At 41.7% G+C, this 143,720-nt stretch overlaps 6 protein-coding genes across 13 annotated transcripts in view; 4 read left to right on the top strand and 2 right to left on the bottom strand.

The window, feature by feature from the left end:
- Positions 1 to 11,264, top strand: part of wnt10b (Wnt family member 10B) — a 30,789-nt gene extending 19,525 nt beyond the window's left edge. The window contains exon 4 of the mRNA XM_062970916.1: positions 5,855 to 11,264. Within this exon, the coding sequence (XP_062826986.1) occupies positions 5,855 to 6,313 (459 nt within the window). The 3' untranslated portion in view covers positions 6,314 to 11,264. The remainder of the gene's footprint in view (positions 1 to 5,854) is intronic.
- Positions 11,265 to 17,671: 6,407 nt separating this feature from the next.
- On the top strand, positions 17,672 to 36,666 carry arf3 (ADP ribosylation factor 3). 2 transcript variants are annotated; one of them, XM_003216952.3, is made up of 5 exons: positions 17,672 to 17,961; positions 25,529 to 25,732; positions 27,545 to 27,655; positions 29,812 to 29,936; positions 34,762 to 36,666. In XM_003216952.3, exons 2-5 carry the CDS (start codon positions 25,585 to 25,587, stop codon positions 34,921 to 34,923), a joined length of 546 nt encoding a protein of 181 aa, XP_003217000.1. In that variant the 5' UTR covers positions 17,672 to 17,961; positions 25,529 to 25,584; the 3' UTR covers positions 34,924 to 36,666. The 2 variants fall into 2 exon arrangements, with proteins under 2 accessions (XP_003217000.1, XP_008102220.1); XM_008104013.3 differs by having other exon boundaries at positions 17,673 to 17,869.
- Positions 36,667 to 69,666: 33,000 nt separating this feature from the next.
- Positions 69,667 to 79,859, top strand: fkbp11 (FKBP prolyl isomerase 11). The gene is made up of 6 exons (XM_008104014.2): positions 69,667 to 70,034; positions 70,550 to 70,615; positions 73,515 to 73,602; positions 75,451 to 75,484; positions 78,195 to 78,265; positions 79,620 to 79,859. The coding sequence occupies exons 1-6, from the start codon at positions 69,894 to 69,896 to the stop codon at positions 79,835 to 79,837; spliced, it is 618 nt and encodes a 205-aa protein (XP_008102221.1). The 5' UTR covers positions 69,667 to 69,893; the 3' UTR covers positions 79,838 to 79,859.
- A 1,322-nt stretch (positions 79,860 to 81,181) lies between these two features.
- Positions 81,182 to 101,459, bottom strand: ccdc65 (coiled-coil domain containing 65). Of its 3 annotated transcripts, none has more exons than XM_008104017.3 (10): positions 101,321 to 101,459; positions 92,321 to 92,470; positions 90,457 to 90,596; positions 88,107 to 88,274; positions 87,499 to 87,668; positions 87,264 to 87,402; positions 85,171 to 85,368; positions 83,225 to 83,443; positions 82,560 to 82,712; positions 81,182 to 81,831 (listed from the first exon to the last, which is right to left on the bottom strand). In XM_008104017.3, exons 3-10 carry the CDS (start codon positions 90,586 to 90,588, stop codon positions 81,517 to 81,519), a joined length of 1,494 nt encoding a protein of 497 aa, XP_008102224.1. In that variant the 5' UTR covers positions 90,589 to 90,596; positions 92,321 to 92,470; positions 101,321 to 101,459; the 3' UTR covers positions 81,182 to 81,516. The 3 variants fall into 3 exon arrangements, with proteins under 3 accessions (XP_008102224.1, XP_062826984.1, XP_003217001.1); XM_062970914.1 differs by lacking the exon at positions 101,321 to 101,459 and adding an exon at positions 96,877 to 98,008; XM_003216953.4 differs by lacking the exon at positions 101,321 to 101,459 and adding an exon at positions 94,848 to 95,072.
- On the bottom strand, positions 98,138 to 101,459 carry mettl18 (methyltransferase 18, RPL3 N3(tau)-histidine). Its single transcript, XM_008104016.3, has 2 exons — positions 101,321 to 101,459; positions 98,138 to 99,148 (listed from the first exon to the last, which is right to left on the bottom strand). Exon 2 carries the CDS (start codon positions 99,129 to 99,131, stop codon positions 98,193 to 98,195), a length of 939 nt encoding a protein of 312 aa, XP_008102223.3. The 5' UTR covers positions 99,132 to 99,148; positions 101,321 to 101,459; the 3' UTR covers positions 98,138 to 98,192.
- Positions 101,460 to 101,565: 106 nt separating this feature from the next.
- On the top strand, positions 101,566 to 135,580 carry firrm (FIGNL1 interacting regulator of recombination and mitosis). Of its 5 annotated transcripts, none has more exons than XM_062970909.1 (25): positions 101,566 to 101,758; positions 102,497 to 102,536; positions 103,887 to 103,975; positions 104,648 to 104,752; positions 106,311 to 106,451; positions 108,933 to 109,095; positions 109,957 to 110,041; positions 110,354 to 110,492; positions 111,539 to 111,619; positions 113,487 to 113,551; positions 116,091 to 116,236; positions 116,655 to 116,784; positions 120,602 to 120,782; positions 122,394 to 122,476; positions 122,801 to 122,852; positions 124,720 to 124,809; positions 127,424 to 127,609; positions 128,193 to 128,315; positions 130,021 to 130,116; positions 130,244 to 130,357; positions 131,053 to 131,157; positions 131,632 to 131,691; positions 132,010 to 132,090; positions 132,636 to 132,758; positions 135,034 to 135,580. In XM_062970909.1, the coding sequence occupies exons 1-25, from the start codon at positions 101,657 to 101,659 to the stop codon at positions 135,217 to 135,219; spliced, it is 2,766 nt and encodes a 921-aa protein (XP_062826979.1). In that variant the 5' UTR covers positions 101,566 to 101,656; the 3' UTR covers positions 135,220 to 135,580. The 5 variants fall into 5 exon arrangements, with proteins under 5 accessions (XP_062826979.1, XP_062826981.1, XP_062826978.1 ...); XM_062970911.1 differs by having other exon boundaries at positions 101,567 to 101,758; positions 108,987 to 109,095; positions 116,088 to 116,236; XM_062970908.1 differs by having other exon boundaries at positions 101,568 to 101,758; positions 116,088 to 116,236.
- Positions 135,581 to 143,720: the final 8,140 nt, after the last annotated feature.

Raw genomic sequence — 143,720 nt, 5'->3', positions numbered from 1 at the left:
TTCTGCATTGAATTGGAATATATGGCAGTGTGGACTCAGATAACCTAGTTTAAAACAGACACTGGGATTTTCTGCCTTGATATTCTGGGTTATATGGCTGTGTGGCAGGACCCACTGTCTGAACCTTAAAGGAGCTGTCCAAGGTGCTGCCTTTAAGGCAAGGGTTCTTAAACCTTTTCAGCCAGTTTCTCATGAAGCCCCAAGAAATGTTATGGTATATTATATTATATACAATGTATCTATATCAGGAATGGACAAACGTTTTGAAAAAAAATTGTTTTAAAATTGGACAGACGGACTAGGCCAGTGGCAAATGGATGAAAAATGTTTGTGTGAACTAATTGGGAAAAAATGAACAAATTCCTATTCACACTGCACATATCTCATTTGTAGTACAAAAAAGAAATAAAGACAGCAAGAATAATAAAATATTTAAAATGAAGAACCATTTTAACTAACATAAACTTAACAGTATTTCAGTGGAAGGTCTCAGGGGCCATCCAGTCCAATCCCCTTCTGTCATGAAGAAAAAGCACAATCAAAGTACCCTCAACAGATGGCCATTCAGCCTTAATAACAACAACAACAACAATAACAATAATAATGATTTTGTGACATGAAATCCAGCATATATATCTCATTTGCTGTGTCATACTACGTTTTTGTGTCAATAATAATAATAATAATAATAATAATAATAATAATAATAATAATAACAACAACAACAACAATAGCAGAAAACCCAGGGGCCATCCAGTTCAACTCCCTTCTGCCATGCAGGAAAAGCACAATCAAAGTGATGGGAGAGAAATAGGGTTCTGAAAGCAAGCAAGGTGAGGGGGAAAGGATCTGGGTGGTAAGGGAGATAGGGAAAAGGGCTTTTGGTGGCGAAGGAGATGTGGGGAGGGGGAGGAGCAGAAAAAAGGAGGAAAAGCTTGGAGGGGGAAGAGGAGGAAAGCATGGAGCCCCCCAGTATGCTTCGCAAAGCCCCAATGGCTCCAGGGACCACATTTTGAGAATCATTACTTTAAGGGATCACTGTTGTGTACCTTCAAGTCATTTCTGACTTATGAGGTTCCTAAAATGAACCAATTGCTGGGCTTTCTTGGAAAAAATGTCCAGAGAGGGTTTGGCCTTGTCTCCATCTGAGGCCGAGAGAATGTCTCTTGTTCAAGTTCACTCAGTGGGTTTCAATGGATTCAGAGTCATAATCCAAGACTCAAACCACTATATCATGCTGGCTCTTCTTTAAGAAGCTTGCAATATAGGCTTGCAATGTCAGACCTAACTTAGGCAGAGTTGAGCAAAATGCTCCCCTCATGTCACAGAATGGACCCTCAGTCTCCATCTCAGTTTTTCAAAGTATGCCATTCAAATCATAAATAAACACAATAAACAAAGACCTCTCAAGACAGTGCTCTTGCTTTGAGAATTTTGCACAAAGAAATGGAGATGAGGGGATAGTGCCTGAGATTCCAGGTCGAACCTTGAGATAGTTCAGTTTCTTCCATTTGGACTAGAGCGGAGTGTACCTCCTTCTACTCAAATTGTTTGGTAGATAATTCTGCCTATCTTTCAGATAAAGGAATTCAATTATTTGCAATGTTCTTTGTCCTCAAAGAATTGGCGCAGTGCATCTCTATAGGAAATGTTTTAGGTGTGCCTCCTTCCAATCAGAAAACCAATTTAGAAGGGCAGCCCAGGCAGAAATGCAAGAGACTGGCATTTGAACACGTATGCCATGCTTAGGTACCACAAACCACAGCCTTTTTGCATATAAAAATACAGCAACCCTGGGGTTCTAGTTCAAATATATGGCATAGGGATCAGAAATGTGGGGAACCAGCCTACAAACTGATTGTCCTCTTAACACCCTTAAAATTAATCAATGTGCAGAGAGATCAGGAGCCCTCGGTGGTGCAGTGGATTAAACTGCTGAGCTGCTGGACTTGCTGACTGAAAGGTCGGCAGTTCGAATCGGGGCAGCGGGGGGAGCTCCCGCTGTTAGCCCCAGTTTCTGCCAACCTAGAAGTTCACAAACATCCAAATGTGAGTAAGTCAATAAGTACCTCTCCAGCAGGAAGGTAACAGCGCTCCATGCAGTCATGCCGGCCACATGACCTTGGAGGTGTCTATGGACAATGCTGGCTCTTCGGCTTAGAAATTGAGATGAGAACTAACCCCCAGAGTCAGACACGACTAGACTTTATGCCAGGGGAAAACCTTTACCTTTACAGAGAGATCAGAAACCCAGTTGTCCTTGTTCATATTTAAATCCAAGTTCAGTTAGAAGAATTTGCTTTCCCCTTTTCTCCCAAATTCATTCTAGATTTTCTGCAGATTCTTCATAGACACTAGAGGGCTGTAATGTGCACAGGCTTAGTACAGACGTAAAGACTAAAATGAGCCACAGCGCGAGCTTCAAATTCTGGTAATATCTTGAACATCATCACCAGTGATGGCTCATTCTGGGTGTAGGCATCCCTCTATTCCAAGGGTGGGGAATATTTGGCCCGCTAAACAGCTTTAGACTATGTTCCCATAATCTTTTATCATTGGCTGGACTGGCTGGAAGCCCAAAATATCTGGAAAGCCAGAAGTTCTCCACCCCTGCTCTTTTCCTTCCTTATGGACAAAAGTCATAGGTGGTTGGCAATAACTGTGAGAACAGCAGCAAGTTCAATTCAATAACAGAAGTGCCAATAAGTACTGGGGTTCTACAGACCTTGGGAACGTGAGTTTGTGGTGGCAGTTTACCAGCTGTTAGGATTTCTGAGAGTCGAAGGCCAAAACATCTGGGGACCCAAGGTTGAGAACTACTGATCTACAGATTCCCAAAGATATGTTCTCTGTAGGAACCTCTAGGTCTTCCATAGTGATTCTATGGCCAATGTCTGGAAAAAATATTACTGAGGACTGAGTGATCCCTAGAGAGAACATTTTAATCAAACCCACAAAAGTCGAACCCACATATGTGGAGGGCTAACTGTAGAGCTAAATGAGGGGAAAGTTTGCACAATAGCAGAGGCAAGGGTTTTCTTCCTAGAAAAAAATAATATGTTTTCCCATTTAGGAAATTTGCTTTTTTAGGGTTGCAAGATTCAAACTACAGATAGCACCTGTTCCAAGGGGTGCTTCTTATGCAGACAGGTAACAAGCCACACCTGCCAAAATTCTCTTTTGCCACCCAACCCCTCAGGAGCCCTCTTCAGTTTTCTGTGTGGAGACCTTATTTGAATACCTAGGGAAAGGGAATATCCACAACCAAAGTGTTATCTTAAGGGAAATGGATGCAACAATGGAATAATTGTTGGAACTTTCCTAACGTTTCATGTTGGCGACACATTTTTTAGACATGCATCATTTTGGAACACAGTAATTCAGTTTTACTAGCGAACAGAAGGTTAAACCAATCTATATATATAAAAGGGTAATGAAATTTCGGCCTAGGACAAAACAACAAAACTACATATCCCAGAAACACTAAACTTGGCAGCACAACCCCTCATCCATGCCTCTACGTTCATACAACAAAAAGAAATGAAATATAAAGTCCTAATTAGAGGGAGTGGAATAATTGTTTTTATCCCATTGCTGCCAGTTAGATGGCTAAGCTCCACCCACTTGGTCTGCTGTCAGTTAGAAGGCTAAGCTCCACCCACTTGGTCTCCTAGCAACCCACTCAGCCCAGGGCCACTTCAATCAGATTACAGATTATCTGATTTCAACTGGATTATATGGCAGTGTAGACTAAAGATGAGCACCAACCCCCCAGAGTCAGACACGACTGGACTTAATCTCAGGGGAAAACCTTTACCCTTTACCTTAACTACCACCAATTCCTCAATACTTTATTTCCCATACCATCATACTTCACCACAGCAATGCGTGGCCATGCACAGCTAGTCCCTTATAAGAGATACAAACACATATATACATTGTAATGATGAAATGTATGGAGACACAACACATCTTTCATTTATATTTTTAAATATATATATGATTTGTAAGATAATAACGTACATTTTCAAGATATTTAGTCATTTCTTGTTATGTTGGCCTGACACACTGGCACACTGTTGCTGACACACTAATATGCTGCAACACAGAGTTTAGAAAGTTCTGGAATAATACATGTGTAGTTATAGTGTGTTAAAGCACTGAGCTGCTGAACTTGCGGACCAAAAGGTCCCAGGTTCAAATCCCGGGAGCGGAATGAGCTCCTGCCAACCTAGCAGTTCGAAAACATGCAAATGTGAGTAGATCAATAGGTACCGCTCAGGCAGGAAGGTAACGGCGCTCAATGCAGTCATGCCGGCCACATGACCTTGGAGGTGTCTACGGACAACGCTGGCTCTTTGGCTTAGAAATGGAGATGAGCACCAACCCCCAGAGTTGGTCCCGACTGGACTTAACGTCAGGGGAAACCTTTACCTTTTACTATAGCAAAGCAATGTAAACAATAAAGTCACTACAAACCAAACCCAAGTTAATTGTTTGTTGTTTCTGCCCACTTCTTCCTGATGTGGAGCCCTATGAATTTTCCTTTTTCTCTGCATACTGCTGTGGTTTCTTTCTAATATAGAATCTTAGTCTATTTAGAAAATAATGACAACTCCCATGGTAGATTTGTGGCTATATAAGAGCAGTAAAATCACCTTTACTTTTCTGAATTATTAGATCATTACTGCATTTTTATATTCTGTCTTCCCATCAAGGGACTCCAGGGTGGTATGCATTAGGACTGAGGATTTGGGTCTATCCAGATGTTGTTGGATGGCAGCTCTTAATAGAAGAGCTATTGGCAAAGGATCATGGGAGCTGCAGTCCAACAGTTCTAAGGATCACATGTAGCCCATCTTTGGAGTACAGGATTCCTCCCCTCACAAAATCCTTTCTGATAGAATAGGCTGAGAAAAAGTGATTGGTCTAAAGTTATCCAGTAATATTTCACAGTAGTGTCTTCTCTGTCTTTGACACAAAATATCTGTTGTAATTTAAGCTTTTGTACAGCAAAAACAAGTCAATTGTGAGTCTCAGCCCACTCACAAGTCTTAGACATTGCCCTCTTCCTTTTCTAATTATCCCACATACAAAAGCTTAATGATAGTTAATGCAACAACAGAAATCAGTGCTTTTAGAAATGGTTTAACAGAATTATGTGGGGTATCTGCTGCATTTGGCTTTTTAGGAGATTGACAGTGCAAGCCCTACAGGCCCTACCAATTCCAAAGGCTGTCACACCACCCTAATTTTTTTTTTAAAAAAATACTATGTTGTTCAGCTGAGACATCCTAAACTTTAAAGTGGCTAAATATTATATTCTGGGAGGCTCCCATCACACACACAAAATCAAGAAAATATTCCCCGATAAGTTGCAAGAACAACCAGGATCAATGCTAATTTACTTCCAATCACCCGAAATGGCTAATGTAGTGAGACAGTGGGTCCTTCTAGGCAAAGCACCGAGTCTCTTAAAAACTGGCTGATGTATACTCTTGTGTACAGAGTATAAGAGAGGATACTTCACTCCAAAATGAAGGTGCCACTCTGTGCAGTTCTTGAGCTGTTCAAGTGGTTTGCTTGTTGCAAAGGCCATAACTTCTTGGAAAGAGAATTAGTTGTAACTATGCATTGTCAAAGATACAGTAACTTATCTCAGGGTGGTGGCAGTATAGATTCAATTCCATACTTCTCATAGTCATTCCCAAAGCTGGCACATGCTTCACTTGATTAAAGTCACTGGTTTTTTAGTCATCTTCAACAGGGGGACAAAATAGAAAGAGCAGTTCCATGCAGCAGAGGGTAACCATATGTTTTCTGACTTCTAAATCTTTCTTTCTTCCTCTGACAGGTTGTATCAGAGCTGAGACAGCGAAGATGCAAATGCCATGGTCCCTCAGGGAGCTGCCACTTCCAGACGTGCTGGTTGGCACCTCCTGACTTCCAGCATGTGGGTTCTGACCTAAGGGAACAAATGGACCAGGCCATATTCTTGCGGCCCCACAATGGCAACTCTGGAGCTTTCCGGCCACGACTCCACAGTTCCCGCCTGGCCAAGCACCTCATTTTCTATGAACCCTCGCCTGATTTCTGTGAGCCTGACCAGAGTCTGGGTTCATCAGGCACCCGTGGCCGCTTGTGCATCAAGGGAAGCATGAGGTCGGATGGCTGTGGCAGCCTGTGCTGTGGCCGTGGCCACAATGTGCTGCAGGAAATGCGAACCCAGCGTTGCCATTGCCGCTTCCACTGGTGCTGTCATGTGCAATGTGAGGAGTGTCCTGCCACGGAATGGATCAGTGTCTGCAAGTGAATGGGGGGCAGTTCCCCAATGACTGTGCTGCTACATGGGATATGGAGTCCCACAAAGGATCATGTTCCTGGCAGGATGAACATCAAATATACAGCTGCCAGCATCAGTCTGCATAAGCAGACATGGAGCTTTTGGATAGAGCCACACCTCAGAAGGCAACATTCCCCAGTGACTGATACTGTTCTCCTATAAGGTCGTTGAAGATGCTGGGTATCTTGGCCTCTCTTAGTCCAGAATGAGAGTCTGTCTGCAAACAAATGGCACTTAGAGATGGGAATTCTCCATTCTGCATGGAAGATTCTATAAAAGCTTGCCGAAGTTCTGTTTTTCTGTGGTGGTGCAATTTGTCTGACTTTTTTTGCAGCAAAAGACCATCCAAAATTAAGGGGGAGGTAGGGATACAGTGTAGAACATGGAAGTCCCATTGCTTTCCTTTTAAAATATCTGTTGTTGAATGGACCAGCAGAAAAGCTAAAACAAGTGGCAAAGATCCTAGGCTGGGTTTCTCCAGGACTCAGGAGAGTGTGGGAGACTGTGGACTTGTTAAAGCCAGACTATTGGTTCCAGAGACACAATATAGCCAGTGAAGAAGGATGCCCAGCATGAAACCTTTGACCAGTCAGCGTGTGAGCATGTGTTTACATATGCATTGATTAGGCGGGGGGAAACACACCGTTACCTCACACTCTTTGAGGATGCCTGCCATAGATGTGGGTGAAATGTCAGGAGAGAATGCTTCTGGAACATGACCATACAGCCTGGAAAACTCACAGCAACCCAAACACACCATTCTTTGCAAATACTGCAGTTGCATACCCTCCAACTGCCTTTATTTGGCAAGGAGAGTCCTTATTAATTCTCCGTCAGTACATTTTTCCAATAGCTTTTTAAATGTCCCAGTTTCTCTTTTCTCCTCCCACTTTCCCTTTCCCCCCACCTTATATTAATTGCCTCAAAATTAGTTCAAACTGCTAAAGCAGTTTGCTCTCAATTTAGTAGAGGAGGACAGAAATGTTGTCCTTTCCAGTTGGCTTTCCTAGCTTGTGTCTCTCCTGGCTTGTGTGTCCTTCCTCAAGCCTTTTGCCATCTTAGTCACACTCTGATCTTGCTTGGCCACATGTGCCCTAGTTTTCATCTGCAAAATGTTGTTGGGTGTGTAGTTGTTCAGAACAACAAAAACAGCTAATCGATAACAGCAATGCCAACAAAAGGGCACTGGAATCTACTCCTACATGGCCTCCATTCTTCTTTCTTGAATTATATCTGTAAAGTCTTTTAAAGTGCGGGAAATAAACTCAGTTCAGGATAGCCAGGTTTATGGCCACTTTCACATGCCTAGGTATATGCAGGATAGGCAGGCAATTAGGTTCAAGCTATAATGCTGTCCTGGGTGAACCTACACTTATCACACTGGGGCTTTAAAGTGGGCGGCCCCATTCTTCTGATGTCTGCAGAATCCTGGGATATGTAGTTTGCGAAGGCAAGCACCTCTCTAGCTGAGTTTTCAAAATGCCCCACTCTAAACTACATTCCCCATAATTCTGCAAGCACCAGAAGAATGGAGCTGCATGCATTAAAGCCACAGTGTGACAACATGGTTAGAATCATGGACTTGAGTCCAGCCTTCTTCCATTGCAACTTTTACAGCAGACCCAAAATCATACAACTGCTGTTTAAGATTGCCCAGTGAAGAAAAGTATAATTTCTTATGTATATTTACCAGGATGGCAGACCTTGTGCAAAAAAAAATGCACCAACCACCGAATCTTGCACCATCAGCCCATTCATTTGGTAAAACAAAAGCAAAATAAAAAGATTGTAAATTGTAAGAGGCGGGACTTGTGAAAAGCCAAAGGGACTAAACCAAAAAACACACAAGATGTCAGCTAAGAGAGATGGGCATCTTTACCTCACAAGAGAGCTGATTAACATTTAAGTCGGGGTTCTATTGTACAGGAGATAAAGGTTTCCCCCTGACATTAAGTCTAGTTGTGTCTGAGTCTGGGGGTTGGTGGTTATCTTCATTTCTAAGCCAAAGAGCCGGCATTGTCCATAGACACCTCCAAGGTCATGTGGCTTGCATGACTGCATGGAGTGCCGTTACAGGAAGACAAGAGCGCAATATACAAAACAGTTTCTAGAATGGCTGGGGTCAGAAAAAATACATTTGCCATCATATTTGACAGGAATGGTATAGAAAGGGAAATGACCTTCATACATATATCAGTGAAGACAGACTACTTTGCTCGCTGACTATTCCTAGATGAAACTTTCCCCTTTTAAAGCCTGTTCTGCTAAGGTGGCCACCAGTTCATCTCGCAGGGCCATAGGATAGCCTTTCTCTAAATAGCCATGCTCAAAATGTCTATTTCCCACTGCTTCTTTTCTGTCTTCTTAAACAAGAAACTGGAGAAAAAGGAAAATCCTACTGCAAATAAATCTTGAAATAAAAGAAGCCAGGGCAGGAGAGAAATATATTTTCCCCTTTTCCATACAACTCCATTCATAGATACAAAGTGAACAAAAGGGGAGTGAACCTGGAAACTTTTCAGGGGAGAAGGGATTTGGGTGAAGCAGAATTAATCCAATAGTTCAATTCTTCTTATTTTCCCAAGACCCAGGACTGGAGAAGGAGACTTGTTTTCATTATTAAGGGATTGTTTTCCCTTGGAGTCTCTGAAATATAAGCAGCTCAAGCAGATGCCTGTTCAGTTGTGCTATCCTTAATGGTATAAGGAAAAGGAATCATTACACTAATATCCACTACCACACTCCTGTACAATGTATAATTATACATTATAATTGACACCTTCCAAGCTGCATGCAGGGACACTGACAAGTTCAATTGTCTCACAGATGTTAGAGAGGGAGCAAATTCCCTATTTGAATGAATTACCTAGATATATGTGTGTTTGCTCATTTTCATTCACATGTATAAAATAAATTTCAACTGTACAGTAGGGAGGAACACCAAAGGTGATCTTAACCTGCCCTCAATATACCTACTGGTAAAATAATCCTGATAGATGGTGATGCAATCTTTGATTAAAATGCGCAACACAGGCAAGACCACTAGCTGTGTTGGTGCCTTTGTTTTTATTCAAGAGCATGAGAAGAGGTGTGTATCTGCATGAGTGTGCACAAGATTGCACTATCCTGCTGCTATTGCATTAAGATTTGTCTTGACTCAGTTTTCGGGCACTACAATTCCCAGAATTACCCACATATGATGCTGCTCAGGAGATTCTTGAAACCAGTCTAAAAGATAACATGCCCAAGATTAGCAAAAACTAGTATGTGTGGGTAGGTGTGGGAGAGAAATGTTTGTACATACATGCATTCACCAGCCTATTTCAGGAGTAACACAAGGACAGTTGTCAAGTTTCTACTACAGATAAATGACACAGAAATGTCTAGAAAAGCTCTATGTATGTGAGATGCCTGATATCAACAGGATCATGTGTATGCCATAAGCCAAGGGTATATGTTTCAGTTTGGCTACAACTGTGCAACCAAATGGATCATCTCAGGATTTTCCAGCACATGCCTGTGAGTGTTCAGTAAATGTGGGAAATGCATGTGATTGTGTGTATGGGATCAGCATGTGTGTGCAAAAAAGTCATATGTCTCAGTGCCAGAACATATCTTTCCAACCCAGACCGCAGCCTCTAGAAATTCCTGCTGCCTTCTGTCAGGCCCTGGCTCTGATCGCAGGGAAAGGCGCTTGCTGCAGCCAGCTCTATAGGGTGATTTACTATGTGGCCACTGCAAGGTTGCAGTTTGAGTCAGTCCTGGGATGATGCGTACTTCCAGATGGAACCAATGCTCAGAGGTCTTTCCAATGCCTCTGAATGAAAACATGCCCCTACACAAGGAGGTCTTTGGATTAAAATGTGTGTGTGGGAAGTGGGAGCGGAAACACTCTCCATTCAAGTGACAATTATTCATTCCACCAGGGGGGGAAAGACCCCTGACAATAGGACTGTGTGTGAGTCGATTTAGCCCTCGGGCAACAACTATGTTTGCATGTAACCTTACTCACTTTAAGGCTGGGAAAGGAGATTTTGGGCAAGACTGCTTGAAGACATCATTCCTCCACCCAGCACTCGCTACATATTTTGGACTACAACAGTTATCAGCTCCTGCCAATATAGCAATTATCAATGATGCTAGGAGTTGTGGTTTTCATACTGTGACTGTAGAGCCACTTCCGGAAAGTTTGTTTGCACTTATATATATTATTGTCACTGAAATGACTCAGTGAGGAAGGAAAGTCACTTCATCTGTACTCAAAGACATCTCTTTACTCATGTTCTGAGATCCTTCTGTGATGTTAAAAAGGCAATGTCTGAGAATCAAACTTGACTTAAATATTCCTCCCATTCCACTTCTTTGATGTGCTGTGAGAATCATTAGCTTTGCCCATTTAAAAAGGTGCATTTTATAAATAGCTAATCAACATAAACTATCTAAGTGAATGAATGTGTACATAAAATTAACCGAACTGCTTTTATGATAATCAAACTATAAAGAGGAAGAAGAAGTGAAGTAATGTGGAAAGGGGACAGCATGATATTTGCACCAACTGATCTCATAAAAGCCTTTATGTGTGCCTGTGTGTAAATACATGCACATACCAATGACGGCTTTTATAATGACAGGAAACTAAATGCATTCTAGGTTCCAGTCTGAACTTTAAAGGATCTGTTTATGATACTGAATCACCATTCGGTTCAGGACCTTGGCTAGCACCAGTAATGTTTGGCCATGGGCAAGCATTCAGACCTATTTCACTGCCCCACTGACATAGAAATCATCAGCCACTGCTAGTATATATACATAGGAGAGGAAGGAAATGGGAACAGATAATAGGATGTAGTTTGGACTGTACCACATCATGCAGTTTTCTGTAGGAAATGATACACACTTGTACGTTTGAAGGTATTGTGAGTTCCAGGTGGAAAATGTCCACGCATTTCCAGCATGCTCCCTATTGAAAATGTGTCAGAATGAGGCAAGCATTTTATGCTCGAAGTAGTATAAAAATGTGACAAAACTGATTTGAATGGAAGACCATTTTATCTTGCGGGAAGGGGGCTCATGCTGTGTCGCTTTTTCATCAGCATCTAGTTTTCTTTCTCATTTGAGAAAATTAGATGCTGATGAAATTTGTAAGTGATACTATGGGATATTTATTGTCCTCCCCATGCACTGTGACCTGAAAGACCATAGAGACCGAGTTCCTTTGAGACGGCCTTTCTGTGATGCAAAGGCAGTGGTCCTCAGCCATTTGCCAGTGTCCTCATTCTGGTCCCAACCCAAAAGGGACCCTCCGAGCTCTGAGTCAGGCTGGACCAGATCTCCTTGGTGAACTCAACTTGGTCTCCACCCGCAGCCATGACTTCATTTCATGAGTGTCTCTGTGCACTTCATCAGGGAGTGGTTTTGTTTGGAGAAATCAGTCAACTGTGCATGTGAAGACAGCGGGTGAGTGCAGTAGGGAAAAGAGGTGTATCAGTGTGTGTGACATTACTCCAACAACCATCTCAATGTAGGGCTGGAGAGGGAGGAGGACAGTGTGCCAATTTCCATCCATCTCTGTTGTGGCACAGCAGTTGTGTACCTTTAACATGCAGGCTTCCAGATATTCCTGGACTGCCACTCTCAGCATTCTCCATCAGAGTGATGGGATTTGCGATCCTACAACATATGGGAGATGCATAATTCCCATCCTCAATCATACATCGACAGCATAAGTAGATTTGGTGGTGGCCACTGGCCATGAATGAATATGTGTGATGCTCTTGCTGCAGTACAGCTTGGGTTTTCTTGAACACTGGGAAGTTAAAAGTAGCCTCTTCTATATAGTAAGTGCATGAAACTTACACTGTCCTTACTTCTAGACCTGCATTCTTCAATCATCTTTGGAGATAGGGCAACTCAGGCTGGACACATGAGTCTGACTTCAACCAAAGAACATTGGGAACGGAAGTTTGGAAAATGATTAAAAATATTGACATGGTTCCCTGTTATTATCCTGCCTCTTTCTCACAGACTACTTTTCTTAAGGCTCCAACAAAAAGGGAATGATTTTAAACCAATTTAAATTTATCACCAGATTCTGAGAAATGTGAAAAAGTAGTTCTGGGAGAGTTATTGCTTCCCTTGGTTTGCACATACATTCATTTTATCATAGTGTCAGCATTCACTGAATATTTTTTGCAGGTTTTTGCATTCAAAAATTTGCAAAATCATTTTAACACAGATGAAAATGGTATGTTGTCTAAGAAGTGAGCAACAATTCCTCTTTCAAACTTACTTTCATTTCTCTGAAAATCACCCAAATATTTGCAGGACACAACACCTTTTGTCCCTACCTATCCTTCAAGACCACTTTTTGCAACAGCCAAACAAACTCTAGCCTATGATAACATATGGTACAATAAAGTCAATACATAGACATTCTGTGAATTTAAATTGGCTTAAAGTCATTCCCTCTTCCCTAGAGACTTGAAAGTAGTCTGTGGGAAAGGGACGGGATAGAAACAGGGAACCCTGTAAATATATATAACATCTTTCCAAACTTCAGTTCCCGGTATTCTTTAGTGGAAGTCATGTATTATCATTATGAAAAACTAAAATGCATTGATTCCATAGATTGCTTAGACAAGGCATGAAGCTGTAATCCTGCATACAACAAATAGGACTTGCTTGTGAATAGATATGCTGGGATCTGTGCTATTAGTCATTAACAGCTGCTCAGTACTCATTTATTCCTTTTCAGGATGCCAGGGATCAAATGAATCAGTTAAAAATGTTCATTATAAATGGGATTTGCCCTATTGAATCCCTTTGCTATTCCTGCATATTTCTAATGTGTTTTCTAGCAGTGCTTTCCACAAATCAGTTTGTACATAGACTCTGTTCCATAAGTCACCTGTACATGCCACAAGACCTGGATTGCAGACCACTGTATTTTGTTTGTATGTTCATTTATAATTAAAAGGTTGGCTGAGATATTTTCATTTAGAAGATTGTCTGCCAAGAGCAAACGCTGTAAGCAAGCATAGTAAAAAATCAGTCCATATAATGGGGCAAAAATGAATTAATCCACATTTATTTATTTATACGCCCTTCTCACCCCGAAAGGGACTCAGGGCGGATCACATTACACATATAGGCAAACATTCAATGCCTTTTAACATGACAAGACAAAGACAAGACAAAGACAAGACAAACATAGGCTCCGAGTGGGCCTCGAACTCATGACCTCCTGGTCAGAGTGATTCATTGCAGCTGGTTGCAGCTGGCTTGCTCTCCAGCCTGCACCACAGCCCGGGCCTGAACATGAACATATCCTGGTGTGTATCAAATAAGAGGTGCCTCTTCAACTGGCAAACTAGCAGTACTTTACTTAAAGGCACATGAAAAATCAAAGGTTTTGTTCACATTTCAGCAAATTACTTCCACATCATTGCACAGACTTGTTTTGAACCATCTCTAGATGAAGCAAACAGGAGACATGGCCTCAGGAGTAGGAGGAAATTAATCAGATCCTTCCACCATCAGGGTTAATTCAAACCACAATCAGCCTGACTAGTAAATGCAATGCAACTGGCTATTGTGTGTTTGCATTTTAGGTCAATGCCATGGTCCAAACTTGTGGTTTCTGCGGCTCATGTATGTCCAGATTGAGATAACACAAAGCAGTGGGAATTCCTATGATGAGATGAATGGGAGAGATTCCTTTAGCAGTCTGTTTCATGCAGTTTCTGTTCAATGTGCTGCTAAATGAAACTGTTTGCCATAACCAGAAGGAAGATGTCACTCTTTGCTCCTCTCCTTCATACTCCCTCTTACTTCATTGAATGTATAATCCTCTCCAAGTCTGTGAATAAATGTGAACTAATGAATTGAGTGGGACCTATTTCCAGGTGCGTGGGTACAGTTTTGCAGCCCTTGTCAAAAAGCCAGAGGCAGTTCAGCATCGTTCAGAAAATTTGCTAGATGTAGGTGGTAATATTCAACATTTTTTGGGTTGTCCTATCCCACTGTTAAATATATCTGCAATAGGATGACTCTTGAAAAAGACTAGTTTGCCCACTGCTTTAACTTTCATTCCATAAGAGGGATGCATTGAAAGAGCTTATCTTTGATATTAAAAAAAGCAGGATATGATCTGGTGGCCCACTTGCCTTGTATAGTATCTGAAGTCTATGTTTTTCCCTCTCACGTCTATTATATTCTCCCAATCCCTCCCGTTTAATAAGGCTTCTCCATATTGAATCACACTGGTTGTTCACCTACAGCTGGATCCTTTTCTCCATCAATTCATTTCCACATCTATTTCATCCTCTTACTTTTATGTCAGGCTATCACTAAAGGTTCCAATATTAAACTTTTGGGTTTCTCACCTCAATGTCCAGATGTGCATAAAACATGCAGTTGGAAAAATCAGAAACATTTTCCAGTTGAGATAGAACACTGGGGTGGAAATGGATGAGCTGCAGAATCCTAGCAGAGACTGTGAAAGCATTTAGGAGTTATTGCAAACACAGGGGAAAGTCAATGATTTGAGAGGTTCAAGCAGCACAAGTTTAATAAGAGGCAGCTGGACTAGACAATCACTTCACTAAACCAAGTCAGATCTATAAATGAATGGTCACTTTATAATAGATAGTGCATTAGACAAAAACAAGGGTATAACTAGGGAGCAAAAATATTGTGGTTTTTATTTAAAATATAAATTATTTTCAAGAAAAAGACAAAATAGAACACACAAATATATGTAAAACTACCAAAAGCCGCCCTGAGTCCCCTCAGGTGAGAAGGGCGGGGGTAGAAATGATAGAAATAAATAAATAAAACCTGCATCTGTATAATATCCATTACCACTAAATTACAATGATCTTCAGACCTTCAGATACTGCCTCCTACATAGAATGTAGTTTTCTAACATATTTTGGAGAAAACACCCGACCTTACCCCAAGATAATATCACACATTATATTACCAACACTCTTCTTTCTTATCATAAGAAAGAAGGAGGTAAACAAATAATAATTTTGTTGTCTAACATTTGCCTTAACATTGTTCTTCTTTCCATCAATATTTTAAAGCACTAAACAATGTTACAGGCAAATCTTTAAATATCATACTCATCTATTCCACACAAGGATTCCAGTTTTTTTAAAGTATGTATTGTGTTGATTTATCTTTAAGGGAACAGATCAATTCATCCAATTTCTTCCAGTTCCTTTTCTTCCAGATCATGTTTCAGATTATTGTAGAATTCTTTCATTTGTTGAGATGTTGTTGTCCAGAGTCTTCTGATATTGAAATAAAAAGATAGTCCTTCCAATTTCTCCTGTCTGTATATAATGTTTATCTTCCTAAGCTTCTCTGTCAAGAAAAAATAGTCTCTTCTCTTTGACAGTATACATACATTCTGGGATGACCTTCTTTATAATAACCCGTGTTTCTTATCTCCATCATGGCAATCATCTTGAGAACCATTACAAAAAAGGGCTGATCAAGATGCATAGTTTTCAATGGGGAGAACTGCTTTGCTGGGCCAGGCTAAAATCTCATCCATGTTTCTGGAGCTGGCTATATATATCTGCATGCCATCAAAGTTTTCATGATATGTGTTGTGTTCCCATACGCTTTATTATTACAATTTATATATGCATCCCTATCTCTTATAAGGGGTTGGTTTAACCTCCAGTTTGCTAGTAAAACTGAATGGTTATATCATAATATGTTGCATGTCTAAAAAGTGAAATGTTTGGAAAGCTCTGCACTACATGGTTATAGTACCATTATTATTATTATTATTATTGACACAAAGACATAGTATGACACAGCAAATGTATCTCAAAATCACAAGTCGAGCACTTTCCAAGTGTTTAGGACTGTGTGATGTATTTTCGGATGATGCATGCAGATCCCAATAAGGTGGCCTTTTGCAGTTGACAGATCGTAATTTTGTCAATGTTTATTTTTTCCAAATGCTGGCTGAGATCTTTTGGTATGGCACCCAGTGTGCCGATTACCACTGGGACCACTTGTACTGGCCGATAGATGTCCATTATAGGACGGCTGAGGGATGGCTTTTTTAGTGTAGGCCTCATAAGTACATTCTTTAGGCAAGCTGGAACTCTGCTTTGTCCCAAGGAGGCATTGACCACCACCTTCACCCACTCTGCCAGCCCTCTCTGGCCTGTTTGATCCGTAAGGAAGGGCAAGGATCTGGACAAGTAGGATCCATGTATCGACAACAGTATCCAAATCAGAAAGGATCTGAGCTACTTATCTACAAAGTGCAGTGCAAATTCATCTTAAGGGGCTGATGAATGGTCAAGGATTTCTCCTTGAAAACCAGTATGTAACAGCTCTCTGACCACTCGAAACAGCTCAGCTGGATGGTTCTTTGCAGATGCAATGTTGGCAGCAATGAACAATTTCTCTGCTCACATTTGCATGTTTTCGAACTGCTAGTTTGGCAGAAGTTGGGGCTAACTGTGGGAGGTCACCCCACTCCCCACATTCGAACCACTGACCGTTCGCTTAGTAAGTTCAGCAGCTCAGCGTTTAAACCGCTGCACCACCAGGAGCTCCTAAAGTGGAATAACAGTGCTAATAATAATAATAATGCCCTGTGACATTGTTCTCAGTTGCCATTCCTTAACACCTGGCTGGCCGGAAGTTAAGCATCGCTGTATTTGGGTCTTGAGAGATACAGCACTGATTCCACTCTGGTTGCCATGGCAACACCCACTGCAAGCTGCCATGGCAGTTGAAGTGGAATCATAGCGCTTTGACAGTACAGCGTGACAGGGTGTTGTGAATTTGACAGGCATTGTTTTCCCTGTGAACTCCAGCCACGGGCCCCTTCCACACAGCTGAATAAAATTCCACGTTATCTGCTTTTAACTGGGCAGATAACCCAGTTCAAAGAAGATACTGTGGGGTTTTCTGCCTTGATATTCTGGGTTATATATTCTGGGTGGAAGGGCCTTCAGTGTTGCCACTCTCGCGCACACGTCTACATATTACATTGAGCGCTTGGTCTTTCGTCGTCGTTGCCCCCGCCCCGCTTGGCATCCCCTTCGCCCGAGCTCTTCCTCTCCTGTGAAGGAACACCGTCTCCCCCTTCCTTCCCGGCTATTTATCAACAACAACACCACACGATGCCTTCAAGGACTCCCTCCCTCCTCCGCGCCCTGCAGCAGCAGCTCTAGCAGCGGCTGCAGCTCCTGCTACCATGGAGACGAAGGACAGCGGGGAAATCTCGCGAGGGGGCGGCAGCGGCGAGGTCTCGCGAGAGCGTCGAGTTCACGGGCCTGGTGGATCTCAACGCCGCTGCTGTTGCTTGCTTGCTTGCTTGCTTCCGGGTGCGAGGAGAAGAAGGAGGGGAGGGGTGGCGCGCGCGAGAGAGGGAGAAGAGCGCGCGCGCGAGTTCGCTGCTGCTGCTGCTCTTGTTCCGAGAGTGCAGAGTCAGCTGGGCGGCAGGAGGAGGAGGAGGAAGAGAGGAGGCGCGCGCGCAGGAAGCAGGTGGGTTGCCCGGGCCCGGCTCACCCAGCGGGGGTGGCGGCAATAGGAGGAACAGCCGCCGCCAGTGACCAAGGAAACCAACCGTTAGGGGGGTAGGTTCGACGGTGGGAAAGAGTGAGAGAGAGATAGAAGGGGGGAGGGGGGGGAGGAAAGGCAAATGGCGGTTGAAGGGCGCGCGGGTGGGGGAGGGGGAGGCCGGCTTTGAGACCAATGGGGGGCCAAAGGGCGGGCGTTGCGGCAGTGATGGAGGCGAGGCGGGGAGGCCCTGCTGTGTGCGGCTTGTGCAGTGACCAAGTGAGTGAGTGGGGAGGGAGGGAGGGAGTCATGGCTGCTCCTCGTCATCCTTCTGTGCGGAGGAAGAGAAAGAGCTGCTGCCCGCGAGGGGAGGGGGCGAGGTGAAGGAGCAGGAGCGCGCTCTCCATCCAATCCTTCTCTGGGTTGAGGACACCCAGCTCCCCGCGAGCCCCCTTACCTGGCCAAGGTGTGGAGGGCGGAGGGAAGGAAGGCAGGCCTAGCAAGCCTAGGAGAGGCGCCCCACGCACAAGCGGGATGCTGGGAATGGCCAGGGCCAGCTCTGTGCTTCCTTCTAGAACAGGGGGATGCCATTCCACCACAGAAGCTCAGTGCCCTTTCATCAAAAGGGGATATGATGGTGATGATAATAATAATAACTTTATTTTTACATCACGCCACCATCTCTCCCGAAGGGACTGGGGGTGGATTACATGGGGACCAAGCCCAGCAGAAACAAAGATTACAAGCTAAAACATATTTTTAAAAAATAATACAGTAGAGTCTCTCTTATCCAACATAAACAGGCCGGCAGAACATTGGATAAGCGAAAATGGTGGATAATCAGGAGGGATTAAGGAAAAGCCTATTAAATGTCAAATTATGTTATGATTTTACAAATTAAGCACCAAAACATCATGTTTTACAACAAATTGACAGAAAAAGCAGTTCAATGCATGGTAACATTATGTAGTAATTACTGTATTTACGAATTTAGCAACAAATCATCATAATGTATTGAAAACATTGACTACAAAAACATTGACTACTAAAAGGTAGACTGCGTTGGATAATACAGAACGTTGGATAAGCAAAGGTTGGATAAGCGAGACTCTACTGTAATAATAATACCTTGATTTTTGTACCCTGCCTCCATCTCCCTGAAGGGACTCGGGGTGGCTTACATGGGGCCAAGTGCGAACGACATAGTTTAAAATGTAATACATTAAAATGCATAACAACATAAGACAAAATAAAACAACAACACTAAAACAATATATAACACATAGTAACATATAAAATATCAATTACAACCAGCAGAGTAAAAACTTCATAAGAATGCATCAACCAACATCAACAACAGGTTTAGGCCATGCCACCACGAAAGCTCAGTGCCCTCTCATCAAAAAGGGGTATTATGATGATGGTGGTGGTGGTGGTGATTATTATTATTATTATTATTATTATTATTATTATTATGTTTATTTACACCCCACTTTTTCCCTCCACTAGGAGACTCAAAGTGGCTTGCATTAAAAGCATTTCAATACATTGTCAAAGGCTTTCATGGTCGGAATCACTGAGTTGCTGTGAGTTTTCCGGGCTGTATGACCATGTGTTCCAGAAGCATTCTCTCTTGATGTTGCACCCACATCTATGGCAGGCATCCTCAGAGTCAATTAGGTATGCTGGAAACAAGGCAAGTGGGGTTTATATATCTGTGGAATGTTCAGGGTGGGAGAAAGAACTCTTGTCCGTTTGAGGCAAGTGTGAATGTTCCAGTTGGCCACCTTGATTAGAATTGAATACAGGGCTGTAGCCAGAGGGAGGGGGGGTTAAGGGTTCCCACCTCCCCCAAAATGCATCAGGTACATTTTAACCAATTTAACCTTAATGAATGGCCTTTCAGCATCAAAGCTTGGCTGCTTCCTGGCTAGAGGAATCCATTCTTGGGAGGTGATTAGCTGGTCCTGATTGTTTCTTGTCTAGAATTCCTCTGTTTTCTAAGTGGTTTTCTTTATTTACTGTCCTGACATTAGAGTTTTTTAATACTGATAGCCAGGTTTTGTTCATTTTCATGGTTTCCTCCTTTCTGTTGAAATTGTCTTCATACTTCTGGATTTCGATGGCTTCTCTGGTGGACTGACATGGTGTTTGTTAAAGTGGTCCAGCAGTTCTGTGTTCTCAAATAATATGCTGTGTCCAGGTTGGTTCATCAAGTGTTTTACTATGGCTGACTACATAGGGACCCCCAAACGCAGTGCCCAAACATGAATCAAGGAACATGAAAGGCACTGCAGACTAACTCAACCAGAGAAGTCAGCCATAACAGAGCACTTGATGAACCATCCTGGACACAGCATATTATTTGAAAACACAGAAATGCGGGACGACTACTACCATGCCAGACTACACAGAGAAGCCATTGGAATCCACAAGCATGTAGACAATTTCAACAGCAAGGAAGAAACCATGAAAATGAACAAAATCTGGCTACAAAATATTTTAAAACTCTAAAATCAGGACAGTAAATAAAGAGCAACACAGTGGAATTCCACACAGGAAACAATCAGGGCCAGATAACACCTCCCAACAAAAGGATTCCCCCAGTCAGGAAGCAGCCAGGCTTTGAAGCTGAAAGGCCATTCAATGTTAAACAAGGTGGCCAATTGCAACATTCACACTTGCCTCAAACAGACAAGAGTTCTTTCTCCTACCTTGGACATTCCACAGATATATAAACCCCACTTTATTAGTTTCCGACAAACCTCACAACCTCTGAGGATGCCTGCCATAGATTTGGGTGAAACGTCAGGAGAGAATGCTTCTGGAACATGGCCATACAGCCCGGAATACTCACAGACACCTATTTCAATATGATTTAAAAATCTACAAATATACAAACATTAAAACAGGATTAAATATCATTGGTATTTTAAAAATCAGTTAATACCCACAGAAATATATTCAAAACTAAAAACCACAGCAGCCCCTGACAGGGGATGTGGCATGTTTGAAGCCAGTAAGCTGTTAGGAATTGTGGGAATTGAAGTCCAAAACACCTGGAGGGCTAAAGTTTGCCCATGCCTGGGTTATATGGACCGCAGTTTCCATGTGGAGTAGAGAATCGCAGCAACGTTTCCCACCATGGCTGGAAGCCACCACGTCGGAAAAAGCTGCAATACTGAAGCCTCCTTAGTCTCTACGGGTTTAGATTTTATGTGGCATACAATATTGTTTTTATCATCATTCACCACTTCGAGACTCTTTTTTAAGAGAGAGGAAAGGGCTCCAGTGCTAACCAGCAACACCCAAAGAGGGGGAGATCCTAGGATGTGTCCATGCCACCTCTGAAGGTATATAGTTCTGTCTTAGGATGGACTGCAGTTCCCATGTAGAGCATAACCAGCTGAGGGACATTATTATTATATTTCTTTATACCCTGCTTTATCTCTCCCGAAGGAGGCTCAAAGAGGCATGACATAAAAGCAACAGCATAACAATTTAAAAATATACAAATATGCGAGCATTAAAACAGTAATAAATATAATCAGTATTAAAAATTCCCAGTTAAAAACCATTAAAACACATTCAAAATTAAAGTTATGGGAACATCAGTGACGTCTCCCGGCACAGCTGGAAGCCACCCGTTTGGGGGAGGGGATAATGAGGACTGCTGCTGCCAGTATGGGGCTTGCCTGGCATTCTTTGTGTGATGGGCAGTGCCTGGCACGTGTGTGTGTTTGTGTCTCCTTTGGCCCATTCTGCCTTTCTATATTGTTATGCAGGAGAAAAGATCCCTTATATGCCTGGGCTGTGATGTGTAATGTCAAACTTAGCCTAGCCCCAAGCACTCTCCCTGGATTTGAATCCTGTTCACTGTGCAAACATAGGTCTCATCTAGGCGCCTTCTCTTATTCATGGCACCTTGGAATTCAGGTTAACCCTGAATGAGAACAGGATACGCAAGTTGCATGGTTCCAAAAGTATTTAGAAAGGAAACATCCTTCAAGTCAGGTGCATCCTTATGGAAACATGCATACTTCATCTTAAATTCAAATATTTTACTCCCCATCTTTCAGAAACGCATGCCCTCTCTTGCAGTGGCATACTGGGAATTGTCCCCATTCTTAAACTAATGACACTAAAAGTCATACTGAATTATACCAGTTGTCAGTTTATTCAGTTATTCTCTCTGGCCAGCAAAAAGACTCTGTACTTATTATATAAATAGTTTCTAAACATTTTGATCTCAACCTGTTCCACTAACTACCAGAAAGTTAGGGGATGCATTTTTAGTTATCTTCACTGTTGATTTTTGTTTGTAATTGTATAGAGTGGGCTAACTAACATTTCCACCACGGTTTGCCCTCCTTGATCTCTTTTTCCAAACACAAGAGGACTTAGTGGAGGGAAGAAAATTAGGGGCATGAGTACCTCTGTTTTCAGTCTCTGTTCTTACAGCAGGAATGGGGAAAGTGTTGCTAACAGCTCACATGCAGTCCCTGAGGACCACTTTTATGCCCCCTGAAGCTCCCCTTTAACCTTCAGAAGTTGTTCAACCCTTAATGTTTTAATAAGCGGTTTATCAGACAACATTTCGGTTGAAAACAAACTAGTACAGTTCAAAACTAGCCACATATATGACAGATATATTCTCCCCCTCCCAGTATATCAAACAAAAATGTGCCCAAGGTGGAAACTTGGAGTGATGTGATAGTACTTCCGGTGCTCTTAAAGGACAAACGGCAACCCATTTTGGGGGGCGGGGGGGGGGGATTGACCTATGCTCTTTTTATAGTTACCCATTTGTGCCGTACAGATTGTCGAATGAACTGCATGTATACAAGGTTTAGTTGAGTTCTGCTGCCATGAAGTATACAATGAAAGGAAAGGCACTTGGGACAGATTATATATGCATATACAATATGTTGTTGATTTTTAATTAGGGAGGATTTGTTCTCATAAGAACTATTTTTTAAATTGAAACCAAATAATCGCTTCCACGCCACCTCTGGCTCAGTTCTATAGCCAGCCACTCTGGTGTGGAGGAAGAGGAATCTGGGCCTCAACTTGCATTATGCATGTTGATGAGCCGGAGGTTGTGAATAACACCTTAGTGCATGATCTCTCTGTACTCTAATTTCCAGATATCAAGTGAGCAAATAGTTTTGCTGGACAGTCATCAGTGTTTAGCTCATAAAATAGCTACTGAGAACATTGTCGCCAATGTTTGGAAGACTTGGCTTTTTCATGGAGTACAACACCCAGTGTCCATATTAATTGGAAGATTCTGGAGAGTTTTATTATAACTAGCTTTTCTAGATGCTTCCCCTGGTATGGCCTGATAGCCTGTCCCAATGTCACAGCCATTACCCCCTTTATTTGGTGTCTTAAGCTTTTGAGCTGGCACCTATAATTCTGGTGTTGGTCTAAAGACGCTCAGTTACTAATCCCCATTTATAACCAACTTGCACAGGTCCCCCCCCCCTCCCCTTCTCAGCTGTCTTTGGTCCTAATACTCTTAATGAAGACATTTCTTGAAAAAGATAGCAAAACTAGAAGGATTAAAAATGAACAGAAAACTAATCTTTGATACATTCATTTTTCTTTGAATCTTCAAAAATGTTAAGTTAGCATAATATGATAAATCTTCATAGGAGATATAATTGTCCATAAGCAGCTTCTGTTTACCTGGTTCAGTAATGTTAGTTCTTGGATGTTATCTATGGCATTACAGACTGCTTGTGTTTTCTGGAAATGCTTCCTGTGTTTTCAGCTGGGGAAACTTTTGATACTGGAAACCAAGGATGGAAATCATGGCGCCCTCCAGAAGTGCTAGGCTGCCTGCAATGGCTAGGGTGGGCAAGAGTTCCAGTTTAGTAATATTTGGGGAGATCCACAGTTCCCACTTCCACTTAAATTAGACCAAATTGCTTACTTCCAGTTTAATAATAATAATAACAACAACAACCATAACAACAACGTTATTTTTATATCCTGCCGTCATCTCCCTGAAGGGACTGGGGGTGGTTTACAAGCAAGACTAAGCCCAGTAAAACAAAGTATACGAACTAAAAACACATTTAAAACACAATATGCATATAACAATCTGGTTAAAACAATTAAAAACAGCAGAATATAAAAACAACCACTAAAATGAATCAAAACAAACATCAGATAACTCAACCAAGGGGACAAGGTGGGCAAAATCAGAAATTGTAGAGGTCTGGCCATGGGCTTGTGCAAAAAGTGCTGGGGCTGGGGTAAAGTACTCAGCTCACTGTAGTTGAAACCTGCCTTCCTCATTCACAAATAAGAGATACGTGCATGATCCATTGCTTGGGGGAGAAACAGAACAAAAACTACCAGACTGGCTACTATAGTGTTGATTTAGTATGTGGCTAATTCATTTAAACACATTTTTAGAAATGCAAATTTCCCATATGCCATTTTTCAGTGTCTGTATTTGTGGCAGATTTCACTATTAAACGAAGAGCCCTTTTAAGGCATGAGCAGGGAAATTATGGCCCTCCATATAAATGGACTATAACAACTAGCATCCTTAACATACTGGCTGTGCTACAGGTAGTGTCACTGGAGATATAAAAGTTGAGATGCAGCCTCAGTGATGAACCTTTAATTGGGAATAGTTTTCTGTGACCATGCAGGGGAAATCAGAGAAACAGCAAGGATTCTAAGGATCCATTTACCTTCTTTCCTATGGTTGATTAGAACAGCCTCCCAGTGACTGCCTGGGAAGGCTCCATGACTCGAAAAAGAGTGTGTATCTTTCTGGCTGTTGCAGGTGCAGTGGATGAATAACAAAATTGTGTAGGTGGACAAGATACTGTGAAAATATTTCAGGCTATTAACCTCTGAGTTTTTTATTTTCAAGGCTGGCTTAATGTGCAGAAAGTGTAGCTTTCAGGGCTTTTTTTTTTAACTGTCTCGCTAGAAACATAATTTTATTGGTTTTCCAAGAGGTTCCTAGCTCCATATTAAATGTAACAATATGCATGTGTGAATGAACTATGACAGATGCCCTGCCTATGGAAATAACCTTCATATCTCCTTGTATCAAAACTTTTCAAGTAGAGTCTGTTTACTGCACACTTGGTGATATAGCTGCTGAGTGTGTCATTTGATGTCTTGTGCTTCAACCTGAGCCACTAAAAAGGTTTAAATTTGTAGATATGATTGAAAGATGGGTAATTCAGCATATTTTGATGAGGTACCTGTGAGCAAGTAGAAACTGCTAATGTAGGGGAACTATGGCCTTCCAGATGTTTTTGGACTTCCACCTTTCATCATCTCCAGCCAGAATAACCCATAGTTATGAATGATGGGAAGGAGAGAATGAACCTTCTTGATGCACTGAGCTAGGGCTTGCCCTTTTTCTGGGGTACTTATTTATTCAGTGCTTTGTTTCTTAAATACTACACATGCTGTCTTTTTTTCTTCTGATACCACCTACACTGACAGACACCAACAGGATTCTGAGCATAGTTATTAGCACCCGAAGAGCTACTAGTTCCAGTGATAGCCCTGTGAATACTTGGCTGGATAGTCTCAAAATCTGTTCTCCTGAGGCGTGCTAGGAGGAAGCATTCTTTCTCCATTTAATGACTATTTCTGTCTTAACAGGACTTGTCCTTTGACATCACCTGGACAGAAGAACCTGCAAGGTTGAACCTGCTGCCATGGGGAACATTTTTGGCAACCTGCTGAAGAGCCTGATTGGCAAGAAGGAGATGCGTATCCTTATGGTTGGACTTGATGCTGCTGGGAAAACCACTATCCTCTACAAACTGAAGCTGGGAGAGATTGTCACTACCATCCCCACTATTGGTATGGTCTCTAATATGAAATGTGGAATGTGTCGTCTTCTCTTGAATTTCTTTTTAAGATTGAATAGCAGTCATGTGGTGGTTGCATGGTGGTCACTTTAGGTCAGCAATGTAAGCAAGCACCCTGTTTTCAGAGACATTTGACATCCTACTTACCTTAACTGTACCTGTCATTAAGTCCCAGTTGTTAGAAAACTGGTAGATAGAGGTGGTCTAATACATTAAAACAGTTTCTCTGTCATTGTACTAGTCTTTTCCTGTCCTAATGGGAAGGACACAGCAGGCTCAGTGAGTATGACTCACAGAACTGGGAGCAGCTAGATCAGAAGTGAAACTTAAGTGCACACATATACCCACACAATCCTGCCTGCAGTTAGTAACTTGTCCAGACTTGATTTATTATTGGGCTCCCAAGTTTCATTTCCAGCTTTGGAAGGGGCTATGTTTGGAGCAGAGTCTACAGCTGGGAGAAATACTTCTTGTACTGCAGCTCCTAAAATTCCAGCTGGGGGATTCTGGGAGTTGTAGTTAAAAAAAACAAGAAAGGAATATTTACTGATTTCAGCTTGGTGTTCACCTAAGTTCTCAACCTGGGGTTCCCAGATGTTTTTGGCCTACAACTCCAAGAAATCCCAGCCAGTTTACCAGTTGTTGGGATTTCTGGGAGTTGAAGGCCAAAAACACCTGGGGACCCCAGATTGAAAACCACTGATCTAAGTGGTTAAGTTCTGCTCTGAGTTAAGAGTGGAATTGTATGCAAACAGTAAACCAACATGATTGTTAATCCAGCCCTCCAGGCATATTCTGTCAGTTATCCTAAAGGACATGAGAATAACCCCATGGGCATCTAGTCTGGATTCCTGCTTGCATCCATGTCCATCCAGTTTCTTCCTGGAGTAACACAAGTAAAGAGATGGAGGCTAGTCCCCTGTTTTTGTTGTTCTTGTCCCTCAAGCAGTTCTTATTTAAAGAAATATTGCATCTCAAATTTGAGACTCAATTTCAGCCATTATGGGTATTTACTCTACATATCATTGTATTATCTGCATTACAACAAGATTGTCAAGTGGATTTTGCCTGGGGGAGTGGGAAGAAAACAAGCCAATTTTACAGGTGCAAAGAGAACTTTGAAAGCACAGCATTGTCCTAATTTCCAATGGCTTTAAATATAGAAAAAAGGGAAAACTAGTGATATTTGCAAGCACATTTAAATGCACATTTTTGCTGTTCGAGTCTTGTGCTTTGACAAGGATCATCCCAGGACCTTTTGGAAGAGGGCAGATTGCATAGCTGTAGTATTTCATGAACTGCATATCCTACTTCTGTGGAGTTATATTGGATATGGGGGTTTATTATGGAGAGTACGAACAACACTAGATCCCATGGTTACTTAAACTTCACTGGTGATCCTTAGCTGAGACTCAAACTTCAGAAGTGATATATTTTTTCAATATGTTCTTCAGCACCACCCATAGAAGGAGCTTGATAGTGGCTTTTTTTACTGGTGAATGCTGAAATTACAGAACTTTTTAAAAATTGCAGTTGTCAGCTGAAGAACCTCGCCTTTCAATATCATGCTAGAAACTGGCAAAAAGGCAAAAAAAGATCTGCCCATCAAATCTTTGAACCTAGAGCACCCCTATTTATATGCTGAAATGACTCAAATTGGCTACAATCTATGTGAGATCTATTGTTGATTCCTCCCCTTTGGTACCTTTGTATGATCAATAATTTTTGACTCCCTTTAGACTCCCAGGATAGCTGAGTTCCCTGCTGTGTGGAACTTACTAATGACCTTGCTCTTTTTGTTCAGGATTTAATGTGGAAACGGTTGAATATAAGAACATTAGCTTCACTGTATGGGATGTTGGTGGCCAGGACAAGATACGGCCCCTGTGGCGGCATTACTTCCAGAACACCCAGGGTATGATAATATAATTTATATCCAAAGTGTCTTCCTTTATGCCTTTATTCCCTTCACACTACCCTCCTTTTATGCTAACGGGTCTTGGGGTTTATTTTCATTTTGAAATCAACAGCCTGTGAACTCACTTGAACCAGTCTTGATGTTTTTTCAGAGGTATATCAACAGAGTACATGGTTAACCTTTGCCTCTTTTCATCCAAGGAGAAGCAGTCGTTTAAATCAGAAGTCAGCTAGGTACAACTGTCCAGATATTGTTTGATTGCAACTCCCAGAATTGCTTGCCATTGGTTCAGCTAACTGGGGCTGCTTGGAGATGTAGTCCAACAACATGTGGAGAGCCACACATTTCCCATCCTCTGTCCAAAATTAAAATTTAATGATATGTTTGCAGTGAGAAAAATCAGTAGAAATGTATTTTAAAAATCTGGAATTTCTTTTATTGTGATGATCTTAGACATGGCTGAGGCTCAAATTATGGAGCTGGCAGAAACTACATGAGAGTTAGATTAAGGTTAAAATTCAGGTGTCCTTGGTAAGTAAAAGCGCTAAAGAAACTGGAAAGTTCTTGTTGAATGCTTCAGGGTAGATTAGATGTCTAGTAGATGTAATTCTGCAGATTAGGACAAACCTTTTAAATAATCAACTCCTCTGTAGTGAATTAAGAATTCACTCCAGTTGTTCCTACTCTGTCGAAAATGTAGTAAATACACATTATTAAAAGAAATTGGGACTATCTTTGAACTATTCAAGATCGGTATAAGATGACTTGCTTCAGATTGAGTTGAAAGCAAGGCTGGACAATATGCTCCATGGGATCATTTCCAGCTCTGCATGTTAAGACATCTGTGGTTTACTTAACATTGCATAGATCCAGAAAACATCAATGAGTCTTCTGTTTCTTAGGTTTACTCTACTTCCATTCTTGTTAAAGACATTCAGCCTGTGATCCAAAAGCTTTGGTTTAATTCACATTTTATAAGTGTTGTTTAACTTATACAGGCAGTCCCCATGTTACAGACAAGATATGTTGGGTAGGTTTAATCTTAAGCTGAATTTATATGTAAGGTGGAACAGGCAAATTTTTAAGTGTAACTCCGGACAGGTGTTTGTCTTAACATTTTATTTATTTTTATCTGTGTATGTAAATACTTAAACTACTGCAAAAGGCCCAACGTTAGCTACTGGTTGGTGTGTCCGCTGCTGGGGCCCATCTTGTGCCACTGCCATATTTGTAACCAGGAGTTGGATGTAGGTCAGATGCTCCTACCTGTCCTTCAGAAAGAAAGTTAAAACTTGCCTATGGAATCAAGTGTTTTTAGAGTAGTTACAGTGCAATATGTAGCTACAAGGTTAATGTAATATGATTGGATCAGCTTTGGACTATGATTTCAGGCCCGGGACCATGTGCTATGTTTTTAACTGTTTATTTTAAATGTATTTATATGTTACTGTTTTGATTTTAATCCACTGTGTATTTTGTATTTTATTTGTTTTTATGTTTTAATGCGACATTGAATTATTGCCAGTTTGGAAGCCTCTTTGAGTCACCTTCATGGTTGAGATAGATCGGGGTAAAAATACAGTAAATAAAATAAATGTTATTGGGGACAGTCTGTAATCTGATAATATTCATGGACTTTTAAACTTCTGTTTCCATTCAGGCCATAATCCTAGACCTAAAATTTTAAAACCAGGATAATACAGATATTTATATTTTGTAGGGAAATATAGTCATTGACAGTCCAATAATATTAATTGCTGAAAAAGGCAGGAAAAGAATGCTAACACAGTTACTTAGTTGAGGAATTTGTTTTTTTCCCCTATTTAATACATTTCTCTTCTTTAGTAGAAGAGATGTTCATTCCTTCATGTTCCTGGGAGAAAACATATCTTCCTATTTCCAGTGGATAAACAAGAGATTGTAGATTGGTTTGCATTTGTGCACTTCCTGATTGCTAGAACTTTTAAATGCTTCTGTCCACTATAAGCCCCAGAGCTCCTGCAGCCCCATTCTTTTATGGTTCTGGTGTAGACAAATCCGAGTTCCACCCTCTTTTTTCTTTATGCCTTGTTAGCAAAAAGCCGCTTTTTGAGCCACATGCACATTCTGCCCACCCCACCCCCGCTTGTGTCAAGCCTTTTCTCCTCTTTCAGGTTTGATCTTTGTGGTGGATAGCAATGATCGGGAGCGAGTGAATGAAGCCCGTGAGGAGCTGATGAGGATGCTGGCAGAGGATGAATTGCGAGACGCTGTTCTTCTTGTCTTTGCTAATAAGCAGGTGAGACTGGGGGAGAGAGGGTGCTTCTCAGGCCTCTTCCACACAGCTGAATAAAATCCCACATTATCTGTTTTGAACTGGAATATATGGCAGTGTGGGCTCAGATAACCCAATTCAAAACAGATATTGTGGGATTTTCTGCCTTGATATTCTGGGTTATATGGCTGTGTGGAAGGGCCCTCAACCTTGGAAACTTAAGAGGTGGGTGCTGGGCATATTTTTTGTGCTGATCTTGACTTCTCAAGAATTCCATCCAGTCTAATTTTCTTTTCTTGTTAGGAAGGGGAGGTCTTTCTGGCATGGAGCTTTGGAGAAAATTTTCCTATTCTGGGTTTATGATACTAGTGCTATTTATTGCCTTGTCCTCTAGCGCAGGGACAAGGAAAATGTAGAATTTGGACTACAAACTGCATGTGGTTCCTAGCCCCAATGAAAGGTGGGAACAAGCTCTGCCACAGCGCCATCCTCAGGCACAGGTCTCACAGTACACTATACCAATCTGCAACTGTTTTTTAAACATTTTTAAAAATAATTTTTTAAAAATACAATTAAACCAAAAGAAGGATGGTCCTCAGGACTTCTACCGGCACCAAAAATTGCCCTCGGCCTTACTACAGTTCTTCAATCCCTCATAGGGAATGGATGGAAAATATGTAGTTTCCCAGAAGTTATTGGATTCCAGTTCACATCAGCCCTCGCCAGCATAGCACATGATAGTGGATGGTGAACATTGTATTCTAGGGGTATGTGAGATATGCACACATTCTAGAGACACTTGGGCATGGGCCAGTATTACCACATCATCTCTGTGGGCTTGGTAAACAATGTCTGATTTTTTTCTCATAACTGGGCTATCTATTTCACTAAATAGGTGATATTGAAGGAGATGGAATAGCCTACATGTTAAAGGTTAATTAATTGACATCAGATACTGTATATAGGTGAACATCTTTATGTATTGTGATTATCAATATGAAATAATCGCCACATACCTCCATGCTCATGAGGTATCTTAACATTCACAAAGCCCTGGAGTGTGTACTGGGATCTGCCCAATGGTGATCAGAATTTTGAAAATGATGTCTTTTTAATTCCAGTGGCAGAAATAAGTAACCTAGTGTTGTGATAACGATAAAAAATATGAACATGAGTACAGAGAACAGGGTGATTGTTTTTGGTGTTCTAATATTCCTGACTTCCCACTCGATGTAGAAGTTTGGTAGTTAATACTGAGATATAATTGTGTGCATGTTGTAATTGATACTGAATTTGGGACCTGAATTCCTCCTCCTCAGAAAAGACCTTTTTTCCTATTCATGCAATAAGATTGAGGGTGTAGTAGATATGAAACAGACATAAGACTGGTAGGCTAGCTGAAAGGTAAACATGCTTCTGCTTCCTTCCCTAGCTATACTGACTACTGCTCCTCAAAAACAGAACCTAGATTCAGTTCAGGTTCAGGCTATTTGACTGACCGCATTCCCTTGTACAAACTTGCCTGGACACTTAGATCTTCAGGAGAGGTCCTTCTCTTGGTCCCACCCCCACCTCAAGTGTAGTTGGTGGGAACAAGAGAGCGAGCTTTCTAACCCTGGAACTAACTGCTCAGGGAAGTCATAACAGCCCCCTCCCTACTGTCCTTCCGGCAGCAGGTTAAAATCTTTTTATTCAAACAGGCATTTAAAAATGAAGGTGTTTAAGATCTAGTCAGGGGATACTATGGTTTTTCACTTTGAATATGTTCTGATGGTTTTTAACTGAAAAATTTAATGCTGTTTAATTCTGTTTTAATCTATATAAATAAAAATGTAATGTCCATCAGTGAGGGACCTCATATCTCCCAAATAACTCCACTGAATGCTATGAAATTTGGATACAATATAGCATTTGAACTGCCGTGCGTTTTAAGCCTACTCTCAAAAACTGCAAGCAACTGGTGTGGGTGAGGCTGCAAGGGAAGGCTAGGTCCGCCTCCTCACCATTCACGAGGAATTACGCAAGTCCAAGGCTCTGAGGCCTAACTATGGAAAGGGTGTCAGGAGCGACTTCAGAAACTGCAAGCCGGTTCTAGTGTGAGACAATTGGAAGTCAGCAAGGATGTTACTCAGGGGACACCAGGATGTTTTACCATTCTGTGGGAGGCTTCTCTTTATATATCTGTGAAAGGTCCAGGGTGGGAGAAAGAACTCTTTTCTCCTACAGGCAAATGTGAGTGTTCCAATTGGCCAACTTGATTAGCATTACATAGCTTTGCTGCTTCAAACCCTGGCTACTTCCTGCCTGGGGGAATCCTTTGTTGGGAGGTGTTAGCATCAAATAGCCCTGCCACTTCTGATCTGAGAGAACTGGCTGTCAGCAAGAATGTTACCCAGGGGACACCCACATGTTTTACCATCCTCTGGGAGGCTTCTCTTTATAAATCTGTGGAAGATTCAGGGTGGGAGAAAGAACTCTTTTCTGAATTTCTGAGTTTTTTTATTGAACCAGACTGGGCCACAGCAATGCGTGGCAAGGTACAGCTAGTTATATTTTAAATTGGATACCAATGGTTTTTTGTCATGCCGCTTTGAGTCCCCTTTGGGGAGATAAAGTGGGGCAGCAATAATAATAACAACAACAATGTATAAGGTGAACAGACTTTTGTATTCCAGAATTTTGTATTCAGGGCTCTGGATGTTCTATTTAACACATAGATTGGTACTGGGTGGAGAACTGAGTAAAAATTAATTATTGTAATGATCTGTGTAGTTCAATAAAAGGATAAATATAAAAAATCACAAGCCAGATATGAGTATTCTGTCTGTGTCTTATTGCCCCCACTGGACTAGCGGAAACAAATTAAATTTTAGAACATGGGAACAATTTCTAAACGAATTGTTAAAATAGTATTTTCTTGAAGCATTTCTATACTACCCTCCCAGCTACAGTTTTCATAGCAACTTAAGGGCAGAATTATATTGATAATATGATGAATAGCACAACCTTTTAAAAATCAGGTGTAATTTTAAAGTTCTTTAAAAACTGGGGAGGATAAAACAGTATTTGCTCTATACTGCAAATATTTCACTTATAAGTGCCAGGCAAGTTTGTCAGGGAAGCAAGTTCTAAACAGGAGGGCATCATAAGTGACCTCCGTGTCATCTTATCCTTTAGGTGATGGTTGCAGGTATTTATATTTTAACTCTCATAAGCTACTTTGCATTTTGAATTTGGAGGAAACTTAGATATAAATAAATATGGCAATAATAATAACTACTGTTGTATCAACAGTGGCAAAATGTGACAGGAGTAGGTAGATCATTTTATTTCTATTTTCTCTTGTTAATATAAGTTTATTGATGCTATTTTGTATTGTTCTGATTTGTGCATTTTTGTTGACTATGGCATTGAATGTTTGCCTTGTAAACCACTGAGTCCCCTCGGGGAGAGAGGGCAGTCTATAAATAAAGTTGTTGTTATTATTATAATTAGATAATTGCATTATTCAGTAAACTGCACTATGTAACTAATTGGTCAACTAATCCGTATTGTAGGTGTTTTGTCACAATTGCTTTGGCAAGTAGTGCTTCCTTGTCAATGTAGTAGTGTATGGAGAATCCTGACATGAAATCTCAGATTGGATGGAAGCCAATGTGGTGTAGTTCCTACAGTCTAGGAGCTAGGATATGAAAGATCCAGGTCCAAGCGTCCACTGAGCTATTTAAACCTGCTGGATGACCTTGGATCTATTTCACTCAGTTTCCCATGTCTACCTCATCAGCTTGTTTCAAAGATAAGACTGGGAGGTAGTAGTGAGCTATTTGAATAAATAGATATTGAGCTCATTGGAGGAAAGTAGGATATGAATGTAATAGTGCATTTATAAATGTAATAATTATTATTTAACTGTTAATATTTGATAGTATTTATACAATCAAAGTGTGGTGGTAGTGGAGTATCATGTGGCCTTCAGTTAGTATGATTTCTATGTACTGTGTTTTCCTATAAATAGAAGGAGCAAAACAAATGATTTAAATCAGAAAATACCCTCAAGCTTCCTTGGAGTACAAATTACATTTATTTACCCAAAATATATAAAGCCCATTCTATTGTAGGCATTGACTACTATGGAAAGACCTGACAAAGAGGCTGAGATGGGTCAGGAGAGATATTCTTTCTTGAATGACCAAATAAACTAGCAACAAACTGATCCAACATCATCAGCAAAAACTAGACTTCTTTCTGCCAAAGGTGCCTCGTGGACATGATGAGTCTGGCAGGATCAGGCCTTCGAAAGGTTACCTTTTTTGTAAAGGAAATCAATAAACTGGAAACATGGGCAATAATGAGAGCTGTAACCCAGAACAAAATTTCTCTAAGCTTTGGCCAGCATGGCCATGCGTATAGTATCATCTACAAATGCTTCAGTGACTGCAAAGGAAGAAGCAATTACTGAAAGTGCGCTTGTTTTTAATAAAGAGCGCTTTCTCTTTTTTCATTTATTTTTGAATACCTTGAAATAGCAGTAAGTCTTGGGATAAGGCAAGTATGTCCCCTGAGTCATATTTTAACCCTCAGAACTTAAAAAAGTGAGCAGGAGGTTTTTCAAAAAGTCTAAACTGCGGGCTGTCAAAAAAGAGGCAATATTTTCACTCTCCAGAGGTATGTGGAACCTTTTGGGCAAAACATTCTACTTTTTAGAAAAGATTACAGATTTCAAAATTGGGTATGGAGCAGGATGAACCTCGAGGGTCCCATAGCTAGCCAGTGCAGTCCCCCATTTCCTGACCATTGTGCAACCCTGTCCTCCTTCTCATTCCTTCTTGTTTTCTCATCTCTTTTCCAGGACCTCCCTAATGCCATGAATGCTGCAGAAATCACAGACAAGCTGGGTCTACACTCACTGCGCCACCGCAACTGGTACATCCAGGCCACCTGCGCCACGAGTGGGGACGGCCTCTACGAGGGCTTGGATTGGCTGGCCAACCAGCTGAAGAACAAGAAATGAGTGCAGGAGAGGTGGGGCTCAGCTCCTGGCTGTGGGTTCCAGTTTGGGTTGGTCTCCCCTCTCCTTCCTACGCTCCCCCCCAGCCCTCCCCTCCCTCTCCTTTCCCTGTTGGGTTTGCTTTTCCTCTCTGGCGGCACCGGTTGCTGTGGGGGTGGGGACGGGTGGGGTGGGGTGAAATTTTGGTTTCCTTTTTCTCTCTCAACCTCTCTTGTTTTTTCTCTTATTTTCTCATGCCCTGGCTCTGCCAGGAATTTTTTTGCACGGTCTCTGTGTGTGCGCGTGCGTGTGTGATAAATATATATATAGAGATAATAAAATATATGGGTGTGGTGGGAGGGGTTGGGGCAAGTGGGGGTTGGACGCCGATTCTGTGGCCTTTCTTTTTCCCCCCTTGTTTTCTTTTCCCCTTATTTCCCTTTCCTTTCTATATTTTTGTTGGTCAGTTTGTATTTTCTTGGTGGTATGTGAAACTTGGCACGCTCTTTAACTGGAGGGGACCAGAATTCAGTGGCAGCTGCTTTTCTTGCTTTCTTTCTTGTGCTGTTAGTGCAGAGTGGAAAGGAGGGAGGAATCCAGGGTTAATAAAGGCAAAGCTGGGGGTCATATGCTGTGGAGGCAGAGATGGTTAATGCAAGAAGGGAGGGTCTCAGAAATCGAGCTGCTGCAGATGGGGAAAAGGCCCATTACTTCTTGATGGTAGCATGTTGGAGTAGGAGGGATGCAGTGAGTTCCAGCTAATTACAACCTCCCTCCCCAATAAAATATTGCACATTTCTTTCTTGCCTTGGGTTTGTGTTCAGCAGTGCCCCCTGCTGGTATTGCCGCTGACATTGCAGCAGTATGGAGCATTCTTTATCGAAACTTCCTGCTTCCCCATCCATTGCCTGTTAACAATTTCATTAGTGACGCATGTGGATAGCAACTCTTGATGCTGCCAATAAACCGAAACTCTTGCATTCCAACCTTTTTGACCATATGGCACCTGCGGCCCTCCGTAGTTTGCCTCTCCTCAGCCTCCTGGGCTCTTTCCATTCCCCCATAGAATTGGACCAGCATTTATTGGGCATTGGCATGAGCTGCTGAGAAGGTTTGGGACCAATGCTGTGAACAGCTATTGTACAAAACTCCTTCCTTATTCTTTCCTGTCACAAGATGGACATGGCAGCACCCTGGCTGCTAAATAGTTCCACCAACCTGCTTTGCCTTCCTTCTGGAAGCTTCCCAAGGGCAGAATTTCATTGCTGCCTATATATGTGGTGTTATCCCTTAAGACAGGTGACTCTCCCCCTTCTTCCCCTGCCCTGAGATAAAACCCTGGCTCTTTAAGGTTTATTTTCCATGTTGGGGAAAGTGGAGGTGTCTTTTTCCTCCCCCCTTTTCATTATTTGGGGGGGGGGGGTAATGATTGTATTAGGATCAGACCCAGTTCAATGCATGTAACTTTCTGGACACTCCCTGCCTTTGGACAGTGTTGGTACTGTGTGTTCCCCTCTCCCTATTCTGGCAAATATGTATTGACTTCTCTCTCTCTCTTCCTGCCTCCCCTTTCCCTCTCCCACCCTCTAAATTAATCTTCAACTCCCTTTGCTTGGTGTAAAGTGATTTACCTTTCCCCTTTCTTTCTGGTTTTGTTCATTCTCTGGGCCATGGCTCCCTATATGTGTTTTTTCTTGGCCCCCCTGAACAGTTGGATGCACCATGACTTCTGTGCACCCCCATTGGATATTAAACTTGTTTTATGTAGATGCTGGCTCCAGTCTCGTGTTTTGCGGACGTTGAGAAATATGCTACGTGTTAAGTGTCTCTCAAGACTGTTTCATTCATTCCTGTCATCAGGACACAGGGTTCAAGAATTACTGTGTGAAGGAACATTGTGCACTCACATATACACAGTAATTCAGGAGAACCAAATAGCCCTTTAAAATTGCGTCTATATATCTCCCCAGTGCTGAACCGAGGTTGAAAAGGGATTTTTGATTGCTCGCGAGGGTTTAGGCTGCATTCAGGGTCTGGGAGTGAGATTCTGCATTTCAACACCTTACCAAAGAAAGAGATTTTGTGCTTTTTCTTCCACCTCCTGAATAGTGTCTCTGTGTTTACTGATAACTCATTTCTTTACAAAAAGACTTTCCCTCCTCAATGTCTCCGTTTGCGCCTCCACCCCTTGCCAGTTTCCCCTTAACATACATGGCCTTTCTCTTGGTTCAGGTTGCTCTTGCTAGCCCAGGACTGGTGATGGACATGTAGGCACTGACTTTAATTAGAAACAGCTTAACTGAGCTGCACTTCTCTCTGAGGAGGGGGCGTCTTTGATCCAAAGTGGCATTTAGCCCCCTCCCTTCCTGTATTGAAGGGAAGATATTGGATGAGCAGCTAAATCCCATTAGTTGCTAATCCAAGAAAGGGGTCCTGCCCACCCTGATGACATTGGATTGGGCTTTCCGTTCCGCTCCATGCTCTGAAATAAGAAGAGAAGGCACCAGGGCCTAAAAAATGCTTCCCACACCCCCAAAACCCCTTGTTCACATAAGTGCCTTGTCTCACTTTTTTGATACTTGTGAGAGAAGACGTTTATTGAGAGTGACTGAAAAGGGAAGGTGGCTTTTCTATTCAGTCTGTAGTTGTACAAGGCTATGCTTTTAGGTACCCTTCCTGCCCCGCCCAGCGACTGTAGCACAAGCATGGGAAAAGGTTGCCAGGCCCTTCGGGTACCATGGCCAACTTTCACAGGAATCTGCTATATGCCAGTTCAAACTGCCTGTCCATTTAGCCTACTCTTGTCTGTTTTAGCTAAGCAGTGGTTTTCCATGGTCTTGGTGAGAAAGAGCTCTTTTCCATTGCTCTACTATAACGGATCAAATTTGTAAACTTTTGTGTGTAAAACATGGTATGCTACAGCAGCTATGTGAGGTGTCTGCTGAAGCAGCCTTATGCATTGCAGGGAATTCTGGAGCACATGTGAGCACTCTATGTGGTTTGTCACTCAGTCTCACAGGATCATAGAGTTGGAAGGAGCATCACAGTCCAATCCCCTGCTCAATACAGGATTTCAGCTAGAAAAACTCAGAAAAGGAGACTCCACCTTCTCATAGAAAAGCATGATATTGGGAGTCCTTTTGAATTCACACAACATACTTCCTACTGTTGGCACATTACAGCAAAGATATTTGTAATGATAAGTTATTTTGGTAGATTTTTGCCATTTAGGGAGACCAGCCTGAGAATTACTGAAGTATAAAACAATCAGGTTTTGTTTGTTTTTTTTGGCAACCTGATTCATGGTTTGGAGTGAAACCATTAGAGACAACATGAGGAAATGGAGAAGTTTGCCATTGCCTTTTCCTTTTCTATGATCCTCTCAAGCCTTTGCTAATCCCATCCATTGCCACACACTATAGCCATTGTTTTAACTTATAAGAGGATTCATGAGAGCATGAACCTTTGTCGTCCTGTATAGAAGTTTTGATTACTTCTGTTTTTGGATCCAAAAACAAAACATCATCGGTATTTACTTTGAAGCCCCCTTCATTGCTCTGTTCATGCAGAAAAAGAGGCATTTGTAATGTTAATAACCATTATAGCCTATGTATGATTCACATTTGTGTTGTAAAGTAGCTTAAAGTTTCATAAGGAAAACTAAATGCAAACCTTAAATTTCTCAATTTCCAACTGAACCCTATTGCCATATATTTGTGTTAGATTGCTTCTGTTCTTTTCCTGTTAGGAGCCTTGAGACCAGGAATAATTGGGAAGTAGACTCCACAAGTCCTCTGTTCAAGAACATCCTTTCTTTGAGCTTGTGCTTGTACCATAGGACACATGTCTTCAAAGCTACAAAAAGTGGGGAATCTTTTGCTCTCCCGATGTTTTGACTCTTCATTTCTAGAGGCTACAGCCAGAAGATCAAATAGTTACAAGGTGTGGTTGTATCCTAAAACATTTGGAGAGTCCAAAGTTTCCTATCCCAGTCTTTTAAAAAGAAAATTGCCTTTGCTGTACTTTTTTAAAGCTTTTAGATCCCTTGCCTAAAAGTTCTCCTTTCCTGGCTGTCACACTTAAAACTCTCCTTGCATGGATGGACCCCTTCAAAATTCATCAAATGCCTAAGAATAGTTGTCATAGCGTCATCACGAAAGAAGCCCACTCCTTGTTGCAAAGCATCTTAAAATCCTAATAATTTGCCTAGTCTTAAAAAGAGTGACTGTATAAACTGTATATTAGTTTTTCTCAGTCCCAGGGATAGATAGATAGATAGATAGATAGATAGATAGATAGATAGATAGATAGATAGATAGATAGATAGATAGATTCTTAGAGGCACATGATTGCAGCAAGCTTGATGAAACTTAGTGTCTGGATCTGGCCAGTATTTGGGAGTGGAGGCTCCCCGAGAACTGTGTGTGTTACTCAAGAGTTCCACAGGAGAAAGATGGGATATAAATGTAATAAATTGGACTTCTTACAAAAACAGCAGAGTGAAGTAATCATATTTCAATAATCAAGTCATGCTCTTTTTCTAGAATGTCACTTCGTGCTGACATCCCTTAATTTGTGTTCACTAAGCTTGCTATGTTAGGATCCCTCCTCCCTGGCCCAATTTAGGATTTAAAGACTTTCTATACTTCTGCCAACCATGAAGTTCTCCCATGAATATTGCTAACATGCTAACAATCCCCTCTTGTGTATGGATGATTATAATAGGTCAGGTGTCCAAAGAACTGGGTTTGCTATTGCTGATAATATGATGACCCTCTTTAAGACTCTAGCTATTAGCATGTGTTTAGTGGGTTTGGCACTTGGCACTCTACTTCTATGCAGGATCATTTTCCCCTTGTGGCTGGTGTGGATGTGGTGAGTCAGCAAGAGAATGGGTGAAAGCATTTTTACAATATTGTTCCCCCACCGCCAGAACCGAACTCAAGACATTTGGCCGGTGAATGAAATCGAGCCTATTTCCATTCTGTGCATGAAAGCTGACTGCAGTATCAACCCTTGTGAGGGGAGCACTTTCCACCACGTCTGAAGCTAGCAGGTGATTTTTTGGGGATGGTGGGATAGATGGCTTGGCACACTGCTCTCCAATGCCCTGCCGCTGGCTGCCAGCATCGCTCACCTGAGGCAACCTGCCTAGCATCTCCAGTCACCTTCTCTGTTGGAATTGGTAAGCAGGAGCTATCAAGGCCAACAAGAACCAAATGTTCTATTACAAAATTACTAGGATGGACAGATATTTGATGTTATCTTTAGTTTGAAGGTTTGCATAGCCTTGGAAAAGCAGAGAGAGGCCTTGAAGTTGCCCATGAACATATAGTATTTGAGCCTCAGGTCAAAGACATGCCCACAGTCCTCCATACTAGGATTATATTTCTATGTAAATAATGCTGTTTACCTCAACATTTGTATTTGGAATGTCTTTATCCCCAACATTTAGTAGCCTTATCATAGGATATTTGCAAGACTGTTCAGAGTGAGCTTTCCATTGCTTTCCTTTGATAATGAGACTTCCCATGAGGGTTCCCAGGGCTGAGCAGGGATCCCAACCTTGGTCTCCGGGAGTCTTCATATAACACTCAGAACTATTACACCATACCAGCTTGTGGATTCATGCCTATTTGCTAGTATATGCAAACAGACAAATTTATATCCATGCCTATAAACCAGCAAACACAAATGCCATGAGAATCTGTCAGTTGTTTTATCCCTGTACTTTTTTTTTGCTGGTGTACAGGTGACTGTTCTCAATGAAACTAGAGTGAAACACAGAAATAATATTTTTTAAATGCTGCCTTGTGTTATTTTGGCCATGGCTTTGAAACATTTGAAATATTATATCCTCAAATCAGATACAAGGTAATATTTTTCTCCTTAGCCTAGTAAAGCATGGGATCATGGGGCCTTCCTCACCATTGGCTAGATCTGATGGGAGATACAGTTCAACAATATTTTGATGGCCTCAATGCTCCAGCCCCTGATCTAGGAGCACAAAGTGCTGTAACTACATGTTGCCCTGGCCAGTCCCCCTGGATTTGGGACAGGAGAGGCCTTCTATGGACATCATCATCATTATTGCCTGCTTTATCACCCCAAAGGGGACTCAAAGCGCTTTATGTATCCTAGAGCAGTTTCTTATTCTAAAGAAACTCCCAAAAATATTAGTGGTTAGTGAGAATAAGAAATTCAGTACGATAAAGTGCCAGATCTAGGCCTAATTGGAACATTGTCAAATCAATATCTGCCCTAGCCTGTACGTGACTGTGTGTGAGGGAGGACACAAGCAGCACACTTGCCATGAATAAAAGTTTATACAAGCACGCAGGCATATATTAGGTGAGTCACAGCCAAGCAAGCGCTGTTTAACATCCCAATGGATTCAAGTAGGTGTCTCTCTTCAGTAAAGCTAAACAAATCCTGGGGTTTGCTGCCTCCTGCTGGGAAAATATAAGGATCAGTTCATCGATGGTTTTGAAGTTCAAGGAAACAAGAAGGGAATGAATTGGCCAATATTTTGCCACCATCCCCTTTTCTGGGAAGAAAGAGGTCTTGAAGGTCCTAACTCAGGTTCAGTCTCTGATTATTTTATTTTTTTATCGCATTAGAAGCTACTTGAGAACATACTGCGAGTCGCTTCTGTTGTGAGAGAATTGGCCATCTACACAGACGTTGCCCAGGAATGTGTTACCATCCTGCTGGAAGGCTTCTCTAATGTCCCCGCAAGCTAGAGGTGTGGAAGGATGGATGTGTTGTTTTATAGTGTGTGGGGGGGAAGGCATGCACTGTAACTTCGTTGTGCAAGAGCATAACGACAAATAAAACTGTTCTGTTATGTCGTCGAAGGCTTTCATGGCCGGGATCACAGGGTTGTTGTATGTCTTTCGGGCTGTGTGGCCATGTTCCAGAAGCATTCTCTCCTGACGTTTCGCCCACATCTATGGCAGGCATCCTCAGAGGTTGTCACAACCTCTGAGGATGCCTGCCATAGATGTGGGCGAAACGTCAGGAGAGAATGCTTCTGGAACATGGCCACACAGCCCGAAAGACATACAACAACCCTGTTCTGTTATGTTCTATTCTATTTGCATTTTAAACATATAATCCTGAAGGAAATTTTGTACAAACAAAGTTTGTGTACACTGAACCATCAAAAAATGAAGGCGTCACAATTTCAGACATCCATGTAGACAATTTTAAATTTTTGAGCCTTTTGTATTTCAGCTGTCTGAATAAGGAATGCTCAACCTGTATAGAAAATTTGTGTTTCTCACTGGGCAGTTGTATGCTGTCTAGGGCATTTTGGTAGTTGCAGCTCCCAAAATATTTTTCTATTTGTTGTTTATTTGTTCAGTCACTTCCAACTCTTCATAACCTCATGAACCATCCCACGCCAGCCAAACAACAGAAATGATGATGATGATGATGATGATGATGATGATGATGATGATGATGATGGACTGGTACTGGAAACTGAGACACTAGCTGCCAGTTTTCATCAAATATCCAAAAAAGCAAGAAATCGTTGTGGGCAATGGGTACAAATATAATTCCTTGTTAAGTAAAGGTAAAGGTTTCCCCTGATGTTAAGTCCAGTCATGTTCTACTCTGGGGGTTGGTGCTCATCTCCATTTCTAAGCCGAAGAGCCGGTGTTGCCCATAGACACCTCCAAGGTCATGTGGCCGGCATGACTGCATGGAGCACCATTACCTTCCCGCCAGAGCGGTACCTATTGATCAACTCACATTAGCATGTTTATGAACTGCTAGGTTGGCAGAAGCTGGGGCTAACAGTGGGTACTCCCCACTTCTGCTCCCCAGCTTCAAACCTGAGACCTTTTGATCCACAAGTTCAGCAGCTCAGCGCTTTAACACACTGTGCCACTGGGCCCCCCTATAATTCCCTATTATGCTCGGGGGAAAGCAATTGGTGGTCCCTACATTAGGTAGACTGAGGCCCCTTCTATACTGCCATATAGTCCAAATTATAAAATCAGAAAATCCACATTATCTGCTTAGGATTAGATTATATGAGTCTACAGTGCCATATAATCCAGTTCAAAGCAGATGCTCTGGATTTTATGTGACAGTGTAGGAGAGGCCTGAGAATCACTGGTGTGGGACAGCAATCATCCAGCCTTCCCGATATGGATAGACTGCACATCCTGCTAGGAGTTGGAATCCAGTAATATCTGGAGAGCCAACTGATTCCCAGCCCTTGACCAGAGTCAAGAGCCAGTTCCTGTGTTTGCTGGCAAGTGATCATTGAGAGTCCTTGCTACAGAGAGCTCCTATAGAAGACCCAATCCTATTTCCTCTCAAGAGGAGGCACTGGGAAGAGAAGAGGAGGAAGAAGGCAGCATCAACGGGAGAGTCAGAGTCCCCCGTCCGTCCCCCCACCATCCTGGCTTCCCACCACATCCCACCCCCCTGGCCTGGCCTGGAGCCTGCCTCTTGTTTCTCACCAGTTGTGGGCTCATCCATCTTGCATTGTCTCTGAGCTGGGGAGGGGGAAGCGCCCATAATCCCATTAGAAGCCGCCAGTCCGTCTTCGCCTCATCACAGCAACCAGGGCTGGTATGTCGGTGCAGAGGGGGGCAGCCAGGGCCTGGAATGACAATGGGGCAGCAGCCCAGCAGGGGAAATAGCTGGCGTGCCTCTCCTGTCACCGGGGGCACCCGGCCAGCCAGCCTGCCTGCCTACCACCCATCCACCCGCCCTGCAACAGGGATCTCTTTTCTTTGCCTCTTCCAGCAAGTTAAGCACCGGCCGCTTTGCCCTTGGCCATATCTATCCCACATTGTAAACAGGGCAGGGCAGTAGTTGTATGACATATTTGGGATGCAGCAAAAGAAAAGGTGGGATGTGTGTGCTGCTGCAGACATGAAAATTGTCCTCTTTAAAAGTAACCCAGTAGATGTTGTATTGACAGTTGCATGATGCCCAAGGGTTATCAGCCGATCAGATTCATCTACCTGTCATTGGAATAAGCTGCCCTGGTTAGTTTCTGCATATGGCATTAATGATGGAAGACCTGGCAACATGGTCATATTGGAAGTGAGTTAAGAAAAGGACCCTAGAAATCCCTATCAGGGATAATGAACTGATGCCTAGACCTAACCAACCTTTATCCTGGGTAGTCTCCCCCTCCCCACCCCTTTTCCAAAACAAAGGAGAGGTGTAGTTTTGATTGAATGCTCAAAAACTACGCCTTCCTAGGTTTTCTGGAAAAGGAGTAGCTCTCTGAGCTACATGCGTAAGTGCAAAAAAGACCATGTTTGTGTGGAGCTGTAGAAACATGAATCTGATCTTGTAGAATAGAAGTTCTTGATGTTGCCTGTGTGCATCTGTGAGCAAGATACTAAAACAATGAGTTGTGTGTGTTTAATAATAATAATAATAATAATAATAATAATAATAATAATAATAATAATAATAGACATTGACAAAGTCACAATCTGTCAACTGCAAAAGGCCACCCTACTGGGATCTGCGCGCATCATCTGAAAATACATCACACAGTCCTAGACACTTGGGAAGTGTTCGACTTGTGATTTTGTGATACGAAATCCTGCATATCTATCTTGTTTGCTGTGTCATACTATGCCATTGTGTCAATAATAATAATACCACCTGCCAGCAGCAAAGAACTGGTGGGATCACAAACCAGCAAAGATCGTGGAAAATGAACACGCAAAGATACTGTGGGACTTCCGAATCCAGACTGACAAAGTTCTGGAACACAACACACCAGACATCACAGTTGTGGGAAAGAACAAGGTTTGGATAATTGATGTTGCCATCCCAGGTGACAGTCGCATTGACGAAAAACAACAGGAAAAACTCAGTCGCTATCAGGACCTCAAGATTGAACTTTAAAGACTCTGGCAGAAACCAGTGCAGGTGGTCCCGGTGGTGATGGGCACACTGGGTGCCGTGCCAAAAGATCTCAGCCGGCATTTAGAAACAATAGACATTGACAAAATTACGATCTGCCAACTGCAAAAGGCCACACTGCTGGGATCTGCACGCATCATCCGAAAATACATCACACAGTCCTAGACACTTGGGAAGTGTTCGACTTGTGATTTTGTGATACGAAATCCTGCGTATCTATCTTGTTTGCTGTGTTTGCTATGCCGTTGTGTCAATAATAATAATAATAATAATAATAATAATAATAATAATAATAATAATAATAATAATAACTTTATTTTTATATCCCACCACCATCTCCCCACAGGGACCCGGGATGGTTTACATGGGGCCGAGCCTGAACAATCACAAAACAAATAATGTACAATCAAAACAGTAACATCATCAGCAGTAAAAATGTAAACAGTTTAAAAGTATTAAAATAACAGCAAACCGCCATATGGAACAAAACAGAGTAAGATAATAAAAGACTGGGCAAAGTGCGTGGTGTACATGGTTAGAAGTCTGAGGAGATCTATAATAAAGTGTTGCATTATAGCTAAAAAGGAGAATTTGGGGGTGGGCAAGAAGAAAGATTTATGCCTGATATAGACAGGAAGCAGTACATTAGTACAATAAATTGTCAATACTGTGAAATTGTGGTTATAATCAATTATTGAAGGCACACTGGAAGAGCCAGGTTTTTAGATCTTTCTTATTTATTTATGTGAGTGTATGCATACATATAAGATTTACTTCTTTTTATTCTGAAGATGGAGGAAAATATTTGAAAGTATATTACAAAGGTATTCATTCTCTCCAAAGAAGTATAGGGTAGCACCCATCTATTCCTTTTATACTCTTTTTTTCCCCTGACGGAGACTTAAGGCAGTCTACAAAAGAAAGAAAATTACAATAAATATATATATCTTTTTTGGACAATAATACATATGTAGTTTTTTAAAAGCACCAAAAGTTGAAATTAAATTAGTATTAAATTAACCATGGAATTAAAACTTTTAAAACTTCAGGGAATACATTATTGAACATCATGTGGATACACAAAATCATGGATAATAATAAACCTTATTGAAATATGGAACTTCCGGCCCAATAATAACTTGGAATCAAACTGGGAGGAGTGGAAAATGCCTAGAGAAAACATGTCAAATTTGGATGGATATAAGTTCCATAGATATGGGAGTTGTACTGTACTTTTAAACAAAGATTAAAAACAATAGTAAAGGTAAAGATTTTACCCTGACATCAAGTCTAGTTGTGTCCAAGTCTGGGGGTTGCTGCTCATCTCCATTTCTGAGCCGAAGACCCAGCGTTGTCCGTAGACGTCTCCAAGGTCATGACTGCATGGAGTGCCGTTACCTTCCCACCAGAGCAGTACCTATTTATCTACTCACATTTGCATGTTTTCGAACTGCTAGGTTGGCAGAAGCTGGGGCTCATAGTGGGAGCTCACCCTGCTCTCCGTATTCGAACCACCAACTTTTCAGTCAGCAAGTTCAACATCTCAGCTGTTTAACCTACTGCACCATCAGGGGGCTCTATTAAAAACAGTACAACACCACAAAAGCTATTTTCTTGTTAATAATCAATTCCCAAAGGAATAGAAATGTTTTCACCTGTTGCCACAAAAACAGCAAAGAAGGAGATACCTTAACCTCCCTAAGGAAGGAGTTTTAAAGTCTGGGAGCAGCCACAGGAAAGACCTGCATTGCCATGAAACGTGCTTGTGAAGGCAGTGAGAAGTGCCTCTCCTAAAGATCTTACAGCTTGGGTAGGCCCATCAGGGGAGACACCATCTTTCAGATAGCCTGGAAATGCCCAATCCTGCTTACATTATCAGTCACTTATAGTCTATTTGAAATAAGCACAAAGGAAATGTGTTGTCGAAGGCTTTCATAGCTGGAATCACTTGGTTACTGTGAGTTTTCCAGGCTGCATGGCCATGTTCCAGAAACATTATGCCATACAGCCCGGAAAACTCACAGCAACCGACAAAGGAAATGATGCAAAACGAATTTAACTCAAGGAGATGGAGGAATTTGGAGGCTCCTAGACACAAAGTTTATTTCCTTTGGAAAATCAAGAGCTCTGGGTTTGCTCCTCTATAACTTTGTGAGTCACAATTCGAAGCATTGTGCCACCCAAATGAAAAGTCAAATGACATTGATAGGATGCATGTGAATGCCACAATATCAATTTCTTATTCAAACTAAATAGCAGCAGCTTTTAAACTGAAATTTTCTTTTCAGCAGGATTGACGTATACTGTTGGTTGTGTTTGCACAAGAACAGGGCCATCTTTTAAGTGTGTTGCGGAGTTTCTTTTGTGGTCTGTGTATCTTCTCAGAAGATTCCACCTCATTTTCTGTCCCTGTGAGAATTGGATTTTGAAAAAAATGGCTTGTTGTGGAAACAAGGATTGCTGGTAAAGCTTCAGTGGAGACACCTTTTCCCCATGATAACTCTTCCACGAGTGAATTTCTCTTCTGAGGGGTAGATTTCTTTCACTTCCTGTAGTCTCACCCCTGTTCTTAACTTTGTAAGTCGAGTATTTGTAACTCAAGAACTGCCTGTATGTGAATTGTAAATGTTTGTAACTCAAGAACTGCCTGTATGTGAAAGAAACCAAATTCAAATACAATAAAATTATATATAAAATCTGTTCAGATGCTTCTTTTTTCATAGCTTTCATCAGATTCTCAGGGCCCTTCCACACAGCCATATAACCCAGAATATCAAGGCAGATAATCCACAAGATCTGCTTTGAACTGTGTGCCGTCCGCCAGACAATAAAAAAAAACTATAAAGCTGAAACGTGCCGTCCTTTATCCGGGCGAACTGCAAATCCCTATAAGCTGTCCTAAAATATTGAACGACTGAGTCTGGAGAACTTCAAAAAAGGATGTTTATTCATACAAGGTTGTAAACCTGGCACAGATCTTAAAGTTGCAGAAAATGAAACAAATTTCCATAGGTTTTAGTTGCAGAATTATCCCTGGTTCCAGAAGGCAAAGGTGATTATAAAACCACTATACCCTAATCACGCTGTCTATATTAGAAGGAGAAACTCTTTCCTTCCCTATCTTTACAGCAAAGATTAGTTCTAGAAGCGATGGAATAACCCTGCTCCTCTAACTAGATTTCCTATTCCAGATCAGTATAATTCAATACTTATCTAATTTGGATAGGCTTAGATTGGCCTGGTTTTGAGGATGATTTGTCCCAGTTAGCCTTGCACAGCTCCAGCACGTTGGAAGACTATAGCCAGAATGAAACTCTAAAATGGAGACTAGACCCTGGTAAAAAGGGCGGTCCTAAGATGTTGTACTCTTTGACCAATCATTGCAAAGAAAACTGCAGCCAGCTCTTGCAGACTTCAAGCCACCTTTCCTGGGCTTTTGCAGCCAGAGGCTGAAACAAAATGCAAAGGAGGGAAAACAAACAAACGACCAATAAGTAAGGCAAACCATCGTCCTGGGGGACGGAACACTCCCCGCTTAAATTCCCAGGATGTGGGAATTTACCACTCAAAAACATACAAACACCTTTGCACATATGACAATACAAACACTAGAACTTTAAACATCTCCAATAAGCAACACGAGGTCACTAATTGGTCTGTCCAAAATGGACACTTTGTCTCTGTTGCAAGTCTTTAATTGAACTTTCCTGACCTTACCATCCGGGCAAGGAAAGGTCTTTAATACAATGCCCATGGGCCATGCATGGCGGGGCAAGTCTTTGTCCTTTAACAACACAACGTTGTTAACCTCAATGTTGTCCTGTGGGCTTTGCCAGATTCTTCTAGCTTGAAGCTGGCTTAAGTACTCAGCTTTCCACCTTTTCCAAAAGTGGTTGGCCAAGGACTGCACCTGTTTCCACAGGGCACGGTGAGTTCCGTCCGGAACTGGCAACATGATGTCCTTCCATCCTGGCACCTTTTGTGTCAAAATAAGTGCAGGAGTCAGTGGTTGTAAGTTCTCAGGGTCACTGGTAAGGGGAACCAGCGGCCGGTTGTTGATAATTGCGGTAACTTCCGCCATAAGTGTCACCAAAACATCATGCGTCAATGACCTATGACTCAAAAGCATGGCATTAAGGATTTTGCGACTAATACCAATCATCCTCTCCCAAACACCACCCATGTGGGAGGCGTGAGGAACATTGAAAGTCCACATAATTTGTTCAGTATTCGTAAAGTTCTGAACCTTTGGGTCTCTCCCAAACCTAGACACACAATTGAGTTCTTTGGTCGCACCTACAAAATTGGTGCCACAGTCCGACCGAATTGACTTAATTGGCCCTCTGAGGGCTATGAACCTTTTTAATGCGTTTAAAAATGATGAAGTGTCCATCCCTTCTATGACTTCTATATGGACAGCTCGTATTACTAAACAAGTAAACAAAACTGCCCACCTCTTGTTATTTACAACACCACCCCTGGTTTTCCTAGTGACAACCTCCCAAGGACCAAACACATCGATTCCCACATGGGAAAAGGGTGGGTCTGTCAAAGTCCTATCCTGAGGTAGTTCTGCCATCAACTGACTTTGACAGTTTCGCCTAAGGCGCCTGCATTTAACACATTTGAAAATACAACTGTTGACCAACCTTTTGGCATTAACTACCCACAGACCTTCATTTCTAAGGGCTGTCTCAGTTAGAGTTCTACCCTGATGATGGATCCTTTCATGGTGATGCCGAACGAGCAGCAATGCAGTGTGACTATTAGGGGGTATGATGATGGGGTTTTTTATGCACGCCTTGAGTTTAGCTTTGGCTAACCTTCCTCCAACTCTCAAAATACCCTCCTTGTCTAGAAATGGGTTTAACTCATTTAGAAGACTTTGATTAGGGATGTTGAGCCCTTGCTCTAGCCTAGCTATTTCCTGCTTGAAAGCAGATCTCTGTACTGACTTGAATATGACGCTCTTAGCCTTTATCATATCCTGGACCTGTAAAGGCTCACTATCTTTGCAAGCTAAACGATGTATAAGCCTAGCAACTGCTCTAAGAAGACTGTGCCACTCCGAAAAACATTCAAAACGGTGTGGTTCCAGGCAAGATCTTTGGCCCATCTTGATTTCTGTGGTCATCTTGCAAACTTTCACCTCTGGAACGGACTCGGGCAATTCTGTAATATCGGTGGGAGAAAAGGCTGATGGAAAATTGACTTCGGTCAAGCATCTGGGGCCTGTCAGCCAACTTGAACTTAACACTCGTTGAGTTGAAGCTCCTCTGGAAGCGATGTCAGCTGGGTTGTTGCTGGTGGCGACGTGGTGCCACTGGCTAGGCGTAGAACTGGATAGAATGTTGTTGATTCTATTAGCCACATACACCTTGAATCTTTTGGTTGTGTTGTTGATGTAACCAAGCACAACTGTACTGTCCGTGTGGAAATGGACATCTTGAAACAAGTCTCCTATCTCTTGCTGGATGATGCGCCAGAGCTGGACAGCAAGAACTGCTGCACACAATTCCAGCCGGGGTATTGAAGTTCCCATAGGAGCTATTTTAGCCTTTGCCATGATGAATCCTGCGTGACAAAAATCTCTGTCCTTTTGTCGCATGTATGCCACAGCTGCTATAGCTCGCTCAGATGCGTCACAGAAGATGTGAAGTTCTGTGGTGGGTTCTATCATTACCTTACAGGGCGCAAATTGTCTGGGAACTGCGATGGTTTCCAGGCCTTCAGCTTGGGCAGTCCAGTTTGACCAAGCCGTTTTTATTGATTGAGACAGCTCTTGATCCCATCCTATTTTTTCTTGGATCACCTGTCTGAACAGAAGTTTAGCAGTGATCAGGACAGGAGCAGCTATGCCTAAGGGATCAAATATCCCATTGATGGCGGAAAGCATCTGTCTCTTAGTGTTCACAAACTGAAATTTAGATGCTCTTAACGAAAGATGGTCCGATTTTACATCCCAGAGAAGTCCTAAACTAGACTGGGAGCTTAACCCTTTGAATAACTCATGAACATTGCTTTCCGCTAAGTCTTCGGAGGGAAAGGCTTGCAAGATTTGTCTGCTGTTGGATAATAGTTTGTGCAGGCGAATGTTGGCACCTTTTAACAAAGCCTGCAGCTCATGCACTATTTGGATGGCTTGATGAACGGAGTCAAACGAAACCAGAAGATCATCCACGTAGAAGTTGTGGTTAACTATGCTGGCGACTTCTGGACTGAACTGGTGCCCAAACTCATCTGCGGTTCTTTTGAGGCAGTAGTTTGCAACGGCTGGAGACGGGGTATTTCCAAAGACATGTACGCGCATCTGAAAAACCCGAACGTCACACAAATTTTGAGTGTCCGCGTACCACAAAAACTTGAGGTACCTGCGATGATCAGGACGAACTAAAAAGGCGTAAAACATCTTGTGGATGTCTGCAATAACAGCAAACTCTTTCTCTCTAAATCTCAAGATGACTCCGAGCAAACTGTTTAAAAGATCTGGTCCCTTTAGCAAAACATTATTAAGAGAAATGCCTTGGCATGCGGCACTGGCATCGAATACAATTCGGACCTTGTTAGGCTTTTGGGGATGCGTGACTTTATGGAAAGGCAGGAACCAGTTTTCTTCATTGACCTCACTTTGATCAGAGACCTCGGCGTAGTTACTTTGGAACATGTCTTCCATAAAGCCAACGATTTGCTCCTTTACCTTGGGGTCTTTCTGCATCTTCTTCTTCAGTGACCAGAGTCTATTTTCTGCCACATGCCTGTTGTTTGGCAAAGTGGGTTTTTCTGCTTTAAAAGGCAGAGGGGCTATCCAATTTCCCTCGGGACTCCGGGAAACTTGAGAGTTCATGATCTCTAAAAACCTCTGTTCATCTTTGGAAAGCGCTGTAGTTTCATCCCTTTCGGAGACTTCAAAGATGGAAGAATACTCTGGTGTTATCCCCTGACAATAGACCGAGATATGACTCAAACAGCTATGCATTAGTGTGGGGCGACTGCCTTGAAGCACGTGCGCTTGACGAGTGCCCACCGACGATGGAGGGTGCATCCTATTTATGCACACCGGGCCTGTAACTGTCCAGCCTAGTGGTAGCAGCTGAGCAATGGGCGCCCCTGGAGGTCCCTTAACTTGGTCGTTCACATAGAACAAGTTCGGACAGTCCGCACCAAGCAGAAGGGCAATGTCCACATCTGGACGGAAAGCAGGTAAGGCGTTCTTCAGCTTTCGCAAGTGAGGATGGGCTTCCACGACTTCTCTGGTGACAATCTGCCTTTTGTTCCGGGGAATAGAGGAACACTCAATGAGGTCTGGTAACTCGAACAGTCTCTTCTGGTCACAAGAGGAGACAACAAAGCCGGATGCTATGCGACCCTGCAACTTCTTCTTCCCTACACAGGTGGACATGGTGTAGTCGACCGTCTGGGTTTTTATGTCAAACAGTTGGAAAAACTCTGGAGTCGCCAGGGAGGCGTCGCTTTGTGAATCCAAAGCCACGTAAAGTCTCTTTTTAAGCCAAGGTCTTCTGGCTGGATATACATCTGCTAGGCAGATGGGATGGCAGACTCTAAGCTGGTGCGCGTCAGAGCATAGTTTAGTGCAGGCGACCGATGGAGCATCCTCCTGCATCCGTGACGCGGCCTGCGTGTTGGTGGCTTCAGTAGATGACCCTTTTTTAGAAAACGTGTCCCCTTTGGCGTGGGAGACAGCGTCAGAGTTGTGCATCGCGGTGCAATGCTTAAGGCTGTTACACCTTGCGCATTTGACGTCCTCTTTGCAGTTGGATGCAAAGTGAGGAGTAGCTCCACAGCACCTAAAACATATGCCCAGCTTCTGAACAATCTGTTGTCTTTCTTTATAAGGCTTCTTGCCAAATTCCCGGCAGTTGGCCAAACTGTGAGGCTTTTGGTGAATGGGGCAGAGCACCTCCTTCACCTCTGACTTGGATTCGTTGGCCCTGTGCTGAGTTTCAACAGCCTTAACACTAACCGGTCTTTTGGCCTCTCTGGATGGTTTTTTCTCCACTTTAGGTGCCTTCTCTGGCTGGGTCCCTTGGTATAAGGTGGGGAGGCCCGTCTGCGGATCATTCCTTTCTCTGGCCGCCCTGGTGATGAACTGGACCAAATGAGAAAATGGAGGGTATGCCTGGGAGTGGGCCTCCTTGTAGTTGAAGACCTCCTGTCCCCAGCGTTCTTGCAAAGTGAAGGGCAGCTTGGTCAAGATCTGCCTCTGGGACAGGTGCTGATCGAGGCACTTCAAACCGGGCAGTTCTGGATTCTCCTTGGCCGACTCTAATTCCGTAAGGAGATCGCTGAGGTCCCACAAGAGTTTGAAGTCTTTGAGTTTCAAAGCTGGGAACCTTTGGAGCTTGTCCATAAGAGATGCTTCAATCTCTGTGCTGGCCCCATACCTCTGCTGCAACCTGGCCCAGGCCTTTTCCAGGGCTTTGTCGGGATCGGCTACGTGGGCTGCGTAGATCTTCTTAACTTGTGAGGATGAGGCTGGGCCCAACCATGCAGCCAGAAGAGTCAGTTCTTCCTCAGGCAATAACTTTAAGTCTCTGATTGCTCTCTGGAAGGTGGCCTTCCAGAGAAGAAATTCCTCAGGCTTGTCCGAAAACTTTTCGACACCCTTGTCCTTAAGATCTCTTCTGGGGCTTCTGATGATGGAGACAAGCTGGGACTCTGGCGTCGAAGGGAACAATTGAGGAGTTTGCTGTTGTGGAGTGGACTCCCACCGTGCACCTTGCGTCAACCTTTGGCCTCTTGGAGGGATGACATCGACCACTGACGAATCGGTGGCTCCCTGTGCAGCTGTCTGTAAGGGCCAACTAGCACTTGGCCTTGAGGCCCTGATTGACTGACCTAGGGATTTAGCAGGAGGCACAGATAGCTCGGGCAAGGGTGAGCTCCCCGCTATGACGCTCTGCTCTGCAGGAAACTCAAAAGTGACTTTGGGGCCCTGCTCTGGGTAAGGAGAGAAGTCTTCCTGTTCCTCATCCGAAAACTGGCTGTTTAAGCTATTAAGATGCACAAGCACCTTGGAAGAAGGGTCCTGCTTCGGCAACTGACTTACATTTTCTTCTGTGAGTGGCTCAATTAGGGCCTTGGCCAAAGTCTCAGCCCTTACCTTTTTGGCAGTAGCATCCATCCTTATTCTAAGCATTTCTATTTCACCTTGCCTTTGGGCCTGTTCCATTTGCATTTCGCTTTGTCTACGGGCCTGTTCTATTTGCAGTCGTTGCTCTTCTTCTTTAAAGGGAAGGGTGAGATCAGCTGCCTTAGCATCAGCCTCCGCCCCCGCTACCTTGCTCTTTAGCTCTAGACGTGCAGCCTCCTTAATGTGCAAGGCAGCTAGGGAAGAGATGGCACTCCCAGCAGCAGAAGACTTGCTAGAGTGGCTATGTTTAGATGATGCACACTCCCTTAGTTTAGATACCTGGCTAGAGCGGTTGGACTTAAGACTAAGTGCCACAGCAGGTGATTTTAAAAGATTGGTCTCATGGCTGCATAAGGAAGACTGATTTCCTTTTGGCTCAGACCTTAGATTAACAGATGGAGAACTAAATTCCAAGGCATCTAGAATTGCCCTCACCTTATTTTCTTTCTCATTAGTGTCAGCTAAGACACTCACTATTTCTAACTCTGAATCCTTGGCGTTAATGCGCTCGAGGACCTGGACTATCTTAGACACCAAACCCCTCCAAATACCGAAGGTCTCTTCAAGGTCTGTCTGTAATATGGATGGCACCCTTGTAATACCCAAGCTCTCAATTCTGTCCATTAATGTTACAATTCGCTCCCATGCCGAACCTAACCTCACATGGAGGAGCTCCTTTTCATCTATTAGATGGGCTAGCATCTTGGCTGAAGGGTGCTTTATCCTTTGGGGCCTTTCATTCCTACTTTCAGCCTCAGAAGGAGGTATACCATCTGCATCATCTTGAAATTGCATAGACATTATGTATTCTTAATAGCAAGTAAATTTACAACAAAGGCAAATGCAATATACCTGCAAGTAAATTTACAATAAAAGCAAATTCAATATATAATACAATTCACAGCACTTAACCATAGCAATATATATCACTAAGTAACTATACTTTACAAAGATTGTGACCTTTGGCGCCAAACTTTGGTAGGCAAGCTGCAAAATGCCAACTGACAGCAACTTGCCACTTGATACCTCCCTTGCCCGAGTGACGTAAACTGCCAAAATGGTGACTTCGCCAAATTTTCAAGCACCTTGTGCTCCGCGGCTCGAGGCCTGCCGCCGAAGGAGCACCGAGGCTGGCTTTGGAGAGGAGGAGAGAAGAGACGCCTCCTCCCCGCTGTGAAGGGAGGTCACCACCGCAGGACGATGAGACAGGTCACCACCGCAGGTCAATGAGGCAGGTCACCACCGCAGGATGATGAGACAGGTCACCGCCGCAGGTCAATGAGGCAGGTCACCACCGCAGGATGATGAGGCAGGTCACCACCGCCGGACCATGAGGCAGGTCACCACCGCCGGGCGACTGTCCCGGCCGAGATCCTAGCCACTGTGAAGACTCAGCCAGAACTTTCTTTTGGAGTTGCCAGGCTTATCTGGGTCCCGGCCTGGTGCTTCTGGACTCACCACCTCTGTGTGAGCCCAAAGACTGCTGCTGGAGCTCCGCGGCTCGATACCTGCCGCCGAAGGAGCTCGGGGTAGATTGCTGGGTTTTGCACAGCCGTGCAATTGCAGAAACAGCCGCAGCTGAAGAGCAGGATACTGCAGAGGCTGAAGGAATGGCAGCAAGCTTCACTGCAACAGACCAACAAAATCAAAGTCTCTATGGCCGTGCAGGCTAGCTCAAGCGGAAAACCGCTGATCGTCCTCAAAACTGTGCCGTCCGCCAGACAATAAAAAAAAACTATAAAGCTGAAACGTGCCGTCCTTTATCCGGGCGAACTGCAAATCCCTATAAGCTGTCCTAAAATATTGAACGACTGAGTCTGGAGAACTTCAAAAAAGGATGTTTATTCATACAAGGTTGTAAACCTGGCACAGATCTTAAAGTTGCAGAAAATGAAACAAATTTCCATAGGTTTTAGTTGCAGAATTATCCCTGGTTCCAGAAGGCAAAGGTGATTATAAAACCACTATACCCTAATCACGCTGTCTATATTAGAAGGAGAAACTCTTTCCTTCCCTATCTTTACAGCAAAGATTAGTTCTAGAAGCGATGGAATAACCCTGCTCCTCTAACTAGATTTCCTATTCCAGATCAGTATAATTCAATACTTATCTAATTTGGATAGGCTTAGATTGGCCTGGTTTTGAGGATGATTTGTCCCAGTTAGCCTTGCACAGCTCCAGCACGTTGGAAGACTATAGCCAGAATGAAACTCTAAAATGGAGACTAGACCCTGGTAAAAAGGGCGGTCCTAAGATGTTGTACTCTTTGACCAATCATTGCAAAGAAAACTGCAGCCAGCTCTTGCAGACTTCAAGCCACCTTTCCTGGGCTTTTGCAGCCAGAGGCTGAAACAAAATGCAAAGGAGGGAAAACAAACAAACGACCAATAAGTAAGGCAAACCATCGTCCTGGGGGACGGAACAAACTGGGTTATCTGAGTCCACACTACCATTTAACACAGTTCAAAGCAGAGAATGTGGGATTTTATACAGCTGTGTGGAACGGGCCTCAAAGGTGGCCATTAACTGCCTCTCCCCAAAATGAAGAATCAACAAATGGGTAAAGACTTTCCCAAAAGAAAAAAAAAACATGCTTCAGTACTTCATTGACTTCATGCTCTAGAAGGGGGATCGTGGTTATTGCCTTGTAATGTATGCAAAACAAGATATATAGAGAGTAAATCTAGGCCTTTCCGCACAGCCATATGATCCAGAATATCAAGGCAGAAAATCCCACAATATGCTTTGAACTGGGTTATCTGAGTCCACACTGCCATATATTTCAAATTCAAAGCAGAAAATGTGGGATTTTATTCAGCTATGTGAAGGGGCCTTAGTCAAAGTCACTATTTGGTCTCAAGACCTGAGGCTCCCCATGCCCGGTGTAATGTAATTTTGGCCCTTTCTCAGTTGTGACACTGAGTATGGCCTTCATGCTAGGCCATTAACATATTTTTTGTACTAGTATTACTTGTAATTCATATTTCCCATATATCATTGAGTGTAATGAAAAAATCAGCGACTGTTAAAAAAAGCTTCTAAGAACACAAAGCATGTACTTGCAATATATAATTCAAAGCATCATTATAATTGGGTAATAATGGCAGCTCTGATTATAGCATATGTGCATTAGAAGGTTTAAGTCATACATTAGCCTAGAGTGTTAGCCTGGCAGGAATATTGAGACAGCACACATCAATGGGGGCATTCAGTAATGTTTTTGCAATTATAGTTTTAACTACAGGGATATTTTAATTTTAAAAACTCATAAATGTCTGCTGAAACACAGCATAAAACTATTATAGACAGTCCTTTTGGTGTTACCCCCTCTGATGGTATCACCCGGTGGTGTTTGTTCCCCTGCATTCCCCTAATGATACCGCTGCCATTTTCTGCTCTGGCAAACATCTTGGATAAAAGGCTTTCAAGTATTTCAATTTTTGAGCATTTTCTGCTGGTCTGGATATTAGGACACAGAGCAATGGTTTCAAATTGTAGGAAAAGAGATTCCACCCAAACTTTGGGAGAACTTCCTGATGGTAAGAGGTGTTCAGCAGTGGAATATGCTGCCTCAGAGGGTGGTGGAACCTCCTTCTCTGGGGGGGTTTTAAACAGAGGCTGGATGGCCATCTGTTGGGAGTGCTTTGATTGTGTATTCTTGAAGAAAGTCTCTTGGGTCTTAGGTCTCTTCCAGCTCTATGATTCTATGATTCTATGATTATTACTGATTTTTTTCCATGTCAGGAGCAACTTAAGAAACTGCAAGTTGCTTCTGGTGTGAGAGAGTTAGCCGTCTACAAGGACGTTGCCCAAAGGACGCTTGGATGTTTGATGTTTTTACCATCCTTGTGGGAGGCTTCTCTCGCGTTCCCGCATGGGGAGCTGGAGCTGACAGAGGGAGCTCATTCGTGCTCTCCCTGGATTCAAACGGGCAACCTTCAAGTCAGCGACCCAACCTTCAAGTCAGCAGTCCTGCCGGCAAAAGAGTTTAGCCCATTATTACTGATATGAGTTCAATATTATTTACTAGCTGTGCCCGGCCACGCGTTGCTGTGGCTTAGTCTGGTGGTGTTGGTCAGTCTACATTAGGTTGTATTTATGCTGTGACCTCCACCCTTCTTTATACTCACATTAGTAGTAGTATTTGAAGTCTGTTACCTTCTTCAATTTTTGAGTTGATTGATAATTGCTTGAGATCCCTGTTGTCTTTGGTTTGTTGTTAATCGTGATGTCTGATTCTGCTGAGTGCGGTTTACATCTTATTGTGGTACAATAGTCTTTTGTTTTTTTTGCCTGTGTAGGTGTTTATTATTGTTGTTGTTGTAGTGGTCATGAAGGCTGGATAAGTTAGTGCTACTATATTGTTTTTTGGAGGCCCAGTGTAGCACTGACTGGCCTCTCAGCCTCAGTGCCTGGCTGCTTCTTGCCTGTGATGGTGTAGATTGTTATTGTTGTTGTTGTCATTGTTATTATTGTAATTGGGGTTTTTTTTAGGCCAAGTGTGAATGTAGGGATTGGGGAGGTGGATGAGCACTGAATGGCCTTGTAGACTCAGTGCATGGCTGATTCTTGCCTGTGTAGGTGTTTATTATTAGTGGGTGAGTGGATGGATAGATGAGTGGATGGATAGATAGAGTGGGTGCTCTCCTTGTTTCCTTTATTCCTATGCTGTTCCCTTTCTCTGCTCCGATCCTGAGCTCGCTGATAAGAACACACTGGTCAGAAAGGAGGGTAAATATAACCAGATCAATGGTCTTTCTCTCCCTTTTGCTCTTGGCCTTCTGGGCAGAGAGGGAGGGCTCTTGTACTTGGCGTTCCTTCGCTTCCCTTCCCTCCCTCCTTCCTTCGTTCTATCCGTCCCAGCCTTTCCTGCCTGCGGAGCCATGGAACTGGGTCAATGGGTTGGATGGCGGGGAAAGGGAGAAGGAAGAGGCCTCTAATTGAAATGCATGGACTCCATGCCATGGGGTGCTGGAATTTGTAGTTTGCATCCAGTCCAAGCCCTTTCTTTCTTTTTGTCATGGAGGAAGAATCCACCCAAACCTCTCAGACAGATGGCCATCCGGTTTAGTTGTGATGTTCTAGTCACAATGCGTTGCTCTGAGTTTTTTGGGTCCAGATTGTGGTTTTGTGGTGCGGTTGTGTTTTTACAACCGGGAGGGAAGGCTTTTTTGTTGTGTTGCCAAGTTTCGTATTTCTGGGGCGTTTAGTTGTGTTGTTATAGTCACAATGCGTTGTTGTGAGTTTTCTGGGTCCGGATTGTGGTTTTGTGGTGTGGTTGTGTTCTTACAACTGGGAGGCAAGGTTTTTGCATTGTGTTGTCAAGTTTTGTATTTCTGGGGCGTTTAGTTGTGTGCCAAGTTTCGTATTTCTGGGGCGTTTAGTTGTGGTGTTTTAGTCACGATGCATTGTTGTGAGTTTTGTGGGTCCGGATTGTGTTTTGTGGTGTGATTGTGTTGTTACAACTGGGAGGCAAGGCTTTTGCGTTGTTTTGCCAAGTTTCGTATTTCTGGGGCGTTTAGTTGTGTTGTTATAGTCATGATGCGTTGTTGTGAATTTTGTGGGTCTGGATTGTGGTTTTGTGGTGTGATTGTGTTGTTACAACCGGGAGGCAAGGCTTTTGCGTTGTTTTGTCAAATTTTGTATTTCTGGGGAGTTTACTTGTGTTGTTATAGTCACGATGCGTTGTTGTGAGTTTTGTGGGTCCGGATTGTGGTTTTGTGGTGTGGTTGTGTTGTTACAACTGGGAGGAAAGGCTTTTGCATTGTGTTGTCAAGTTTTGTATTTCTGGGGCATTTAGTTGTGTGCCAAGTTTCGTATTTCTGGGGCGTTTAGTTGTGTTGTTATAGTCACGATGCATTGTTGTGAGTTTTATGGGTCCGGATTGTTGTTTTTGTGGTGTGGTTGTGTTGTTACAACCGGGAGGGAAGGCTTTTGCATTGTGTTGCCAAGTTTCGTATTTCTGGGGTGTTTAGTTGTGTTGTTATAGTCACGATGCATTGTTGTGAGTTTTGTGGATCCAGTGTGGTTTTGTGGTGTGATTGTGTTGTTACAACCGAGAGGCAAGGCTTTTGCGTTGTGTTGCCAAGTTTTGTATTTCTAGGGCGTTTAGTTGTGTTGTTATAGTCATGATGTGTTGTTGTGAGTTTTGTGGGTCGGGATTGTGGTTTTGTGGTGTGGTTGTGTTGTTGTAACCGGGAGGCAAGGCTTTTGCATTGTGTTGCCAAGTTTCGTATTTCTGGGATGTTTAGTTTTGTTGTTATAGTCACTGCGCCCGCAACTTTATCCTTATATAGACTGTATCAGACATATCCTTGCAGCCAAAAGGAGGCACTATTGAGTTCAATGGAACATATGCCCAAATAGCTAAACACAGGACTGGAATCTTACTGACCCTAATAAACTGGATATTATATGATGCATTGCTGCCTTTTGTGTAAGTGTATGTATACTTGTATACTCGGTCATTATTACCTCCTGCACTGTTTCAACATAATACTACTTATGGATGCATTCCAGTTCAAAGTCTTGAATGATGAAAGAGTCTTTTAGCTCTAGATTTCCCTTCTGAATAACCTGAGCATTGCTTGTTTGATGGAAAGCACAGTGGCAGAAAAATAAATCGTGGTGCTTTGCTGCCGCATAGTGGCCGTGATGCTATGCGGCACTGTGTTATAACAACTGGCTGGTCCTTTTGGGATTGCAGTGAGCAAACTAGAATGGCAAATATTGGAATGGAATGTGTAAGTTGAATGGAAATATTAGGACTGAGCAAGGCTGATGCTTTTTGCCTTCTTGCTGATGCCCCACGGCTCAAAGGAAAATGGTATATTGCTGCTGTGGGTGGTCCTACCCTTGTGGACTGTTAGATGGGTGAATACATTGCTGCCTGGGAAGATGTTGAAGAGCATTGTTACTGTTGTGTGTTCAAATCTGAGTGCAGGTGCGGTGTTTTCCTTCAGCCTTGGCTCCATTTTTGAGTTAAACAAAATCAGCAAGCTAACCTTTCACGTCAGAGATCCTGACAGGGTGACACCATGCCTCTTCTTTGCCACTGAAATGTTTTAAGGTGTCTCTTTAGTCCTAAACCAGTGGTTCTCAGCCTGTGGGTCCCCAGGTGTTTTGGCCTACAACTCCCAGAAATCCCAGCCAGTTTACCAGCTGTTAGGATTTCTGGGAGTTGAAGGCCAAAACATCTGGGGACCCACAGGTTGAGAACCACTGTTCTAGAATATCTTTTTTAAGGAGCGCAAACCTTTTAAAAACACATTCACATACTCATCCCTAACTAACTTTGACCCTGGCTCTAACTATTTTCTATTGATATCATGTTTACTTTTTATTATGCTTTCAATTTGCAAATAAAAATTATATTAAAATGTCAATTTACAGTATATATATGTTATACATATATTAGGAAAGCCAGCATAGTGGACTGATCTGAGCACTGGACAATGACTTTGGAGACTTGGGTTGGAATCTTCACTCAGCCATAGAAACCCACTGGGTGACCTTGAACAAGTCACACTCTCTCAGCCTCGGAGAAAGGCAAGGACAGACTTTGCCCAAACAAATCTTGCCAGGAAAACCTTGTAATAGGGTCATCAGAAATTGAAAAAGATAGTGCCCCAAATAAACCCAGGAACAGCCCTAAAAACCAAGACACCGATATATTTTTTGCTTGGCTGTCATATATAATGGTACTAGCTGTGCCCGGCCACGCGTTGCTGTGGCGAAGTCTGGTGGTATGGGAAATAAAGTATTGAGGAATTGGTGGTAGTTAAGGTCAAGGGTAAAGGTTTTCCCCTGACATTAAGTCCAGTCGTGTCCAATGACTTTGGAGGTTGGTGCTCATCTCCATTTCTAAGCCGAAGAGCCGGCGTTGTCCGTAGACTCCTCCAAGGTCATGTGGGATGACTACATGGAGCGGCGTTACCTTCCCACTGGAGCAGTACCTATTGATGCACTCACATTTGCATGTTTTCGAACTTCTGGGTTGGCAGAAGCTGGGGCTAACAGTGGGGGCTCTCTCCGCTCCCCCAATTCAAACCTGTGGCCTTTTGGTCCAGAAGTTCAGCAGCTCAGTGCTTTAACACGCTGCGCCATCAGGGGATATTATTTCCTAAAGGTTGTGAATATACAATATTTCTGATTTGTTTTTTTTGTTTGTTGGAGGCAAGTATGAATGCTGCAATTAGGAAAAATGATTAGGATGTAATGGCCTTGCAGCTTTAAAGCCTGGCTGTTTCCTCCCTGAGTGAATTTTTTGTTGGGAGGTGTTAGCTGGCCCTGATTGTTTCCTGTCTGGAATTCCCTTGTTTTCAGAGTGGTGTTGTTTGCGATATTTTATGTGCTTCTACTGTCTGTGGCCCTGAGAAAACAGGATTTTCCAGACTTTGATGATGGGAATACTTTGTTGGGAGGTGTTAGCTGGCCCTGATTGTTTCCTGTCTGGAATTCCCTTGTTTTCAGAGTGGTGTTGTTTGCGATATTTTATGTGCTTCTACTGTCTGTGGCCCTGAGAAAACAGGATTTGCCAGACTTTGATGATGGGAATACTTTGTTGGGAGGTGTTAGCTGGCCCCGATTGTTTCCTGTGTGGAATTCCCCTGTTTATTTACTGTCCTGGTTTTAGAGATTATATTGTTCTGCATTATTCTATCCCAGTAATTATTTCATATTAAAGAAGAATCTCACTTATCCAACATTCGCTTATACAATGTTCTGGATTATCCAACGCAGTCTGCCTTTTCATAATCAATGTTTTTGTAGTCAGTGTTTTAAATTCATTGTGATATTTTAGTGGTAAATTTGTAAATACAGTACAGTAGAGTCTCACTTATCCAACATAAACGGGCCGGCAGAACGTTGGATAAGCGAATATGTTGGATAATGAGGAATTAAGGATAACTCTATTAAACATCAAATTAAGTTATGATTTTACAAATTAAGCACCAAAACATCATGTTAGACAACAAATTTGTCAGAAAAAGTAGTTCACTACACAGTAATGCTATATAGTAATTACTGTATTTATGAATTTAGCACCAAAATATCACGATATATTGAAAGCATTGACTACAAAAATGCGTTGGATAATCCAGAACGTTGGATAAGCGAGTGTTGGATAAGTGAGACTCTACTGTAAATACTACATAGCATTACTGCGCATGGAACTACCTTTTCTGTCAAATTTGTTGTATAATATGATGTTTTGGTGCTTAATTTGTATAACGATTACCTAATTTGATGTTTAATTGGCTTTTCCTGAATCCCTTCTTATTATCCAACATATTCACTTATCCTGCCGGCCTGTTTACGTTGGATACTGTATATTGATAATCTTAAATTATCTGCTTAGAACTGGATTATATGAGGCCCCTTCTTCACAGCTGTATAAAATGCACACTGAAGTGGATTATCTGGCAGTGTGGAGTCAAGATAATCCAGTGCAAAGCAGATAATATAAGATTATAAATGGGTTATATAGCTGTGTGGAAGGGCCTTGAGTCTACACTGCCATATAATCCAGTGCAAATTAGATAATCTGTGGAAGAAGTCTAAGTGAGGCCTAAATCTGCCTGTCCCCTAACTGAAACCTGGCTGTCCCTTGGTTGCTAGGCAACCAAGTGGGCAGAGATTAGCCCTCTAAACTGGCAGCAATTGGATAAAAAATTATTGCTCTCCCTCTAATTAGGACTTTATTTTTCTTTTCTTTTTGTTGTATCAACCTTGAGGCATGGATGATGGGTTGTGTTGTCAAATTTTGAGGTTGGGGGGCCTGTACTTTTGTTGTTTTGTGAATTGCCATGATGCCATCACTCTTTTATATATATAGATAGTAAAAAAGTATCTCTTATGTAAAATGACAAAATCAATACTTGCTTTTTGGAAAATATATATCTACTAGCTTAGGTACCCAGAGTTGCCCGGGTTACTTGAAAAAGTCAAAATTTTAATTGTCCAAAATGCATAAGGTTGTGGGTGAACTACAACTCACATCATGCCAGGTGAACCTTGAGAAACTCCCTCAGTACTTAAAAGTTTGTTATGTTGGGCAAGTTTGCTCTCTAGATCCATCATCATCGGTGGGGTTCAGTGTGCTCTCTGGCTGCAGGGTAAACTACAGCTCCCACCATGGTGGGTCAGTCCCCCTCAAATCCTTCCAGTAGGTTCAGTTTGTCATGGGGGTTGTATGTGCCAAGTTTGGTCTCAGTCTGTTGTCAGTAAGGGTCACGGTGTCTCTGGATGTAGGTGAACTACCACTCCCAGAAATGTAGGTGAGTTCCCCCAAATCCCTCCAGTCGCTTCAGTTGGTCATGGGGATTCTGTGGGCCAAGTTTGGTCCCGGTCTATTGTTGGTGGTGGCCATGGAGTCTCCAGATGTAGGTGAACTACAATTCCCAGAAATAAAGACCAATTCCCCCCAAATCCCTCCAGTATGTTCTGTTGATCATGGGGTTTCTATATGCCAACTGTGGTCCGGGTCCATTGTTGGTGGGGGTCACAGTGCTGTGTCTTGATGCAGGGTGAATTATAACTTTCATCATATTGAGTCAGTCCACTAAATCCCTCCAGTATGTTCAGTTGCTGATCAATTCCACTTTGTTTACTGTGTGGCATAGGAAAGGGTTAAGGGAGATGCAGTGGGCGGGGTCATGCGAATTACACACCAATGGAGAGAGAAAGGAACACTGGGAAGTGTCTTTGGTAGAGGCAGAACATTAAATCTATGATGAAATTGTCCCTGTATTAAAGCCTTCACTTGGGTGGGGGGCAGGATGGTGTTTGTGAAGGACATTGGCAGGGCTCTTGGACATGTTCATGGCTCCCGCTATAACCTGCAATGTTCCTTGGAGGAAGGGCCACTGGTGGCTCCTCAGCACTGGGAGTTGTAGCTGTTTATGGAGGTGGGAGCCTGTCTCTGTAAATCAGTGGTTCCCAACCTTTGGGCCTCCAGGTGTTTTGAACTTATTTATCCATCCAGCCCTGAATGGCTGAATTTATGGATAGGGAAGGCCAGCTATATTTGAGAATAGTCTTTAGATCTTCTGTTTTATTTTTGCCGTTTTAGATGTTCTTTAGTTGTAAATAGAATTTAGAAGCTCTGGCGTGGAATGGTCCATGAGGTCACAAAGAGTCGAAAATGACTGTGTGAATGAAGAAGAACTGAGAAAAAAATAATTGTGGGAGGCTATGGAATTCTGCAAGTGGTCCTCCAAAAATGTAAATTTCCACAGCTTTCAGGTGAAGCTTGGGGTACATCTCCACTGTTGAAAGAATGCAGTTGGACACTACTTCAACTGCCATGGCTCAATGCTATGGAATCACAAGAGTTGTAACTTTACAATGTTTTCAGCTTTCTCTGCCAAAGAGTGCTGGTGTTTCACCAAACTACAACTCCAGGATTGCATTGCATTGATCCATGGCAATTAAAGTGGTATTAAACTTCATTAATTCTATAGTGTAAATCAGTGATTCCCAAAGTGGGCGCTACCGCCCCCTGGTGGGCACTGCAGCGATCCAGGGGGGCGGTGATGGCACCTATTAGGACATGGGGGTGGGGCCAGGGGAGGGGCGGGGCTTCTTCCCAAGAGCCCAAGACAGGGCTGAGAATCTATACCTCATCTGAGGCGCTTGTTGGGACACAGAGGGCGGAGCTAAGGAAGGGGGCGGGGCCTCCTTCCAAGAGCCCGAAATAGGGCTGAGCCTCTATACCTCTCCTGATAGGCCTTTTAGGACGAAAGGGAGGGGCTGGGGCGGGGCCTCTTCCCAAGAGCGTGAGACAGGGCTGAGCCTCTGTATACCTCCCCTGAGGCGCTTGTTAGAACACGGGGGCGGGGTAGAGAGGTTCAGCCCCATCAGGCACTTGGGAAGAGGCCCCACCCCCTCCTCTAGCCCCACCCCCTGTGTCCTGGCAGGCGCTGCAGGACAGGGATAAAAGCTCAGCCCTGCCTCAGAGCTCGTAATGCTGCCTATCCCAGTCCAGGCCATGCATTTGTGGCCCCACCCACCTCTCCCTCCCCCTCCCAGCCCTGCATCTTGGACTAGGGGAGAGGCTCAGCCCCACCCTCTTGAGCAGGGGCCACGCCCACCCCTCTAAGTCACGCCCCCCCTTTCCAGGGGGCACTGAGTAATATTTTTTCTGGAAAGGGGGTGGTAGGCCAAATAAGTTTGGGAACCACTGGTGTAAATACTTACCATTGCTAATTCGGCCTCTTAAAATTCCGGTGCTGGCATATTTGCTCCTGAAGAACTGAAATTCCAGTGTATTACTACAGCGACTTGTTCTCCTTCTTGGATCACTTCAAAATCCAGAATTCTCCCCTTCACCTTGGTTTTGTTTTAAGCTAGGAATGGGAATTGTGTACCCAATGCACTATTCTTTTTGTATTCTTTACCACCACCACCCTCCAATATTAAATGAAAAAAAGAATCCAAATATATTTTTCATTTTTCATTTACCAGGGGAAAGTGCTATCTCTAAAACATAACCAGGAATGATTCATGGTTGTTGGAAATGTCAGTTATGATCACTGTTGATCTGTTAAAAGTCAGGTGGAACTGAAATATCCCTCAGAGCCTACCCATATTGGGTTTTGCCCGTTTAAGCACCACGTCTCCCAGAAATCACCTTTTCCTTCATGAAGACTGTTCCTCACCCAAGGCACTCAAGGTCACAGCCCGGGACAATCCCACCTGGCAGAAAATCACTGGTATGTTTGTTTTCTACGTCAGCCTTAACAGCAGGCAACGCCACGTTATCTGTACAAGCCCATGTCTCCACATACCAGGTTTTGTTTCTAATTTATTCCATATGGTTGGAGAGTATTGTAGCTATATGCTTGTCACAATCTCAGATTTTTTCTGCAGCCAGTCAGTTGTGCATTTACTTGTCAGCCAGAGCTTCTATGTCGTCAGAAGAGGCATATATGTTAATATCCACATTTCTTATGCCACCAACAATTCATCTGTGCCTTTGTTAGTCTGTGTGCAAGAATGGTGCTCTGTGCAATGTGTTTATTTAAATATTTATACTCAACTCTAACATTAAAAGACCTCATAGTGTGGAATGGTGAGCAGGAAAAAAATTAAAACAATTAAAATAGTTAAAATAAATTTAATATATCTCAAACTGAACTTCACAACCTAGTCAGACCATGACCTCTAGCCCTGAAAACATTAATAAAGAGCCAAGTTCTAATGTCACACTGAAATGAAAGTGACATTAGTGTTCATTGGTCCTGAAGAAGAGGGATTTCCCTTATCAGAACAGCACATCAGAGAAGGTCTTCTCTCAGGTATTGAACCTATAAAAATAATGTGCCAAAGACATCCCAACAGATCTTGGTGTTTATGTAGATCTGTATAGGAGAAGTGCTCTTCTATACATCAAGGTCCTATGCCATGTATGCCTTCAAATGTCACAGGGTTTTCCTAACAATTGGTCAAAAATCCACTCTCCCTCAGTCCCCATTTCGTTTTGATTTTGTTTCTCGCAGTGGTATAGACAATAAAATGTATGCACAGTGGTATTATTTGAATTTTCAGCTACTAATTGAATTATTATTTTTGTTCGCCCTCAAAACTACTACTGCAATTTTTAGGTCTTTGGAACCTACCATAAATGCCAAATACGGTAACAGAATGCCTGGAGATATATACAGTGCTTCCTGAAAAAATGTGGGTTTTCCGTTTCCTCCAGAGAACTAACCGGAGAAGGTTACAGTGAGCATATGATTTCCTTGTCACAACAGCTCCGCTTCCTTTTTGTTTGTTCTGGGGAGAATTCAGATTGCTATTTATAATCTTTAAGAACCTGTGTTGCTCCAGTCCAAATTATACCAGAATGAATGCACTTTGACCCCACTTTAAACTGCCATGGCTCTGGAATCATGGGAGTTGTGGTTTTACAGGGTCCGTAGCCTTCTCTGCCAAAGGGTGCCAATGCCTCTTCCAAAGGACAACTCCCAGGATCCCATAACATTGAGCCAGGGCAGTCAAAGTGGAATCACTCCCACTGAAATAAAGGGGAAGTAGTGCAATGTCACTCTGTTGTCACACAGCAGGTCTGATCTCCTCAAGTCCTTCCTATGGCACTGAGCACATCTTGCTTTTCCTATAAAGCAGTGGTTCCCAACCTGTGGTCTGTGGACCACCAGTGGTCCCCAAGAACTAAAATATGGTCCACTGCCTCACCGTTACTACACTGTTGCAACGAGAGCAACTGGTCTCACAAAACCCTCTTACAGTGCCATGGCAATGGGGATGTCGGGAGGGGAGAGGTCGACTACCTATGAAAGGTGCAACAAGCCTCCTGACTGCTGCTTCTCCTCCTCCCTCCCTTCCTGAGCAGAGCCTTTCCATGTGGCACCTGGAAGCAGGGGTGCCTTGGTGTCTTCGTTTTTAGGCCTGCTCCTGCGATTATTTGGGGTACTAATTCAGAAAATTGCATTGGATGGATAACATCAGCTCTAGATTATTAAATATGGTTTTCTGTGGGTAAGCAGATGCAACTACTAGATGGCATATGTTCTGTATCAGAAATTAGAGCTGATGTGGTCTATCCAATTCAGTTTTCTGAATCATCACCCCAAATAACCAAACTAATCTGAAGTTGACCAAAAACTGATTCGTAACCCTTTTGGTACTAATGTTGGGAGAGTGGTCCCTGGTCAAAGTGGTCCCTGGTTAAAAAAAAAAAAGGTTGGGAACCACTGCTATAAAACTACATTATGCTACTGGCCATACGTTGGCAGACATTACTTTCTCTCCTGAAAATCCCATTCCCATCGAGGAAAACAGTTTGGATCCTGATATTCATTCCCAGAAGGGAGCCCTCCTTGGACCACAGTTTAAGATGACTGGGATCCTGTATTAAGGGGGGAAAGGGAGTTTTGTAGCCTTTTACAGACAAACCCATTTATTATCCTATAACACTATGTAACAAAATTTGAAAAAAAAGTTCTGTTCCTGGTTTGAAAGTGTTATTTCCTGTTTAATTGTGCAGTGCTTATTTGGAAGCAGTTGTTCTACCCCAGAAAGCTTTTGTGGCTGCCACAAACCATGTTGAATAGGTTGAGACTCTGTGAGAAGCATTCTCTCCTGAAGTTTCACCCACATCTTTGGCATGCATCCTCAGAGTACCTCACAACAACCCGGAAAACTCACAGCAATCCAATAATAACATTGTCGGCCATTCTAAATATCCCCAAAACATCAGATTACCTGAGTCTTATTAAGCTAAGCAGGGTCAGCCCTGCTTAGTACTTGGATGGGAAGTCAGAAACAAATCTCAGGTGCTGAGTGTTCCTTACCCTTTGAAGTTCATGGGATCATCATAAGATGACAGAATATTTAATGGCATGTGTGATGTGTGACCTTTTTCCAAATGTTGCAGGGCAGAATTTTTGCAGAACGGGGAAAGGTGTCTTTCTGGGACTGTCACTCCCAGAATCCCCAGGTTCTTAAAGTCGAGGGTTGCCACCAAAAGTCAGCTGCTATGACTCAATGTTATGGAATCCTGGGAGTTGTAGTTTGGTGAGGCACCGGCGTTCTTTGGCCTTGTCAAACAACAATTCCCGTGGTTCTCTAACACTGAGCCAGGACGGCCAGACTGCCTTCATTCATTCCACGGTGCAGCAGCGGCGCCCTAGGGAAACAGGATGGAATGCGGGCGCCTTAAAGGGACAGGCACCCTCAATAGGGAAGGGTTAGCGGCGCCTTCCGCTGCCCTTCAGAAAGGCTCCACGTGGATCTCTCGCTCTCTGGTTTGCCTGCCTTGAGCCTTCCCGTGGGGAAGGCCCACCCCTCGGCCACGCCTCCCGCTCGGGCGGGGCCGACGGGAGACCACCTCACCCCGTCTCTCCTGGCCCCGGCCCTGGCCCTGCGGACCCGAGGGGAAGCTGCCCGCGAATCCCGCTGCGCCTTCGCCATGCTCCCTCGGTCTCGCCGCGCGTGGGGCCCCTTCTGCCTCGGCCTCCTCCTCTTCCTCCTCTTGGGCTGCGGGGCGCAGCAGCAGGAAGAGGAAAACACCAGCGAAACTCCGCTCCGGACGCTGCAGCTGGAAACCCTGGTAAGCGAGCGTGGATTAATAAGGACACGCAACCAACCCACGGGCATGCCCTCGAGGAAGCGGCTAAGGCCGCCTTCGTGGCAGTCCAGAAAAGGGCAGAGCCAACGGGCGGGTAATTCCACGCGTGATGTGTGTGTGTGGAAGTGGAAAGCACGCGCGAGGGGCGCAAACCATTGTAAAAGGTGTGAGGGGGACGGATTGTAAACATAGCGATGGGAAACCACGCGTGTTCGTGGAAAAGGGTGGTAAACGCGAAGGTGGTAAGCATGTGGAGGAAAATAGCAAGGAGACATGCGTGGGAGGCGGACACGCGTGGACGGCGAGGAAACCACGCGAATCCGTGGCGAGTGGGCCGCCAACGAAACCTTGTATGTACCGCAGGAATTAAGTGTTGTACTCCTTTCCTTCCCTTCCCCACGGCGGTGTTACAGGTAGTTTTGATTTGCCACCGTCCCTCCCCAGAAACACGCGTGACCCACCCACTTCTTCCACGGCTCTCTGTCTCCCTTTTGCAGGTCGCGGCCCCCGAAGGCTGCACGGAGCGCGCGGCGGTGGGCGACACGATCCAGATCCACTACACGGTGAGTGGGCACACGTCAGCAGCGCCGGCAGGGGGCGTGGCCCGCCATAGGCCCCGCCCCCTCGGGGGAGACTCCGTCGCCGTCGAAAAGCTCTACGGAGGAGCAGCCGCAGAGGACCATGGGGGAATTCCCCTCCGGTTCCTACGCTCAGGCCTTCGGTTGGGACTCCAGCTCCCAGAAGCCTCATCCACACATGGCTATGGCAAGGGTTTCTGGGAACTGTAGTTTGAAACCAGGAGGGCCAAAGGCAGGCAAGCAACCCGTTTAAAGAGCATAATTGACGCGAATCATGCCATCATTTCAGATCTTGAGGGACTAGGGACCCAGAGAGTACAGTAGAGTCTCACTTATCCAACATAAACGGGCTGGCAGAATGTTGGATAAGCGAATATGTTGGATAATAAGGAGGCATTAAGGAAAAGCCTATTAAACATCAAATTAGGTTATGATTTTACAAATGAAGCACAAAAACATCATGTTAGACAACAAATTTGGCAGAAAAAGTAGTTCTATACGCAGTAATGCTATGTAGTAATTACTGTACTTATGAATTTAGCACCAAAATATCACGATATATTGAAAACATTGACTCCAAAAATGCGTTGGATAATCCAGAATGTTGGATAAGCGAGACTCTACTGTACACAGTACTACCCAGGATCGGATTCAGGGTGCATCTTCACTGCAGGCTTAGTGTAGTTTGAAACAACTTTTAACTGCCATGGCTCAAATAATGCTATACTACATATATACCCCTAGTGGCACAGTGTATTAAAGCACTGAGCTGCTGAACTTGCGGACCAAAAGGTCCCAGGTTCAGATCCCGGTAGCGGAATGAGCGTCCGCTCTTGCCAACCTAGCAGTTCAAAAACATGCCAATGTGAGTAGATCAATAGTAACGGCGCTCCATGCAGTCATGCCGGTCACATGACCTGGAGATGTCTATGGATAACGCCGGCTGTTTGGCTTAGAAATGGAGATGAGCACCAACCCCCAGAGTCGGTCATGACTTAACGTCAGGGGAATCCTTTACCTTTATTTTTTACATTATAGTGTCACCTATTAATAATATTTTGCCAATTGATAGATTGTAGGTTTATTATATCTGCCCGGGTTTGCATAGGATTAGATGGGCTGTTAGGAATTGTGGGAGTTGAAGTTCAAAACACCCGGAGGGCCAAAGTTTGCCCATGCTTGGTTTAGAAGTAAGGCCAGTGACAGCTGTCATCTCTTGTGGCCCCGTCTTGATTATTAAATATGCACAACACGTGCCTTGTTGTTTCCTGGCAGGGTGACTTTTCATTATATCTTTTACTAGATATTTCCCAGTGTATTAAAAAAGAGGAAGATATGCACACAAAACAAAAAAAGAAAGAAATAGAGAGATGCAGAGCAGAACAAATTTACATTTCACCTCAGACTTTCCTAATGGGAGTTATCTCTTACGATATAGAAAAGCTTATCTAGCAAAATATATTATATAAACACTTCTTCACCTTAATCAAATGTATTGATTATCAAACCTGCCATTCATATGTTATTCCAATTATTCCCTGCAATAAAAAGCCCACAATCAATGTTGACAATCTGTCCATTTCAATGTGTTGTCAAAGGCTTTCATGGCCGGAATCACTAGGTTGCTGTGAGTTTTCTGGGCTGTATGGCCATGTTCCAGAAGCATTCTCTCCTGACATTTTACCTGCATCTATGGCAGGCATCCTCAGGTTGTGAGGTTAGCTGGAAACTAGACAAGAGGGGTTTATATATCTGTGGAATGTCCAGGGCGGGATAAATAACTCTTGTCTGTTTGAGGCAAGTGTGAATGTTGCAAATTGGCTGCCTTAACTAGCACTGAATAGCCTTGCAGCTTCAAGATCTCGCTGCTTACTTCCTGGGGGAAACCTTTGTGGGGAGACTATACAGAAAAGCCATTGAAATTCACAAGCATGTGGACATTTTCAACAGAAAGGAGGACTCATGAAACAAAATATGGCTACCAGCATTTTAAAAACTCTAAAATCAGGACAGTAAATAAAGCACAATCTCTGGAAACGGGAATTCCAGGTACAAAACAATCAGGGTCAGTTAACACCTTCCAACAATTCCCCCAGGCAGGAATCAGCCAGGTTTTGAAGCTGTAAGGTTATTCAATGCTAATCAAGGTGACCAATTGTTCTTTTGCCCACCCTGGACATTATTCCACAGATATATAAACCCCACAGACCTCACAACCTCTGAGGTTGTCTGCCATAGATGCAGGCAAAACGTCAGGAAAGAATGCTTCTGGAACATGGCCATACAACCCGGAAAACTCACAGCAACCCACTGTCCATTTCAAGTTGCCCAGTCAGTCTCAATTGCCAGATCTCATTCCTTAGAATTATGGTGTTTTCCATTTCTCTGCACACACTAATAGTAATAATGGTTGTTGTTGTTGCTATTTGTTACCCATCTCTCCTTGTGACTTGAGGTGGGGTCCGACATGGTTAAACTACGCAGGTTAAAATTTACAATGCACCAGTCATTCTGCCATGAACCTGTATCCCAATCATCTTCTTGTTTCTTCTGCATTTGATTACACTATGTAACAAAACTTGAAATTTTTTCTGTTCCTGATTTGAAAATGTTATTTCCCGTTTCCTTATAGAAATTCCCCCGAGATTAAAAAAAATGTAAATTTCACTTCCATTCTCCATTGTTCATTTTTTTGTATAACATGGAAAATTCTGAGCCCACTTTATCCTACAAGCGTGGACCTGTTCCTCTTCCAACCCAGTATTTAACAAGGGTTTAGACGTCTTGCCAATCAAATGTTTATCAAGTGGCGGCTGTCAGCTCCATTGGTGCCTGCTGCTTTATTAAGTCTGCACCCATCGTGCCTCGTGTCATCTCTCGGCAGGGTACCCTTGAAGATGGCCGCATCATTGATACCTCACTCTCCCGTGACCCATTGGTGGTTGAGCTGGGCAAAAGGCAAGTCATCCCAGGTACGTCACTGGCATTTTAATTGTCGAATTCATTGAATGGTGGACTAAATTGAGGCTGTTGTACTTTGGACATATCATGATAACACATGACCCATTGATGCTTGGAGGCGGTTGGAAAGGAAGGAAATGGTGCAACAGTTGTATGGATTCAATCAAGAAAGCCAGAGCAGAGCAGAGCAGTTGATGACTAGAGACCTTTTTGGTTTGTCATTCATAGTAAAGGTAAAGGTTTTCCCCTGACGTTAAGTCCAGTCATGTCTGACTCTGGGGGTTGGTGCTCATCTCCATTTCTAAGCCGAAGAGCCAGCATTGTCCATAGACACCTCCAAGGTCATGTGGCCGACATGACTGCATGGAGCGCCGTTAGCTTCCCACCGGAGCGGTACCTATTGATCTACTCACATTGGCAAGTTTTCGAACTGCTAGGTTGGCAGGAGCTGGAGCTAACAGTGACCGCTCACGCCGCTCCCGGGGTTTGAACCTGCAACCTTTCGGTCTCCAGCTTTTTTTTGCTTTTTTTTTGTGTCAGGAGCAACCGGTGGCCTAGGGGATAAAAGCCTCGCGACTTGAAGGTTGGATTGCTGACCTGAAAGCTGCCAGGTTCGAATCCCACCCGGGGAGAGCGTGGATGAGCTCCCTCTATCAGCTCCAGCTCCATGCGGGGACATGAGAGAAGCCTCCCACAAGGATGGTAAAACATCAAAACATCCGGGTGTCCCCTGGGCAACATCCTTGCAGACGGCCAATTCTCTCACTCCAGAAGGTCTCCAGCTCAGTGCTTTAATGCACTTCGCCACCGGGGCTCATTCATAGAGTTCACCATAAATCCAAAGTCAGGTTGATAACAGACAACAACAAAACCTAGTTAGGCTAAAGGGCGCACTCAAGAAACCACAAACATGCTCATATTTTCCACAAATACGGTGGCACAGAGGGTTAAACCACTGAGCTGCTGAACTTGCTGACTGAAAGATCAGCGGTTCGAATACGGAGAGCGGGGTGAGCTCCCACTGTTGGCCCCAGCTTCTGCCAACCTAGCAGTTCGAAAACATGCAAATCTGAGTAGATCAATAGGTACCACTCCAGCATGAAGATAACGGCGCTCCATGCAGTTATGCCGGCCACATGACCTTGAAGGTATCTGTCAGGAGAAAACCTTTACTTAAATATTTTGCAATTACTACCACCATTTCTTCACTTTTTTGTGTATACAGGGGAGGAGGGGGAAATCTTTTGGTAGCCTGTTTTATCCACAAAATGAATCCTGACAAAAGCATTCATTTATGAAATTTTAAAAATCAGCACAAATATTGAGCGAGGGGATGCCTGGCTAGGCTCCAGTACAAGTTGAAAGGCTCTGTGGATTACAATCTCAAAATGAATATGAAACAGTTGTTGAAAAAACATAGGACTGGGCTTCACCATATAATTCTGTACTTGGGCTCAAAAGTCTCACTCAATTGATTGGGGCTGGTTGCTTCCTAATATGATGTTAGATGGCCTTAATAGAACTGATAATTGAATTATTGTGTGCTGATCGGACCTTATTTGGAATTCTGAGTCCATGTCTAGATGCTGGCTTTTAAGATTTTATAATTTTTGCTCCAAAAGATTTTACTTTTTTTACATGTATAGCTTGCCTGTAAATTACTCAAATTGAATTTTAAAGCCTTATTTTTGAAGTAGGGCTTATATTTTGAACATCCTGAAAAATCATTCTAGGGCTTTTTGGGGGGTAGGTCTTATTTTCAGGAAAACAGGATAGGTCTAGCAAGCAAAATTCAAAGCACAAAACTACATATCTCCAAGCCATCTCCTGAGGGTGCATGTCTTTTTTCTTTCATTCAGGCTTGGAACAAGCTCTTTTGGACATGTGTGTTGGGTAAGTAGTAATCTCTTCTGTGATTGTCTTGTCTCAAGTTACTGCCTCTGGAAGACATGTTTCCTGATATTGCATTATATAAGCTTTGGTCTTGAAAAAATGAACTGTTTACCTGCCTTTGCTTCTCATAGAGAAACCTGGGAACTGTAGTGAGAGGAATGAAGATTTCTATTGACCAGCCCTTCTTACATCCTTCCCAAATTTATAGTTTTTCACAATAACTGCTGATTCAATAAGCCTTTGAAAAATTGCTTTTGGGACTCCAGCTGCCCAAATCCTCAAGCCAGCATCGTCAGTAGCTGAACTGACCAACTGGGAGACTTTTAAGGGCGATAGTCAAGGAAGAAAACATAAAGATATGCAATTGAACATTAAGAAAACAAAATAATAACCATAGGCAATTTATATAACTTAAAGAAGATGAAATAGTTTGAGATTGTCCATATAGTGGCTCAATCATTAATCAGAATGGAGAATGCTGTCAAGAAATCAGAAAGTCTAAGACTTCGAAGGACAGCTATGAAGGAATTAGGTACTCCCAGAAATCCCAGCCAGTTTACCAGCTGATAGGATTTCTGGGATTGGAAGGCCAAAACATCTGGGGATCCACAGGTTGAGAACCACTACAGTAGAGAAAGAGGAAGACTGCATTGCAGATGGATAGACTAAGTCAGGGGTCCTCAAACTTTTTAAACAGGGGGCCTGTTCACTGTCCTTCAGACTGTTGGAGGGTCGGACTATAGTTTAAAAAAAGACTGAACAAACTCCTATGCACACTGCATATATCTTATTTTGAAGTAAAAAAAACAAAATGGGAACAAATACAGCCTCAATATTAATAATAATCATAATCATAATAAAGAGGGCTGGAAGAGATCCCTTGGGCCATTTGGTCCAACCCTCTTTTGCCAAAAGCACAAGAAAAGCACCCCTTAATAATTATTAATTAGATAATAATTAAAATACCGTAATAAACACAAGCAAAGCATTGGAAGGCGCGCACCGGGCGACGGAGGTGGCGGGAAAGGTGCATGCAGGGCGAGGGAGAAGGGAAAGGCACACACTAACAACAAGAAGCCCCCTAAAATCACTTTTCCAGGTGATATCACTATGTAACAAAATTAGGAAAAAAATCTTTTCCTTGTTTGAATGTGTTATTTCCTGTTTAATTGTGCAGTACTTATTTTGAAAGTGGTTGTATATGCTCCAGAAACATTTCTGTGGCTGCCACAAACTGTTGAATTGGTTGAGATATTCATTGAAAAACTTTAGTAAAATGTGTTTGCAATTTAATAAACTTTTTCCATGTTTTTATGATAGATCCAAGTAGGAAATGACTTTTATAACTTAGAAACAAAAACCATGTTACATAGCATATTTATTGATCTGGAATGTTAATAGCACCCAATAAGTGTAATGCTTAATAAACTCCTATACGCTGATATTTAATAATTGGGGATTTAACACCTGGCCTTTTCATCAAACTGTGCTTTAAATTACTCACAACAGGTTTCCTTTAATATGAAACAAAACAGTCATATCTACACAGAACTCAAAAGCTCTTATTCTCCTAGCCAGCAAAGGAAGCCACAGAAGGCATGTTTCCTATCAGCACTGTAGTCCTAGGGTTACTTTCAGGCAGAAAGCAGGGAAGTAGGCATCCTGCAGTTGCCCTCCTCTGGGCAATGGAGTGATGCTCTTTCTGGAAAATGTGTGTGCGTGTGTAGCGTGTGGAGCCTCTTAATAGATAATACAGCCATGCACTGCCCTTCAGTTCAGTAGTATCTCTTCTACTAACATTGAGTGCATTTGTACTTACCATCTGATGGTGTTGACTTCATTGGGATGTTGACATGTATAGGAATATGCAGTTAATTGAGTTCTATAGCCATTGCCTTTCTCTGAAATAAAATACTCCTAACGGACTAAATCTCTTTCTCAGTCATATGAAATTAAATTCCAATTCCATGATTCTTAGGATACATGTACATAGTAGAATGAATGCAGTTTGACTGCCATGGGTCGATGATATGGAATCCTGCGAGTTGCATTTCTGCAAGACCTTCAGCCTTCTTTGTCAAAAATTACTGGCTCCTCTTTACATTGGTGCATTGAGCCATGGCAGTTAAAGTGGTGTCAAGCTGTATTCATTCTACTATGTAGATGCATCTTGAATGGAAGGCTGAGACAGTAAAAATCACACACGTGTCTATTGTGGATAAGCACTCTATTTATCATAATGATAATACATGATCCAAGGGTTAGGGGAGAAATTCTCCATATGACTTTATATATCAGGTTTCACTGTTCTTTATTTTTCAAAACCCTCCCTGTTAGACCTTAATGGAAACATCTTTTCTCCCTTTTCCTAGTTTCATGTTGCTCTGCTAGATCCCAGCCCTTCATTTTTGAAAATCTACTATTTTAAGAATTCTTGCTCCAGCTATATAAACAAACGTTCTACACGAAGAGAAAAATCCCAAGAAAACTGGTCTAACACGTCTGTCCAGTTTTTCTCTAAATCCATCTGCTTCCCTTTCTGTCCTGGAAAAAGTAATGTTCCAGATTTTGTTTCACTAAAGACTAATTCCATGTCTGGTTTGTTTATGCTGCATAGATTATTTTGATAAAGCTCACTGTGAAGTCTGTAGACATGGACACAAATGCTCAGTTCTTTAGTACTGACGAGGTCTCTCCTTTTTTCTGACAGAGAGAAACGAAGAGTCATAATTCCTCCTCAGTTAGCATATGGCAAGCGAGGCTCTCCACCTGCTGTCCCAGGTATATATATACCAACTACTAGTCCCTACCTGAGTGCCATTCAGTGAGACTGGCAAAAGGCATCAGAGAACCCATGTTCTCTTATGGTGGGCGCACATGAAGAGGTTTTGACTCTTATTTGTGGCAGAGAGGGAATCTAGAAAGGAATACATTGTAGCGAATTTTAATCTACTTGCATGAGGGTGGGAAAAGTGTGCCTCAAGAATTGGCATTGTACCACAGCTCCCATCACCCTGCACCATTTACCCTTCAAGCCCAACAACATCTGGAGAGCTATACATTCCCAGTCTCAGATATGCTGGGGAACAATCAGAGACAAACTTGCTGGAATGGCCACAAGAGGAAAAAGTGGAATTAGGAGCATATCAATCTTCCCTATTGGAAAACAAACCCCAAGAACATAATGTTAAACATTGTTAGGGTTAGGGTTAGAGGGAGCCATGAGGACAGTTCCATCTTGTCTCTTTACATTAGCTAGAGGCCCCTATCCGCAATAACATGCTATGCTAGTTTTATATCTGGAGCAGAATGAAGAAGGCGGGGCCGGGAAGACATCTTTCCACCATGTCTCCTGTATCAATTTAATGATATAATGATATATAATATTATACTATACTAATATTATAATACATTGTATATACATGTAATATTAATAATAATAATATGATGTAATACAATGTAATAATAATTATAATTGACTATTATAATTGTATATTTATATTACATGCAATATTACTACTAATATTGCGATATAGTTGTATAATACAATATATTGTATGTATATATACTTGTAAACCGCCCTGAGTCCCCTTCGGGGTGAGAAGGGCTGTATATAAATGTCGCAAATAAATAAATAAATAAATAATCATTCATCATGCTATCTCCTTAAAGCAGAAGGAGGAGAGCCAACTTGCAAAAAGTGATATAAACTACATGTTAAGCTTCCCTATAAGCAGTAACAAAATACTTAGCTTTCTGTGGCATTCAGACTTTGGTTTGTATTTCAACAAACTGTCAAAGAGAAAAAGCAGGGTATAAATCAGCATAACAACAAGAGTGTCACGGGTTCCCCAACCAACCTACGCTGGTTTTGTATAAGGGATCGGAAGGAAAGTTTACCGGGCATGTGGAAACAGTGCCATATGTTTCTGTCTCCCTTGCCAGATAAAAAGGTAATGCAAATTATTGTTTGTGTTTTAGCCACTATGGATGCATAGTGGTTATAACACTATGGAGGGCTAAACTTTCTGCAGAGAAGTTGCTTGTACTTGCAACACTCCCTCACCTCTCATATAGTCACATTACTTGCCAATTCCTTCCAGTCGTGCATAATCTGATTACTTGCTCTCTTCAGCTGATGCTGTGCTGCAGTTTGAGGTGGAGGCAGTTGGACTCTCCAGAGCCAACTACTGGCAGAAGATGTCCAACGATGTGCTGCCCCTGGTCTGCATTGGGCTCGTCCCAGCCCTTCTTGGACTCATTGGCTATTACCTATACAAGAAGGCACAGGCACCCCGTGTGTCCAAAAAGAAACTCAAGGAAGAGAAAAGAAACAAAGCCAAGAAGAAATAAAGTTCCTTTTCTCCTTTTTCAATACATCTTTGTGCCTTTTATTTTCATGAGGTGGGAAGTCCTCACACATTCACAGTCATACCCTTCTTCAAGTGATTAGAAAGACATACATAGCTGTGTTAGTCTGAATCAGTATATGAAGGAATCTTGTTGCACTTTTGAAACTAACTGGGAGAAAGTTGGTAGCATAAGCTTCCATAGTCTTACGTTTACTTCATCAGATGTATGGAGTAAAATGCCCATACATCTGAAGTAGATTAAGTCTACAGAAGCTAATGCTACCAACGTCTTTCACCCAGTGAGTTTCAAAGGTGCAACAAGATCTCTTTGCACACAGGAAAGGATAAGAGGCATTGTGGTGAAGACCCTTATACAAAGACAACAGAGTCAAGTGGATGTGAAATGGTGACTAATTAGGCACTAAGGGCCACCTAGAAAATATAGAGTAGTATTTGCTCATTTATCAGTGTACAAAAAGTTTACAGATGACATTATGTGTGTTTTAGCACAGACTGGGTTGAAATACAGAACAAGAAATGTTTTTCTAATCCTTTCAGTACCACTTCCCTGGATTCTCTGGAGGTGGCCTAGGGACTGTTAATGAAAACTCTAGCACTTTCAACAAACTACATCTCCCAACATTTCACAACTGGGGCAGGGGAAGTACAACACAAAAATATGCTCTATATATTCATGGATACATCTAGAAATGTTAATCAAAAATCAAATAAAAAACTGGGTCAGTTTATCTACAGGTCAACGTGACTGCTGGAAATTTAACTCATATCAGAAAAGGAGCCATCTCTCTCTCTCCGAGTGGAGTGGCAAAAGGCAAGAGCTTAGTCTATCCCATGAGAACCTAAATGTAGGACTAACCCCCTTTATACCGCCATGACGCTAATTCTGACTGCTTTGTAGGTCTGAGTAGCAAAATGATGGTAGTAGCCAGGGGCCACTGGCACACACTCCTCCGATGTAGCATTGGTACTTATCCCCATCAAATGACCCATGACCTGATAGCCTAAAAGCTGTCCTAAACATATATGAGCAATTGAGCATATATGGTGTTTGTGGTACAGATACATCCTTGGTATAAGGGCTATTGATACATCTTTGGAATAGGGGCTATATAGTGTGCTCAGTAATTGATACAACACACATCTTAGGAGACTTCCAAGACAGTCCTTTGGCAATTCACTGTAACCTTTGTCCTCCAGGTCTGCCTTTACTTTGAGTCTGAACTTGTATACCTTTCTGCTTTGAACAATCCAAGGAAATAATAAATAGAAATATAAAAAGGTGGGAAAGGAAAGTGGCTGTGAAAACATCAAAATCACAAACATATCGAAACCAAGCTTTCTTTTACTTCTCTTTTTGAGCCACAGCAGCCATCCCACAAAGTACTACTTATGTGTTACTGAAATAGGAGTGAGGGTTATTCAGCATGTGGACACACCACAGTCCAAGTCCCCAGTATATGGAGTTTGGGGTTTGCTTACAAAAGGGAGAAAAGACAGATTTCAGCTCAGTTTAACTCTTTAATGGCAGCTTGCTGTGGGAACATCCTTCCTCCAAAGGTCCTAGTACAGACCTCTAGCTGAGAGAGCTTGGCTCTTCTTTATGCCCAAAGGTTGGCCAATGAAGTAGAGAGACACATTCTGGAATCATCATGTGCTTGCTCAGAGGATACGCTTGACTTCATGTGCTGCCTCAACAACATTATAGATAGGCCGCTTGACCCGGTCATCTCTGACAGACAAAGGTTGTTTAGGAGATGGCATAACAGCTGTCTGGTTAACAATCATCAAAGGATTGATCTGGCTTAGAACTTCATCATTAACAGAGATGCCATCCAGATACTGCTTGAGTAGATGCCTCAGTTTAAGATTGTCCTGAAGCAGTGCTTCCTTGGTCCGCTCCAATGACAGCTGCTCCAACCTCACCTTGTTGTATCTTTGCCAGAAACGCTCCAATCCCACATAGTCCTGCATCATCTGTAAAAGAGAGAACATGCAGATACAAGGCCAAGTTGCCCTTGTGCTGTAGTGGACGGGCATGGCTTTACCCATAAAGGGATACCTGATAGTGATATTATGTGAAGGACACAGCTGCTGAGCTGTTTTTATATCAAGAGATACCTGTTGTGACAACCTCTGGATATTTACAAAGTTGTCCTATAGCAGGATGGAAACAACGTGTCACAAACCACCAATTTGGGGGGTTATTTTTGGATAGAGGGGGTAAGCAGAAAGTATTCTGGGAAAGAACCAGACAATAAAATAAAGCAAACATCACAGGGCCAAACTAGATATGATGTCAATCACTTCACTTGAGGTTCGTTGCCCTTTACCATTAACGGGATGCATAGGCAGCCTGGGGTCTCATGTAGATTGTAATTGTTATGTGTTGAGGGAAAAGTTATTTTTGCTCCCCTATTAGATCTCAATGAAAATTCCTCTCATTAGCTTCTGCTAGTCTCAGGAAAGAAGTCTACATTGGTGTCTATATAATTTTGCCTCAAGCCAAGATCTCAATAGGCATACCATCCTACCTGGGTGAGAACAGTATTAAATGCCAACCTGACAAAGCCCTGGGGATATGGAATAATATTGATGTTCCAAAGGAGATTAATCAAGCAATGAACCAACAGAACATTAGTCTCTTTGTCAGCAAAGCAGCCAGATGCATGCACCCCATCCATTTGCACATCCAGGCTATTCACCTCTGCCAGTGGTTCAACAGGTTTTTCCATGATGATCTTATCCGCAGTTCTCTGCTCATCCCAGCTAAGAGAGCTTGCATAAAATGGCAGCACCTTCTCCTCCTCAGACTCCAATCGGCGACACATTTCAGCCAGGCGCAGAATCAGCTCTCCCTGTTGGGACAGGAAGCAACCACTGGATAGAGTATGTTTTCTTCTAGGTTTGGCACTGATTTTGTTTGCCAAGGTGATAAGTATACTGTGTGCATCCAGTATGGTTCTAAATTGGAAACTGAAGGCAAAGCTTAGGAATGTCTAACAGATATGTCAACACTTACCAGGAACTACAGTTTCCAGCACTCTTTAGGCCCTTTTGCTTTTTACATGTATTCTCTACATACTCAGGGCCATCTCTCCAACCTCCCAGGAAGAGAAGGCTCAGGCAGGATCATGTGGGGCCAGAGAGAAGGTGGAAATCACACCGGAAAGACAGTCTCCACTAATACTAGCATGTCTGCAGCCAACTATTTTTAGACACTAAAACTGTGTCAACACAATTCCAATCCCTCTTCCTTATAATTCTAGGAGTTTCCTCAGCTCCAGATATCACAGAAAACTAGGCTTATACTACTTTCAACCATATTTGTATGTCTATGTATCTGGAGGTGTCCCCTAGTCAGTATTACCTTCTCTACCACACGTTGCAGCGTTTTGAGAGTCCCAGTGCTCTCCCTGGTAAGCTTTGCCAGATTGTTGCGGGCTTTGGCTCTGGCCCGGTTCATCTGGCACTTGAGCTTCTGAAGCTGTTTCAGCACCAACTCCTTCTCGTCACGAACGCGCCGATTTTGCTCCTCGCTTTCCCGTGCATGAAGGGCAATCTTGTTCCTCAGACTGATTATGAGGTCCTGGCAACAACAGGCAATACTGATAACTTAGATGATATTTCCAGATCATAGGATATTCTCCATAGAAGGGTTTCTTAAATCTTTTCCAGTCACCACCCATTTCTATGCACGAAATTTTTACATGAACCCAGGTGTACAAATATATAGAAAAAGGTATAAAAACCAAACATTTACTGATAACAAATCGGCATTTGTAAGGCTTGCTAAACAGTCTGATTTTCCTTTTTACAAAGTATATCTGAAACATTTGCTGCACCTTGTTGCTAACAGATTCATGTAAATATCTAAAACAGCCACAGAAGACATTTACCTTTGCTAGTTTTTTCTGGACCCCAACAGGGAGCTCAAGGGAACTCTATTTGGGGTTGGAACCTACAGTTTTAAGAAGCAGTGGATTATAAGAGTTGTATTAAGAGAAATCAGCACAGCTTTGGGTGGAGAAGAAGGAGAGAGACAAAGAGCCTGAGGCTTTTCTTAAAGTCTAGAGTGCACATCTGATTACGTTTCCACAAACTCTAGTCACTCCCACCTGCGACATCCCATTTATCAGGTGATGGCCCTCTACCTCAAGCCCCTTCCACACTGCCCTATATCCCAGGATCTGATCCCAGATTATTTTCTTATCCCTGATTATCTGGCAATATAGATTCATATAATCCAGTTCAAAGCAAATAATCTGGGATCAGATCCTGGGATAAAGGGCAGTGCAGATCCAGCCATTGAAGGGGCCTAAAAAGGGGAGAGGCATCATCGCGCATTTTTGTCACTATTATATCTACTTTGATCCAGCCCTACCCAGAACTGCCTCTCATTAGCAAGTTGCCTCCAACTCATTTTCTCTCAAGGGAATATGGCCTTGCGTCCTATCTGGGATCTACCTGCTACCCATGCAGGGACTCTAATACAGTGGGTGAAGTGCAATCATAAGGCCACAAACAACCACCCCATGCTGTTCATATGGTCTGAAACTCCATACATTCCCTAAACTGGAGCCTGAAAAAATGAATTTCCTTTCCTGGAAGCTTTCATGTGCAGCAATACATATTTTCAAAAGGTTCCAGAGCAACTCAGCACAATTTGAACTTTATTCAAGCCAGAAGATATGTTCTCCAACCCTTGATCTTGTCTTTATTTTCTGGCATTCTTTGTAATTCATAAACCCCCTCCCTAAGGTTTGCAGAGACAGAAAGCTAACAGCTGGACCCCCTGCAACTGCCAACTCTGCACCAGTTCATATACACAAATCCTTCAGGTAGGAAGTTTGTCTGCAGCCACACCAGTTCCTGTAATCAAGAGCAGGCTTTTTCACAATGTTACCATGCTAATAGCCATGGATATAGCCCTCGGGTTTGCAACAAACGGATGAGTAATGAATGACACTGTGGATCAAATTGAAATCCCATTTGCTGGTGGGTGTCATTGTATGTGGACCAAAGTATGGCTAAAGAAAAGCCACAGATTAGCTATTCAGGTAGTGAATTGTAGAGGGTATGTATGACAGAGATGTTCATCTGGCACTTGAGCTTCTGAAGCTGTTTCAGCTGAGATGTGGCTCAGCTAAGGCCCTGGAAGAATCCGTTCATGCTATGATTATGGAGGAACATAGTTGTGTTGCAGAGGTGATCCAGCAGTGCCGCAGGCACTAGGAAAAAACCATACTTATGAGTTTCAGCAGCGCTTTGCACTCGTGCTATCTAAGAAGGATACAACTGGAAGGAGACACCTACCTGCATCTTCTGCAGCTTCCTCATCTGCATCTCAATTTCCTTGGTGCTCCTCTCATCTTTGAGTTTGAGAGCTTCAAAGGCAATCTTACGGTCCTCTGTGGCCTCTGTATAGTTACGCAAGGCTTGCTGGAAGCGTTTCCACAGCTCTTCCACTCTACCCTCTAATTGCACACGCAGGTAATGCTTCTCCTCCAAGTTCTGGGGGAAAGCAAACAGACATCAGTCCCACATGGGTGCCCCCCATCCCACCCCACCCCCATTTGCTCTACAATCATCTGATTAAGTGTCTCCTTTTAGTGTAGGTAAGCCTGACCTGGTGATCCTAGTTAAGCAACACTTTCAAACACACAGTAAGACAATAAAACCAACTGGTTTTTGTTTTTAGCATGAACTACAAGTAATCCTGTAGCCTGGAAATAAGTTCAATTACAGTCTTGGTATCCTAGCTGCCAAGATCTGTCTCACAGCTATATTTGGGATCTTGCAGTTGAATTAACATTTTGAGGAACATAGTCAACACTGCAACATGATTCTTTTGCTCTTCTTCCCAGTAATGTGTAACATTACATCATACATAATGCAACATCATCAATTTTGGTACCTCCAGGTACATTCCCACTCTACTTAAGCCCAGATGGATCTTTGTAGCCTATCAGTGCTCAGAGGAAATGGGATTATCTAGTGTAGTGGTTCTCAACCTGTGGGTCCCCAGATGTTTTGGCCTCCAACTCCCAGAAATCCTATCAGCTGGTAAACTGGCTGGGATTTCTGAGAGGTGTAGGCCAAAACATCCGGGGACCCACAGGTTGAGAACCACTGATCTAGTGAGCTCCTCACCCTTCTTCCCATAGTATTAAACACCAAGGGATGAAACAGGAAAGAGCTGCACCAACTCACCGGATGACCAGTGTAAATGGACTAGCTGAGACTTATGCCATGCTAGGTGGCTAAGAGTATCATGGCCATACATCTCAGTAATGTTAGACATATCATGCACATAGAACATATACTTTCCTGAGAAAAATCTCAGTTTGAGTAAACCTATGGTGGGTATCTTTATATACCCTGTTTCCCCTAAAATAAGACACCCCCAGAAAATAAGACCTAGTAGAGGTTTTGCTGGATTGCTAAATATAAGGCCTCCCAAAAGTAAGACCTAGCAAAGGTTTTGTTTCGACGCATGCCCACTGAACAGAACACCAGAGCATGCAGGATCGGTAAATGTACCTTCCATAGAGTGTTGTACATGGAAATATTGGTAGTAACAAGAAATTCTTGATAAGATTCAGTTTGTCTGGTTATGCTGGTTTGTGGTGACAACTACTGTACAGTATATAATAAATGTTCTTTTTTTTTGTTCAACAATAAATGTGAATTCTTTTTCATGGAAAAATAAGACATCCCCTGAAAATAAGACCTAGAGCATCTTTGGGAGCAAAAATTAATATAAGACACTGTCTTATTTTCGGGGAAACACGATAGCTCCTCAGTTGCAATTTGTCTGGTTTAATTAGTATATACTGACACATTAATCTGTGTCATATATTAACTGCTACTTGAAAAGACGCAAATGAAAAAAAAAAGGAAGAACATCAATAATTACACTGGCCAAAACACATTTTGGTGCCTCAGATGTTAGGTCAGTTTCTGGTTCTAGTTGACCTGCTGATGTAGTCTAGCCAATGCAGTTTTCTGAGTCAGCAGCCCACATAACGTAAAAACCAAGAGACCAAAAATGTTTTTGGTTAGACTGTGTTATCTAATAATTAGGTGCCGATTTACATATGAAATAACTGATAGAAATAATATAGCCAATAAACTGTATCAGACTAAGGACCCTTCTACACTGTCCTTCTATTCCAGGATCTGATCCCAAGTTATCTGTTTTGAACTGGATTATATGAGTCTCCACTGCCAGATAATATAGGATAATCAGATAATCTGGGATCAGATCCTGGGATATAAGGACAGTGTAGAAGGGGCCTAAGACATACATGCAAACACTTAGGTGAAGATTATTTCTGTCCCAATATAATTCCCTCAACCACCCAGTTCATTAGGCACAGTGTTGCGTCCTACATCTCAACTCCCACCTTGTTCTTCACATCATCTCTTATACTCTGGAAATCTAGCCTGGCCTCATATTCACTGTCAGCAAAATTTTGTTCCATAGCCATCAGCACATCTTGAATGTAGCGGGTCTCCAGATCGTGATGCCCTATGATCATCTTCCTGAAAGAAAGGGAAAGAATCTCATGAATCCACTCCAGGCCACCCAATTCAATTTTCACAGTAACTGAACTGTCATGTTTCCATCCTCTCTCCTACCTCTCTGTGTCAAACTCCTTCTGCAGGGCTCGTAACTCAGTCTCGTAATCGTCTTCTAAGTATCCCAGGCGGCATCGCTGCAGCTGTAGTAGCCGGTCAATGTTGTGCAGGTGGCTGCGTAGGGCATGCGCATATTGAGCTTCTGCTTCAGCAAGGTCCTTAGCAAGGGACTGGAAGGATAGAGTTGGATCATTTCACTAGCCCTGGAAAACCACCTATAAGCCAAACTGTTTTAAAATGTTTGCTTTCATGTTGCTTACTGCTGATTCTACTCTGTGTCTTTTCCTGTTAACTATGTAACAAAAGTTAACAAAAATTAAATGGAAATTGCTCATATTTGTGTGCCTTTATGGCTGCCTTAATCATGATTTTACTGCAACATGGAATCTGCAATTCCTCTTCACTGCAGCCTTTCACTGAGATCATAATTACACAAGATTTTTCAGAGAAGCAGATATTCTATATGTTCACTAAGGTCATTACGGTATCCTTATACTTTGCCTTTGCACTTACCTCTTGAGGGAAACCAAAATAGTTTAAATAAATACATATTGCAAAAATACACAATAATTGGGGGATAACTGTTTCCTTCAGGGGTTGTGGCTCACCTTAATGACATTGTCTTTGCAGTCTACCACACGTTCAAAGGTCTGGCTGAGAATCTCAATGTCTTTGCGTAGCTCCCTGGCTTTGACTTCGCGGAGGACCGTGCGCCACTGCAGGTTGATCTTGTGCATGTTCACAGTACTGTTATGCTCCTCCTTGGCCAGTTTGTCCTACATGGCAGAGCACAACATTGAACCAAACAAAGTGCAAACACCACAAGATAATGCATCAACTCAAGTACAAGAGCAGTGATGGAGCAGTAACAGAGCAATAAATACAGCCAACGGAGGATTAAAATGTTTTCATCTTCTTAGCTAAAGCATATATGCAAAGAAAAGCAGAATTGAACTAGAATCAAGATGACCCAGACAGAAGCCTTCTGTAGTCTTGCAATAGTTCTTATAGTGAATAGAAGTGCCATACACTTAGGCACTTAGGTGATCACGTGGATTGAAACATCACTCCTCACAAGGCTACACAGATGTACTCTTAAATTGGAGAGGACAATTGTTATTATAATCCATAAGCCTTTACTATTGGCTACATTAGCTGAAGATAATGGGAGCTGCAACTCAACATCTAGAGGCCAACACATTCACCAGCCCTATTTCAAAACTGACATCAGGAAATAATTCCTAACTCAAAAACAATCTGAACCAAGTCAATGAAAGAAATAGTTGGAAGAAATCATGGAACATTTTAGGAAGTGTTTGTGAAGATGCTATACAAATGTTCTATTCATCATCTAGGAATGCCTGCCTCCGACCAGGCAATGTTTCTCTAGTATGTGTCCTTCAAGTGGGTTGGGTTCTGTATCTTATCACGTAATCCTCACAATCAGTGCTGCTTGGTAGTAACAGGGATGGTAATCTAAAAGGGCTAGACTAGGCTGAGGTGGTACTCTAATTCCACAGTTAACTCAAATATTCAAAATAATTTTTGAATTTTCCAATTCCCACAACTGAAATTTATTCAAGAGACTATCTGGCAGAAACATCTGGCTAAAACACAAGAGATCGTATAAAGAGTACAGTGACACACAGCCTGGGCTTTTGATGCTGAACTGAAAGTTATAATTCATCACAGCCATTTATGGAAACAGGGTCATTGCTCTATCCCTGTCATCTCTAGGGTGAAAATCCTATCAGCCCGACATCAGAAAGTAGAGTGGCAATCAGTTCAATTGCATCTTGACTTATGAAAATCCCATGAACTTCATAAGGTTTTCTTAGGCAAATACTCAGAGGTGGTTTTGCCCATTTCTTCCTCTGATATATTGCCTCCAGCATGTGGTATTCATTGGTCATATCACATCCAAGTACTAACTAAAATACTAACCAGAACTCACCCTACTTAGCTTCTAAAATCAGATGGGATCTGGTAGCTTTAGGCTACACAAAATGTAATATTATCTTTGAACTGGAATCCTTCTGGACAATGAGTTGTCAACCTGTGGGTCCCCAGGTGTTTTGGCTTACAAATACCAGAACTCCCAGCCAATTTACCAGCTGTTAGGATTTCTTGGAGTTGAAGACCAAAACATCTAAGGACCCACAGGTTGAGAGCCACTGAGTTAGACAATTATGGGGCACATTCCACTCCCCACTGCAATATATAATGTAAAGCAGGAATATAAAAGTTATGGTTCCCTAAATGGGTTGCCTACAATTCTCATGACTCCCTCATCATGGCCAATAGCAAAAGATTGTGGGAACTATATTCCAAAACACCTGGAGGGTACAGCAGCATTCCTGCTCTATGGCCTGTTGCCATTCTTAGAAGAACTTGTTGCCACTGGAAGCCATTCAATTACTCCACTGTATCTGCCAGTATATTTCCTACATTTGTTTTGTATTAATGATTACAGAAGTGAAACATTTCAGACAGTTTTTTCAAAGCCTAAGGGTGCTTCCATATGACAAATTTATACTGCAATTACTCTGGCTCATTCAGAGTTTTAGTGGGGTGGAAGAGGTCCAGACAACTGCATGTTCCATTTGTAATCCTTCTATTTCTTCTCTCTTATAAGCAATTAAATAGAGCATTAACGAAGACATGAAAGGGTTGCACAATGCTTTTCAACTTGGAAGCACTCTATGACTCTCCTCATTTGCTTACTTTCTCAAACAATTCCCATGAAAAAGAAACACACCTCTGCCATATTGGTTTTTAATTGTCAGTAAGCCTACATATCTAAGTATAATCTTTCCCATATTTAAAAATACTCTATAGATCTGCAGTATAATTCTTATTGCTGTGACTCCCTTCTCTACAGAACAGCAGGCTCCACGGATTTTATCTCCTTCTTCTGTTTTGCCCTGTGTTCCTTAAGTCCAGCCAAACAAATGATACCTTTAGGAACTGAGCCAGCATGTCCTCTTTCTTCTTGATCATTTCCTCCTCGGCCAGTTGCCTCTGTTGCATCATAAGTAAACGTTCTTCTTCGGTCAGTGGCGTTCGCCTGCGTCCCTTCTTCTTTGGCATTGTTGCACCTAGGAAGGCGGAGATGGCTATGATAATGAGGAACTCTTTAAGTCAACAATATTAAATATATATTTGATCTCAAGTATTCTTTGCAAATCTCGTGTTCTCTGTAGAGTTCTACTCCCAACACGTCTAGAGGCCAGAAAGTTGGGGAAGCTGATCTAGAACATTGCTTCTAAAACTGTGGGTCCCAACCCCAAATGGGCCCCAGTTAGCTCAATGTCGAGGTCCTGAAAAATTTGGCAACAGTAAAAGGTTTCTGAACATCAGTCACCTGATAGGTATACTAGACATTTACACAAATCTGTTGTGCTGTGTTTACAATAGGATCTGCAGAAGATACTTCCACTGTACTTCACAAAAAGGAAAATCAACCTATTCAGCAAGTCTTGCAAACACTGGTTTGCTATCACTAAATATTTTTATTTTTATACATATCTTATATACCTATATACTCAGGGTTATATAAAAAAATCTTGGGCCAAAAGGGGAAAAGTTTAAAAAGTCCTGATCTAAACTAATAGGATACATCTCTGACTTTTTAGCCATACTCCTATTTATTTACATACAGTGATATGGCTAGATCAGGGGTGGGTACTGTTGGACTGCATTTCTCACAATCTCTCAGCATTAGCTCATGGGAGTTACAGTTCAGTACATGGAAGTTACATGGCCCTCATCCCTATTATGAGTGTGTTTGTGCTTTCAAGTTGCCTGTTGAATTATGGCAAATTCATGAATTTTCTGGGATTTTCTTAGGCAAGAAATATTCAGACGTGGTTTGTCAATTCCTTTCTCTGAAATATAGTACCTGGTATCTGTTGCCAGTCGCCCATCCAAGTATTAACCAGCGCGAACCCTGCTTAGCATCCAATATCATATTGGATCTGGTACCTTTAAGAGTATAGTAGAGTCTCACTTATCCAAGCTAAACGGGCCGGCAGAACCTTGGATAAGCGAATATCTTGGATAATAAGGAGGGATTAAGGAAAAGCCTATTAACCATCAAATTAGGTTATGATTTTACAAATTAAGCACCAAAACATCATGTTATACAACAAATCTGACAGAAAAAGTAGTTCAATACGCAGTAATGTTATGTTGTAATTACTGTATTTACAAATTTAGCACCAAACTATCACAATATATTGAAAACATTGACTACAAATATGCATTGGACAATCCAGAACCTTTGATAAGCGAGTCTTGGACAAGTGAGACTCTACTGTTTTTAACCCCCTCCCTCCACACTATAGACTCCTTTAATACATACCCTGCATTTTTAATGTATAACTCCAGCCAAAAAATATATTTTAAGCTTTGGATAACATAGGGAAGGGTTAACACTCCTGTGGTGTTTGTTGTGCTGTCTGTGCCCCTGTTCAGAAGATTTCACCTCACTTTCACCTCACTTTCTGTCTCAGTGATAATTGGATTTTGAAAAAAATGGCTTTCTGTACTTCCTGTTGTCTCACCCCCATTCTTAAGTAGGAGCCGTTTGTAAGCTAGATGTTTGTAACTCAGGGACTACCTGTAGTTCCCTCCAACCTTTTATCCTTAAAATGATCCTATGAGTAATATTAGCAAGCATAGTCATTTTAGTCTGGAATATTAGTCTCTGAGGTGCAAAAAAGATTCTGGTTAAGACAAAGAAATATTGATTAGCTCAGGATTGGGACTTTAACCTGGAAATCTCATGACCTTCTTTTCAATTCCCTTCCCTCACTTTTACCTTTTACTGCAGTTCTTAAACCTTATTTCTCCCTGAAACCAGGATCAGCTGGCACACTCGCCTTGATGGTTCTTCTCCCACAACAGCAGTATAGGCCCAAAACCATGCAAGGACCCTTTTGAAGAGACACGCACTACCCAGGAACACCAGCTGGAAGAGAAGAGACAAAGAACGGATGAACTTCCAATGTCAAATGGTCAGCATCAACTGACACATATTACGGTAGTTTGGTTGGTTAAATCTTTGTTTTCTTCTCCCCTTAATGTGATGTCCCAAATCTTGTTCATGGAATGAGATTGTACTACTTTTGAAAGCAATGTAGAGAGTAGAAATTAACGAAAGAGGGTTTCCTTACACATGTGCTTTCTTGCCAGCTACCCATTTTAAAGTTGATTTTTAAGTGGCATGCAGCTGCTCAAGGCAGAGAGCCACAATTTATTTATTTTTTTAAAGGGGGGGGGGGTCGTTTACTTCTTTCTTAGGTGCTAGAAACAATATAATACGAAAGCTGGCTGGCACAACCTGAGGATCACAACCAGATACAGCGAAGACATCTTCCCTTGCGCTTTGCTACTTTGCTGCTGAATATGCATGCCTGGTGTGGAACACATCTCACCATGTTAAAACAGTGGATGTGGCTCTTAATGAGACAGGCCGCATTACCACAGGATGTCTACGTCCCACATCACTGGAGAAATTATACTATTTAGCCGGTATTGCACCACCTGACATCCACCGGGAATTAGCAGCCAATAATGAAAGAACCAAGGCAGTGACATCCCCTGTTCAGATATCAGCCAGCACGCCAATGCCTTAAATCAAGAAACAGTTTTCTAAGATCTACAGAGATACTCGCAGGAACACCTCAGCAAGCGAAAGTCCAAAAGTGGCAGGCTAAAACCCGGAACCTCAAGCCATGGCTGATACTGAATGAGAGACTCCCTCCTGGGCACACAGAAGATGGGGCAATTTGGTAGGTGTTGAACAGATTGCACTCTGGCACCATGAGATGCAGAGCCAACTTTAAGAAATGGGGCCACAAAGTGGAGTCCATGACATGCAAGTGTGGAGAAGAGTAAACCACAGACCACCTATTACAATGCAGCCTGAGCCCTGCCACATGCACAATGGAGGACTTCTTATAGCAACACGAGAGGCACCAAGTGGTCAGCTACTGGTCAGAGGACCAGTATAATGCCAAGTTTTAAACTTTGTTTTTAAAATACATTACAACTGCACCCTTGGTTTGCTTCTGACACGATAAATAAATAGCCATGAGTTTATTGCTCTATTAAGAATTCTTCAAGGAGTTGAAGCTCAAAAGCCATTCAATGCTAATCAAGGTGACAATCGCAACATTCACACTTGCTTCCAACAGCAGATAGTTCTTTTTTCCACCCTGGACATTCCAGAGAGATATAAACCCCACTTGAGCAGTTTCCAGCAGACCACACAACCTTTGAGGATGCCTGCTATAGATGTGGGCTAAACATCAGGAGAGAATGCTTCTGGTACATGGCCATACAGCCCGGAATACTCACAGCAACCTACTTCATGGAACCTTTCCCCCCATCTAGCTCACATTCTTCATGCCACTTTTGTTTGCCTGATTACCCTGAAACATTATTTCTCAAATTCTTTGCCATGGCAGAATTGCAAATATATTAGGGGAAATAATTTTGCATCCAAATTAAATATAACTCTGACCCCTGGTGGTGGCGCAGTGTGTTAAAGCGCTGAACTGCTGAACTTGCAGACCGAAAGGTCCCAGGTTCAAATCCCAGGAGCGGAATGAGCATCCGCTGTTAGCCCCAGCTCCTGCCAACCTAGCAGTTCGAAAACATGCCAATGTGAGTAGATCAATAGGTACCGCTCCGGCAGGAAGGTAACGGCGCTCCATGCAGTCATGGCGGCCACATGACCTTGGAGGTGTCTACGGACAACGCTGGCTCTTCGGCTTAGAAATGGAGATGAGCACCAACCCCCAGAGTTGGTCACGACTGGACTTAACGTCAGGGGAAAACCTTTACCTTACCTGATAGAGATAGGGTGCATCTAATACTGCAGAATGAATGTAGTTTGACCCCACTTAATCTGCTTGGGCTCAGTCCTATGGAGTTGTAGTTTGATAAGGCTTTTAGCCTTCTCTGTGGAGGAGAGCTGGCACCACACCAAACTACAATTGCCAGGATCCCCCAACAATGAACCATGGCAATTACAAGTGGTATCAAACTGCACTTTTCGCTTCGCCTCTTTCTCCCTCCCTGATGGGTACAATGGGGTGCAAACGACTTCTGAACTCTGGATTTGCACCTAGGAAGGTAAACAAAGGCTAAAAGGGGAAGGTGGGAGGCATGGAGGGAGGAACTGGGTTCTTTTGCAAGCAACTGGGACAACAAGAGATGGACTGGGACAGTTAGCGGCTAAGAAGCAGGCTGATACAGAGGGATTACCTGCCCAGAAAGAGGGAGTAGGCCCCTATGTGATCGCACCCCCGCCCCCTTCAAGCCCCCCACCAGAGCCCTACCTGCCTCTTCCCTGCTTTGCTGCAGGCGAGTCTGCCCTGTCGCCTAGCAACAGCCACTTCCCGGCCAGACCGCTACGGAGTGCGGGCGCCCTCTTGAGGCCTTCCCTGGAACAGCCGCCGCGCATTTGTTGTTTGGCTGGATCATCCCTGCAATAACATGCAGTGTGTAGACAGGCATGGGAAAATCATGGCCTTCCAGGTGTTTTGGACTTCAACTCCCACCATTCCTAACAGCCGGTAGGCTGTTAGGAATGGTGGGAGTTGAAGTCCAAAACACCTGGAGGGCCAAAGTTTGCCCAAGCCTGGTGTAAACCCGTATTATGCAGTTTACGTCATTATATGGGCCTACAATAGCCGTACCGTGTAATTTCAGACTACATTATAGGTCCAGCCAAAAAGACAAACCTTGCAGGATTAGAAAAATGAGATTGGGAAAGGCATACATTGTTAGGGAATTCTCCCAAAACAGCAGAACATCCATAAATACAAACGGGATACTTAACTGAGCAGTCAGCTCACATCAAGCAGAAAGATGAAGTGTTGTGTGGCTGCAAAAGAATTTTGAGCTTAGCAAACAAGTATGCAGAGTTCAATCTTTACATTTACCAAAAAGGAGCCTCCAATGGCATAGAGGATTAAAGCCTTGTAACTTGAAGGTTGGGTTGCTGACCTGAATGCTACCAGGTTCGAATCCCACCCGGGGAGAGTGCGGATGAGCTCCCTCTATCAGCTCCAGCTCCATGTGGGGACATGAGAGAAGCCTCCCACAAGGATAGTAAAAACATCAAAGCATCCGAGCGTCCCCTGGGCAACGTCCTTGCAGACAGCCAATTCTCTCACACCAGAAGCAACTCGGGTTGCTCCAGACACGAAAAAAAAAGTTACCAAAAAGGTTTGAACTACATTCCTTGATAGGAAATAATTGAGTCTAAGCTTCTTTCTTGACTCCATTACTTCTATGTTCCAAAACAAGAGGAAAAACCTCCAAACACTACATTTTTTCAAGCACACACAGAGAGGTCTGAATGCAAAGATGGAAAAGCAAAAATCTTAAACAAAGGCATGCAACCTGAAGAGAGTATCTATTTTACACCACCTATCAAGGATGAGAGCAGAGAGATTTCCTCAGCCTATTCTAAAGCTAACTTCCTCATTGAGGACTACAGACTTGGGCAGTGTGAGGTTGACTTCCAACATAAATAACCACAGCTTCATAATTTGGATGATAACCACTCTTTTTAACCACCTTTTCTTATAAGAACTACAAGGTCAGGACAAAGATTGTAACTACCACCACCAAGGCCCCATCAACACTGCCATATAGTGCAGTTTGGAACTGCATTATATAGTCAGTGTAAACTCATATAATGCCAGTCAACACAGTCAAACTGAATCACATGAGTCTACACTGAATGCAGTTTCAAATTGCATCATATGGCAGTGTAGATGGTGCCCATGGTTTTACTGTCTGAATTGATGATTGTTTCCTTGCGATTTTAATATTTGGTTGTACTACTTAATCTTTAGATAGAAAGGCAGGGTTTGGAACTGGTATTTTTGCCCAGATATCAATATAACCAGAAAATTGGCTATGGGAGGCATCCTCAGAAGTATAGATGTGGGTGAAACATCAGGAGATAATGCTTCCAGAACATGGCCATACAGCCCAAAAAACTCACAGCAGGCCAGTGATTCTGGCTATGAAAGCCACACATAACTGGAAAAGTGTAGAAAACAGATCTTTGAAATTGGGATAAGGGAGGCAGTGAAGTTCACCATAACATTATTACGTTGCTTTAAATAAACTCTGCCAAATAGCTGATTTATTTTGAAGATCACTTATATAAAGATTCCTGAAATGTAAAAGCTGGGCTTAATATGCAAATATCTCAGAGAAGGAAAAATAAAGTATAAGTCCCACAGGACTGAGCCATGGCAGTTGAACTGGTGTCACAATGCATTAATGGAACAGTGTAGAATAGATGATACCCTCAGTCGTCTACCCCACTCAATGAAAAACATCAAATACCTATTTCATCATAGGAGTCTAGAAGCAGTTTGAACAACAGATTTACAGGCCATATCATTGGTGATTCCTCACAGCCGAGTGTGATTATCTTCCAGAAGTAGAGTCTTGGTGGTGGTTCTGTAGGTGGCTGTAGAGACCTGTTCTGGATCCACATGTTCTTCTGTTATGAGGACATTAATTTCAAGGTGGAAGGCAGTCCCGGTCAGGGTTGGCTAGACACGCCTTCCTCTTGACACGTTTTTCCTTTCGTGACTCTTTGAATTCCACAGGACTGTGGGTCACAGCTGACCTCGTTAGAAGCGCTTGAGGGCCAGGATTTCCCAATTCTCGGTGTCTATGCCAGTTTTTACGTTTAGCTTTAAGCCCATCTTTACATCTCTTTTCTTGTCCACCAACATTCGGTTTTCCGTTTTTGAATCGAGAGTAGAGTAACTGCTGTGGGAGACAGTGATCGGGAATTCGGACAATATGGCCAGCTTAGCAGAGTTGATGGTGGAGGATCATTGTTTCAGTGATGGTGGTCTTTGCTTGTTCCAGAACTCTGGCATTTGTCCACCTATCTTAAGAAATTTTCAGGATTTTTTGGAGGCAACGCTGGTGGAATTGTTCCAGAAGTTGAGAGTCATGTCTGTAGACAGTCCATGTTTCACAGGCTTAGGCGGTGTTCTATTCTGTCTCGATGCAGACTTTTGTGCAGGATTGGGTTTCTTTTTCTTGGAAGACACTTGTGGATTTTGATGCTATAAAGTAACATATAATGAAAAACAACATACACAACAAAATAATTAACCTAACAATACAGAAAAACAAATAACACGACTTTCAGCTTTTCAGCTAGTTGTTATCATTGCTCACTTGTCTTGCTTCCTCTAATTCTACAGTATAATTGTATAGTTTCTGCTTTAGAATTTTTAGATGAGATGTTCCTATGCCAATAGAAATAGCCAAAAAAGGTGTGCAAAATACACCAGTAATAATTGAAGGAAACAAGCAAATAATGTTTGTAGGACTGGGTTCTAAAGATTGTGTACATTAAGATTGTAATATATCCAGAGGTAAGACATAACCTCTACCAAATAAATCAAACTTGTACAAAAAAAAAATCAAGTGTATAGTCAGAATTCCCTCAAAATGTAGGCTTTTTGAGAATTTGTGGGTTTTCGGATAAGTGCTCTTAAAGTACTAAAGAAGGATTGACAGTACAATAAAGGAATCAGGCATGAAAAGTACAATTAGGAACAAAGAAGAAAAGGACCCTTGGTTTCCAAATTTAAACAGGAAAGTGTCTTTATTAATGTACAAAGTCAAAAAGCATGTCACAGGGAATTCTTAAAGACCATTTCAATAATGAAACGCTTTAACCCTTTGTCAAAAACTTTAAGAACTCGGGATTTGAAAACATTTTTCTCTTCAATGAATTTTGTAAAAAGGAGAATGCCACCTCCGCACCCAAAGTAGTGTGCTTTACTGGCCAAATAAACACAGCCGTTGATGCCCAATAAATCTGCAAGTGTGTCGTGCAAAGCCTCGTAGTAATCGGGGTTGTAAACAGTTTCTGAAGTCAGAATCACATCATATTTTGAGAAAGGCTTCTTGCTATTTAAAAGAAGCTTGCGGAATGCTGACCATTCCCCAGAAAACAATTTGCACTTAGAGAGTAAGTCTAGGTCAAAATCTTTCCCCCCAGAGTGTTTTACAGGAAGTTCACCATTTCCTTCAACATCATCATTCTCATGAGCACAGTTAACCAAAATATTAGGCAAGGTTATTTCTTCAATCACTGAGCTGTTATAGTCCTGAAAGTGGACTTCTCCAGCATTTCTTTTTAATGCAGTGATTCCCAAAAGACCAGCCCCACAGCCAAGATCCAGAACAGATTTGTTTCCAAACTGAATTTCAGCTTCAGACAAATAATTCAGGAGATCAAAGGTGCATTCCCAAATCTTCAGGCCTCCCTCGTAGACACCAGGGATCAGGTCAGAATGGGAAGAAATGGGATCTGGGACTGCTGTTTCCACCACTGAAATCTGCACTGCTGGCAGGGTTTCCACAATTTTATTTTCTAACACTTGGCTGACATCTGAAGGAATAGTGTGCTCCTTGGCAGAAGCAGGGTTGGCAGGCGTCTTCGGCAAAGCTTCCTCCTTCCTTTCACTCAGAGCAGGACAGTCTGTTGGGTTTGCAGTGTTTTCAGATATTAGGTTTTCCTCTGAAGAAACCTCTTTACTTATGGAGAAGTTGAACTGGAATTCCATTTTCTTCGGAAGCAGACCTGGAAAAAATAACATGCGACCAAAGTAGAAGCATACGCTAAAGGAAGTACTAAATACTGATTTTTTTTTTGTAAGCATTTGTTATGTTATCTATCCTCTCATAGGTCCTAGTATTCATGCAAGGCAATTTAGGCTTCTCAGCTGTCAGACTGACATCCCTGGTTACCTCTTTGAACTGTTAGGAACAAAGACATGTCAAAGCACAAAATACATAGCAGATCTTCAGAAGTGTTTTAATTGCTCAAAAGACCTCTACTCTCCCATAAAATATATTGCTTTCAAATCATGCTCTTAGAGACCAAAAAATAAGTAATCTTCATTAAAAGTTAACACAGTTGATTTACTTACAAACTTCATGTATTTAGCATTTCTTATTGGTTTTGTGTTAACCGAATTATACAGACTTCAAACTGTATTATACTGTACTATAGTTCTGCTGCAAACAGATTCATATATTAATTAAACATCTCACTTCAGCATACTGACTATACTCCTGCTTTAACTGACATCAAACCTCAACCGACATCAAATTCAAACTGTTTCAAACCTCAGCTGACTTCTAACTGACTTAACTGACTCCAACCTCAACTGACTTCTGATTCAAACGCATTCTAAAACGGAATCTCACTCTGAACATTTTAAGATCTGGGTCACATGGCCTACAGTCCCTCCCACAACCTCTAACAACATAGAGCTAAGGGAAAAACTGCACACCAACATATACATACAATATAGTCAGCAATCTTAATTATACACATAACAAATAACTAGTATAGGAGGCTTGTGGAAGGTTGCTATTTCCAACTGCCCTTCTTAACCGATCAAGCCAACCACTAGGCCCATCTTGATACATTGGTCTTGAAAAATTTCTCTTGGTATCTGTCCTGAGAGGTAAAATGTATTTTGTCTTAAATTGCTCCATTTGTTTGGTTTAGCTTTTCTCTGTCATCTCTTTGCTTAAAATGTCTGTTATTATCCCTTTGTTGGGCAATCAATCATCTCTTTGGGTTGCTGTGAGTTCTCCTGGCCGTATGGCCACTTTCGAGAAGCCTCTGGAGGCTTTTAAGCAGAGGCTGGATGGCCATCTGTCGGGGGTGCTTTGAATGCGATTTCCTGCTTCTTAGCAGGGGGTTGGACTAGATGGCCCATGTGGTCTCTTCCAACTCTACTATTCTATGATTCTATGATTCTATGATTCTCTCTTGACGTTTCACCCACATCTATGGCAGGCATCCTCTGAGGTTGTGAGGTCTATTGGAATCTAGGCAAATGGGGTTTATATATCTGTGGAAAGTCCAGGGTGGGAGAAAGAACTCTTGTCTTCCTGAGGCAGGTGTGAATGTTGCAATTGGCCAGCTTTATTAGCATTGAATAGCCTGGCAGCTTCAAAGCCTGGCTGCTTCCTGCCTGGGGGAATCCTTTGCTGAGAGGCATTAACTGGCCCTGACTGTAAAAACATTATGTACAAAATCACACCTAGCTGTGTGTACAAGGAGTATGTATAACGCAGGAATCCTTTTCAAGTCCCACCTTACCTAGATACCTCACGATAGACACACAAAGCAATGCAAATACATGCAAATAATACATAAAATAATAAAAATAATAAGAATACAGTAGAGTCTCACTTATCCAAAATTCTGGATTATCCAACACAGTCTGCCTCCTGCCCGGATCCACAGCTGTTTCTCTAGGCAGCAAGGACCGAACTTTTTAGGCTTTAACTTCCCACAATATTGTTACTGTATGTTCATTTTATGCAATTCTATCTTTATTTGTAGTCAATTTTCTGTAGCCAATGTTTTTGTAATCAATGTTTTCAATACATTGCAATGTTTTGCTGATAAATTTGTAAATACAGTAATTACTACATAACGTTACCATGTATTGAACTGCTTTTTCTGTCGATTTGTTGTAGAACATAATATTTTGGTGCTTAATTTGTAAAATCATAACGTTTAATAGGCTTTTCTTTAATCCCTCCTTATTATCCAACGTTCTGCTGGCCCGTTTATGTTGGATAAGTGAGACTCTACTGTATATATAATTCATAATTCGTATAACATAACAACGAAATTCCCAATCAAAAAACTTCCTGAAATAAAGTGCATTTAACTTGTAATAAAAGTCGTAAGTAAACATTCCCCCAACCCACTGAATGAGCAAGATACCTCATTCCTGAAGTACAACCAGAATCCGATTTATTAATTTCTCTCCTTCCCGGCAGCTCTGCTTGCGTGAGATTAATATGACATGACACTCCACTTCCTCATCCACCGTTTTCGCTCCACCACATTAGCTAACTTCCGCAATGGCTAAAAGGATAAAAGAAAACCAACTGCAAGAGGGTTTTGAGGCCCTCTTCTCCGGTCACGGAGACGCGCCGCCGCAATGCCCGACGGGACGCTGCGCGTGGAGAGCGCGGGGGCGTGGCCTCCTCGTCCTGCTCCTCCTCATGACCCTTGTGGCGGCAGATTCGGAAAGCGGCTCAGGCGCGGAGGAGGAGGATGTCGCAGTCCGAGGAGGCGCTGTCGCTGCTGGCCGAAGCAGAGGCCTGGTGCCCAGAGGAGTGCCTCCGCCACCTCCCCGCTGCTCTGCCGCGCCTCCTCATATCCTTCGCGGGGCGGGAGACAGGCAGGCGGGCGGGCGGGTGAGGGGAGAAAGGCCCTCGGGTGAAGAATGATGGCGGACAGGGAAAGAAAAGGAAGACAGGATTGGCAATGGCATTGTGTCAGGTGACCGGGAAAGAGCGGGAAAGAAGTGGATTGGCTACTGCAAGGGGACATGTCTCTAAGGCAGGCATGGCAAACTTCAGCCTTCCTCTGAGAGTTCCACTGCCAACAGCTCTCACAGTGAGGAAGTTCTTCCTAATGTTCAGGTGGAATCTCCTTTCCTGCAGAAAACAAGCTTGTTCCCTCTTCCCTATGACTTCCCCTCACATATTTATACATGGCCCTCCTTATGTTCTCCTCTCAGCCGTCTCTTCTGCAGGCTAAACATGCCCAGCTCTTTAAGCCGCTCCTCATAGGGCTTGTTCTCCAGACCCTTGAACATTTTAGTCGCCCTCCTCTGGACACTTTCCAGCATATTAACATCTCCCTTCAATTGCGGTGCCCAGAATTGGACACAGTGTGATTCCAGGTGTGGTCTTGCCAAGGCAGAATAGAGGGGCAGCATGACTTCCCTGGGTCTAGACACTAGACTCCTATTGATGCAAGCCAAAATCCCAAATTCAAATAAATTTAGTAAATTCTCTGCTGTAAAATTTACAGCAGAACTGGATTATTTTGAAAAGTTTTGTGCTAATCTTTATTGACAGTATTGTTTGTTTTCCTTAGTGCTTATACTCTCTTTATCAGGTGATTGACAACTGGAGCCAGCGTCTTGGTAAATAATGGAAATGTCAACTTTAGTGTATACTTTGAAGAGCATTTTTGTTTTTACTTTAAGAGGTACTGACTTCCTCTGCTCTTCTCTCTCAGTGCTCCTTAGAGGGGAAGCACAAGAGCCACTACTGTTTCCCACTCAGGCATTTATATAGGCCAGAGTGATGCCACAGCAGAGAGGGTCAGTGCTTCTTTTAGGTGCTCCCAGATTGGACTAAACTTCATCTTTCACTCAGAGAAAGGGATGGTTCCTTTTTTAGTAAAAGTTATTGTACAGTACTTACACTGACCTTTTGGGTTGATTTTTTTATACCAGACCTATACACAAGTGTATACATTTTGCTGATGAGCTTATCTGTGTTCGTATACACAGGTTTGTCCTAATTATGCTTTATGGTTGAATATGTCCTCTTTTTTAAAAAAGTGCATATACCTCAATCTTTTCATGTGCAACGACCCATTGCAAAGAAGAGACTCCACTAAAATTGACAATGGCAAAAATTGTTGGAAAGCTGTTGTACTTGATTAGTGTTGGTACTTAAGACAAATAGTTTTTTGGAGGGATCCAAAGTACTTGAAGGTTGGAGACAGCAGGGAGCAGAGTTGTCAGAAATGCATGAAAGCAGTGAACTAAAAATGATAAGGCATGACACTGGAAAAGGAACGTGGATTTTCATAGAAATGAATTTTTAAAAATTGGAAAGCTAAGGAAAAATAGCCTATTTCAGGAATGATGTTTAAAACCTGTCTTCAGGCACACAAACACACTACCCATCTATAACCTGTTTTCAGATTCACTACAGCATCCCTTTTTGGTAATTGGTCTCATGGCGACTTCCAGCTAGGGGGTGGGACTTTTGAAGCACACAGGAATTTGACAATAGAAAGCGGAAGTGTACGGCTTTTTCAAAAACTTTGTTCATGGTGTTTTTCATTATGTGTATATAGTTACAAAAAAAAACTGCACACATTTTTAAAAAAGCTATGCTACTATAAAAAATAATGTTCTTGGTTCAGATATAGCTTTGTAATGCTATTTCTAAGTTTTTGTTGCTGTCCTTGATGTACTTAGAGTTTTAAGATGCTCTCCTACAGAGATTGGGCATCCTTTATTCAAAATGCTTGGGACCAGAAGTGTTCCATGTTTTGCATTTTTTTTTTCAGATTTTGGAATATGGTACACACACACACACATATATAATGAGATACTTTGGATATGACATCCAAATCTAAACACAAAATTGGGTTACATTTCAAATACAAGCTATATAAAATCTTCAGTAAGGTATTCTTGCATTTAAGCCTTGGATTTATTAAAAATAATGGTTTTCCCAAACTCACTCATACACAGGTGTTTTAAGGATTTTGATGGAGAAATTTCTACCACAAATTCATCTTTCTGAATTGGAACAAACATTTTCCTCTAAAGTATTGCCAAAGGTATGACTTACAACACTAAGAAAACTGGAGAAAATATTTCTTGGAATCTATTGGAAAATAATATAGTGTTTTTGTAGCAGCTTTTGTAACATGTTTGCATTTTGTAAAGCTGCAATCTGCATTCTGTCAACAACTTAACTACCTATAAAACAATTATAGGTTTTTGACTATTTATAGTCATTTTCAGGGAATGGCTCAGTTGTATCCTTGTAGTGAATCTAATTTTTTCAAAAGTAGTTCGCTGTCTGATCACATTCTAGTTCACTTAGTGAGTTAGGCAATATTGGAAGTTCTCAAGGAGGGCATCAAGTAAACAGTTATCTCTTAATATGGAAGGTTTGTGTTGATTGATCCTTGACCCATTGGGAACTTAGAGTCTCAAAAGTTCTGTGTGTTTAAACTGTGTGTGGACTGGGGGGGACATCTCCCTCTCCCCTTGTTTCTTCTTCTGCTACATATGCAGACTGGTAGATGTAACAGCAAATATTACAAATCAATACTGATGTTACAACACTATCTCCATTTTTATCCCAAATTCATATTATATTTAAAAGTCTTAAGTGCTAGCAGTCACTTCAGAGATAATGCCCTGAAATCTCGTTGTATTTGATCTATAAAAAAAACTCACACTTTCTTGTGTTGTTTTAATTGTAATTTTCTTTGTTGTAACAGACAGTAGAGTTTTTTGATGTCTTGTTGTATGAGATATCCAGCCATGCTGAACAGTTAACAAGCCAGAATGAAGAATTACATATGACAATGAAAAACCATATACAGGTAAATCCAGTGAAATTAGTTCTGTCAAATGAATTGTATTTATTATATTTTTTGCTGTCTTGGCAAAAAATGTTTGGCAATATTTATATTAGATTTATAACATTTAAATCCATTGGATAATTTGCAATTATTTGCTGCTTTGGTGATATTGTATAATGTGGGCCTATTTCTACGTAAAGGGATCCTGTTTAAATGTATAGTACAAAAAGGATTTGCAGGAAAGCAAATGGAAATCTCTCTCCTCTGATATTTGGTTTCTACTGAATTAAAATTGGCCTATACTTTTGCCTTAAGACAATTCTTGTCTGTTCTGACAGCACAGGGAATAACCATTACAGACTGTGTGTTCTCAAGCAATAATTTGTTATTAAGCTTGGAGCAGAAGAAAAAGGACAGACAGTGACATGAAATTGACACTTCTCTTATAGTGCTGCTAGACTAATTCAATGGGCTGTTGACAGCCACGTGTTTTGGGTAGCATCCATGATCATTTGAGTCATTTGTCTACAGACTACTAATCATTTGCTGAGTTAAGGGTGGTCAATTATTCATGTCTTTAACAACAGTTTGGAACAACTATAGTTGCAGTTGCTTACAAGAAGCCAGTTTGGCCTCTCTTTAATACCCACATTTCTCTGATTCTATTGTGCCATCAATTGTAAGATGCACAATAATTTCAGCACCACCAACATTTTTTAAATTGATATATATTAAAAAGCAGCTGCGATTCTAAGACACATCCCATTTATATACTGAAGAAATATAGTATATAGCAGATGGCAGGTTGTGGCCTTTGTATGAAGGTTTTGCATTCAAACTCATTTTCCAGGGAATGAAAGAACAGTGAAAATAGATCTGCATTTTATTTCTGTTTTTCCCCAATAATAATAATAAGAAGAATAATAAACGTTTATATACCGCTTCATCTCCTTGAGAGGACTCAAGGCGGTTTCCAGGATGTACAAAACAGTTGTCAAAAAACATACAACGGCATGAACTAACGAACGAACATAATAAAAACAATATCATAAAACAGCAGTAAAAAGAATTTAATCTAAAAGGAACACAGTTACAGGACCAATCAATATGCAGGAGTCCCGTACAGTAATTAGGGCTGCGAGGTAGACGTAATTAAAAGATAGGTAAAGACTTGTACTTCAGTGTATCATAGGACCCGGGGCTGGATAGTGTGTAGACCAAGGTCAACATGTTGAACAGCCAACTAATCTTGCTCAAAGACCGTCCGGAACCACCAGGTTTTCAGTTCCTTGCGGAAATTGGGCAATGTAGGGGCTTGCCTGATCTCTTTGGGGAGGGTGTTCCAGAGCGAGAAGGCCCGCTCTCTCGTCCCCACCAGCCATGCTTGGGATAGTGGTGGGAGTGAGAAAGACCCCCCCCAGCAGATCTTAAGGCCCGCTCCGGTTCATAGGGGGAGATGCGATCACAGAGACATGAGACAGTAACTTAGCAAATAGAGATATTTTCAGATTTGTCTTTTGAGTTTTGTTTTTGTGTGCCTCCACTGATGCTTTTATTAATAACATGCTTTCCTATGCAGACTATGGTTCTTGTGCTGGAAGCATTAACAGGCTGTGTGCGACACATCTGTGGTTTACAGGAAACTTTGCCATTAGATTATGTCCACAGTCTTCCCCTCTCTATTCTTCATATAATCAAGAAGACTTACATACACTGCAAGGTTGGTGAGTTTTATTGTTAAGCAGATGTACAATATTCATAGTATAACAACAAGGAAGCTTTTAGGGGAGGGGCAATAAAATATTGGATCTTGGTTTCCAAAAACCAGTATTGTAAACTGGATCAGAATTTGTACTATCATCTATTCTCCGTGATGTCTACAACTGATATATGAGTAATTCTGCACTTGCTACACGTTTGCAAACTTCTAGAGCTGAAGGTCTGCTCTCTGTCTGCTGCATCAGTTACTAACATCTTCCCCATCCAAACTGCTATACTAGTATTGTTGCAGGGAACAATCTCCAGAGTCTAGACCCAGTTTGCCTTAGTTCCTTTTCTTTTTGTTACTTTTGATGAATTTTGCTTTGTTGTGTTTAAAGATTTTTCTGAATTTCCGGGTTGTTGTATGTCTTTTGGGCTGTGTGGCCATGTTCCAGAAGTATTCTCTCCTGACGTTTCGCCCACATCTATGGCAGGCATCCTCAGAGGTTGTGAGGTATGGATAAACTAAGTAAGAAAAGGAAAGAATATATATCTGTGGAGAGTCCAGGGTGTGGCAAGAGTCCTTTGTCACTAGGAGCCAGCATTAATGTTTCAGTTAATCACCCTAATTAGCATTGGAAATGTCTTGTCTCATGCCTGGGGGCATCCTTTGTTTAGTCAAGCCCTCAGAGTTTTGGTTCCCATCTACTGTTTTGATTTTGGAGTTTTGTAATACTGGTAGCCAGATTTTGTTCATTTTCATGGTTTCATTAGGGTGATTAACTGAAACATTAATGCTGGCTCCTAGTGACAAAGGACTCTTGCCACACCCTGGACTCTCCACAGATATATATTCTTTCCTTTCCTTACTTAGTTTATCCATACCTCACAACTTCTGAGGATGCCTGCCATAGATGTGGGCGAAACGTCAGGAGAGAATACTTCTGGAACATGGCCACACAGCCCAAAAGACATACAACAACCCGGTGATCCCGGCCATGAAAGCCTTCGACAACACATTTTCTGAATTTGTTAGTTTTTATAAAGCATTTTTGAGTGCTGTTGGGTGGCTTTGTCCATCTTTTTCAACTTGCACATTTATGTGCTGCATGAGTCTTTTAAGAAGTGCCTTGAGTGTGTCCTCAAGGTCCTTAATCTGATGGCTTTTTTGTTGGTTTCATGTGATTTCATTCATAGCTATGTTAATTCCCAAGCACATGCACTTCAGACTAATAGAAACTCTTGACTAAAAGCACTATTGTGGGAAGCTGCCATAAAACTGCAAAGCAACTTATTCTGGTTTCCTCTTCTTCATGGTCTCTGACATTCACACAAATGAATCTGACCTGTGCAGAGTGTCTCAGCGGACTTTTATACTTAGCACAGCAGTTTGGACAATTAACTCCCCTCTCTCTCCAACTGCATGTGCATTGGCATTCCCAGTTCCTTTTTATCCACCAAAACATTAGCAGTGTGACAGAACTTCTCCATGTATTAGTAGACTGTGCAGTTTTCTTCTCTTCTCTTTATTTTTACTCTCCTTTTCTACTGTCATTTATTCTTATTAGATAATTGCTTGGGGAAATTTTCACAGGTTTTTTTAGCCCATGGCAGCACTTCTTATTATTCATGGCCTCAACATCCATATTATAGAAATGTAAACAGTGTAGTGGGAGAAGTTCACAGAGTAACAGGCACTATCATTGGCTTATGTGTTTGAGAGAATCTCACATTGTTGAAACTTGCAAAATCTAAAGTGTTTTTTTCTCGATAAGCCTGAAAGGCCACGTCTGTTAACTTAAGAGTCTTCAAAATGGAAAAGATGGGCCAGATGGGGCCTCAGAATCTAGAACATTATGTTGATTCCCAATATATCCTCTATTTTTCTGCCAGTTCTGATCAATGTTCTTCATCTTTTTGACATAGCCTTTGATTATGTGCTGTCCTGCTTTGTTTTAGTTTTGTTGCATGTGTGATGTGGTTTCACCTAAAAGCTTTTTTAAACATGTAGCTGCACAACTGCAGAATGACACTTAAGTGTAACTTCACACACAGCCATTTAAAGAACAGAACGGGTTGCTTGCTTGTATCAAAACTGAAATGCTTCTTCAACCCTGGATTTGATTTTGAGAAGTGTAAGTGGATCATGACATTCAAATAGAATGTAAATTTCATGGTGACAAAATCTTATTAAGAAGCTTACTGTAAGATTTGCACAGAAAAGCCTCATTATTGGTTTGTTTATTCTAAAATCAGAATTCAGAAATCTTGAGTGCCATTTAGAGTAATAAATAATCTACTGCTATGCTTCAATATTTCTCTGGGGTAAATTCTTCTGGTTTAAATCTCATAAGTTCATTATGTGTAGCAAAAGCACACAATAATATTAATGGAGATTACTAATTAGTGGAAACAAAGACTTGTTAATTCTTGAACTTTATCTCCTGTTGATCTAACATGTTTATTTTTGTTTTATTTCTGGTTTTCTATTTTGCTCCAGAACAGCGAGTCATTGTACAGTGAATATTTCTGCTTGTTTTCTGATTTGCTCCAGTCTCTGTTTAAAGAGGCCTATGCTTTGCAAAAGCAGATCATGGAAATGATTGAGATCGTATCTGTGAACTCCTGTGCTGCTGATGAGAGTGTAGCAGTTATGGTATCAGGTGTGTATGCAAAATGCTCTTTTCTGAGGGAACGTGCCAAGTCTGTGAACTCCTACCATACATTAGTTTTCCATCAGTGAGAGGGAGAGGATCCTGAGATAGAGCACTTCTTCCTCTCACACTGATATATAAAAATGACTCAGACCTTTCTCCAGGGGCCCCCAATGGGCACAACCCCAATTAAGTTCACTTTGTGTTCCTATCTATTATATTGTAGGTTGTCTGCTCTTCCTTTTTGTTTTGCTCTTCCCTATTTTTTTAAAACTTTTCCCTGACCTTTTATTTTCTTTGTTTCTCCCATTCTTCTTGTTAAGTTGAGATGTAAATTTTGATTGCAATATAAATGGAGTCTCTGTAGCAGGATTGGCTCAGTCATCGCATGTGGATGTGGCTCCTCTGCCTAGTCATTTGTGCTCTGGTGAAGTGAAGCTAAAGACTGGTTTAGAGGCAAGTCTCAAGAGGAGCAACTAGTTGAAGAAAAATCCCTTCATGCTATCAGACTGTAGAGCTTCTTGGTCAAAAATGCCAGGCCAAGACACCCAAAATGTGATAAACCACTTCCTTCTCCCATGGACACTCTTTCAAGAAATCCTGGGTTAATGCGGAGAGGGAAACACTATCTGAGTTTCTTTTCTTGCCATTATTCATTTTATTTCATGCTGAAAACAATTTGTTGTACAAAAGACGGGGTGGTCAAAATGAGCCTCAGTGGGTGTCAGAAATTTATGGTAATACCCGGAGATACACCACTGAATTTGCTCTGATTTCCAGGTACAGATTTCTACTATATTCAGAAGCTGCCCACAGGGACTTTATTAAATAACTAAGTTTAATTTTTTTTGTTTTTTTTTTCTCTTGCAGTGATTCACATTCTGCTGGAGATCTGTTCTGCTGTTTCCAGCATAGATCGTGCGCTTCATGCAAATACATGGAAGTTCATCATCAGGTAATTTGCACTTCTACTAATTATTCAGTCATATATAATGTTATATACATATTATATGGCTGTCTATTTTAGTTCATTTGAAACAGCATTTCGCTGTTGACCAGAAAACTAAACTGCCTGAAATCCAAATACTTAAATTAAACTGGATTATTGGTTAGAGGGTTAATTTAAATCACATTGTTTGAAGGACCCTGAGAGTCATCTAGTCCACCTGCTGCCATGCACAAATATACAAGTAATGTGTTCCTTAAAAATGGCCATCAAAATTCTGCTTTAAGACCTTTCAGAATTGTCAAATATGTGTTCTTACAGACAAAGTCTCAAGCACAAGTCACAGATAAAGAACAGCTTGAAACATTCTGATATCTTATGCAGCCTTTGTGAAGACATCCTGTTTTCTTTCCAGTCTTGTTTGCAGTTGGCTGAGCAGATGAAGTGTTCTGGAACTCAGGTGAATGGATTATTATCTTAAGTCAAACTTGATTTCCAAAAAGTATTATAATTAAAATTAGAAGGGGAAAGTGATTGAAACATGAATTTTGGGGAAATGACATCATAAGGAAAGTTATCAGCAAAATAAAGAGTCTCATTGCCTTCTATGAGCTGCATTCTCATTCATATGTTTCTTATTCCCCAAGCACATTGTTTATACACTATCCTAGACCTTTCCATGGAGCAAATTACCTTAAGAATTTGACTATTGCCAGATACTGTTGCTTATTTTCCAAGGCAAGATGTAATGTGTTTCCCTCTGAAATGCTTTGAGGCAATTTTGCGGGTGTTCATGTAAAATTTTGCCTATGCAATAACCAGAAAGTTGAATATATGAAACGTATCTTACTGTCCTGATGTTTTTATAAGCAGACTCGGCAACATATTATTAATCCATTACTGAGCCACTTACCTTGTAGACCAATTCTATGTAAAGTTTTCATTAGGAGATAATCTTCCTCATGTGACTTTGTCCATTGTCAAGTTTCTCTGTGAGGTAGCCAGGATAAGAAGCCTGACTTAGGCTGAAACTTACCTTTGCATTTATTTGCAGGGTTCTCATTCTTGTTTATAAGTACTTGCCTAGCATGTCCTGCATTTTAATCAGTTTATTAATCTGTATACACTTTGTGTATCTTTGACTGTTGAGCTATTTGGGTCTTTGGACTGTAATAAAGCTTTTTTTTACAGTGAAAGGTGCCTAAGAAGAGGTACTAGACCAGCACTTTAATGATGTTGACAGCATAGCAAAATAATAGTCAAGTTGTCTATTTCACGTTCTCCTAAATTTATGCTGTTAAAATTAGTATATTAATAATTATATTGTTTCCAGTAATAATCATAATCAGTACATAGGCTAGGGAACAAAAGACACAGAAATTTTACCTTAGATGGCATGTGGGTTGGCCTTCCTTTAAGGAATCGGGTTGGGAAGTAATTTAAAAGGTATGATAGAAATTTTTCCAAGGAAATATTCAAAGCTTGCTTTTGTTTATATTTGTATAGGAAAGCACAGATTACAAATTGTTCCAGAGGATGAACAAACTATGTAGATTTTTTGCTAATTCTCTGCAGCATTACACCAAGGTAAGAGCTAACAACTGGCTTCCACCAGAAGGGGATAAAACTTTACTTTGATTTATATGTTTGCAATAATGGTGCTGTAAGTATTTTGCATAACTTAAAACATTCACAAAAGAAAAAAGTGATGGTATAAAATCATAGAGTTGGAAGGGGCTTTGCTCAATGCAAGATCTCCAGTAAGAGCAGGCCTCTTCAACCTATGGCCCTCCATGTGTTTGGGCCACCAATTCCCAGAAGCCCTAGACAGCTTGTTCAATGATCAGGAATTCTGGGAACTGAAGTCCAAAATACCTGGAGAGCTGCTGGTTGGAGTTCTGAGCTACAGCAGGTAGCTGTTCAGTCTCTATTTAAAGACATACAGAGGAGATCCCAACATCTTTCTAGGCCTGGCCTGCAGCACCTGCGGGCCACCAAGTGTTTTGGACTTCGACTCCCACAATTCCTCACAACTGGTAAGTTGGTTGAGATTTATGGGAGTTGAAGTTCAAAACACCTGGAGGACCAGAGATTGAGAACAATTGAGGCAATTAGGCAATTGGCTCTACTGCTGAACTGTCAAGACATTTTTTCTAATGGCCCATCAAAAGCTGCCCTCCTATAACTTAAAACCATTAGACTTAGTATGTCATGTGCTTCCACGACTTATAACGTATGTAAAAGTGTGCTGTATTGTAGTCTGTGTTTTGATTATTTGGCATGCAGCTACAGATGTGATCTGTCTTTTAATAGCGGTCTTGCAAGCTTCTGGGGATGAATGGTGAACGTTTGGTGATACTTACCTAGATAAAAAAAATAAACCTCTATGTTTCAGATCTGTGTTTATTCCACAATGGCATAGTGCAGCTTAGGATATGTGATTGTTGTGGTGCCAGTCCATGGTTTTAGAAGTACTTCTGTACACTATAACTGCATTCATATTAATGCGCTGAGACACTGTTCATTCACTAACTCTATCAGTTTGCAGTACCAAGGCAAGAATTTTACTGTTTTTCCATTTATTTGTTCCCATATATCATTTTGCAAGTAAAAAAAATGAACATTTTGATTATAAAAATGTTTTTACATGAGTAATGATAATTTTGGTCATTTATACAGAAAACTATAGCTAAAGAGTACTATAATACAACCATAGATGTTTCCTAAAGTTTTGAAGAGGTGAAACAAGGTGAATCTCAGAGGACTGCAAGGGGAAAAGTAATGTTTGCTATACTTGGACTCTGTGGTTTGATTTGGAAGGATTCTGGACAAGGCTTCAGTTTACACAAAGTGAAGATATTGTTGTGGCTGATAGGAGAGATAACACACTTTCTTGAGGCTGAAAAGTCCAGTTTTATTTTTAGCTGAAGACTGGTGTGGAATTTTCTCCAAAAGCAAACCAGAGCGAGGATAAAAGCATTGACTTTGCCTATTATACATTTTCAAACAAAGAAACATGCTTCTACATACATCTCGTCATCAGTACGTCACTTCACATGTCTACATATATGGGCATAAATATGCATGTGTCAGCATTTTTCTATCTAAGCACTCTAAGCAGCCTGTAGCAAGTTACAGATACTAAGAGAGATCTGTCAAGACGCCTAGTCTTGACTTGTCAAGAGGGAGGGAAGTTCACTCTCCCTCCATTAGTACCAGGGACCATTTCACACTGGAATGTACGTATAAATAACAGGGCCCCCTTCTCCTCCCTGTCCTGCCAGCTTGTGTATCCCTAAAAATCTAACACAAGAGAGTCTGATTTTTCTACATTTCAGGGCTTCTAATGTACATACAATATATGTCTGAAAATCTATATTTTCCAGTTCCTCATCAATATGGGTTTGAAATAATTGATTATAAATTAAAATATTTGACATATCTGACTTTATAGGAGTTTGCTTCTTTCCTGGTGGATTCCTGCTCTCTGCTTCATCAGACATACCTTCAAATACACAGGTAAATAAAACATGCCTGATAATGAATTGGATTTCATTCAGGATCATCACCCTATATGTGGATGGATTCACACTGTCGAATTGACCCCATTTTACCAGCCATGGCTCAGTGCTTAATAATCCTGGGATTTGTCATTTGTTGAGGCAGAGAAGGCTAAAGACCTTGTAAAAACTACCAGCTCCCGTGATTCCATAGCATTGAACCATGGCAGTTAAAATGGTATCAAGATGAATAGATTCTACAGTGAACATGTGCACCAAGTTTTCTGAGTTTTATAGTAGTTTTAAAGCTACAGTAGAGTCTCACTTATCTGACATAAACAGGCCTGCAGAAAGTTGGATAAGTGAAAATGTTGGATAATAAGGAGGGATTAAGGAAAAGCCTATTAAACATCAAATTACATTATGATTTTACAAATTAAGCACCAAAACATGATTTACAACAAATCAATAGAAAAAGCAGTTCAATACACAGTAACGTTATGTAGTAATTTAGTACCAAAACATCGCAATGTATTGAAAACATTGATTATAAAAACATCGACTACTAACACTTTGATTACAAATAAAGAATTGCATAAAATGAACTTACAGTAACAACATTGTCGGAAATTAATGTGTAAAGAGTTCAGTCCTTGCTGCCCAGAGTAAGAGCTGTGATCCGGGCGGGAGGAAGATTGTGTTGGATAATCCAGAATGTTGGATAACCATATGTTGGATAAATGAGACGCTACTGTGTCTTTTTGGCATTGTGGATGGGCGTCTTGGCCAGCAACTATTTCTGGACTTGGAACTGCCCCATTATCTTCAATAACAAGAGAATTGCCATGTTAATATAGTTCTAATACTATATGCTCTCTCCATGTGCACCCATGTTTTGGATCATAAAGTACAAGTGACATACTCTAGCAGTTTGGAGTCTTTTTGCAATCTTTACAAATTAATAAGTAATCTAGGTTTTGATTATCTTCTTTTACAAGCCAGAGATTTGTTCATAAACTATACATGGATCCGTGTTGCATGTTTATTGTTCTCGGATGTGCCTATTAGTTAACAGAGTACATATAACCTAAGGTTAATTACCTAATTTCTGTAACCTCTGAGTGTAAAGAAAGAAATAGGATTAAAGATTTCCTGCTGTCAATGGTTTTGCAATGCATTTTAATAAAAATTAAAAGTTATAAAATTAATGTTGCATGTGAATTCAGTATATTTGTTTCATACATGGTACATATAATTCATGGTTGTAGCTTGATACAAATAAGATCTATTAATTGGTGCACCCTGATTTGCAAAGCAATTTTATAGTGTCAATTGGAATTAAATTAAACTAGAACTATGGGTATGCATCTGTATGCTTGTCCACAATGCCCTGCTTTATGTACAGAGAAAGAATTGTTTGAGGCTACAAACAATGTGATCGCTGTTGCCCATTTTTAGTCAGAAGATACTTAGCCGCTTGTGCTCCTTCTATTTTTATCAGTTTTATACTAATTTATGCAATGCTTTTGATACAAAATAAATAAATACATAACTGATCTCGAATCATTCGTACTTGTAAGTTGCTGGCAGTGTTTGCATTTGCTGCGTATTTATTCTTTAAACCATAAGCCTCCGGTGGTGTAGTGGAGTAAAGCCTCATGACTTGAAGGTTGGGTTGCTGACCTGAAGGCTGCCAGGTTCGAATCCCACCCGGGGAGAGCGTGTATGAGCTCCCTCTATCAGTTCCAGCTCCATGCGGGGACATCAGAGAAGCCTCCCACAAGGATGTTAAAAACATCAAAACATCCTTGCAGACGGCCAATTCTCTCACTCCAGAAGCGACTCAAGTTGCTCCTGACACGGGAGGAAAAAAAAACATAAGATGAAACACTATAGTATTTCAGTTTATCTACTGCGAGAGAGAAAAACTTTGAATTATGGCAATGAAAGAGGAATATGCCATAAATATTAAAAGAAAAAGTATTAAAAGAAATAGTCATGAGACGCTTACTGAACAAGTTCCAATTGACCCAAGCTCAGATGGACAACTTCCAAACAATCTTTGCTTTCCTGCTCTTGAGCAAAGTGCTTTAGTGCATGGTGACTAGATACTAACTATGTGGATAAGTGTGCTTAATCTATTTCTTTCCAGGAGAGGTTGCAACTGGAATGCCAGCCTAGAGCTGGGAAATGTTTCTTGCCACTTGTTTTTTCATGTTGGGACGACTTGAGAAACTGCAAGTCACTTATGGTGTGAGAGAATTGGCCGTCTGCAAGGACGTTGCCCAGGGGACGCCCAGGTGTTTTGATGTTTTACTATCCTTGTGGGAAGCTTCTCTCATATCTCCACATGGGGAGCTGAAGCTGGCAGAGGGAGCTCACCCGCTCTCCACAGATTCGAACCCATCTGGGTACAACCCATTGCACCACTGGGGGGCTCCTTTCTTGCCTCTAATCCTGCTTTATTCTCAAGTGAGAATGCTATTTATCAACACAGTACTGTAATTGTTCACAATGCAAGTAGTGATTAGATGCTGCATATTCTTTCCTAACAGCAGGTTTCCTCCAAGTCTTCATGCCCCTGTGATTTCCAAGTCTCATCAGGATGAAATGGCAAGGGGATTCCTTGTGACATTGGACTCTCTTCTCAGTCTGCTGGTTTCCTTTAGGCCTTTCGTTGAAGTGGTATTAAGTAAAACTCCAGGTACACTTGAATGTGCTGATTGCCTGCCCTATATTGTCTTGTGTGTGAGAACTAAGTATGGTGTCAGGATCCCACGATAGTCCTGGCCTTAATACCCTTTTGGGGAAAATTTAAAACACACACATACACATATGGTACAGTTATATTTAAGTGGATATTGGTTTAACCACATTAAAATAAGCATTACCTTTAATCTGTGACTAATTTTATGATTTTGGACTTTTTCCACCATATTATAGTGTTATAGAAATGATGATGATTTTGATGATGATGATGATGGATTTGACTTCTAGTTTCTCTGAGTTGTTTACATGGCTATGGGCTCCTAGGTAAATTTGCTCTGTCAGGACATGAGAGCACCATACAAATTAAAAAATTGTTTTTAAAATGAATTACTATTTTGAAAAATTTACTCCAGATCTCCCTCCTGAGCTGTACTTTCCACAGTGTCGACTTCTGCTTTCTGTAATGGACACATTGCCATGTCAGCCCCAGGATGTGCAAACCATTTGGAACACAGGAAGTCAGTTTCCAAAAGAAATTCCCAGGTAATGCCATACTATTACAGGGTTTATTTGATTGGGTATGCTCTATGTTGACAAGCTGAGGGTCTGTCTTGTCTTGAATGGAGTTTATTAATAGGAGTATAACAATCTTTTTCTCTGGGGAGACGGCTGAGGCAAAGAAGGGATTTTGCCTTCTCTCTATCCCCTGTTACCATTTCTTCATCTTCAATACTCAGTTACACTACTGTTTCTTTATTCTTCTATAAATTAACTAGCTGTGCCCGGCCACGCGTTGCTGTGGCGTTGTCTGGTGGTGTTGGTGAGAAATGTTTGAGGTAGTGGTGGTATTGAATGTCTGTTGTATGGTTGTCTTTATGTTTAGTATGCATTTGGTTGTTTGTGTACTGTGAAAGTGGTGAGGGTAGAGGGGGTCTATGTCCCTGTGTAGTATTATATAGTATTTATACGTTGTCCATGTGTTGTGAATGCTTGGATTGTGTCCTGCTGCATAGTAGAAAGGGTTGGGCTGGATGGCCCTTAGGGGTCTCTCCAAACTCTTGTGCCTGTCCCTTGGGCTGAGTAGGTTGCTAGGAGACCAAGTTGGCGGAACTTAGCCTTGTAACTGGCAGCAATTGGATAAAAACAATTATTCCTCTCCCTCTAATTAGGACTTTATTTTTCTTTTCTTTTTGTTGTATCAACCTAGAGCCGTGGATGATGGGTTGTGTTGTCAAATTTCGAGGTTGGGGGGCCTGTAGTTTTGTTATTTTGTCCGCTGCCCTGATGCCATCACTCTTTTATATATATATAGATATATTTTATAATTATAACTTCTAGCATGCATATGCTCGTTCTGAGCTTTTAGCTTTTTGAATTTCCTCCTATAACTACTGGCACTTATTATTCTTCTTTGATAATTCTACTTCGGTTTCTTATATATCTGACTTTTAAATTTCACCTCATCTGAAAGTTCTTTGTGCATTCACCTTGGTTTATTTAGAGATCACCCACTTACCTTCCTCATTGGAGTTTTTCACAGCTGCATTTCTCATCTTTAAGAAACTTCCATGCACCATGAATTCCCTTAACTCTGACTTTAGGACCTAATTCAGAATTTCCCTAAGCTTACCAAAACCAGCTTTCTAGAAATTTAGAAGGAGTGTTTTGACTATATTTAGCTTCCCCTTTCCTCCATATAATAAATTCCAAGAGGACAAGGTCATTCCCATCCAAGAATCCCTCTATTTCCATCAATTGGTATCAGATCCAAAATAATGATCCTCTTGTTGCCTTTTGGACAATAACATTGTCTGCAAGGCTAGGGAGGAATCTGGTGGACCTTTTAGAACTGGCAGAGTGTTACTTCCAACAAACAGCAGGGGAGTTGAAACCTCTTCTTACCAAGTCTCTATTTTTTAAAAAAAGATATTTTTAGGACGGCATCATCCATATCTTCAATTTGGCTAGGGGCCCTATAGGAGATGCCCTCAGTGAGGTCACTTTCTTGATGGCACTTCTGTCTTTTAGGTCACATTCTTCAACAGGAAGAAGTGATTAAGGTCTTTTAGCTTCTTGCTCAGAGACTTGTGGTCCTTTATAATATCTTGAAGGCTATGTCTTACTATATCATTTGTCCCAATGCACCAGGTCATATGGAAGGAATAAAAATCAGTGTGCTTGTTGAATCTTGTTAACCTATTATATTTGCCTTCCTTTTTTAAAACTTCAAGTTCATCTTGTAGCAACATCTATGACCATTTGATCATTCTCACAGTGATTACTTGTTGTTTTTTCAGCCCATTGTTGAGTTTCCTATGTTATTGGTCCTCCAATTCCCTCTGTATAAGAAAAACCTTAACCCCAAGATCCTTGTGTCCCTCCCCAGAGTTTTGTAGTTCCTTGCAGTATATTGTAAGCTGTACTTTCTGGTTTCGTCTGTTCCAACATGGATCAGATTGAAGTGATAATGGATAGTGGACTTAATGAACCTTGTCAGCCTCTCTACTACATTGTGAATCTTTGCCCAGGGAGACAGCATGCCTCACAAAATATCTTCTTGGTTGTGTAACAGAAGCCTTTTCCCCCTTAGACCATGTGCTTAGGGAGAACACACAGCTCCAAATGCAAGTGTACATGCCAGCCTCCAGACACTTCAGATTCAGTGCCAAAAACACAAAGTTACCTTTTTCCATCTCAGTAAATAAAAACAAACCTTATGTATAAGACTCAACATGGTAACCTTCAAACAAAATTATACACTATTGTTTATCTCAGTAAATAATAACAAGAATAATGGACCAAACTTGAACATGGTTACCTTCAAGCAAAATCATATGTAGTTGCTTTTGTAATATTGACAGAAAATGAGACCTTTTTTCAGTACTGATTAATTGACAATATCACCTTTACATAATAGATTAAGTAACAGTTTAAATCAGTGGATAAGTGATACTTCTCTTTGGAAGCAAAATAACTTATTCACAGCAAAAGCTTTGCTTTTTGGTAGCAACATAATTTCCTATGATGAACAAACAATACTCTTGAAAAGGTATTATCCCTTAGTTTTCACCATCTCAGGAGTCTTTGTGGCTTAGAAGATGATACAGAAATATCTTTAAATGAGCAAATAAATTAGTTTTGTATGTTTTTTAGCCCTCTATATTATAAACAATCTTATTTAACTATAAGCTTATTAAATATATATACATCATTGACAAACTGCAAAGAAATGAAGCAAGCAAGCAGAGTTTGCATATCTGAAAAAAATGAGATCAGTCTGTAAATAAATAAACACATGAACAGGAATATTCTGAGATCTGTGATAGAAATCTGCTAACCCACAGAGCAGAAACTTTAAGGGCATAATTATTTCAATAACAATTTAGCAGAGCTATTTCATGACATATACAAGCAAACTTTGGCATACTAACCCAGATTTGTACTGGTGATGCTAACTTTAAGATTTAAGATCTACTTTGGATATTTTTTGGATATGTGCAAATATCTGGTGATCATGGAACAAAAGCTCTTCAAGAGATGAAATGGCAAGGTACTGATAGCCACCAAAACCTATCATGTGCTACCTAGAAGATATTTTGACATTTGAGGTATCAGCATTATACTTATCTACTGATGGTTCTGTATAGTACAAAAGTGACCATCTCCAAGGTCTTTAAGAGTATAGTCCTCCTTATAGTCTTCATTATAATAAACTATTTCATAGAAGGACAACATAAAACTCCAAAATAATGCTTGTCCAAAAATGGACAATGTATACAAATATTTAGAATAGTCACTGACGAAACAGGATCACACCTTGTCCTTTTTCTTGTTCTGTTGTGTTTTGTTCAGTATAAATGTTGTGCTTAGCATAAAAGCTTTAAAATGTCATTGTTACCTAATTTTCTTCCTTCCCTTTAACACAAAACACTACGTGCCAAGGTTGAAAAAAAATCTGTTCCTGGTTTGAAAGTATTGTTTCCTGTTTAATTGGACAGTACTGTACTTACTTTGAAAGTAGTTGTTATACTCCAGAAACTTCGCTTTTGTGGCTGCCACAAACTATGTTGAATTGGTTGAGACTCTATGAAATATTCATTCAAAATCTATAGCAAAAGGCGCTGAAGGATGTTCCACAAGGTTTTGCAATTTAATAAACCTTTTCATTGTTTTTATGATAGAACCAATTAGGAAATTACATTTATAACCCAGGAACAAAAATTGTGTTACATAGTGTAATTTTTTATTTTACATTATTATAATTGTTAACCATTTATGTTGAAATGCACAGTGAATAGTTCCAGTGATCTGGTCATCTGGTAGTAAAGAAGTAACACTGCTATTCTCCTTTTCTTTGAAGAATGACCTTGCTTTCAGCCCTCTTTCATAGTCTTCAGCAGTGCTCTGGCGAGCTATCCCTTCCTGTCCTCTCTCCAGGAATGATGGAAACAGAGCAAGACAAAAGCACCTTTTACCACTACGTCTGCATCCATCTGTGTGCCTTTATCACAACATTCTCTGTATCACATTTTCATCTACTGGTAAGGAAAGGTCTTGCTTATTTTAAACTGCTAGTGTAGTCTGAAGTTTGAAATCAAGATTTCACTTCACCAGAGATAGTTAGGCCACTCTTCAGAGATACATTTAGCAATACCACATTTATCAAAAATGTAAATCACTAGAAAAAGCACACTGATCACTGTATGGTTTCGAGTGTTACTGTTATGCCCAGATCTTGATAGATATGCTGTATTCTGTATAGTGACTGTTTTTGAAAAAAAATTGTTCCAAGAACAATGGTATCAGTGTTTAAGATACTTACTTCTTTTGTTCTAGAAACCATCAATAATGTTAGAGACTTCTGAGGAGATAATGTATTTATTAGATAAATAAAGTACTGTTAGAAAGGGACAAGAGGATGGGAATTGGAAGTGTGTGGTGATTGGTGAAATGTCTGAGACAGTTTTTAAAAGTCAGATATGTTGGAGGGAATGAGAGAAACTCTTAGACCACATCTACATTGACTAATGCAGTTCAAAGACAGCTCTAAACTTCGGCAGCCAGACAACAAACACTCACAAAAGCACAGAAAAGAAAGCTCTTAATGTGCATCAGCGCTCTGTGGTTTGTGTCATCACCATCTGGCCTCAGACTGGTTCCAGGATTTCCTTTATCATTATCTGCACTGTGAATCCACTTTTTCAAAACTGATTTGAAACTGCATTAAATGGTCACTATAGATGAGACCTTAGAGTGAGGTTTAGAAATCTGTAGGGTTTAGAAATGAGTTAGGTTTAGAAAGGCTCAGGGTCAGAGATAAGCATTAGAGTCTGGGTTAGTATGGATGTGGGAGAGAGAGAATTAGAGATGTGATTTAGATGTAGTAAATAAGTAATCTGTGATGTTATGTTCAGTTTCTGTTTAATAAATCATTATCTTATCATACACTTGAGCTATTGAGGACACTACATACTGGAAGGTTTAAGTTCAGGTGGGGGTGTCTGATGGGGAACAAAGCTGAATAAAATCTCATACAGGAATTGCAAGGCATCTAGGAGGTCCCATGCTTCTAGCAGAGGGATAAATGGAAGCACTCCTTTATGGCACTTGTTGGGATAACTAGAAGCTCTCACAACTGGCAACACTGAAGGGATTTGAAAAAAAAACCTTATGCCACCATTTTGCAAATAAGTAAAATCTCTTCAGTTCTTTAGACCAGGGCTTCTTAAACTTTTTAGACTCACAACCCCATTTAACCCAAGCCATTTTTACATGATCCTGGGTGCGTGGATATATAAAATAGGTATAAAAATCAAACATTTATTGTTAGTAAATCAGCATTTGCAGGACTTGCTAAACAGGCTGATTTTCCTTTCTGTGGAGTACAGCTGAAGCATTTCCTGCAGAGTCCACTGCAAACTGACATCATCAATTAGGATGGAGGAGAAAGGATACAGAATGAGACAAAACACCAGTAACAGGCATTTAAGAATGAGGGGGAAAGGATTCCCTCAGCCTAGCTTAATTCTATCTATCTGATCCTCATTGAGGACTATAGAAATGAGCAGTGTGTGGTTGAACTCCAACAAAATGGCCATAAAAATAAATTCTAAGCAAATTTGCGCTTGTGTATGTTTTCTTTTTCTCATTAGGAATGCTCCTTGTTGGAGACCATACTTGGTTCTAATACAATCACTGCTCTCCTGGCTATGGATGCTTGGTGTTTCCTTGCTAGGTAAGATTAAAATGTATTGAAGGAGAAGGGTGTAATAAGTGACTGAATTTCTAAGTTATCTCTCCTTTTGAAAAGCAAGAATTTGTATAGAAACTAGTCTTCAAGAAGGATAAAATGGCATGAATGCACTATTCAAGTTTTTTCCTATAATAAAAGGTAGCAGATTATCAGATAGCAATGAACTTCTCAGTCTTGAAACAGAACTTGAACCCAAGTCTTCTCCATTCAAGATCAATAAAGACTAACAGAGCAAGAGGAGATCTGATGGCATATGTGCTAATCATTGGTTCACTTACTGGTTGTAATCTCATTCTCATCTTGCAGGTTTGAAACAGCCGATCTGTGTGCTCACCATACATTTATAATAGCACATTTGGTAAGTCAGCTGCATTTTATTTATAAGCAGACCTATATGTAACCAGAATTGAAAATATAACTAGAAAACCATGGCCCCTTAGTATTGGGAAGAGCTTTGTAGGCCATCTAGTCCAGCTCTCAGATCAATGCAGGAGCTCCAGCGAGAGCATCCTAGTTGGTAGGATGCTCCAGCCTCTTTTTGAGAATTTCTAGAGAAAAAGTCCCCCACTACCTGGAGTTGAAAGAGACCACAAGGACCATCCAGTCCAGCACCCTGGCAGGTGGCCATCCAGCCTCTGTTTAAAAGTCTACAGAGAAGGAAACTCCACCATAATCCAATGCAACATATTCCACTTTTGAACAGCGCTTACCACCAGGAAGTTCTTGCTAATGTTTAGGTGAAATCTTTTTTCCTGCAATTTATCTGAGTAATTAGTTTCATTACCAATCTGTTAATCAAAATATCGTGGGAGACATGTTTTGCTGAAATTCCAACTGATCATTTCATTATCACTCAGACACTAGTGAACACGCTCCATTATCTGTTCCAGTATTTTTCCAAGTACTGAAGTCAGGTTGGTTGGTCTGTTCGCGGGATATTCTTTTGCCCTTTTTGAAGACAGGGATGTTTGCTCTTCTCTAGTCCTCCATTATGTCACCCAGTCTCCAAGATTTGCCAGAAATAATGACAGGAAGTCCATAGAGCCTTAGCAAGTTTCTTTGATACTTGAGGTACATGGTTATCCAAGTTCCCAAGTCTGTTGGCATTCAGACCAGATCTGCTCAGATAAAGTTTCTTGGCTTTACTGATTCTTTGAAAGAGAAGAGGGCTCTTGCCTATTACATTTACCATATTTCAGCTGTCAAAAGACTCCATGAATTTTTGTTGCCTATTTGGGACATAAGAAGTGTTCCCCGTTGTCAAAATGGATGATGAGTACTATTTTGCTTGAATATTAAATTTGCTAGTTGCCGAGAAGGGAACCCCTGGTTAAACCGTTGAGCTGCTGAACTTGCTGACCGTTAGCCCCAGCTTCTGTCAACCTAGCAGTTCAAAAACATGCAACTGTGAGTAGATCAATAAGTATCGCTCCGGCGGGAAGGTAACAGCGCTCCATACAGTCATGCCGGCCACATGACCTTGGAGGCATCTACAGACAATAGTAGCTCTTCAGCTTAGAAATGGAAATGTGCACCACCCCCCAGAGTCAGACACTACTACACTTAATGTCAGGGGAAAACCTTTACCTTTACCTTAGTTGCCAAGAGCTTTATTTTTTTTCCCAAAGTAATGAAGGACTCTAGGTGAGATAGTAGAGGGAGTGAATTAAATGTCACAGCATGTGTCAAATTCTGAAGTACAGCTTTTGGAGATGATTGATTTTTGGGCTTACCATAATTTTGATAAGCAGTATTTTACTTGTTTGATTGTTTACTAACCTGTTGTTTTCCCTTCATGTGTAGCATGTGATCTAGCTCATATTTTTGAGTCACCAATTCATTTTTAGACATCTGCAATCTGGAGCCTGATGGATTTCTGTTTTCTAGTTTTGGAAGGTAGTTAATTCAGAAGGTACAGGCTATTTATGTGACAGAGTATGGCTAGACAAATTTTAGGTCCTTGATCGTAGGCATATTGGTGAACTACAGTTTCAAGAAATAAATGTTGATAGGGCTTTCTGTCTAAAACTGGGTCCAAAATATATTTACTTGACTGTATAGATAAAAGTTATACATTGTGCATATGAAGAAGTGAATTATAATCCACAAAGTTTGTTAAAGGCATTACATGACTTTATTATTTTGCCAAATACTGTTTTCTTTTTGAACCTTATTTAAATATTTCTGTATTTGTTCATTAAAAACATATTTGTTTCCTGATTCAGTTAAAAGTTTGTCCTGCTGAGAGTTACCAAGCCACTCTGCTAGGGGTCTTATTACGCCGTTTGCTCTTTTTGATGACCGCTGAACACCAGGCAAGTACTGCTGTAGTCTGTCTATAAATAATAGACTAGTTCAAATATTTATAATCTACACATATTTGTACTGCATTTTTCAGTCAGATTAATCAACTAGTTTTGTCTCATTACTTGACAGAACAATTTTGTATTATTATGGTCAGCTTGAATGTATTAGGCTGAATGACAAAGGCATAGATATTTTTTATTGTAGGTAGTATAGCTTTGCTTTATTGTCATAACAGGATATGAAAAATATTTTCATTTTATTTTAATTAATATGCATATACATTGCATCTTCTCCTAGCTCCCAGAATGGATAACAGTAAAGCCAAATTGTACAACATACTACAGTTTAATATAGTTGATGCTCACAATACAAAACAAATTTTATTATTTTCGCAAGAAATAAAACAGCATTATTTTAAAAAAATAGCATATAGTCAGACAGTAATCTCCAACGGACACCACTGTATGACCTGCAATGTTCCCTCATTAACCTCCCTAAAAACTGTAGGGCAGGGATCCCCAAACTAAGGCCTGGGGGCCGGATGCGGCCCATCGAAGCCATTTATCCGGCCCCCACGGCACAAAGGCAGAAAGGGGTTGGGCTAAATGACCCAAGGGCTCTCTTCTTCTCTTACAACCCTTATTTATTATTATTATTATTATTATTATTATTATTATTATTATTATTATTATTATATTGTATGATACAGCAAATAAGATAGATATGCTGGATTTCGTATCACAAAATCACATTATTATTATTATTATTATTATTATTATTATTATTATTATTATTATTAACATTGAGGCTGGGTGGCCATCTGTCAGGGATGCTTTGCTTGTGCTTTCGGTGCACAAAGGCAGAAGGGGGTTGGACTCAATGGCCCAAGGGGTCTCTTCCAATACTCTTTTTAATTATTATTATTGTTAATAATAATAATTATTATTATTATTATTATTGCTCAGTGGCCAACTATAATCCGGCCCTCCAACAGTCCAAAGGATCGTGAACTGGCCCCGTGTTTAAAAAGTTTGGGGACCCCTGCTGTAGTGGGTGGGGAAGAAGTCAGTTCCCATTGAGGAATTTCTGTGGGTCCTAATAACAGGCTATCTAACTTCAAGAAATAGGGATACGGAAGTAGGACTTCCAGAGTGTGCATCAATATTCAAGAAATTGAAGTATTTAAATATCCTAGTCTTAGGCACTTTAAGGCATGGGTGGCTAATATGTGGGCCCTGGGCTACGTGTGTCCCCTGCCATTTGTATGCCTCCTGCAGTCGTGCTGCTGCTTCCCCCCAAATTACATAAGTTATATTGTTGGTAGACTGAAACATCAGCCTACAGTATCCTCTCAGGTGGGACACAAAGCTATGATAAGCCCTCAAACTGAGCAGGAAGACAAATGCACAACAAACAATAACTTTGGCCCAGGAAGCTACCGTGTCCTAGCACTGGTTCATGCCAATCTACTCACAGCAGTGACAGAAACAGATGAAGTTTATTCCAGCCATCAATATTTTATAGAACCTCAGAATTACACAGAGAGGGACAAAGTGCACGTGAGCTAGCACAGCATATAGCCAGAAAGTATTTGTTGTTTGAAAAGATATTCCCAGGGTTTCGCACTGTGTATAACTGTAAGTTCTGGGTTGTTGGCCCTGGGCACACAACATTACAATTACGAAATTCTCAACAAACAATATTGGTCATGGGAAAATGTCAGCTATTGTCAAGATGGAGTTTATCAAGCTCACTAAAACAGATCAACATACAGGTGAAACTTTAATGCTTATTTTATGTCAATAATATGATATACAAAATTATTTTTCCAGGAGGCTACTTACTGGAAAAGACACCGAATTTCATGTTTCCCAAATCAGTCCTGTAATTTTTGTAGCAATGGCAATGAAAACATTTTGATCAGCAAAGGGTTGCAGCCCAATGGGCTTGCGACAGGAGTGGGCACTGCATTCCCTGCTCCTGGTTTAAGGCCTCCTGACAACATTAAGTCTGATTTTTTTCTTCTAACAGTAAATAGTAACCATACTTATAGGAGCAACAGTATATTCTTGGAAGTTTTATAAATGTTCATTCAGAGAGGCATTTAATACATGTTAATACTATAAATAACAGAGGGGAAGTGTGTCTTGTCTTTCTGGGATGCTTCTGGTCTTCAGCTTCCCTCTGGATTCCCTATTTTAACTGAGAATAAAAAAATTGGCTTGCTGTACATTTATTGTCTTTTGAGTAAGAATTGTTTGTCACAATAACTTTCTTGCTTATGTCTAGAATGAGTAGTTGGAATATGAAGTCTTTATATTAAATTGAATTAATATTAAATATAATTACGTTAAAATAAGAATGTTTATTATTACTGTATTAAGTTTTTATTCATAAAGTATAATGTTGTTTGAGGGATCTTCTGACCCAGTGGGTCCCCAGATATTTTGGCCTTCAACTCCCAGAAATCCTAACAGCTGGTAAGCTGGATGGGATTTCTGGGACTTGTAAGCCAAAACACCTGGGAACCCACAGGTTGAGAACCACTGTTCTAACAATATTAAAAAGGGGGGTATTGAAGTTTTTTCTGTTCTTTCCAATATTGTCTTCCTCTCTTTGCAGGTCAAGTTTGCTGATAAATTTCCTCCTAAAGATACAGAGAACCTGCAGCTATGGCAGCATCTTTCTCTCCAAGCCCTTACTCCTCTGCTTAGGCCACAGGTTGCCCGTGAGATTTTTGTAGTGGGATTTACACAATGTCAGGAGTGGTTGAACAGTGGAAGATCTTTAGATGAATTTCCACAAGTGGTGAGTAAAAGTGGTGAAGCTTCAATTAACAGATTTCTGCTAGTGAATTAAACATTATGATGAGGCTGCTCTTCTATTGAGTTGCAATTTAGAAAAATATAATTTTTCTGCAAATATCGAGAAAAATGGGTCTTTGGGGGTTTTATGCCTGGAATCCCACATGTTTTTCTCTGGAGAGTTATTCTTCTGTAACATACAGAATTTTCAAATACAGGAAGAATACTGTAAAATATTATTTGCTCATTTCCTCAATGCATGCTATAACTGTATTCTCAATTCGCTGTTGACACGATAAATAAAATTTCCTCAGTGGGGAAAAAACTATCATAATTTTTGGTCTTTGCATATAAGAATGAAGTAGTGAAGAATTTGCATCCTAGTGATCAGAAAATACAGAGTAATATTTACTTGATTTGCCTTCATTATTTCTAGCATGTAAAAATACTTTTAAAAAAATATTGCCATTGTGGATCAAACTTTCTAAAATTGTTCTACTAAGACTCCTTATTATGCTTGCTATTATCCTGTAGAAGTTCATCTCATGAAGTATTCCTAACTTCATAAATGTTTCATTTTCTTTCAGAACATTGCTTTCTCTGCTTTGCTGTCTGTTTGCCAGACTTCTGGAGAGACGCTGGAGCCAAAACAACGTTTAGCTCTGCTTGGAACCCTTGGCCAGTTCGTGGCAGTTCTACATGCCACAGAGGTTAGAACAATTCTGCATTATGTTGTTATGGTTTCCATATAAGAAATATGATACATCAGAAAAGTTGAGTGAACAATACCCTGCTCTGGTGAGGGTATTGTTATACAAAAAGAATTCCCATCAGTTTATTGGCTTAGAGTAGGTGTGGAGGACATAGTAGACTTTACTGATGCTTTTACAATAGCTTCCTTGCCACATATGTGACAGCATTCCTTGCTGGCTTTTGTGATAGTAAAATTATGCCATGTGCCAAAAGAGAAAAAAGACCCCTAGTTTCTGGTTTTTATCATAGCTAGGTAGGCTTCAAGCAAGAAGGTCTTTCCCAACCTAATTCTATACAATATTGAATTTCTACATTATTTTATTATGATATTAATTGCAGCTAATTATACTGTAATTTGTTATTCAGACAGTCCCTGAGTTACAAGCACCCGACTTACATATGACTCCTAGTTATAAATAGGGGATGGGAGGTGAGACAACAGAACAGAGAGGAAATCTACCCATTGGAAGGGAAATTCACTCCTGAAAGAGTTATCCTGGGAAAATGGTGTCTCCACTGAAGCTTTATCACCAATCCTTGTTTCTACAACAATCCAAATTTTTTAAAATCCAAATGTCACAGGGACAGAAAAGGAGAAGAAATCTTCTGAACAGGAGCACAGACAGTAAAACAAACAAACATTACAAGGTGTTAACCCTTCCCTATGCTGTCCAAAATTATTGACTGAAGTTACACTTTGAAAATGTACCTGTTCTGACTTGCATACACATAAAAACAAACCTACAGAACCTATTTTGTTTGTAACCCGGGCCCTGGCTTATTAGTTTTGACTTAGTTCTTCATTCATGTCACAGTAATCTTGAATCGTAGTTCTTCTTTTTTCTGATATTAACTACCCATCCTAATTTGGGGCAATTTGAACATTTCTATTATTTCATCCAAGTAATGTATAACAATACTGAACAAGTACTAGTCACTGCTCATTGGGACCACTGATCAGCACTCTTTGGCTTCAATCAAACAGTAACCTAACAATAGCCAACATTTTACCAGCTTGTCTAGAAGAATATCAGAAGCTATACTGAAATCACTGTAGGCTATATCCATGACATTCCTCTTATTTACTGAGGTTGTAATTACACTTTTAAAATAGGTAAGAGTAGTTTGCCATGTATGTTTATGACAAAGCAATGCCAACTGTTGATAACTACAAACAGCACTGGAGATGTGTAGGTGAGTCCCCCAGTAATACTTAGTCATCCCTAAAAGAGCCCATGCCTGTCTACATCCAAATACTGGACATATATGTGTGCATTCACATACATTTCAACATATTATTAAACAGTTACAGAAAAACAACCTGTTCTTTGTCTCTTTTAACAAAAATCCATACAAAGGAACTGAGTCAGAAGGCAGTAGCCTGTGGAAATTTATATTTAGCCTGACCTAAATTCACGTTTCCAGTCATATTCTGCAGGTTTTAAAATAGTAGAGGTTTTTTAAAATGGATCTTTGATCAATAAAACCAACTGATTTCCATGGCCTGCCTTCCCTAGTACCACTTCAGAGACTGAATGTCTCCCTGCCAGCCCTCAGTGGTATTAAATACACAATTTCCTGTTCCTAGAATTTTTAACTCTTTCATTTAACTGGAACTGGAATTCTTTGAGGTCCATAAGATGTTATTTTTATCTAATGAAGGTGTCCAGTCTGTCCCATCTACAGCACGGCTGTTGCTTGATATTTCGACTTCTGCAGCTCTTCATCCAGATGTTAGAGCCCCAGTTACTAATCCAGGTAAGAAAAGGGACACCACATTCAACTCTGATGGCATGAGTGGGGAATTCATGCTGGGCCGGGGAGACGGGGCAGCAAGGCTCCTGATCTTTTAATGGGCAATCTCAAATAGTCCTTTTTCTTGTAGATACTTGCACTGCAAACATCCCTCATCCAGCTGAATCCCTCAGATCATATTCTCATTGCAATCTTAGATTTTCTCTCTTCAGTGGGGAAAACCTTTATTGTACCAGATTTCCAGGTAATTACACTGGGCTGTTTGTTCAGTCATTCATTTTGATTATCCTTCAGTAGGTGTTATTTATGTGTGAAAAGAATAATAAAACCAAAGCATGTTTATCCATAAGAATTCAAAATACATAATAAGCATAGATGGAAGTAATATCAATTCCTAGAGACAATAATGCATTACTTTTAAATTATACTGGGCTTTGCAGTGTTTATCACTGAGTTTATTTTCATGTAAGAGTTCAGCTGCAGGATACTATGTCTTCCTCTGTTAACTGCCGAATCATTGGAGTGGCCTGGATGTTGCTGTTGTTGCTTACCATGGGGAACTCAGTTCAGGCAATGAAAAAGGAGCTGGGATCAGCTCAGGATGGCAACAAAACAAAGGTGGACTCCCAGATAGAATGCACCCTCTTTTTCCTTCTGCAAGTACAGAGCAGCCACATCATTGTCTGAATTTTGTCTCCCTTCCTCACTGATAAGCCCTTTCCAGATCAATATAAATGCATACATATTGACAGTGGGTTGATATATTGCCAGTGTTTTTCTGAAAGTAGGAAATCCTAATTCAGGAAGACTGGATTTTTTAAAAAATTGTCATCCTGTAAATCTTATTTGGCAGTTTAATTATTGTAATTGTGATTCCTGGAAGGAAATGTATGTACTAAAAACTTCCAGCAATAACTTTGGTGTTGTAACTCTCGTTAGGGACAGATTCTGCCTGAACTATGTAGTTTGTTTGCTACATTGCTGGCCAACAACAACTGGATAATTCAACAGCATGCTATAGAGGTGTTCACTCAGTTTGCAGAGGTAAGAGGAACTTCTTTTGTCCCCATAAATATCAATTTTAGGCTGGAAAGGCACCCACTCCAGACAGAATTAAGCAGTTTTAAGCCTGTAAATAATAGTTATGTGCATTCGGGGCAAACCTTGATCCATCTTGTGTCCCGGCACTCCTTACTCACTGCTTGGGTACAGACCCTGCAGCAGAACCTGTGAGGCCCAAAGCACCCAGGCCTACAGGTGCAGGCTTTGGGCCTATGCGCCCGAGCCTCGCAGACTGCAGCCGAGCACCGAGTAAGGAGCACTCCTTATTCGGCGCTCGGCTGCAAACTTTGCAGCAGACCCTGTAAGGCCCGGGTGCGTAAGCTCAAAGCCTGCACCCATAGGCCTGGGTGATTTGGGCCTATATGTAAAGCCCCCCCCCCCCCAATAATGGGCCAAATGGAAACAGATCTTTCAACACTGAAGACAGAAGAAAAATATCTGCCCTTTCAATTTCAGGAGGTGCAATCGAAACAGATTGGAGCCCTCACCAATAGCTGGGACATGAAACGGATCAAGGTTTGCACATGACTAGTTTTCACCCTTCCTTGGGTGAAGTAAGAGATACTGGTTTAGAATTTTAAAATAGTAAAATTAAAATAAATGCCTTGATGAAAAATGAATACTCTAGAAGACAGCTAAGATTTAGGAACCTGAACTATAGTACCTATGTTTATCATTAAATTCTGGGCACACTTGTTTTAAATTCCACTAATGCAAAATATTTACAATAGTTTAGTAGAAATTTCTTGATTCTGCTTGATCATGACTCCATTAAAGTAATTGAGCAGCCAAGTAGAGTTGGTAACAGCCCTCAATTCATTTATTTTTATGTAGGAAACAAGCCATGAGGATATTCTTCCCCAGTGTCTTAAGTCTGAAGAAATCAAAAGCAAAGTTGTTATTTTCCTCTCAAAGGTAGTTTTTCAGTAATATTTATGCTGGTTGCTGTCAGTTTGCTGTTTTTTCCTAAAGCATCTGTATTTCTGTTTCCTGTACAGAAACTATAGCACTATAGCTAGCATTCTGTTAGAGCACTGTGGAAGTTGGCATTACTTTTCTCCCTTGCAGCATCCATCGGATCTAGTGACAAGACAGATTTTACTTTCTCCATTTGTACAGTCATCCAGTTACCCAAAATTATTTCTGTATAGGTTCTGTGGAATTCCACGTGTTAATTTGGCATATTTATATCACACATTGACAAGAAATTTCCATGCCATTTATTAACCTTTGGAACCTAGTATGATAGTTAGCACCTTCACAGAATTATATTCAGAATACTGTAGCAGTTTCATTTGGGAGCTGGGAACACTCACCAAATGGTGAAGTTCTGAGTATGCAGACATAACAGGGGTTGATGAGATAAGACAATAATCTGAAGCTCATTGCTCTTCTAACCTCCACTGTAGCAGCAACAGCTTTTAATTTTAACAGTACTTCTCCTATGGCTTTCCTATCAGACTGTCGATATTGAGGAACCAGCAGAAGCACAAGCAGAACGGATGAAAAAGGAAAATGCTCTTCTCAGCAGCTCCCACTTAGGGGAGACCACAGAAGAGAGGCAAAGCGACCTGATTTTAGAGGTATGTGATCTTGAGTGAAAAAGCATGAATGCAGGAAGCCTTCATGGTGCCCACTGTCATGATGTCTTGCGTGTTTAAGCAATACTAAGGGTGGGAATAAATTTGTGCCAGCAAACTTCATGCCAGGCATTTTTTGGTAATAGCTGTTGTCAACAGCCACTTATTTTAATACACCAACTCTTTCAGTCAATACATCTCTCCTGCTTAGTAGTATGAGGTGCTCTGTTCAGATTATTTGGGCATCCCTCCTCATGGAAGCTGTACCCATCACCCCTGCAGAGAGCCTGCCAGTGCTCTCAGAATATGACATTGACACCAAATACTTCTCTTCCAAGTAATAACTTGGGCCATCTCTCCTTTGTCTAGGTATATGGGCATTTTGTATATGACAGTGGAGATGCTAAAGAGATCTTTAATGAAGTCCTAACAGGGGACTAGATTGAATTAGGTTTATCAGGTGCATGAACATCCTAATTGGGGGCGGGGAGGGGGTGATTTTAGAGAGCAGCCTCTGCAGGTCCTTCCCCATACATGATTTGTGAAGAGCCAGCAGGATCACAGAAGACGTCTAGTTACGTTGATATAGTCGAGACATGAAATGATAACATTGGCAATGATAGCTGCTGGGGTTCTCCAGAGGTCTCAGTGCTGCTGTGGCAATTTCACACCTGTCTGCAATCCTTCCCACTCTCCAGGAAGTATGATGGCTGTGCAGGGGGCTTCATGGGATGGTCAACAACAATAGTATATGACAGAATTAGTCTACATGCAGGTCTATTGCACTATGGCAGTAGTTCTCAGCCTGTAGGTTCCCAGATGTTTTGGCCTTCAACTCCCAGAAATCCTAACAGCTGGTAAACTGGCTAGGATTTCTGGGAGTTGTAAGCCAAAACACCTGGGGACCCATAGGTTGAGAACCACTGCGCTATGGTGAGCCATAAGGATTGCATTGAAGTTGTTTACCAACACTTACTACATAGCTGAGATTGTATTATTGCCTTTTATGTTACATCTGCATCTTCCTTCAATGGCTGATTGCATCTCCACCGGGCGGTACGAACCTACCTGGGCCCTGAGATCTTCATGAAAGGCCTTCTCTTGATCCCACCTCCATCTCAAGCACAGTCGGTGGGAACGAGAGGGACTTTTTGGTGACTGCTCCACTACTCCTGGAAGTCCTTTCTTCCCAAGGAAGCCAGAATGGCCCCCTCCCTACTGTCCTTCTAGCGGCAGGCTAAAACTTTTTTGTTCAGGCAGGCTTTTAAAGAAGGTGGTTTTAAATATCAAGTCAGGGGCTGCTGTGGTTTTAGCTATGAATAAGTTTTTTACTGGTTTTAAGGGTTTTAATTTTATCTTTAATATTTAATTCTGTTTTAATGCTTGTTTATTTTTAAGTTTTAATTGTATTGTATTGGTTTTATTGTGAGCCACTTTGAGTCTCTTTCTTAGAGAAATAAAGTGGGATACTACTGCTACTAATAATAACAATAATTAGAATTCAATAGTCATTGCAGCACTGAAGTATTACCATTTAATAAATGCAAGGGTTGATCTGGCACCTGAAAAAACTAGTCAGTATTCATTGTTAGAAGGCAATGAAGTATCTATCAAGCACATTATATTGATGCACCATATTCACAAGTAAGCCAAGGTTTACAAAAGAGGTATGGCATATAAAAAGATTCCTGTCATATCTTTGAAATGAAGACTTGAAAATGGAAATCAAACCTCTCTTTAAGAACAGTTGATGCCATTTTCAGGTGCTGCAGAGATTGCAGCCTTCTTGAGTGGTGGGTGATAATGCCAGATAGAAATGTAAAAGACTGTCGGTTACATGTGATTCAAAAGTTCAATATGAGGGGGAACCCCAACAAATGTTCGTCTATGTTCAAGGAAATGATGCATGGAATGGTCCAATAAGATTTTGCAAGTGTTAAGAGGTAATTATATTTTGTGAATACAGAATTTAAAAATATATAACCTAGGAGGATGCAGCTCCCTGTAGCATTGCAACTCTTTTCTAGCTGTTGGTAGTCAGAAGCCAAGGGCCCGGCTTCCAGGAGACTCTGCCTTGGGTTTTAGGTTGAGCTACCTTAAAACCAGATTATTAGCTTAGTCGCTATAATTAAATAAAAACTTGCATAGCAGGCTACATTGAACAAGCTCTGTTGGTCTTGACTTGCATTGATTGATTTCATCTTTTTACATACACCTTACCATTACTCAATTTTGAAAGATCATATTATGGAAGTCTTATTTGGTTTTTATTCCCTAGCCCTCCCCCAAGAGGATCTGCTATTCACCCAGTGAGGTGCAGTACACATCGGCCATTGACTCTGCTGAAAGAACACTGGAGGTGCTAAAGCAGCTGCTGCAAAAGGGTCCGCCCCCCATTTGGCTTGCAAAGAAATTAGACACATTACAGGTGACGCTGAGCAACTTAAGGAAGACCATAAGTTGACAAGTTTAATTCTTCATCACAAGGTGATTACTGTATTATATTGCATAATACAGCTCTACGCAAGATGGACAAGCAAAAGCCCAAAAGACAAGCTGCATCCCACCATGGATAGCCTCAAGTGTTAACGTTGCTTGCTCAGTTTATTTATACATGTTGCAGGTATAGAGTGGAAAAATCAAGATAGGAACCAATCCAAGCAACTGGCCTTGAACAAAAATTCATGCTTTTTTAGATGCCATTCATGTTCAGCATTATCTCCCAGGATATTTTTCTACCAGCAGGAAGGATATATTACAGGTATGATCAACTGTTGCCCTGAGGCCTCCCATCTAGCAATAAAAGCATCCTGCCTACAAATGAAGATTTGCTATTCTGTTGTGGTCTTATTCTCCCAACTTAAGCATACTCTCTTCTTTTTTAATCTTTTCCTTCTCTGAATGTATATTATTTTGACTGTTAATTTGATAGTATTAAAAATTAATAAATCACACAATAGATAATTCGCTTTATAGGGTTGACGAGAAAAGGCAGTAGGCCAGATCTGAGTACACTACTTAGATTGGATCTAAACTGCCCTCTATCCCAGGATCTGATCGCATATTATCAGCTTTGAACTGGATTATATAAATCTGTACTGTCAGTTAATCTGGGATCAGATCCTGGGATATAGGAAAGTGTAGATCCAGCCCTAAGTTGACCTCATGCATTAAACAAAATCACATACTGGTAGTTGGATAAGTGAGAAAATCATAATTAAAATCCCATTAGAAAATGGAAAACCCAAGGTAAACTAACACAACTGTCACTTTTTTTTTACTTACTAGGAAAAAATACATCATTTTCTACTCTGTTTTCAGCATTAAACTGTTCAGGAAGCTCAACATGTCCATGAAATAATTAACATCCATAAACATCCATCCTTTAAGTAGAGTAAAATTTGATGAAATGCTAAAATGTGTTTTTTATATCGGCACTGAAATACTCTTTGACTTGAATTCTAGGGTGTACATTCAAATTTCCCTGAAACTGCTGTCATAAAGAGATTGGTTCCATCGTTGGTTCCAGTCATCTGCTTTGAATTATATTGTGTGGCAATGTAGACTAATATAACCCAGTTCAAAGCAGATATTCTGGATTTTATATGGCAGTGTAGATGGGGCCTGAGTGGTCTCTGCACATATCAGGCTCACAATCCAGCATCACTATTTCAAACATGTTTTCTTGAAAAGGAATTTTGCAGCCAAATACAACTTGGGTGAATTTTAACTTGTGCACTGATCCTTTTACCAGCAAAAGAGAGTTACCTGCTTGAAGGCTGCAGAACAAAGGGCAGAACTCATTGATGTGACTGCTCAGTTGCAGTTAGAACATGACAACATTTCTCATCTCAGTACTTCCAGAAATTAGAACTGCAAAGCATATGTTGTTTAACAGAGGATAGGGCTGCTTATGCAACCTTGACTGCTCAGTGTGAAAAACATCAGTAAATAGAAACCCATAACACCACTAGTCCTTGAAATATATGCTACATCAGTTGGCACATGTTTCAACAGCATACTCACTAAAAAAAATCTATGAAATAGTAGACCAGACAGTGAAAAGCAGTACATAATACCATGCTTTAGCAAAGTAGTGCATAAGATCAGCTGAAATCTGACAAGAACATCCTCTGAAACTGAAGGGCACCATTTTGATTTGTGTTAAATTTATGTTAGGAAACAAGACCAAATAGTAGTGGCAGTGCCAACAATTTCCAAGTCTAAAAAGATACTATTTACAAAGAAAGATAGCAATCCTATGAAAATTTATTTGGAAGTCACACCACTCAAGGATGCTTGCTTCTAAGTAGATTTACAGAGAATTTCATTTTACTTCACAATGTAGTACGGCTGAGCAGACCCATTCTTTAGTGAAGTTCCCAAACAAACACAGTAGCAGTATTTTGTAGATTTGTGCATCATGCCAAATAGCAAATACAAAGTTTTGAGTTATTTTACTATGTGATTCACTGAGAGGAAATAAAGCATGTATGGCCTCCTGAAGATTCCCACATTCCTTATAGCAGGGACGTGGACATTTTGGCCTGGAATTTAATCCAGCTTGATGAGGATCTGGGAAATGCTCTGTCTCCAAATGGTCCAATTCTGTATGCTTTCCAATTGCAAAGACCCACACCTTGCATGGAAATGATGCTGCTATCTCCAGTCACAGATTACAGTAGGATTTCACCCCCCATCTTATTTTTGTTCCCAAATTAGGAATTCAGTGTGAAATCACCTGGTCTACCAGCTTGCTGCTAGAGACCAATCTGGCCCTAGGGAACATTAAAATTCCTTTCTCATATGTGGCTGTGTTAATTTATGCAAATTGGATAGTCAGGCCATTGCTGTTTGAGCTGATATACCGTCTTAAGTAACAAACCCCAGCATTGACTAATTTTTACGTTTATGATAGCTGTCATTCATGCTCTCCATAAGAGAAGTCCTCATGGAAGGACCTGGTAAATCAGAATCTGAGTACCAATCATTGAGAGACAATATTTTGTCTCTGATAATGATGCTAATGGCATTTGTAACTAAAGAAACAACACTGCTTAACAGGTTGTTTTCTACATGGAGTAAGTTCAGCATCACTAAATATGGAAACATGTAGGGAAAAATAATAGAAAACTGTTCTACAGGAATAAAGATTCTAACATGGAAAGATTTCCTCTACCAAAAGAAGTTCACATGAACACATAAATATAAGAACAGTACTGAATCACACCAAAAACAATCTGGTCCAAAGTGACCAATATGGTGATATAAGCCCACAAAAGAAGGTGCAATTCTCTTAAAATATCAAGGTTTGGAAACCATGTGTATGCTAGTTTAACTATAGCCTAAATTATGAAAAAGTGTTTATTTTATGTTCTAAATATTGTCAATAAGAAACTTGGCATTTTTTGAAACCACACCATTTTGTGTCAAATAATTCTTACCCTCTTCATTTTAAAAAAAGCCACCAAGTTCTTGACCAGCAGACCAAGTGAATAGGTATTATGGGAATGACCAGTCTCATAAGATCAAATGGCCTGATCTTGTTTAATAATTTTCAGAAACACTCCTGCCCCAATGGTTATCCACATATAACAATAATTTATTTAAGGTATTTATAGGTAAAGGTTTTCCGCTGACATTAAGTCTAGTCTTGTCCAACTCTGGGGGTTGGTGCTCCTCTCCATTTCTAAGCCGAAGAACTGGCGTTGTCTGTAGACACCAAGCTCATGTGGCCGGCATGACTAAATAATAAAATAATAATAAACTTTATTCTTATACCCCGCCCCATCTCCCCGAAGGGACGTGGGGCTGCTTACACAGGGACAAGCCTGCATGACTGCATGGAACGCCACTACCTTCCCGCCAGAGCAGTACTTACTGATCTACTCACATTTGCATGTTTTCAATCTGCTAGGTTGGCAGAAGTTGAGACTAACAGTGGAAGCTTACCCCGCTCCCCAGATTCAAACCACCAACCTTTCAGTCAGCAAATTCAGTTTTGCCACTGTGCCACCCGGGGCTTCAAGGTATTCATATCCTCACTTAAAATAAATTTCCCAGATGTTCTGACAGAAGCAAAATTAAAAGAAAGCCTTAAAAATAATGAAGGTTTGAAAGGTCATCACCTTTTCTAGGAATGAAAATCAAGGCCTTCTCCCAGGTCCCAGAACATACAATGCTGGTAGGATACGAACAAGGTCCTGCACCAACAAACCTAATAAGTAAGAAGACATGTGGGGACAGTATCTCAACTCCAAACCATAAAAGAGCGTGAAGACTATAACCATCAATGTGTATTGAGTGTGCAAACATGTAGCACCTGTCACATTTTGATTCAACAAGGAAAGTATGTTCCCCAATTAGATACCACTGTTTCTGGTAACTAAAAATGCCTGGACGGTTGACAAAAGCAAAACCATGTAGAATACCCTGCAATACTGATAAATACAACTTAGCCCACTATCTTGGCCCCACTTAATTCAACTTAATTTAGAATTTTAAGTTAGGGATAAATTCCACAAATCTGTGTATTGAGATTAGGGCATCAGTTAACATGAGGCGGTATCAGGTTGTTGTCGACTGCGTTTTAGGGGATCGGGCCCTTAAGGAGAGACCCGATCTGGTCCTGAGAGAACGGACCTTGGCGGAGCCAATAGGAAAATATGAGCCGCAATACAACCTGAAGCCGAAATGAAGAAGGTCCGCCAAAGTTGAAGGAAAATTCCGCCAAGGAGTCTTTATTGAGCGATTCAGCTGAAAAGGACTCTAGTAGTGATCATTCAGTCTACTAGGGTACCATATTATCAAAATAAAGCCATATTGATACAAAATTTCAGTCTGACAGCCCTTTGAATTTCCCGCCCCGCTCCCCCGCCCTCCTGATCGTTGATAGGCTAGAAGGTTGAACGAGGCAGGCTTTCGTTTCCCGCCTTGCTCTGTTGGCCCAATAGGAAGCTGCTTTTTGTCTCTACTCGAGCCAATCAGGAAGGAGAAGGCGGGAGTTATTGAAACAATGAAGTGACAGAGCAGGAAAAGATCGGATTAATTCCTGCTAGGCCGATTTCTAAAGGGATTAATGGCAGCAATCAAGGATGTCCGGGTTTCTGTCACGTATACAGATTTTAGATATGCCTTGAGGTGTCAGAGGTGGAAGTAAAGGATGGGTGGTAATGAGCCATATTTACAGGCTCTGCAGGGCGCCTTCCTGAGGTGTCCTGGTTTTTCCTTTGGGTGAGATATGACAATGTTTGCCTTGGGGCGAATCACCTTTAGGTCAACACTCCGAATTCGGCGACTCAAGCCCTATATTGTCCATGCAATCTGAATTTGATTGGGTTAAGCGGTGGCGGATTATCCTTTTGTTTTTGGGAAGGGAAGCCTGGGTCATAGGAACTGGGGTTCAGGTTGAGTTCAAAATATTTCCTATTTGGTTTCATGACTTGGCAATTATATGAAATAAAATGAAAAATAAAATAAAGTTGGAATATAAACCCTGCTGGGAAAAATACATATTTTCCGGGGATCCCAAAGAGTACAAATACATATAGGCAGATAGATAGATTTCATGGAAATAAGGGAGAATCCATAAAAGTGAGTTATATTGCATAAGGGGGAATCATGAATGATATAAACAATTGAAAATATTTGGTAAGAACGAAGTTCATAACATCTGTGGAACCCAATATGGAAATTCATAAAAGTGGAGTTTTAGCAGCATGATTTTACAATTCATGAAGTTGTTATCTCTTGCCTCAGAGTGCAGGGATAATCCACAGTAAACTCCAGTAAAAAGTCTCAATCACCTTCTACTATAAATATATGGAATATAGAACATAAAGTCTTGATTTTTGAACTATCTTTTACAAAGTCCTGGGGGGGGGGTGGTCACCTCGATCACATTTTCCCCCCTTCGGGGCTTGGAAATGGCTATGAACATTTCCCAAAGCCCCGACATTTCACTGCATGCAGGGCCTCTGCCTTGGTAGATCAGATTGTGCCTTTTTGTTGGAGAGCAGGAGCTTGAAGAGGTGAAAGCTGAGGTTCAGCCAGTGGTGGGTGATCCCATGGTGTTGAAACAGATGTCCCTTGGTCTGGAGTCATGGGAAATGGAGCATGAAGGTGGAGGTGGTGAGGGCTGGGGATGATGGAGGCTGTGATGCAGTACTCCCATTTGGCTGCCTTTTCTTGGCTGCAGCTTGGGCCCCCCTTTGTAGTTGGCAGCTGGGGGCAACTGGGCACAGCTTCTGCGCCTCACAGCACGGCGCCTCCTGGTGACTGCAGGCAGGTCCAGCACTCCAACAGAGGAGACGGAAAGGAGAGAGTGCCTAGGGAAACTAAGGACAGATTATAAGCCCCCCCTCCCTCCCGTGGTGGGGTTAGTCAGGGAAGTCACTCATACCTTGTGAGGGCTCCAGCAGTCCTGGGGTTCTTCTTTGGCACAGCTCTGGTGAGGGCGGAACATCCTTCCCTCATGGTGGTCACTGGTAGAATCCTGTTCACTTCTTCTGGGACATCTCCTGCCATGGTGGCCAATTCTGTCCCCTGGTGATGTCATGAGGGCCTCCTTGGCAGCGCCAAAGGCAGACCTGCACTCAGTAGCCCCTTGCCAGGGCAGAACCAGGCCAGCTGGAGGGCACCATACGGTGGTCTGGCCATAAAAAGCCTGCCATGTGCAAGAATCCTTTCAGCAGTGTCTTAGTCTCTAGCCCCTGAGCCAGGCAGATGGGGCTGCTTCCCCCGTAGGGGTCTCAGATCAGCCACAGGTGGGGCTGTCTCTTCTGGGTGACTGGGGGTCCGGGCTTACCCTCACAGGACCATCTCCAATGGCCTCTGGGTTCTAGCTGCTGCATGAAATCCACAGCGCACTCCGAGAGCCCCAACCCAGGTCTTAGAACTGTTCATGGTGGCAGGTATGGATTATGGGTCTTGCAGTCTGGTCTGATGTCCTCAGTCAGGTGGTTGGGTCCGGTCCTCTGGATCTCTTCAGCTGTGCCTGGAAGGTCCCCTGGACTCTAATGCCCTCCTCATATTTAAAGGCAGTTAGAGGGATTTTTAAAACATTCACACGCATGCACTCAGGGAAAGGGAGGGAGAAGGACCCGAAAGGAAGAAAGGAGATTGTTGGGGAACTGTGGAGAGTGAAAGAGTGCCTTTACTATAAAAGTAAACCAGGATTTTGACTGTATGTTTATAAGGAGAAATGGGGATGCTGGGAGTCCCTTTCACAGGGGAAGGAAGGGGGGGGGAGAGAGCTTTGAAAAAGGAGAATGTTGAAGTGCATTTTGGCCTAGGAAAACATGAAGTGGAAGAGAGAGAGAAAAAAAACTCACATATAGAAAAATAAATCCATTCTTCCACCCCCCCCCTTTCTCCCTAAGATAAGGGAGGTTTGAGGAGAGAGAGAGAAGAAAAAGTTAAAACCACAGAAGCAGCAGGATTTCTCTGGGGGGGGGGGGGTGGTCACAAAATATTAGGGCTTGAACCTTTGAAAATAGGGAGGTGAGATGGCACAGAAGAAAAGGGAGAGAGAGAGAGCATAGCACTAAGCTAGTCCATTCCAGCCCTCCTTCCCAGAAAACTATATATCACTGGTGGCTTTTAAGGCAAAGGGATGAGTAGAGAAGAGTTTACAGCCCACACATTACATAAACACAAAATTTAATCAACACTTTTCTGGGAGTCCCCCTCCCCCACCCAAATCCTTTGCCATGCTTCTCAGATGGGAGAGAAAGAAAAGGGGAAATTAAGAAACAGAAGCGGCTAAAGGAATGCCCCCCTCCCCCCTTTGCCCCTCCAAAAACAGGAAGAGAAAAAAAGTGTCCTCTTTGCACAATCTCCCCGCGGCCCCTCCTTCTCCTCTCTCTCCAAGAGAGGAATGAGCGCAGAGAGAGAGAGAGAGAGAGAGCCTGGTGGGGGCAAGAGAAGGAGGGGGGGATGGTGGGGTGATTCTTCCCATCTGAGGAAAACTCAGAATGTAGCAGGAGTTGAGTGGCAGGGGCAGATACAATATTGGGGGGGGGGCATCAGGCTTCAAAGGAACGGCTGGGATGGGGGCTGAGAGAGTGTGACTTGAGAAGAGGAACAGTGTTTTGGATCAGGTGTGTTTTGGGGTGAGAGGGGAGGGGGCTGGGAGCCCTCCTCCACGTTAGACTGGGCTGAACTCTCTGGAGGGGAATTTCTTGGGGGGGGGGGATCCCTGAAGTAAGGGTTCCCTTGGAAGGCCAATTTGGGAGTCCTGGATCAGTATAGGACTCAGGGTGAGGAGTAAAAGTAGGGATAGGGATGGGGTTGAGGGCCTGGGCTGATGGGGTGGGGGAGAAGGCAAGCGAATATGTCCAGAAAATCCTCTGGAGGAGGGGGTAAGGGGAAAGGGTCTAGAGAGGAATCTTTGGGGGGTTGTTTTTGGAGCCCAAATCTCTGCATGGGAAGACGTGGACCCCCTCCCCCCTCCAATTCTCTCCCTGGCTTAGGGCCATGAACATCGCGGCATAAGCAAGCTGGAACCACCTGCCCTCCCCATGGCGAGTCACCTTTAGGTCAACACTCCGAATTCGGTGACTCAAGCGGGGGGGGGCAAGCTGTTCCCCCTTCAAGGGCCACAAGGGGCCACTTATGCGCGCTGAGTTAGCCCAACCTGGCCTGCACCATGTTTTTCGATGCAAGCCCACCCCAATTGGCCAGGATCTTACCCAATGGAGAATCCCTGGGGATGTCTGCTGGGGTGGGACACCCTAGACATGCTGAACAAACACCCATCCTTAGCTCAGCCCCTGCCTACACCGACAGTTAATGGAGTAACGACTCACCCAACCGGTAGGATGCAGCTCGTCCTTTCAATAGTCCCCTCCACCAAGGCTGGATGGCTAGCGTCCATAGAATCCATAGGTGACCCGGGAGCACAACCGTTCCCCTACCCTACGATCCTTGAACCTGCAATCTGCAAGCTAGACTGCTCTCACATGC

Source organism: Anolis carolinensis, chromosome 2, assembly GCF_035594765.1.
Source record: "Anolis carolinensis isolate JA03-04 chromosome 2, rAnoCar3.1.pri, whole genome shotgun sequence".
Classification (NCBI taxonomy): Eukaryota; Metazoa; Chordata; class Lepidosauria; order Squamata; family Dactyloidae; genus Anolis; species Anolis carolinensis.
Note: the sequence above shows the minus strand (reverse complement) of the source record. Positions and strands in the feature narration are given on the sequence as shown.

Excerpts from the sequence above, each read along its gene's own strand:
- firrm (XM_062970908.1), top strand. The coding sequence starts at position 101,657 with ATGTCGCAGTCCGAGGAGGCGCTGTCGCTGCTGGCCGAAGCAGAGGCC. Across the intron at positions 109,096-109,956 it reads TGTAGCAGTTATGGTATCAG|TGATTCACATTCTGCTGGAG; the intron begins GTGTGTATGCAA and ends TTTCTCTTGCAG. Across the intron at positions 111,620-113,486 it reads CTCTGCAGCATTACACCAAG|GAGTTTGCTTCTTTCCTGGT; the intron begins GTAAGAGCTAAC and ends CTGACTTTATAG.
- fkbp11 (XM_008104014.2), top strand. The coding sequence starts at position 69,894 with ATGCTCCCTCGGTCTCGCCGCGCGTGGGGCCCCTTCTGCCTCGGCCTC. Across the intron at positions 73,603-75,450 it reads CAAAAGGCAAGTCATCCCAG|GCTTGGAACAAGCTCTTTTG; the intron begins GTACGTCACTGG and ends TCTTTCATTCAG. Across the intron at positions 78,266-79,619 it reads CTCTCCACCTGCTGTCCCAG|CTGATGCTGTGCTGCAGTTT; the intron begins GTATATATATAC and ends TGCTCTCTTCAG.
- mettl18 (XM_008104016.3), bottom strand. The coding sequence starts at position 99,131 with ATGGAATTCCAGTTCAACTTCTCCATAAGTAAAGAGGTTTCTTCAGAG.
- arf3 (XM_003216952.3), top strand. The coding sequence starts at position 25,585 with ATGGGGAACATTTTTGGCAACCTGCTGAAGAGCCTGATTGGCAAGAAG. Across the intron at positions 25,733-27,544 it reads CACTACCATCCCCACTATTG|GATTTAATGTGGAAACGGTT; the intron begins GTATGGTCTCTA and ends CTTTTTGTTCAG. Across the intron at positions 29,937-34,761 it reads TTGTCTTTGCTAATAAGCAG|GACCTCCCTAATGCCATGAA; the intron begins GTGAGACTGGGG and ends TCTCTTTTCCAG.
- ccdc65 (XM_008104017.3), bottom strand. The coding sequence starts at position 90,588 with ATGCCAAAGAAGAAGGGACGCAGGCGAACGCCACTGACCGAAGAAGAA. Across the intron at positions 88,275-90,456 it reads TGCTGGCTCAGTTCCTAAAG|GACAAACTGGCCAAGGAGGA; the intron begins GTATCATTTGTT and ends TCTGCCATGTAG. Across the intron at positions 81,832-82,559 it reads CTGTTGAACCACTGGCAGAG|ATGATGCAGGACTATGTGGG; the intron begins GTGAATAGCCTG and ends TCTCTTTTACAG.